This window comes from Cololabis saira, chromosome 7, assembly GCF_033807715.1.
Source record: "Cololabis saira isolate AMF1-May2022 chromosome 7, fColSai1.1, whole genome shotgun sequence".
Lineage (NCBI taxonomy): Eukaryota > Metazoa > Chordata > Actinopteri > Beloniformes > Belonidae > Cololabis > Cololabis saira.
In genome coordinates, this window is record NC_084593.1 from 47,329,200 (window position 1) to 47,473,378 (window position 144,179).

Here is a 144,179-nt window from a genome sequence, read left to right on the forward strand (position 1 = left end):
CGGCTCGAAGTTGTGGTCGCAAGGTCTCCGGTGCCTGTCGTGGCGGCAATCCTAGAACCCGGTGGTGGACACCGGAAGTACAGGATGCCGTCAGACTGAAAGAGTCCTACCGGGCTATGTTGGCCTGTGGGACTCCTGACGCAGTAGATGGGTACCGGCAGGCAAGTGAGCCGCGGCTCGAGCGGTCCTGGAGGCAAAAACCCGGGTCTGGGAGGAGTTCGGGGAGGCCATGGAGGAAGACTTTCGGTCGGCCTCGAGGAAATTCTGGAGGACCGTTCGGCGCCTCAGAAGGGGGAAGCAGTACTCTGCCGGCACCGTTTATGGTGTGGGCGGGGAGCTGTTGACCTCGACTGGGGACATCGTCGGACGGTGGAAGGAATACTTCGAGGATCTCCTCAACCCGACTGACATGCCTTCCACTGAGGAAGCAGAGAGTGGGGACTCTGGGGCGTGCTCATCCATCACCCAAGCCGAGGTCACTGAGGTAGTTCGTAAGCTCCTCATACCCCTTTTACACCAAGCTGGTTCCAGGGCTGGTGCTAGTGCTGGTGCTAGAGCCGGTTCGCGGTTGGTTTTAAGTAAGAACCGTTTGCTTTTACACAAACTGGTGCTGGCCAGCCCCCTCGTTTTCATCCCCACCCTGATCAGGAAGCTGAGAGCCAAAAGCTGTTTTAATTTCAGCTGTAGCGCTGTTAATATGGCACTTTATTAAGTTTTAGTATTTTTTCAGGTAAAGTAACCTTTAAGATCCCCAACCTGGGCTCAGTTTATCCAAATAACGCCTGTTAAGAAATTTGCTCTGAAAATTTCGGAATTTCTGGCTGACTGCCGGCTCCGGAGCTGATTTATGGTTCCGCGTTAAATCGACGCAGAGCCTACGGCGTAGGGTACGGCGTAGGGTACGGCGTAGGGTACGGCGTAGGGTACGGCGTACGGCGCCCGTCGCCACGTAACCTACGCCGTAGGCTCTGCGTCGATCGTCACACCATATGAGGAAGCCGACAGTTAAAAGCTGTTTTAATTCCTGCTGTAGCGCTGTTAATATGGCACTTTATTAAGTTTTAATATTTTTTTCAGGCGTAAAAGTAACCTTTAAGATCCCCAACCTGGGCTCAGTTTATCCAAATAACGCCTGTTAAGACATTTGACTCGAGAGCCGGCAGCCCCGGGGCACAGCAGCTCCTCTCCTCTCCTCTCCTCAGGAGCTCCTCTCCTCCTGCGTAACATACGCCGTAGGCTCTGCGTTGGTGTAACGCGGAACCAGAACCGCAGGCTGGGAGGCGTCCCCGCGGGCCAGGAATTTTTATTAAATAAATGGATCAAGCGTTGAAGACGGCGGTTAAGTTAGCAGACTCTTTTATTATGACATCCATTTATTTAATAAAAATTCCCGGCCCGCGGGGACGGGCTGGGAGCGGGCTCGGACGCGAGGCTGCGCTCCATCGGCGGGCACGGAGCCCGCCGATGGAGCGGCAGCCTCGCGTCCGAGCGTCCCAGGGCTGGAACGCTTCCCTGCGGGCTCGGACGAGGCTGCCGCTCCATTGGCGGGCATGGAGCCCGCCGACGTTACTTTTGATGGATTGTACCGTAGACCACTGCTGCTTCTGTTTTACATCCATTATTAAATAAATTGATGTAATAATAAAAGAGTCTGCTAACTTAACCGCCGTCTTCAACGCTCCGTTGTTTAAAAACGGCGCTCTTCTGTGATTATTCTGCTTTGGTTGTTCAGTAACACCGTCCCCAGCCCCGCCCCCAGCCCTTGACGTAAGCACGTAGCCCCCGACGAAACTGCTTCTTTGAGCTGGCCCAGCAAAGAGTCGGTTCTCCTGTAGCACCAGTTTTGAGAGCCAGGAGCCGGTACTTAGGCTGTGTAAAACCAAAGAACTGGTGCTAAGTCTGGCTCTAGCCCAGAACCAGCCCTGGAACCAGCTTGGTGTAAAAGGGGTATCAGTGGCAGGGCACCGCGGGTGGATGAGATTCGCCCTGAGTACCTCAAGTCTCTGGATGTCGTAGGGCTGTCTTGGTTGACACGCCTCTGCGACATCGCATGGAGGAAGGGGACAGTACCGTTGGAGTGGCAAACCGGGGTGGTGGTCCCTCTGTTTAAAAAGGGGGACCGGAGAGTGTGCTCCAACTATAGGGGGATCACACTTCTCAGCCTCCCCGGGAAAGTCTACTCCAAGGTACTGGAGAGGAGAATAAGGCCGATAGTTGAACCTCGGATTCAGGAGGAACAATGCGGTTTTCGTCCCGGTCGCGGGACACTGGACCAGCTCTACACCCTACGCAGGGTGCTCGAGGGTTCATGGGAATTTGCCCAACCAGTCTACATGTGCTTTGTGGATCTGGAGAAGGCATTTGACCGTGTCCCTCGTGCCATTCTTTGGGGGGTGCTCAGTGAGTATGGAGTCCGGGCCCTCTATTAAGGGCTGTCCGGTCTCTGTATGATCGGAACAGGAGTCTGGTTCGCATTGCCGGCAGTAGATCAGACTTGTTCCCGGTGCATGTTGGACTCCGGCAGGGCTGCCCTTTGTCACCGGTCCTGTTCATAATTTTTATGGACAGGATTTCTAGGCACAGTCAGGGGCCGGAGGGGATCCGGTTTGGGAACCACAGGATTTCATCTCTGCTTTTTGCAGATGATGTTGTCCTGTTGGCTTCATCGGACCGGGACCTTCAGCATGTGCTGGGGCGGTTTGCGGCCGAGTGTGGCGCGGCAGGGATGAGAATCAGCACCTCCAAGACCGAGGCCATGGTTCTCCACCGGGAAAGGGTGGCGTGCCTTCTCCGGATGGTTGGAGAAGTCCTGCCTTAGGTGGAGGAGTTCAAGCATGTACCGGATCCTCCTGGACGCCTCCCTAGGGAGGTGTTCCAGGCATGTCCCTCCTCCCTAGGGAGGTGTTCCAGGCATGTCCCACCGGGAGGAGACCCCGGGGAAGACCCAGGACACGCTGGAGAGACTATGGGCCCGATTTACTAAGATCCTAAATAAAGAGTACTAAATTGCGTGTGCACTGAAAAAGTTTGCGCGTGCTGTTGTTGTGTGTTTTGCGGTTGATCAACTAAGAATGCGTGCGCAATTGATAACAGGTGCAAACCTCAGTATTTAAATGAGGTGTTGCGCGTCTTACGGTTTGCGGCGCAAACTTTGCGCCATGGAGAGTGGATGGAAAGCAGGATATAGTCGCAAGCGCAAAATTAAATTTGACGAGTTGGAGTTATAGAGATATTAGTGGAAGAGGCAAATTGTTGTATTCAGCACCCCTGCCGTGAAAAGCACCCCCTCGTATATTCAATGATAAGTAGACCAAGAAAAAAAACAACACACTGACACTTCAATATATTTATATATACACACTCACACAAACACATACTTAGGAGTTTATATTATATATATTTACAAATATTATGGAAGACAACACAGTAAGCAGGCTATTAATTAATGACATCAATAACCATTTACCCGATTTTTTTTTTACCCGAATCCATGAGCGCATTTAAACATGAATCATTAACACAAAACTGGACGCTAAACAGAACATGGACAACAGAACATGAACAGAACACGGAATGAGAATATCATTTTTGTCAGACGAGGGGGTGCTTTTCACGGCAGGGGTGCTGAATACGGCACAACACCGGGGTATGACAACTGCAGAACAAGTATAGGCGCACAATGAGAAACACTTTTTTCTCCATGAAAACACGTGATTTATTTATTATCACAAATAAAAAAATGAATGTGCCTCCTGTGGCAACCTTTTGCTGAATAATACTCGATTTAACATTCAAATAAAATATTTCTCCTTTTGCATGTGGAGGTTAGCACCTTCCTTTCGAACGTATTAAATACAGACGAAATCACAATCCACGCAAAAACTTTCAGGCTTGGTAAATCTCATTGCGCGTGGTAAATGGACCAATTTGCATCTTTCCCTCCCAGTATTTAGCGATTTCTGGCGGGTACGCCCCATATTGATTATTCATCAGGGCAAAAGTACTAAATGGACAGCGTGTGCTATTTTGCGCATTTGAGAGACGCAGTCCTCTTTGCACGCTGTTAGTAGATCAGCTGGGACTTTGGTTTGCGGGTGCTGTCAAGTTTGCACACGTTTTTACACACGCAAACCTTTAGTAAATCGGGCCCTATGTCTCTCGGCTGGCCTGGGAACGCCTCGGACTCCTCTCGGAGGAGCTGGAGGAAGTGTCTGGGGTGAAGGAAGTCTGGGCATCCCTGCTGAGGCTGCTGCCCCCGCGACCCGGGAAAGGATAAGCGGCAGACGATGGATGGATGGATGGATGGATGGATGGGGCCAATTACCAAACACTTTCACAAAAAGCCTACACGGAAGGACATCCGCTGAGCAAGAGGAGAGTTTCATCTTGATCACCAGTGCTGAGATATCAGCAAGAGTCACAGACCTAAATGAGGACCACAAGCTGGAGACAGGCTCAACGACAGCAGGGGTTCCGCACAAAAGGGGAGGGATTTTCTCCTTGATAGACTTAATTTTGTCAGTAAAAAATCTCAATAATGCAATACTGTCCGCTTCACAAAAAACAGGAGTAACTGGCGCAGCAGGACATACAAGAGAATTGATTGTGTCAAACAGCACTTTGGGATTTTTCTTATTAGCTGTTGACGAATATAGTCTGATCTGGCATTTTCCACCATCTCATTGTATGAGGCCACAAGATCCCTGAGATGAAGTCTGTGCACCTAAAGGTTAGTGGATTTCCACAGACGTTCAGTCTTAAGACAAAGTCTCCTTAGACTCATGGTATCTTCATTTATCCAAGGGCACACTTTTTTCTGAATTGACCAGCTTGATTTAACAGGTGCCACCTGATCCAGAATTTTGAGAGAATGATTGGTAAAACACTGAGTAAAATTGTCCACATCAAGGCAGTCCATGAACAAAAGAGGGTCAAACATAGCTACCATGAGCGTAGAACAGAGGTGGGCAATCTTGGTCCTTGAGGGCCGGTGTCCTGCATGTTTTAGAAGATGTTTCCCTGCTTCATTGCACCATGATACAAGTGACTGTGTCATTAACAGAAATGTCCAGACCTTGATAACAAGCTAATGATGATGATTAATTAGAATCAGGTGTGTTAAAGCAGAGAAAAACCTTAAAACAGGGTTCTTCAACCCTGGTCCACGGGACCCCCTGTCCAGCATGTTTTAGATCAGGGGTCTCGCACTCCAGTCCTCAAGGGCTGAAAACCTGCATGTTTTAGATGCATGTTTTTCAGCCCTGGACGGATGACACCAGCCACGACTCTCTCTATCAAACCATTCAAAAGTTATGGCAGAAAGTAGGAACTATCAGATATCGACCAATCAGATGAAGGGGCGGGGATAATTTGCAGCAATTATGTTCAAGGACTCAAAACTGAGTCCGATGACACCACCCACGACTCTGTATGTCATACCATTCAAAAGTTGTTGCAGAAAATAGGGACTATCAAATATTGACCAATCAGAAGAAGGGGTGGGGTTAATTCAGGCCAATGAAGGTCAAGTACTCAATACCGAGTCCGATGACACCACCCACATGTCTTTATCACAACCCGTTCAACAGTTATGGTAGAGAATAGGGACTATCAAATATCGACCATTCAGAAAAAGGGGCGGAGCTAATTTGCACCAATTATGTTCAAGGACTCAAAACCAAGTCAGATGACACCACCCACGAGTCTTTATGTCAAACTATTCAAAAGTTATGGCAGAAAGTAGGAACTATCAAATACGGACCAATCAGATGAAGGGGGGGTGTGATTTTTGGCGTCTATTATCGCCACGGTAACGCGTTTGACTGAGAAAAGTAATGCGTGTAGTCGCAGGATGGAGACGCACATTTTGATGTATAACACACCTGGGTGCACGTTACGGTTCGGGCCGTATTAACTGCCGAAGACCTGGCATAAGTTGCGGCAAAATTACACGATTAATTCAAAATGGCCGACTTCCTGTTCAGTTTCGGCCACGAGACTTTTCTTTAAGTTGCGACATGATACAGGTGTGTACCGATTTTCGTGGATGTATGTCAAACCGTATTGTGGGGCTTGAGGAACGAAGGTTAGAAAAAGAAAAATTCCTACAGATACAATAAAAAAAGAATCCAGAAAATCACATTCCTCCAAGCAGATCTCCTGTAGAGCAGTGATGTTTTGGGGCTGTCGCTGGGCAATACAGACTTTCAACTCCCTCCAAAGATTTTTTGGGGGGTTGAATTCTGGAGGCTGGCTGGGCCACTCCAGGACCTTGAAATGTTTCTTATGAAGCCACTCCTTCGTTGCCCGGACGATGTATTTGGATCATTGTCCTGCTGAAAGACCCAGCCACATTTCATCTTCAATGTCCTGCTGATGGAAGGAGGTTTTCACTCACAATCTCACCATACATGGCCCCATTCATTCTTTCCCTACACGGATCAGTCGTCCTGGTTCCTTTGCAGAAAAACATCCCCAGAGCATGATGTTTCCACCCCCATGCTCCACAGTAGGTTTGGTGTTCTTTGGATGCAACTCAGCTTTCTTTCTCCTCCAAACACGACAAGTTGTGTTTCTACCAAAAAGTTCTATTTTGGTTTCATCTGACCATATAACATTCTCCCAATCCTCTTCTGCATCATCCAAATGCTCCCTATCAAACTTCAGACAGGCTGGACTGTACTGGCTTCAGCAGGAACGTCTGGCCCTGCAGGATCTGAGTCCCTGATCATAGTGTGTTACTGATGGTAGTCAGGGTTACTCTGGTCCCAGCTCTGCAGGTCATTAACTAGGTCCCCGTGTGGTTCTGGGATCTTTACTCACCCTTCTGGTGATCATTTTTACCCCCCCGGGGTGAGATCTGGGAGCCCCAGATGGAAAGAGATTATCAGTGTCTTGTATGTCTTCCATTTTCTAATCATTGCTCCCACAGTTGATTTCTTCTCACCAAGCTGCTTCCTATTGCAGATTCAGTCTTCCCAGCTGGTGCAGGTCTGAGTCCTGGTCCTGGTGCAGGTCTCCAATTTAGTTTCTCACGTCCTCTTTGGTCTTGGCCATAGTGGAGTTTGGAGTGAGACTGTTTGAGGTTGTGGACAGGTGTCTTTTATACTGATAACCAGTTAAAACAGGTGTCTTTTATACTGATAACCAGTTAAAACAGGTGTCTTTTATACTGATAACCAGTTAAAACTGGTGCCTTTTATACTGGTAACCAGTTAAAACTGGTGCCTTTTATACTGGTAACCAGTTAAAACAGGTGTCTTTTATACTGATAACCAGTTTAAACAGCTTCATTAATACAGGTAACGAGTGGAGGACAGAGGAGCCTCTTAAAGAAAAAGTTACAGGTCTGTGAAAGCCAGAAATCTTGCTTGTTTGTAGGTGACCAAATACTTATTTTACAGAGGAAATTAACAATTAATTCAGTAAAAATCTTACAATGAGATTTTCTGGATTCTTTCCCCCCAATCTGTCTCTCATAGTTGAGATATACCTATGATGAAAATTAAAGGCCTCTCTCATGTTTTTAAGTGGGAGAACGTGCGCAATTGGTGGCTGACTAAATACTGTTTTGCCCCACTGTATATAAAACGGGATTCCCCTCTTAAATCACTGCCTCTTTCTGCTTCGGATGTCCCTTGGATGAGTGGATCAGCAACTATCTGACAGGCAGACCGCAGTTTGTGAGAAACAGCGTTGTGTGTCAGAGCGTCTGACAAGCTACATCAGAGGGCTCCAGGGAAACTATGCTGTCACTATTCCTCTTCACTACCTACACAGTCAACTTCAAGTACAGCACGGAGTCCTGTTATCTGCACTAGTTCTCCGATGACACGGCCATAGTGTCATCGGAGATTGCCCTTCCATAAGGAATGGAAGGGACGATGAGTACACGGGACCAGCCGGTTCATGAAGTGGTGTACAGAGAACCACCTTGCTGCTTAATGTGGACTAAACAAAGGAAGTGGTGGTGGAATTTGGCAGCAATAGACCACCACCCTATCCTGTCTGAAGTGAGAGTACGGCAGTGGAAATTGTGACTTCCCATAAATATCTAGGACTTCGACTGGATCACAGGCATCTCTACTTCTTGGAGAGGCTCAGGTCCTTAGTATGTTACACAATGTTTTATCAGTCAGTTGTTGAAGCACCATATTATTTGCTGTGGTGATCTGGGGTAGAGGCATAAAAGCAAAGGACACCAAGAAACTGAAAAAAAAAATCAAAAAGGCCAAGTGTCATAGGGATTAAGCACCCAACTCTGGATGAGGTGGTAAGTCAGCACAATGTTTATATTTGTATGTTTGGGTGATGTATATATAAATATATATAGGCTACTGTACCGGTATATAAATATATATACTGTTGAAACTGATGAAACAAGACACAAGAAAGAGTACGTTTTGGATAGTATGGTTTTGGATGTTTTCCATTTGTGACTAAACTATTTCACTATGGAGCATTGACCCCCAAAAACTTTGGAAAGAGTTTGAAGACCCTTTCCATACTGATGTGCAGCAACAGCTCCTTCTCTAAAACCAGTGCTGATGTCTTTACCTCTTGGCATTATGTTAACACACACCTGAATGTTCAGATCAGATGATCAGTTCATCAACCACATTTGATTCATTAAACATGAGCTGCCTAACTCGACTCCATCAGGTCTCTGGGAAATGTAGTGTAGATTGTTGTGACGCAGTAACCACTTACGGCCATGTGGTGTCACTAGTATGCCTGGTATCCAGGTTGTAGTTTCAGAATGAGCGTCACTACATTTTCTCCTCTCATATCTTGAAAGATTTTTCCATTAGTGCTGTGGATTCAGACTCTTCATTATTTGTTCCTGTGTTCTTCTGAAGGTCATTTCAGCAGGCGTCGGTGCGTGTGCCCCAGCCCTCTGTAATTGCCAGTCCAGGCCTCATGTATTCCACGTGTGTCACTGATTGAGCCTGTTGTCTAAATGAGCAGCAGTTAATTACCTCCTCACAGCAACCCAGTTCACCGGGCAGCTTAACCACCAGGACCACGGAACACAACACGACACCTCTGATTAATAAATTAGAGCAGGAGAAAGGGAACAAACCTAAATTAAAAAGAGGGAAAACATGAGGGATGGTCTTTTGGATGATCTTTTAACACTGAGAATACTGACATAGGGGTGCCTCAACATGGAAGTTTAGGGTTATATGAAGGTATGTCATATTCCTTTGCTAGAAAATAAAAAATAAATTCCTAGAAATGTATTGTTATACTGAGCAAAAAAAAAAATGGGAAAAAGTGCAGCTTTAATCCTCTGAACACAGTAAACAAAACACAAGTCCGACATCAAGCAGCTCAGAAAACATAAAAATACATGCCAGAAAACCCTCCTCAGCAACCAGTATGTAACTGGTTTAAAGTGTAGACTTCACAAATAACAAAGATGTAAGCACAAGTCAGTGAGTTACAAACTCTACTCCTGTCATTTAGCAGACACTTTCATCTGAAGCAACTTTCCTCTGACACACACACACACACACACACACACACACACACACACACACACACACACACACACACACACACACACACACACACACACACACACACACACACACACACACACACACACACACACACACACACCATGTAGCAATTAGTGTTATGGCCTTGCTCATGGGCCCAAGGTGATTCATCTTGGTTGCCATTCTGGGGCTTGAACCTGGCCCAAGCCCATCTCTGTAGCCACTAGACTAACACCCCCTGGCTTGTGGTCCAAGAAGAGCAACGATGGGCTGCAGGATGGATCCGTTTGGTCGGCTGCAGGTTCCATGGTGGTTCTGCCTGGGTTTGTCTGACTGTGGACTTTGACTGAGACTCCCAGTTTGTAGGTGGGTCTAAATCAGGGGTAGGAAACCCTGGTCCTAGACCTAGACCTAGAGCAGGGCCCGTTTTTGCTATGGGCAATATGGGCGACTGCCCAGGGCACAATCCAGGTGGGTGTGTGTGTGTGTGTGTTTGTTTGTGTGTGTGTGTGTGTGTGTGTGTGTGTGTGTGTGTGTGTGTGTGTGTGTGTGTGTGTGTGTGTGTGTGTGTGTGTGTGTGTGTGTGTGTGTGTGTGTGTGTGTGTGTGTGTGTGTCACAAGAGCAGCCTTCTCCCCTCATCCCTCCCCGTCAAGGAAGTATGTGAGAGTGAGACATCTCTTCATGTGTAGACAATCTTGGTAATCTGCGTGAGGAGTGCAGGGTTTTGACGCTGCGTGATACTGAGCTTGGTCTGAGAGTAAACTCACACGTCTCTCTAATGCTGTGTCGAGTTGCTTATTAAAATCTAGTTAAGTGAAGACAAAGGTCTCGTTATCACTTGCCCCCCGCCCCCCCCCCCTCCAGGAGAGAGAGAGGGGGGGCAGGTCGGAGAGGAAAAGCAAAGGGAGGGGGAGAGGGATGATTCCAAGGCCACACACAACTGCTTCCAAACAAATTGTATTTCATTCTAGGGATGGGCGGTATGGACTAAAAAATGTATCACGATAATTTCTTTCTTTCTTTCTTTCTTTCTTTCTTTCTTTCTTTCTTTCTTTCTTTCTTTCTTTCTTTCTTTCTTTCTTTCTTTCTTTCTTTCTTTCTTTCTTTCTTTCTTTCTTTCTTTCTTTCTTTCTTTCTTTCTTTCTTTATTTCTTTATTTCTTTCTTTCTTTCTTTCTTTCTTCTGCCTACCCTTGGTCTACATTCGTCTTCAAACATTTCTGAAAACTTTTTGGTCCAGAACAGGAATATCAGTCTTGGTCCAATTAATGGTGAGATGTTCTAGAATAGATCTTTAAAGTGTTTAGGTTTTCACTATATGAATCCAAAAAGATATGAGCTCTAAAAGATTTTGTCTTATTTCTGCTATGTATCTTACTGCACTTCTATTTAGGTGCAACATCTCTTCAGGTACGACTTGTCGTTGCTGAGATTTCCTTATTTTAGATTAGTAACAAAATGTTGGAGCAAGAAACCTAAAAATAGGCAGAAATTCCAACCTTTAGTTTTTCTATATTGGAAAAAGTAAAATGAAGGCATCATCAGTTTAGTTCATCCTTACCTTTGTATGTTTGCCGTTACAACGACCACATGTAAAACATTTCAACCATATAGGCAGGGCTGGTGAGGAGGAAAAAGGAAAGTATTTCGGAAACAATGGGAAAGAGTATGGGAGAAAACCACAGCATAGTGGTGAAGAAACAAGATGTGGAGAAGTTAAACTATAGGACAGGGAGGTTAACTGAAATGAATGAGATTCCCATACAAACGGGAGAGAAACAGAAAAGAAACAGCTCAACGGGAAGTCGAAGTGACAAGAAAACCAGAGGAAGCAGATTTAACATATGGAGGTCTGGCAGCACTGTGCTGCCATGCTGCCCGTTTTCCATTAATGCTGTGATTTATTAACATGGTGCTGAACGGATCGGAGCTCAGAAAGTCATTAAATATTAGACATTAGACATTCACCATGAGTGTCCCGCCACTGTTAGGCTGATAACAGCATCACATCCAACACCCGGACCATCAGCACTGGTGCCCCCAGGGGTGCGTCCTCTCACCACTGCTCTTCTCCCTCTACACCAGTGTTCCTCAACCTCGGTCCTCAAGGCCCACTGTCCTGCATGTTTTAGATGTTTCCCTTCATCATCACACCTGATTCTAATTAATGGTCCTAATTAGCTTGTCATCAAGGTCTGCACAATTCTGTTGATAGTAAGTAACGGACGACACCACCGTCATCGGCACCAGTCCGGGAGGTGGAACAGCTGGTCCACTGGTGCAGTCGGAACCACCTGGAGCTGAACCCGCTCAAGACCGTGGAGATGACGGTGGACTTCAGAAACCCCCCCCACCAAGGGGGAAAAAAGGCCCTCCTTTCGTCGGAAGAAAAACGAGAACGAGAATAATAAAAATTCCTACAGATACAATAGGGGCTTCGCACTGTCAGTCCTCGGGCCCTAATAAACAGGGGAAAAAGAAAACATCTACAGTATATAAAGTACCCCAACCCACCCAAGTTGTGAGAACCACAACACCTCTTTCATAATAGGCCAGAGGAAGCAAAGATCATAAAAAAACATACCCATGAATACTAAACTAAAAAGAAAATGAGAAAAATATACTTAAGTACTCCTTATAGCTCTGGCAACTTGGAGTACCCTTCCTCAGTGCTACCTAATACAATAAGAGATCAAAATAAAAGTTTAAATACTTCATATAATGCTGAGAGGGGAGGATTAAAATTGATTAAATTATATTATTTTAATGTCCAAAAAGACGTCTGTTCATGGTATGATCCATCCGTTTTTCACCCGTTCAGGCAGAGAATAGATTGCAGTGGGGAAGAAGACGTAATTACAAAATTCTCCATAACTGTTCTTACTTTTATATCATGATCGATCTTATTATTATTGGACAGAAGAGGAGTTGAAAGGACTTTTACAATGTGCATCCGAGTCAGTCTAATTATCACTCCCCTGGTAACCCCTTTTCTGGTTAACACAAATAATATTGTCTGAAACTTTGTTTCCGGAAATACCCGGGTAACCGGCAAGACGAACGTGAACTCCCAAAACTTTTATTACAATTGTCAACAAAAAATAGGGGGTTTACCAGTCAATATGATTAGAAAAAAGATCGATTACAATCATCGTGGGGAGAAAGCGTCATCTCACCTCCACTCAGATCGTAGACTTTTAATGATCAGACTCTGCTGAGTTTGCATCAGCCTGCCGTTTCTCCAACTTGTTGATGAAAGCCTTCGCGTCAACGGAACTATCAAAAGGTTTGACAGCACCCTGATGAAGAACCCGGAGCCGGTACGGATATGTGAAGCCTCTGAACATACCCTTTCCAAGGAAATGTTCAATCGCTCCTGCAAATTCCCTGCGCTTGCGACGAACCTCTGCAGAAAGATCTTGACGTAAGGTAAGTTTTACTTCACCCTCGCATATTTGAGTTGTGTTTAACAGCTTGGAGTATCATCTCTCTGTCTCGGAAGCGTAGAAACCAGATTCAGGATCGGTCTTGGTGGTCTGCCTGGGTCCGGAGGAGGTTGCAGAGTGCGGTGGGCTCGCTCCACCTCAAGTAGTGCATCCTTGGTTAAGTTAAGCAACTCTGGTAGTTTCTGTTGGATGTACTTGAGTAAATCTCGACCCTCAGATTTTTCGGGGAGGCCCATCAGAACTAAGTTCTTCCTTCTCCCTCTGTTTTCTAAGTCATCTGTCTTAGCTTCGAGGGTTTTTATCAGCTGTTGAGATCAGTGTAGGTCCCGTTTGGTGGAGAGCAGCGTGTCCTCCAGCGTGTCCTGAGATCTGCTGTTGTTTGACAAGTGTTTCATTTGTCTTAGTCTTTAGTCTTAGTCTTGTCTTTTTCATCGTCGATACCTCAGTGGTAACTTCTTCCAAACAAGTGTCGATACCATCCAAACGGGTCACTATATCACGACATTGAGATATTAATTCAGCCATCATATCATCCAGGTCATACCCCTCTAAAGAGGAGTTGGATGACTCCTCCTCATCTTTGTTCTTTGTTTTAAAACTTTTTGACTCCTTGATTCTGTCTCTTTTGCGTCTTGGCATGGTTCTTATCACTTGAACTCACAAGATCGGGCAAGATAAGCTCTATAAATTACTTGGTGAAGGTAGAAACTTCAGATTAAACACTGAGGAAATGTGGAGCTCTCAGCTCAAGCGGCCATCTTCCTTGCTCTTCCTCAATTCACAATTTTAACTGGGACCCAACCATCCCCCCACAAGGAAGTGACAACTCTCCCCACCAGAATTTGCACAAGTTTGGTCTTGGAGTGGGTGGGTTCAATGATGACTGTCAATCCCACTGCAGAGACGTCAAAGGCAGGCATTCTAGCCCAAACCCAATGTTCAGACAGGCTGTAGTGTGACACATCTCTTCAGTTTAGCAGTGCTGATTCTGTGTGGCATTGCTCCGCTTTCCCATTCATCTAAGCAGGACAGCAGAGATAGCAATTGGGGTAAGTTATCATTTTGATCACTGTTTACTGGGGGTGTGACCTTTTGGCCACTAAGAGTCTCATTCATCTGTGAAATCAGCCACCTAATGGCCTTACTGCCCAGAATCATTTCATCAGTTTGGCCAGGCACAACTAGGACAGGGATTATCACCTTATAACCATAAACTGAAACAGAGAGTTCATAAATAGCAGACGGTGTGACAAGGTGACCCCCACAACCAACTATGACAAAGTCCTCAGCTGATTTCTTTTCCATGTTAGGGATAGTCTGTGAATTTTTTTTTTCAGCTGTCACACTGCTGTTCACTAGCGCCCTGAGATCATGCTCACTGTCAGAAGTTACACTTGTGAAAACTAGGCTGTCAGTCTTGGAGAGTCCCTGCAAACTTATATTAGCACAATCAGTATTTTAAGTGACGACACTATGTTGCTGTAGGCGTGACACAATGATTCATAATCATCAATGTTTGATCTGCGCTGTCTTCCCCCGCACGCAGAACATTCAGTTTCCCTGCTGACCATTGAGAGGAGGACGCTTCCCTTCCTTGCATGGCCAGGTGAGTGACACAGGAAGCACAGTCTGTTCTCTCTACAGTCTCTGAGGGCAGAGTGAGAGCTATCCTTACATATGGAGCATGGCATGTCGTTTAAGCCCTCAACACTAGGAAGTCTGTTGATGTTAAGGGGCTTTTTGTTGGCTTGAGCATAACCTGGGCCCTGAAGCAACACTTTCTCCAACATACTAATCAGCCTCTCTAGGGCAGAATTGTCTTGACTCACAGTTTTCTTCTGTTCGGGGATGTCTAAAACTAGAGCAGCATTAGGGCTCACCTCAACTTTGTTCATGTTGATTCTGCTGTTTCTCTCAGTAGAAGACCTGACTTCCTGAACCTCTATGGTGGGCCATTTATCAATGGTCTTAGACCTGAAGGTAAGTGCCAAATCTCTATATATTGGGACAGTGTCCAATGAACATGCGTGTGACTTCAAAACTGGGGTTGTCAAACATTTTACCTTGCTTCTTAAGAGAACTTGCAGCAACATCAGATTTTTGATTTGATTTGATTTGACATCTTTATTGACAATGGAAAATGTATAAATACATAGGCCACACCATCATCAAAAGGATAAAAACACAATAAAGCAAGAGCTTATTTCCATTGCGGTCCTTTAAAATATGTGTGTGCGTAAACAATGGTCTGCTGAATGAAAGTGTGGTGTACGTCAGGACATGTGGGAGAAAATGTGGACTGCGTGGGTCGGCCTACCACGCAAGGGAGAGAGATATAAGGCAGGAATACACACATTTAACATACATTACAATACAAAGCAGATCAGAATCCAATTTTAAAACACTATGCACCAGAATATTGTTCAATTAACCTACACCCATCTTCTACCCCTGATAATCTAGCTCCTCACAAAAGTTTTAAAGGAAGCAGAGGAGCTAGTGGATTTCAGATCTTCAGGTAGGCTATTCCAGGCCAAGGCCCCGGTGTACAAAAATGAACTTTGACCCCCGTTTGTCCTGTACTTGGCCGGCACCACATTGGTGGAGCTTCCTCTGGTAGCATGTCCATGAATACTATTGACCCTGGTAAAATAGTTAATTAGATATTTTGGCACCGGCTTGTGTAATATTCTGTGTACCATAGAGAGTTTAATTTGTAGCACTCTTTCCTCCACTCTTAGCCACTTGAGGCTTTCAAAATGAAACTGAGTGAGGTGAGTTCTGGGGTGTAGTTGGAGGACTACCCTGACTAATTTATTTTGTGCTGTCTGTAGGCTATGCTTCAGATGTTTTGAAGTGCTAGAGAACCACGATGTGCAAGCATAATCAAAGAGGCACTGAACCAAGGCCCCTGCCAAGATCTCTAGGGCTGTCCTATCTAAGAAAGATGATGTCCTGGCAAGGAATCTGACTCTCTGGTTTACTTTTGATATAACCCTCTTGGCCATACTCTCTCCTGTCAACTTATTGTCCAGGATACAGCCCAGGTAGGTAACCTCCTTCTTATCCGTCACCTCCGTATCGCCCACCACCACCTTGAGTCCATCAACCCTCGCTAATCTAATGCTTGACCCAAATAGGATGGACTCGGTTTTACCTAGGTGGAGGGATAAACGATTGTCAACCAACCAGGTACTGATCTTACTGAGCTCACAGCTAAGTGTTTTTTCTACTTCTGATTTGTCCTGATGAGACGTCAGAAGAGCTGCATCGTCAGCAAACAGAAATAGATCACAGTCACAGGCTGACTTCATATCATTGACATATAATAAGAAGAAAAGCGGACCCAAGATGCTTCCTTGAGGAACACCACATATTGGCTTAAGTGCGGAGGACATGGACCCATTTACTTGCACCATTTGCCTACGATCCTCAAGGAAGGAGCTCACCCATTTCAAGGTAGCGCTGCTAAAGCCCATGGCTCTAAGTTTAAATAAGAGTACCCTATAGTTGACAGTGTCGAAGGCTTTTTGTAAGTCAGCGGTTCCATTCAGTCTAAGCCAATACTCATAGGGATCCCGGTTCTTTTGGCAGGGTGGAATAAAAGTCAGCTAGGGGCACAGAGGAGCTAGAGCTGAAATGTTTGCGCAGGAGTCCATAGATGGCCTGTGGGTTTTGCCGGACATCAATTTGCCCAGCCTCTCAGATGGATGAGGATTTCCTCAGCTTGGTTTTCCAGCATAACACCACTTTTTCTGATGTAATTTTTCATTAAGTCCTCCCATTCATCAACAGCCAGCGTATCCAAACTTTCCATCCTTTATCCCTTCATAAAGCTCATTTCAGGTGAGAGGCCGGGGTTACACCCTGGACAGGTCACCAGTCCATCACAGGGCCACATATAAACACACAAACCATGCTCACAACCACACTCACGCTCACACCTACGGGCAATTTAGAATCATCAATTCACCTAATATGCATGTTTTTGGACTGTGGGAGGAAGCCGGAGTAACCGGAGAGAACCCACGCAAGCACGGGGAGAACATACAAACTCCACACAGAAAGGCCCCTACCAGGCCTGGGAGTCGAACCGGGGACCTTCTTGCTGTGAGGCAACAGTGCTAACCACTAAGCCACCGTTCTGCTATCCAAACTTTCTCCTCGGAAAATACAGGTCGGTCCTTGTCTCCTCTCTGAGAGACGAGCTGGACCTGGGAGAGATCCAGTGTGCGGCAGGGGGAAGAGTCTTTATTGTTTCAGAATGTCCTGTATGTGCAGCAGCTGAAGGGCTTGATGTGTTGAGTTGTGACATTTTGCTGTCAGCTAGCTGCTGCCCTATCTTTTGCACTATAGTGCTCATTTGATCAACTAGCCTAGCTTCATCAGGGGGTGAGATGGGGACTGATGTGCTACTGCACTGTGGGGGTCGTAAGTCGGCTATTAGCTGACTACAGGCTGACAGTGAGGTGTCAACTCGTTCTTCATCACGAGTAGGTGGGCCTGGAGCCTGATGGTTATGAGTTGCACCACTAGTGCACTGTGGTGGGTAGGGTTGCCACCCGTCCCGTAAAATACGGAATTGTCCTTTATTTGAGAAAAAAATGTTGCGTCCCATATTGAACTAATACGGGACGCGATTTGTCCCATATTTTCATTAACGGCCCATACACACGTCTATATATACCGTATTTTCGCGACCATAAGGCGCAACTTTTTTTTTTTTTTTTTTTTTAAATGTGCCGGGCGCCTTAAGAAACGGTGCGCCGTGTCTATTACCTGAATTACGGTAATGTAAGGCCGGCCATGAGAACGGTAAAGGGAGAAGGGGGCGGGTGAAGCTGAATGAGACCATCCACTGAGCTGTTTAATGCGAAACAGAAGATGAAAACTTTTAAGGATTTGCTTGATGTGTAAAGTGAAATAAAATACAATCAAACTAAGTTTTGCTCCCGCTCTATTTAAATAAGCACACTTGTTCTGCAGCGCGCGTGTGTTTTGCATGTCGGAACCGGTGACTTTCCCCGGTTAAAGCAGCGGCTGGAGCAGCGCGGTGATGGGCGCTGCTGCAACCCGACTTCCTGGTTCCCCAAGCGGTCCAATCGACCTGGTTCCCGGCCGCTTTGCGAGCAGAGATTTCTGGGGTCTGTCTCAGGTCTGATCAGCTTCACCCTCCGAAATTTGCAGCCAAATCTGTCGGTTACAAACCCGGTACCGGACCCCGACATGCGCGGGTGTGTATTCGCGGCGACACACACAGATTCTCATTTATGTAGCGCTTGACTGGCGCAGCTGATGGACAGAAACCTATGGTGATTTTTAAAAGAAAAACTTTGCATAAGACGTTTCCAGCCGGAGTCATTATAAGGACGAATGGAAAGGGGGGGCTGGATGAAGGGATGATGATGATCAGGTGGCTGAGACAGGTCTGGAAATTCGGACTGGAGCTCCTGTCGGATACAAACCCCGGTACCGGCTCCCCGACAGCGCGTGTGTGAGCGGGTCCAGCGCGGGGGAGCAGACGGGGAGCGGACCCGGGACCAGCGCGGAGCGGGACCCGGGACCCGGGACGCGGGACGCGGGACGCGGGACCCGGGACCCGGGACGCGGGACCCGGGACCGCCGCGGTCGGGAACCGCAGCACAACGCAGCACAACGGGGTATGAAACGTTTATTTTCTTACCTTTATTTATTCAGGGGTCTGTCCCAGGTCGGAACAACTTCACCCTGCGAGATTTTCAGGCAAATCTGTCGGTTTGATCTCTGATAGCCTAACCAAGATGCAGAGGATGCGCTCAGGAGCCGCCAGGCTCCCGCCGCGGGTTTGCCGGGCCAGGGCGCACCATCCCCGGGGCAGATCCGGCCGAAATGCCGCTGGTCTTTCCCCGGGAGCCCCTGCTCCCATACAGGTGGGTGGCTTCGGTCCCAGCCGGTCCGAACAGGTCACATTCCCGGTTAAAGCCGCTGTGACGCGCGCTGCTCCACCCCGCTGGGGAGAGACGGGCTCTGCGCGGTGGAGGATCCGCACAACGGGGTATGAAAAGTTTATTTACTGTTGTGCAGAAAGTGTCTGACACCGAGGAAATTCGGACTGGCGCAGCTGAATTAGTGGAGCTCTTTAATGCAGAAACAGAGGTTTTGCTCCTGCTCTATTTTTTAAATAAGCGCTTGTGTGCTTGTGTGTGCGTTCTGCATGTGTGTGCGTTCTGCAGCGGGTGTGTGTGTTTTCCGGCCGGCGTGTTTTGCGGCACGCGTGTGTGCAGCTCTGCTCTGTAGACTGCGCCTTTTGGGTCGGTGCGCCATATGTATGTTTTAAATCTAAAAATGACACACAAAAATGAGGGTGCGCCTTTCCACACGGTGCGCCGAATGGTCGCGAAAATACGGTATATATATGTGTGTGTGTGTGTGTGCCAGACAGCGGGGAGGACTCCGGCTTCACCTCCAGGTAGGAGTTGGGAATTGGGAATTAAAAGTTCCGTATTGAACCAATACGGACATATATTATGCTCTTATCTATTGATTTCATAATATACAGGTGAAGGTCGGAAAATGTGAATATATTGCAAAACGTCATTCGTAGTAAATTTAACTAAAGGTGAAACAAATATATTATTTCCCCACTACATTCAAAGTGAGATATTTCAAGCCTTTATTTGTTATGATTTTGGTGATTATGGCTCACAGTTTATGAAAACCCCAAATAAAAAATAAATTAACTTTTATACCATATTCTAGTTGAAATATTGAAATAAGTTAATTTTTACACCATATTCTAGTTGAATTATTGAAATAAATTAACTTTTAAACCATATTCTAGTTGAATTATTGAAATAAATTAACTTTTACACCATATTCTTCACCTGTAGGTTATATTCAACATCTGGGCTGAATCAGATTCAGATTCAGAAAAACTTTATTTATCCCAGAGGGGCAATTTCAAGGCAAATCTCTGCTCTAACAAACATTGTGATCGTATAGTGGAGTTGAAATCATGTAGACAATATTAATGAAACAAAATAAAAACTATTTCATTTTTAGCTTACCGTTCGTTCGTTCGTCCGTCCGTCCGTCCGTCCGTCCCTCCGTCCGTCCGTTCGTCCGTCCGTCCGTCCGTCCCTCCGTCCGTCCGTCCGTCCGTCCGTCCGTCCGTCCGTCCGTCCGTCCGTCCGTCCGTCTTATTCCGCTAATCCGTTCCCGGGTCGCGGGGGCAGCAGCCTCAGCAGAGATGCCCAGACTTCCCTCACCCCAGACACTTCCTCCAGCTCTTCTGGGGGGAGTCCGAGGCGTTCCCAGGCCAGCCGAGAGACATAGTCTCTTCAGCGTGTCCTGGGTCTTCCCCAGGGTCTCCTCCCGGTGGGACATGCCTGGAACACCTCCCTAGGGAGGCGTCCAGGAGGATCCGGTACAGATGCCCAAGCGACCTCAGCTGACTCAATGTGGAGGAGTAGCGGCTCGACTCCGAGCTCCTCCCGGGAGGAAACTCATCTCTAAGGGAGCGTCCAGCCACCCTGCGGAGGAAACTCATCTCTAAGGGAGCGTCCAGCCACCCTGCAGAGGAAACTCATCTCTAAGGGAGCGTCCAGCCACCCTGCAGAGGAAACTCATCTCTAAGGGAGCGTCCAGCCACCCTGCTGAGGAAACTCATCTCGGCCGCTTGTATCCGCGATCTTGTCCTTTCGGTCACTACCCAAAGTTCATGACCATAGGTGAGGGTAGGGGCGTAGATTGACCGGTAAATCGAGAGCTTACCAAAAGTGGCAGAAAATGTATAAAAATTATAATAAATCTAATAAACAAAAATATACAATTTCTGTACAGATATCTCACACTGGACTGTTACCTTTTTTTGTATTTTTCATTTCATTCATTCATTCATTCATTATCTTACCCGCTTTATCCCTTGCGGGGTCACGGGGGTCTGCTGGAGCCTATCCCAGCTCATTTTAGGTGAGAGGCAGGGGTTACACCCTGGACAGGTCACCAGTCCATCACAAGTATTTTTCATTTAAAAAAATATTTCTCTTATGTCTCCGGACATTCATAGACTCGTTACCTTGTCAGAATCCTCCGTTACTTTGAGGATTACCCACAATCCTTTGCTACTCTACACTAGGCAATGCTGGCACATACTACTACAGCGGGTGGCATAGTTGTTACACATGCTTAAAAATCAATTATATCATCTTCTACTTTATGGGGAATTAATATTCCAAAGGCTGTTTGTGCTCCCTCAGACATCATCCAATAAATTACACACAAATGTTAATTTCAATACTGTGGTCATGCTGCTAGCGTGCTTCCCACCACTACCACCTCTAACGTTTAGAGCACAAGGGCCATGATTCTCACGGGCTCCTAAAACTGGACCGTTAAAGTTTTGAGACCCATAGTCAGGTCTGTCTTCTTCATTCAGATGGGGCTTCAGTAGACGGTGAACATAAAGGAAAGCCTGGATTGTGTGGATGAGGTTTTTTGGTCCACTTGAGGCCTCGGAGTCCCAGCTGATTGCTTAAACACCACAGACTACCTGACAGTGGGGGCCTTGTAGCTTCAGCTTCTTGTTTCCTACTTTAATTTGATGTCACATGGCATAAATGGGTAGACCCATTAAACCGGTCCACATTGTCAGAGGGTTCACAAATTTGGACCTGGCATATACTCTTTTTCTTTATTTCATTTGATCTCATCAATTAACTAGGAAAACTGTTGGTTGAGGTAATTTATCTTTACTGTACTTGTGGTCTGGTAGAAGGCAACCAATACAAATTTGTATTAATACAAAACATTTATATAGTACCATAAGCAGTACTGGAGTTGAGGGGGAATGAGGAGGGATCCCCCCTCATTCCCCCCTGAAATAAAAACGGTCCAAATCATCCCCCCTGAAATAAAAACGGTCCAAATCATCCCCCTGAAATAAAAACGGTCCAAATCATCCCCCTGAAATAAAAACGGTCCAAATCATCCCCCCTGAAATAAAAACGGTCCAAATCATCCCCCCCTGAAATAAAAACGGTCCAAATCATCCCCCCTGTAAAACTGCCATCCCTCCTTTCCATCCCTTATGTCATTTCATCAATGAAAGTGGTTTTACTGCTATTTCAACATTTAGAGTCATCACCAGAAAAATAACTTATTTGACAATTTTTACCCGTTTCAAGTAAATTTTCACTTGAAATAAGTAGAAAAATCTGCCAGTGGAACAAGATTTATCTTCTCATTACAAGCAACAAAATCTTGTTCCACTGGCAGATTTTTCTACTAATTTCAAGTGAAAATCTACTTGAAACAGGTGAAAATTGTTGTTTTTTCCAGTGATGAGTCTTGTTTTAAGTGTAATGAAATTTTTTTTACTAAAATGAGACATTTTAACCAGAAATAAGACAAATATTCTTGTTAAGATTGTGAGTTTTTGCAGTGATCCATTTTACTTATCCTGTGAAGGACAGAGTCATATTGATAAGTTCAGAAAAGTGTTTTTTATTGTTGTGTTTTGATGTATTTGATGTAAGCCCAGTGGATATTTAAAGCTTACAGAAGGCTGCATTTAACTGCTGCTATGTCATTCCTGCAGTATTTCTGCAGCTGTTTTGGTCACTGCTATTATTTGTAATATATTATATTATTTGTAATCAGCACAAATTATCTGTCCCAATATGATCAAATCCACCATCCCCCCTGATTGTTTTTTACAACTTGAGTACTGACCATAAGCATTAAAAATGTGACATCAATGGACACAGTGCGGATGTCTGGATCACTTGGATCATCAAAAAGCTGGAGTGAACCCTCTGGGACCGGTTGTTGCTCTGATCCATCAGTCATGGGTGTGGACCAGCTCCACATAGGTTCTACATGTGCTGATCCACATCAGTGGGTTTCCTCCAGTGGAAGGGCTTCAGTTTCAGGCCAGAACTCTGTCTCTGCACACCCAGCCTGCATTGATGATAAAACAAAGCTGCTTTCATTCTGCTTTCTGATCAGACCATAACATACATCTCCTTCCTTTCATCAGCGTGATAAGAGGGTTGATGACTGCTATCCTCTCCAGAGACCATGACTATAACTCCATAAAAAACAAATGATGGTGTCCAAATTCCAGGCTGTCTCATCCACCAAGCCACAGCTGAACTGTCCATACAGCGATGGTGTCAGAGTGGAACTCTGAATCAGGAGTACCAGAGAGGAAACTGGGACAAATGCTTGTAAGACACACCAGTCTCCTCCTCCTCCTCCTTCTAATTCAATTGGTCTTTTGTCTTATCTGCCTCCTCAATGCTCTCTGTGGCTAATCTGATTATAAAGAGGAGCTGGCAATTAAAACCCAGATATGAGACATTTATCTTTCATAGCGACTGCTTTAATGAGATCCAGCTTCATGCCTCTCACCCAGCGAGCTAGAGATAAGTGACACACTGGAGGGAGAAGGATGCTTGCTGGTGGAGAGGAGACAGCAGCCTCTCCAGGATGTAAATGTTTGTTTGGATTAGTCCCATCTGCAGCCCACGCTCACAACCTTCCACTGATCCATTATGTATAGTCAAATTGAAGTATTTGTCCGCTTGTTTTTAATGAAAAGAAATCTTTAATGTTAATGTTAAAAATACACCATTACAAGACCATTAGATGTGTTCTCATTGTGAGAGAGTTGCTAAGGCTTCCCCTCACAGAAGGTTAAAACGATCAGATCACACTGGCAACATGTATTTAATAGCAAATCATTTTTTTATTTGATTTTTACATTTTTTATTATTTAACCCTTCTGTTTGAGGTCTATATCCTAGGATTATATCGCATGGGGGCATCGATGACTGCAGCAAAGGAGGCTGGATATAATTCCCTGAGTGCCCGCTTGCTGCGCTGGACCAGGTGGACTGGACTGATTTTTTAGTTTTTATTTTGTTGGTTGAATGCTGTGGCAACATCATCACAACTATTGTATTGTATTGTTCTCTTGTGATCGTGTTTCTCTTTATTATTATTCTACGTCTATCTTCTGCCACTTTTTGATTGCTAAAAGCATGCAAGATTTTAATATTTAGATGTTAAATGTATTGTATTCAAGTGTACACATGTTTTTGCTTGTTATGTAGGTGTAACTCGCACACTAAAAGTGTATGGTCACTAAAGGCTTAAAGCTGCACAAGTCTTTGTTTTTTAATCCTTGGCAACACCTGTAGGGATGGCAGGCACAACTCTCTGCTGGTATGGATGTGATTAACAAGCATGCAGGAAATGAAAGATAAGGAGAGTGTCCATCATTCCAGATGGGTTTTGCACACTCTAATATCTGCTCACAGAGAACACCCCTGATAATGATATGCATGCTTTATGGTTTTGTGCACCTGTGCAGAAATTTTGGCTGGAGGTATGTGAAGATTTATCAACATAGCTCAATTGCGGAATTCCCACGTGCCCCACACTATGCATACTAGATCACCTGGGACATCGACATATAACTTAACCTGGCTCACTTGGTTCTCACTGCCATTCTTATGAATTGGAAACAAAAGTCTAATCGATGTATTAATCAATTTAGGAATCATTTGTCTGATCATATCAGTAATGAGATAATGTCTGCCTCAACTGAACATCATTGGGCTGGTGCTCGGCTGGGTCCTGGTCCGTTGCTGTGAGTTTCCTGGCTGCCTCCTCCCGTGGTCGTTGGGGCTCCGCCAGGGGCTTGCTGGGAGGGGGCGGGGCTTTCTGGGAGGGGGCGGGGCTTGCTGGTGTGGGGTTTCCCCCTGTCCCTCTTCTGGTCCTCCGTGGTGCTGTTGGTGGCCTGGGTTTTGGGTTTTTTCCTAGTCGGCTTCTGGCCTCTCGGGTTGTGTGGTTGTGCCCTCTCTCCTCCTCTCTAGTTGCAGTTCGGGTAGTGTCAAAAGCAGCACTGAGGTCCAGTAGAACCAGTATGGACACTAGTCCCTTATCTGAGGTCCAGTAGAACCAGTATGGACACTAGTCCCTTATCTGAGGTCCAGTAGAACCAGTATGGACACTAATCCCTTATCTGAGGTCCAGTAGGACCAGTATGGACACTAATCCCTTATCTGAGGTCCAGTAGAACCAGTATGGACACTAATCCCTTATCTGAGGTCCAGTAGAACCAGTATGGACACTAATCCCTTATCTGAGGTCCAGTAGAACCAGTATAGACACTAATCCCTTATCTGAGGCCATAAGAAGGTCATTCGTAACTCGAACCAGTGCTGTCTCTGTGCTATGATGCATTCTGAACCCTGACTGAAAGACTTCAAACAGATCATTTCTATACAAATAGTCACATAACTGGCTTGAAACTGCCTTTTCCAGAATTTTAGATACAAATGGAAGGTTGGAAATTGGTCTATAATTAGCTAAGGTGTCTGGGTCAAGGGAAGGTTTTTTAAGTAAAGGTTTAATTACTGCCACTTTGAAAACCTGTGGTACATATCCTAAACTTAGGGATAGGTTGATTTGGTCCAGTATTGTCGCACCAATAAGAGAAAAAATATGTTTGAATAGTCGAGTCGGGATGGGGTCTAACATACATGTGGTAGACTTAGCTCTATTAACGAGTGAGGTCAGCTCAGGGAGGTCTATAGGATCAAAACAGTCTAGAGACAAGTCAGAGCCTAGGGAAGTCGCTAAAGCTGAAGAAACGCCCACAACCGGCTGGTTGATTTCTTCTCTAATTCTCGTGATTTTACTGTTAAAGAAGCTCATAAAGTCCTCACTACTGAGAGCTGCAGGAATGCACGGCTCAATAGAGTTGTGACTCTTTGTCAGCCTGGCTACAGTGCTGAACAGAAAACGCTGGTTACTTTTATTATCCTCTATCAACGTTGAATAATAAGCTGTTCTGGCTTTGCGAATGGCTTTTTTATATACTATTAGAATATCTTTCCATTCACGATGAGAGTCTACAGACTTACAAGAGTACCACTTCCTTTCCATTTTACGCACGTTTTGTTTCAACATGCGGATATCTGAATTATACCAGGGAGTTAAGCTCCTGTGGCTAGAAACCCTCCTTTTCAAAGGAGCAACTTCATCTAAAGCTGAATGCAACAAATCAGCAGTGTTACTAGCAAGGAAATCCACATCTGCAGAGGTAGAACCCAGGTCACTGGCCTCGACTACATCACTATTTCGCACTGTCGTAAGATAAGCAATGGCCTCCCTAAATTTAGCAATGGCTTCATCGGACAAACATCTTCCAAAGTAATACCTCCTATTTTGTGCTTCACCATCGACAATATTAAATTCAAACGTTATTAAATAGTGGTCAGATAAGAGGGAGTTTACAGGTGACACCAACAGATCATCAGTTTCAACACCGTAGGTGAGAACGAGATCCAGATTATGATTAAAACAGTGCGTCGGTTTGTTTACTTTTTGTGAGATACCCATTGATTCTAGAAGAGAATTGAAAGCTAATTTAAGATTATCATTTTCAACATCCATATGAATATTAAAATCACCCACTATGATGAATTTATCTGTACTGATCAATATACCAGATAGGAAATCTGAAAATTCAGACAGAAACTCTCAATAATCACCAGAAGGGGGCCGGTACACTACCACTAATGGCACTTTTGCACTAGGACTTACTTGGCCCGACTCGGCTCTTCACGCCTTTACCCGCCTCTACCCGTTTGTTTTTCCACAGCCAGGGGAGAAGTGGGCAGGTTGGGTTGAAGCTGCTGTGACGTACTCGATTGCGCAACCGCTTTGTTCGTGTCGGCGCTGATCAGAAATCAGCTGGAGCCGCGAGCGGCTGAGAGTAAAACAGCCCGTCTACATCCCTTTTTTAATACTCTCGTCAGCCACCAGGTTTATGAACATCTGCACATCAGAGTTGGATCACCAAACAGACGTTTTGCGCTTTATAATAAAATCGCCGCGAGCCACGGGTCGCTCTCGCTCTGACTCCTGCTTCCTGATTCAAACGTCTGACGGCCCCGCCTCCCGACCAATCAGAGGCGTGGAGGGTGGTGACGTCAGAAATAGTCCCGGCTCAGCCCGCAATAGAACCTCGCCAGAATGGTTACAGAAATAGTATCGACTTGGAGCGGCTCTCCCCGCCTCAGCCCTAGTGCAAAAGCGCAAAACGGGGCCGTGGCGGGTAGAACCGAGGAGAAGTGAGACTAGTGCAAAAGCGCCATAACAAAACTAGAAAATACACCATTACACCACCAGCCTAAGGCGCTGATACAAGGCAGGATGGATCTATGCTTTCATGTTGCTGATGCCAAATTCTGCACCTACCATCTGAATGTCGCAGCAGAAATCGAGGTTGGACGTGTTGTGCGTTCAGAGATGCTCTTCTGCATATCTCGGTTGTAACGAGCTGTTATTTGAGTTACTGTTACCTTTATATCAGCTCGAACAGGTCTGGCCATTCTCCTCTGACCTCTGGCATCAACAAGGCATTTGCACCCACAGAGCTGCCGTTCACTGGATATTTTCTCTTTTTCGGACCCTTCTTTGTAAACCCTAGAGATGATTGTGCGTGTAAATCCCAGTAGATCAGCAGTAGATCATTTAAATCACCTTTTTCCCCATTCTGGTGCTCGGTTTGAACTGCAGCGGATCATCTTGACCATGTTTACATGCCTAAATTCATTGAGTTATTGCCATGTTAATGGCTGATTAGAAATTTGCTTTAACGAGTATTTGGACAGGTGTACTGTACCTAATGAAGTGGTCGGTGAGTGTAAATTATGTGACCAAAACTCATTTGAACCAGAAACATTTTGCTACAAGTACATTTAATAAAGGTGGAGATTAAGCAAAAAAAAAAAAAAAGATGGAGCATTTCGGTCTTGTTGGCACATAATGCCAATCTAGAGGTCGAGCTTGGGGTTTTCTTTCAATCTCAATCACTACCACCACAGTGTACAGTAAACCCCCGTTTTTCCTGGGGGTTACGTTCCAAAAAGAACCTGTGATAGGTGAGATCTGTGAAGTAGTAACCTTTATTTTTTTTACAATTATTATACAGGCCTTCAAATTGCGGAGATCAGCGCATGCGAACCACAGCCCGAGTAATTGGAGTTGAACGAGGGAATCGGTGCAGAATGTTTTTTTGACATTATGGGCTTTTAAGAAAATTTGCAAACTTAAATTCGGCAAGCTGTTTTACCTACATGTACATGTACAATACATATTAAACCATAACAGTATTGACACACAGGAAGTGAAGAAGCGGGGAGACTTTTTAGCCAGTCAGAATGCAGAGCACAATGCACAATGCAAATCCGTGAAGCAGCGAGACCGTGAAAGGTGAACCGCGTTATAGCGAGGGACTACTGTATATTAAAAAAGCAAACAAAAATGCAAGCAGCAGCCCTTGTTTACGTGTTCCTTCTTCCTTATCTTCTTTTGCTGCATTCTTCTTTTTAGTCTCCTTGGATGCTGCTGGTCATTTGACCGCCACCTCATGGCAAGCTGTGCTATTTTTTCAGTCAACGTTCTTGTGTGGCACTACAGTGTAATGGAGACATGCTGGCTGAAGGGGCTAAGGCAGGGGGGGGCAAACTTTTTGACTCACGGGCCACAATGCGTTCTAACATTTGACAGAGGCCAGGAGCGTTTGGATGGAGTGTTTGGGCTGGATTTACTAAAGCATTGCATGTAGTGTGAACGAACCTCATAGCACAGTAAGAACGCGCAAATAAATGTACAACCCGATTTATTAACAGATTTGCACTGAAGATTGTCTTTCAAATGTGCAAAATAGCACTTATTAGTTAATAATTTTGTCTCAAGGAATATGCAAGATATGGCGTTTACACACTATTTTGCACAATACTGGAAGGAAGAAAATGCAAATAGAATAGCATAATGTACGCATTTGGATTTATCCAACCTGGAGATTACTTTTTAATACGTTTCAATCGAAGGTACAAAGTTAAAGAAATTAACATTTATTAAAAAATGAATGGAATCACTTTCAACATTCAAAACATATCATTACTCAACGAAATACTCAAGTTCAATAATATTTAATTGTGTTAAACCCCGCAAAATCATGGATGGATTATCCTGACCGCGCTCACTATCCTGCGCGATTTTTTACAGAAGGGCTCGAATGGCGACATGAAACTAAATGAAATACGAGCCACTCCAACATCGGTCAATGCGTTTGAATGTGCATGCGCCATCTATTGGGTAAATGTGGGTATTGCAGGGGAAGGTGGAAAATGAACAAGGTTTTTATTATAATTTGGACGAGTCTGGCGGGCCCGATTAAAAGGCGTAACGGGCCGTATGTGGCCCGGGGGCCGTAGTTTGCCCATGTCTGGGCTAAGGAGACGGTCGACCATGTTAGAGGTTCTTGTCTGGTGGGTTTATCCTGAACTCCTGCAAATGGAAACATACCCTTTTACATCGTAGTGCTTAGAGCTGCATTGACTTCTAAATTGTGAATAAACACCTAACAGAAGATATGTTTAAGGTATTACATTTTGTTGTGTTGTTAATTTTACAAACAGACCACTGAGTGTGGAAGTAGCTAAGAACAGGCAGGTCATACTAACCCTGTGTTGCCTAAACACCGCAGTTATTTCTGATTTCCCCCCGGGGAAAAAAATTGAAACAAGAGGTCCAATTACAAATATTTACTATTATATTTAATACTTCAAATATTGCCCTTGTGTCTGTGGTGTGGACCGGCAGAGCTGTTCTAGCTGCTGGTCCTGGCTGTCTTGTGTGAGAGGATACAGACCTGATCACAGTGATGATATGTTAGCATGTGGTTAGAGCACCAACACAAACATGAGGGTACATACTTGATTAGAGCAAATCATCATGAAGTAACACAGGGATTCTAATGAACATCCTCTCTCGATCTCAGAGCTGATTTATTATAAAAGAATGTAAAATTGATTTGGAACACTATGAAAAGCATTTGGGGCCAGTTTAGGATGATCAAACTGAACACTACACACATTTTATAAACAAAGACTCCATCTAATCTGCCAGAAATTGGCTGAGAAAAACTCACACTTTCACACTTTTCTCTGGCAGCTCGATCCAAAGATAAGTGAAGGTAAATGCAGAATACTGGAGAGTGAAAGTGTTTGGCACAGTAAAGAAGCGGACATGTAACTGTAGAAGCCCCTGATTGTGAAGGATGTGAGAATGATTGGAGGTAAACTGAGGGACAGATCCATCAGTGAGGAAAAGGAATCAGGTTATCAGTTACTGTAATGCAACCCTAAATTCCCATGAATAACTGTTATTCAGATGTACATACAGACATACAGATGCCCATTTCATGTTAAACTATTGAATGCTACTGAAGCTTAACTTGCGTAACCTCAAAGTACCGTCTTCTGTCTGAGGAAGTAAGCCATGAGGTTTAGCACTAAAAGACTGTTTAAAGCAATTATCTGGGTTTCTGGACACACTGTAAGAGATCTTTTGTTTTAGATGACAGCAGTGATTAGATGGTCCTGAAAACAATGTTTAATTTGGACTAAAATAACTCTGTTCCACTGTGGGATGAATGTATTAATACTGTGACTCAAATGTGTATTGTGTTTCTTTGTTTATTTTCTCTTTGTTTGTTTGTTCAATTCTCTGATATGTTTGACGGAGGGCTTGTGGGAAGAACGGTAGAAAAAGTCCTCAGATGTAATCTGGTCTCCATCTGAGCTAAAATAACAGACAAGCACATCGGCCCTCCTTCATGAAATCTTTGAAAGAGCTCAGATATACTCTCAGTCCAGACCACGTACCATCATGGCCCCACGCGTATCCTGCCTTCATTCGACGCGTCGACGTGCACCTTCTCAAAAAGACACTGAACGCAAAGCGACCTGCAGTTCTGGCTCTGGCCATGAGTGGTGCTGGTCCTGGTCTGATACCGGCTGGTCCCGGTCCGATACCAGCTGGTCCCGGTCCGATACCGGCTGGTCTCGGTCCGGTACCGGCTGGTCTCGGTCCGGTACCGGCTGGTCCCGGTCCGGTACCGGCTGGTCCCGGTCCGGTCCCGGTCTGGTACCGGCTGGTCCCGGTCTGGTACCGGTCTGGTACCGGCTGGTCCCGGTCTGATACCAGCTGGTCCCGGTCTGATACCAGCTGACCACAAATGTCTAACATACCATCGCCGATTGCGCTGGCGCCGTTTCCTTTGCCGAGATCGCAGCTAAATCAATGTTATAATCTCCTACATCATCCAATATTGTCATGTAAACTTGTTCGTTGTTCTAATCTGCTACTGCTAGCACCACTACTACTAAATATTTAATCACTTTTCCAACTGTTGCTCTGCTTACTGCCCCCTATCAGTCACCGCCAGTACGACGCTCTCTCCTCGGTTACTACGCGAGCGACGTTGCAGTTGGTGGGTTACGCGAACGGACACGAACGCAAGCACAAACGGCAAGTATATCTGGGCTCTAAGTGTGAGTATATCTGAAAATAAAAAACCTCCTCAATAAAGGCCACATGTACCACATAAAACTTGGAGCAACAACTTGAGCAGGTTTATGAATGACAGATGATCACGAACTGGCATCACGTTTCTTAATGAGCATAAATCCCACCCACAGACCACCATATGAGGAGATGGAAAGCTGAATCTTCAATCTGCAGGTTTACCTGGAGCAGTTCAGATGTAGAAAAGGAGAAAGAGAAATGTTTCAGACCTGCTGAAAGAGATAATTTTAATTCAAGTAGAGCTAATGTAAAAATGTTTTATTTTGCTCTACTAGTAGACCACAGATGTGACCCGGACCATTGAGTTAGAGCTGCTCCAGTAAGGCGACCAATCCAGAAGTTATGTCTTATGTTGAACAGAGAACGCATAAGGTGAAGAAAAAATGCTGCTAAAGTTTGATGTAGGAAAAAGTAACAAAAGGCATTTCTTTACAAGAACAAAATTACTGCAGACAACATGTTCATTGTATACAGTAATTGATCTATGGTAAGTCCCCCCCATAGTTATTGTTGGAACTCAAAGTTTTTTGCTGTTCTACACTTTCTGTGTCAAAACCTTGTACAAAGATGTTTTAGACTAATATTTGGACACAAAAATACAACCATTGAGATTGGACTTACATATCTCATGACGGGACATGTAAGAAAGTCTAAAAGTATTTTTATTGGGGGCTGCTGAACTGGATCTGCAGGTAAACCGGTTATAATTGTGTCTTCATTGAACACACTGATTAAGCATTCTTGGTTCTGGAAGCAAAAGTATGTGAACCTTCGAGTTCCCAGTTGGTTGAAGCTCCTTTGATTTTCCAGTATCTCTGTTTCAAAGCTGCTCAACATTCAGGAGGAATTATGGATCATTCCTCTTCTCAGAGCTGCTTGAGCTCAGACACATTAGTAGAACGTCTGGTGTGACCGGTTCTTTTAACAACATCTCTGTGGGGTTATGGTCTGGTCTCTGGCTGGACCTGCTGGACAAACGCCCTGTCATTATTCTCCAGGACATTCAGGTAAACTTGGGAATGAATTGTCTACTTCATAATGATAGGTGCTCCGGGCCCTGATCACAATACTCTCTCCTCTGTGCTGCTCTGTTGGGTGTGAGATGATGCGTTGATGTTGGTAAACTGTCCTTTTTGCTCCATCTGTAGTGTTGAGTTTTCTTTCTGAAAAAAACAAATGTTTGTGTCATGAGGCCACAATCATTTTCAGTAGAGTTGTGGAAAACCAAGGGGCATTTTGCCAAATTTCAGTTGACTTCGTCTATTGTATTCTTCAATGGACTTCCTGTCTGTAAAGGGACTTGGGTATGTGGATTTATGAACAGAGATGTCTCTGGTTCCAGTAGTATCATCGGGCCTTTAGCTGTTCCTCGTGGGTTCTTCTTTACCTCATTGATGTTATGTATTTGGAGTCATCTTGCTTGGACATTCACTGCTAGAAAAAGTAACTACAGAACTATCCAACTGTGGATTGATGGATGATAAACACTCTCAAATAAGTTATCTCTTTCCAGCTGTAGGTGCCATATACATAATTGATGTAACATCTGGTATTTCCATTTATGTGGTGTGGTGTTATATTATTAATCTTTACATGGTTATTCTATTTTGGTCACGCCATGTTTAGTCATGAGAGTAAGTGCATAATATTTCATACTGCGCATGTGTGACGCAGCCCTGAGTTCTGTGACGCACACAGCGCGAGCCTGTACATGTCATATAAGAGTATCGTGTGTGTTCAATAAACAACACGTTAGAAATGTAATATCGTCCACCTTGCTTTACTTGGTGAAGAAACTGGATTAAAGCTGAGAAACGTCAGACGTGAGTGAGGACCGCAGTGTGCATCGCCATGGCAAAGTTTTCACCACGGGACCCGTTTGACTTCTCAAAGCCCGAAGCATGGCGTGATTGGAAGCTGAGATTCGGCAGGTATCGCATAGCTTCACTGCTTATGGCAGAAGAGGAAATGGTGCAGGTGAATGCATTCATTTATTCCATGGGAGCGGAGGCTGAGCACATATTCAAGGCATTCACATTTACTAATGCAATGGATGCAGATAATTACAACATTGTAATGGCTAAATTTGACGAAAAACATAACGTTATCTATGAGCGCGCTAAGTTCCACTCAAGTGTTCAACAGCCAGGCGAAAATGTAGAAACATTCGTCAGGCAATTGTATGAACTAGCTAAAAACTGTAATTTCGGGGCACTAAAGGAGGAACAAATGTGGGATTGCATAGTGCATAGTTGGAATTCATGACAAACAAATGTCACAAAGAATCCAAATGAAAAGTGATTTAACATTGAAGACTGCCATTGAAACAGCCAGGCATTCTGAGTTGATCAAGTCACAGAATACAGAGAGGGCACGAAGCAGAGCACGCAGACAATGTAAAATCAGTGAGGAAAACTGAACTTAAGAAATATGGCAACATGGCAAAGATACACAAAAAGACGAAAAAAGGATAATGCACGAGATGCATGCGTAATCATAGGGAGGCAGAGCAGTGCAGTGCAAAAGGAAAAAAAAGTACACGAAGTGTAACAAAATTGGGCACTTTGCAGCTGTGTGCTATTCAAAAGCTGTGCAAGAGTTAACTGAAGCTGGTGAGGATGACACAGTATTGCTAGGCTCAGTAGAGCTAAAACAAAAAGATGCACCAATAGCAGAGGAGGAGTTATGGCGCACCACTTTAACAGTAGCAGATACGCCATTGTCATGTAAGATTGATTCTGGTGCAGATACCTCAATCATGACTGGAGCCACATATGAAATGCGGAGCAAGCCTAAACTCAATGAAGTGAAGAACACCCTCAGAGTCCAGGGGCAGTTTTTAGCTAAACTAAAAGCCAATATCTGTGAATAACTGTGAAATTGTAGCTACAGAGTAGTTGTAGTTAAAACTAATGGGGAAAATCTCCTGAGTGGCAACTAGACTGGGCTTAATCAGGCGCATAGTCAAGATCAGCAAATTCAGTGGTCTAGGCACAATGAAAGGAGAACCAGTGAAAATCACTCTCAAAGAAGGCGCAGAGCCATACAGCATCACTACGCCACGGCAAGTACCAATTCAACTATTCCCTAGGGTTGAAGAGGAGTTAAAGAGAATGGAGTTGATGTGCATAATAGAAAAAGTGACGGATCCGAGCGAATGGTGCGTGCCCATGGTACCAGTCTTGAAAAAGAATGGAAAATAAGAATTTGCATAGACCTGAGAAAGGTTAATCAGAATCAAAATCAGGTTTTTTGGCCAAATCAGGTCAAACAAGACAGGGAATTTGACTCGGTTATTTTCACTCACTGTCACTCACTCACTTTTTTAAGTGAAAGGTGCAGCAGTATGACATGGTTATTGAAAAGTGTTGTTACAGCACATGATTGCGGTTATTATTCATTTTATTATTATTGCCCAGTGTTGATTACTCTGAGACTCTATGAGTGATGAGAGCTTGTCAGAGCAACAGCTTGGGGGAAGAAACTGTCTCTGTGTCTGGAGGTTTTGGCGTACAGTGCTCTGTAGCGCCGTCCAGAGAAGTTCAAACAGACTGTGTCCTGGGTGTGAGGGGTCTGCAGAGATGTTATCTGCCCGTAATGAAAACGTGAAACGTGAAAAGTTTATCTTACCCACATTGGATGACATAAGCTTGTGAAGAGTACCGTGTTCTCCAGCCTAGACGCCGAGAGCGGATTCTGGCAAATTCCTCTAGAAGGGAACAGTGCACGTCTGACCACCTTCCTCCCGCCCCTACGCAGATACTGTTTTAAGCGGCTACCGTTTGGGATCACATTGACGCCCGAGATCTCTAATCGAAGGATGTCTGACCTACTGCATGGGCATGAGGGGATAGACATGTAAATGGACGACATATTGGTCTTTGGAGAAACAGTAAGTACAAAAAAATCCGGATTTATCAAACGTGCGGACACCGGTCGTACGCACATCAGCGGTGATAAATCCCACCTGTGCTTACCTGCCGTGCTCGCGCCGGGTGAGGGTAATTTGCATACAGAAACGCCTCCAATTGACCATATATGGCAGCAACACTCCCTTCAAAAATGCGTGAATTGAGTCCCTCCCCCTCACCGAAATCTTGGCAAAGAGGGCGAAGAAAAGGAATTACACCGACGCTGAGATCGAGGTTCTGGTGGGAGAAGTGGAGAGCAACCAGAGATTACTATTCGGAAACTTGAATGCAGGTGTGACCAATAAAAGGAAGAGTGCTGCTCAAAAAAGTGGTTTGACATCAAACTAGGTGCCAAAAAACGCGTCTCAGCCCATAAACAGGACACATCTGCAACCGGAGGAGGACAGGCAACAACGCAGCTGTCAGCGATGGATACCCGTGTTGCTACAGGGGGACACAGCACTGTGTGGTATAATTCCCGGAGGAGACACAAACACACTCCCACCAGCTGTACCATCAACAAGTCACACTGCAGGTAAAATAAAAAGCTGAGCTGAGGTGTTTCACAAACATTTATTTAGACAGTTTAATGTGTGAATTTGAATCAAAATAAATGTGACAACAATGTGATGCTTCTTTAATAACTCAGCCAGTCCAGCCTGCGTTCAGGAGCCGGAGGCGGTGGAGGAGCTGGAGGCGGAGGAGGACCCGGGGGAGTTGGAGGAGCAGGAGCAGCCAGGGCCATCCAGAACCCATTCGGTGCACCCTGGGAGGGTGAGAATGCTGTCGGAGGCAATGATTCAGAACCAGGAGGACACCACCAGATCCATCAACGAAATAAGGGATCAACTGACCACCATATTGAACACCCTACTTCAGATGAACGAATCACTGAAACAGATTGCAGCGCAGATGTTGAAAAAATAAACTAAAAAATGTTGAATGACGTTGACATTATTTTCGCACGCACACTTTCGATCCGAAATCTCTCACTTTTCAAAGATCGGCTAACAGGCAGACCTATGGAGCCAAATCAAGGCAAAAAGGTTTGTAATTGAAAAACTAAGATTTGAACCTGAAAATTCAAGTTTTGATCATGTACCTTTCTTTGTAATCTGAAACTGAAAAAAGGATCTGATACTGAAAAAAAAGAAACAGTAGAAAAATAAGTTCATGATCAAAACTTGAATTTTCAGGTTCAAATCTCAGTTTTTCAATCACAAAACTTTTGGCCTTGATCTGGCTCCATACAGACCTACCTAAAATCCCTGTATGATCCTCTCTCTTGTTTGAATGGCAGCAGCATTAGGGGGTGGGAAAGGCTCTGCGTCGGGCATGGGCTCGTCTGCTCTGGGGGGTTCCTGCAGAGGGACACCTTGTCTGATGGCTACGTTGTGAAGCAAAGAGCAAGCCTAGATGATGTTGCAGACTTTTTCAGGCTTATACTGAAGTGTTCCCCCCGCGCTGGACAGGCACAGCCATCGGCCTTTTAGCAGGCCTATTGTGCGTTCAACAACGGTTCTTGAGCGTGCATGGGCCCGGTTGTAGTGCTGCTCCTGCGGGGTCCTCGGGTTGGGTACGGGGGTCATCAGCCATGGCTTTAGTGGATATCCCTGATCACCTTTAGAGATGTTATAATATGCCATACGACGCCCAGAAAATAATTTCGAAATGTTGTAACACTCACCAATAAGCCAGCCATCCTCAACAGCTCCTGCTTGGAGGTTCAAACCAACAGAGCTGTTCTGCAGAATGAATGAGTCGTGCGTTCCTCCAGGCCACCGGGAAACAACGTTTGTCAGAGACATAGTTGCATCGCAGATTATTTGTGTATTTATTGAATTAAATCCTTTCCTGTTCACGTAACTGAATTCATTGCGTGATGGTGCTTTTATGGCGATGTGGGTGCAATCTATGGCTCCAATTATGTTTGGGAATCCGGCAATGGTGTGAAATCCTCGTTTGATCTCGACTTGTTGCTGATGGGCGAATGGGAACTGGATGTAAATTGGGCGAGAGAAATTATTGCATCCAACACTGCCGGCATGATTCTGCTAATTGTCGGCTGCGAAATGCCGCATATGTCTCCAATCTCTCTCTGAAATGTCCCGGTGGCCAAGAATCCCAGGGTGGACGGAGCTGGATGTGACTGGAATGGCTTTGCTGGGTTTTGTCTCTCGCTCCAACATTGGTTGCAATTCGTGGCATAGATCCATCAGAATATGTTTTGGGAAGCGGTACCTGCTGAGAAGCCACTCCGTGCTCTCACTGAACAGATCAGCGCGCTCTTTGAAAACGCCCTCTCTGCGCAGCGCACGGTTCTCCAAATCCTCCATATCCTCCAAATCCTCCAAATCCTCCAAATCCTCCAAATCCTCCAAATCATCCAACAGTACGAGATATGCCATGGCACTTGTATTTTCTTTTCAGATCGTCCTGCCACAGCTGTCTTTTATGGCTGTCACACCAATTATTCAAACTGTCTGCTGATTTACTAATTGAGTATCTTTATTAATTAGAGGAGACGGGGAACATGTGTGAAGTTTGAGATCGCTGAACACTGTGACTCTTTTAATGGGTTCTATTTGTAGTTTCACTGTTCTACCACTAGGTTTTGTGTGTACGCATGGTCGGAGCTGTGCTTACATTTACACGCGTTTCTGCGCACAGGTACATGTTGATAAATTCCATACTTTGCGTGGGAATGCTCGGACGCACGCTTCACGCACAGATCTGTGCGTACGAACGGTTGATAAATGAGGCCCCAGGTGACCTAGAAGCGGAGGTGAAAGCGTACGTGGACTCAGTGGAGGACGACCTGGGAGTGGGAAAGCTGATCATTGAGCAGATAAAAGATCAGACAAAAACAGATGCTGAGCTCCAGTGTGTCCTCACGTATGTCCAAAAGGGGTGAACGGAACACTTAAAGAGTGTAGCTCTCTGAGCAAGTACCTATTTCAAAGAGCGTGGCTCACTCAGTGAGGCCAATGGATTGCTGTAACGTGGCACGCAGATCGTGATTCCTAGCAGTATGAGAGACTACATGTTGCAGAAGTTCACGAGGGCCACCAAGGTCTTACTAAGTGCAGAGAACGGTACAATGGCGCTGTGTGGTGGCCGGGCATAGTGACGTGAAAAAACTTGTGACGTCATGTAAACATTGCAACATCTACTAACCGAGCCAAAGCAGAGAACCGTTGATCTCCACACATTGCCAGATCTACCATGGCAAAAGCTCGCAGCTGACCTGTGTGAGTTCAAAGCTCATCACTACTTAATCGTGATAGACTACTTTTCCAGATGGCTTGAGATCCTTGACTTACCAAAGACAAATACAGAATCAGTTATACAGAAGCTGAAAAGCGTCTTCACACGCTACGGGATTCCAGAGGAGCTCATGACAGATAACGGTCCTCAGTTCTCAGTTCAGAAAATTTAGAGCTGAGTACGACTTCCAGCACGTTACTTCAAGCCCTCATTTCCCACAATCCAATGACATGGCTGAACGAGCTGTGAAGACGGCAAAGTGGATTCTCTCTTTTTTTTTGTGGATTCTCAAGCAGAACAACCCTCACCTTGCTCTTCTGAGCTACCGGTCAACACCAATAGAGCCAACTAGACAAAGTCCCACCAAGTTGCTAATGGGTCGAGAAATCCGTACAACACTCCCTGTACTCAAAGAGAGCCTGTGGCCAATGTAACCAAATCTAGAGACTGTCAAGAAAAATACAGTACATTCAAATACAAAACAGTCCTATGAGAAGTACTACAATCGCAGGCACTCTGCCAAGCCTCTACCATCACTTTCCATTGGCGAAAAAGTCAGATTGGAGATTGACGGAAAAAAGGCTTGGACAACACCAGCGACTCTGCAGTACCAAGAGACCGCGCCACGTTCCTTTTCACTGGAGACGGAGCGAGGCGACACACCGCGACGGAACCGGCGCCACATCCGTCTGTTCAACCAGGAGCGAAAGATGGATGATCCTCAGACGACAGATCAAGATGGACAGCATGAGCCAGCGCTCCTGCTGACGCCCCTGGTTCCCTTGAACACCTAGCTCCAGTCGCGACCAGGTTTGGTCAAACTGTCAAACTGCCAAACCCCAGGTATGCTAGTTAGTGGAGATGATCGACAAAAGGGCAGAATAAATCCCTTTTCATTTCAAGGGACTGTGGTAGTCTACCCACACCCTTAGTTACTGAAAAAACAAAACTCACCGTTGTAAAAAATAAATAAATAAAAAAATAAAATAAAAATGAGAAATTAAAGCTGCAAGCAGCGATGAACGGGCCCTCGCACTCATGGCCACCGTCCCCCATAAGCATATCAGAAATGACACCACCCACGACTCTCTATGTCAAACCATTCAAAAGTTATATTACCGAAGGGACTATCAAATATTGACCAATCAGAAGAAAGGGTGGGGCAAATTCCGGCCAATGAAGGTCAAGTACTCAATACCGAGTCAGATGACACCACCCATATGTCTTTATCACAACCCGTTCAAAAGTTATGGCAGACAATAGGGACTATCAAATATCGACCAATCAGAAGAAGAGGCGGGGCACGCTTTTTGGCGTCTATCGTCGCCACGGTAACGCTTTTGAAAGAGAAAAGTAATGCACGTTGTCGCAGGATGGAGACGCACATTTTGATGTATAACACACCTGGATACACGTTACGGTTCGGGCCGTATTAACTGCCGAAGGAATGGCATAAATTGTGCCAAAATTACACGATTAATTCAAAATGGCTGGCTTCCTGTTCGGTTTCGGCAATGGCACCAAAAGACTTTTCTTTAAGTTGTGACATGATACAGGTGTGTACCGATTTTCGTGCATCTACGTCAGACCGTATCGTGGGGCTTGAGGCACAAAGTTTTCTAGGGGGCGCTGTTGAGCCATTAGGCCACGCCCATTAATGCAAACCATTAAATATCAAATTTTTCGCAGGGCCTGGCTTGCGTGCAAAATTTGGTGACTTTTGGAGCACGTTTAGGGGGGCAAAAAGGCCCTCCTTTCGTCGGAGAAAGAAAGAAAGAAAGAAAGAAAGAAAGAAAGAAAGAAAGAAAGAAAGAAAGAAAGAAAGAAAGAAAGAAAGAAAATTCCTACAGATACAATAGGGCCTTCGCACTGTAAGTGCTCGGGCCCTAATTAAAGCTGCAAGCTTGCACCCTTGTGCACGTTCAGGCTGCAGTGGAAGCTTGTATGACTTGCATGTAGATTCTGGACATTTAGAGGATGACACCAGCCACAACTCAAACCATTCCAAAGTTATGGCAGAAAATAGGGAGTATCAAATATTGACCAATCAGAAGAACGGGTGGGGTTAATTTGCACCAATTATGGCCAAGGACTCAAAGCCATGTCCGATGACACCTCCCACAAGTCTTTATGTCAAACCATTCAAAAGTTATGGCAGAAAGTGGGAACTATCAAATATGGACCAATCAGATGAAGTGGTGACGCGTTTTTTGGCATCTAGCGTCGCCACGGTAACGCTTTTGACTGAGAAAAGTAATGCGCGTCGTTGCAGGATGGAGATACACATTTTGAGGTATAACACACCTGGGTGCATGTTACGGTTCGGGCGAAGAAACGGCTGAAGGAATGGCATAAATTGCGGCAAAATTACACAATTAATTCAAAATGTCCGACTTCCTGTTCGGTTTCGGCCATGGCGCCAAGAGACTTTTCTTTAAGTTTAAATTCTTTAAGTTTTTCAGTTTTTCATTTTGTTTTGTTGACTCTTGTTCACTGTAAAGCAGTGATTCTTAACCATAGGGCCGCGGCCCACACTTGGGCCGCGAGCGCCATCTAGTGGGCCGCGAAAAAAATATCAGTTTTGTACGTGTGGGCCGCGAGGGCCGCGGGACTGCATAGCAACTCCCGACCAAATGGGGAGAAGAAAACCCTCAGCTAGCTGTACGTGTAATAGTAAGAGAAATGGTGTGTATTTATAGAGAAAATCCTTCATTTTGCACAGAGTAGGTTTAGATCCGCCAGGATCAGGGATCGATTACTTGGGTCTGCGCCCAGAGCGAGCGAGCGAGCGCGGCGTGATCATTTATCCAGACGCGTCCCCGCGGCCGGGGAGGTCGGTGCCGCTCGGGCTTGCGGGCTCCGTCGTTACTGCTGAAGGATTGTAGATGTAGATGTGTGGGCTGGACTGTTGTTCGGGCTCGCAAAAGCATCGGAAAGTGACACGTCTCCACAATGAACATAATTAAAACTAAATATCGTTCCAGGCTAACCAATGAGCACCTTCACATGTGCATGAGAACCTGACACCATCCAGCCCAGATTTAAAGTCCTGGCAGGAGAAATTAGAGCTCAGTTCTCTCACTGAACGACAGAAAGTGGGGGCATAAGATTAAGGGGAAGAAAGAAAAACTGCAAAACTGTTCAATTGTTAAGATGTGTTTATATTCATTTATTATAAAAATGTGTTGAGACAATTAACAAAGAAAAGGGGAAATTCAAACTGCTGGTAAAGAAATAAAATAAGATAGCATTTGAAAAATTTAAATAAAATCTATTTTATTTTTAAGGGAAAAATATGTGTAATTGAAGTTACACATGTTAATGGGCAAATATGTACTTTTTTAATATAACAGTCAGATGCAGATGTTGATACAACTACATACAACTATATATATATATATATATATATATATATATATATATATATATATATATATATATATATATATGTATATGTATATATATAGTATATGTATATTATGATGTTCTGGACCTTCGCTTGAGTAAATTTTCTCTAAATGGACCTCTTAAAGTTGAATACCCCTGCTATACAGTGTTAATATTTAACGGGCCCCGGGCCACTCTGTACTGAAAAAATTGGGCCCCAAGGTCAGAAAGGTTAAGAACCCCTGCTGTAAAGTAAAGTAACAAGCAGAAATGGTTAAACATACGGACATTAACAAATTGGAGAGGGATTATTTATTTCCATTTGATGGATTACATGATGATGAACTTGGAATTGAGGAGTCTGAAAAATCGGGATTAAGAAACAGTCTGGATGACAATTGTGCTGCAATGAACAATGAGGAACTGAACCTGAAAACATTCACTTTTTCTGAGCACAAACTGTGTGATTCTGAGAGCAACATTGATCCAGAGAATAATTTCTACAACCACATCTGCAGCAACTGTGAGTATTACACAGACGAACAATTCAAGAATAATGTCTCAATGGACAGTAACCTTTCATTAATACACTTCAACGCAAGAAGCCTGCACAGGAACTTTGTACAAATTAACGACTACTTGGGACAATTTAACAGGTTCAGTGTTATTGCTGTATCTGAATGGTGGCTGTCACATGAGAAGGAAGCTGAACTAGAAGATTATGATTTATTCACTACTAATAGAACAAACAGACAGGGTGGACGGGTTGCGCTGTATGTGCATAAAACTTTCAAAACTGAAAAAGTTGAATCCATGTCAATAAGTGTAGAAAATATCATGGAAATGGTTACAGTTGAAATTAGTATTGATAGATATAAAAGTATAATCATCAGTTGTGTATATGGAACTCCGGAGTCTTGTCCAGATATATTTAACGATAATATAGGACATCTATTTGATAAGAAAGTGAAGAAAAAGATATTTGTTTGTGGCGACTTTAACTTAGATTTGTTGAATGCAAATGACTACAAAAAGACAAGAGATTTTCTGGATACAATGTATTGTTTAAGTTTATTTCCTACTATCCTCAAACCAACTAGAATATCAACACATAGTGCTACACTGATTGATAATATTTTTTTCAATGATGTTGGGAGTAAAGTTACGAGTGGTATACTTGTGAATGATATAACGGACCATCTTCCGGTCTTTTTAATTGTACAGAATGGAACCCGGATGACAACTCAAACTACAAGTACTAAATGGATTCGTAAAAAATCTTTTGTAATCTTGGGGGCCCTAATAAGGGATTTATCCAGACATAATTGGTATCAGGTGTATTCCCATCAAGATCCAAATAAGGCATATGATGAATTCATGAATATCTTTATGTTTTTATTTGACAAACATTGTCCTTTACAACGACAGAGAATTTATGAATATGATGAGAAGCCCTCGATCACCAAAGGGTTAGACAATGCCTGTAAAAAGAAAAATGCATTGTACAAGTAATTTTTAAAACATAGAACTAAGGATGCAGAAAACAGATATAAAAAATACAAAAACAAATTAACCACAATCATGCGAGCTAGTAAGAAGAATTATTATAATAAACTGTTAGAATTACATAAAAGCAACACGCAAAGGACATGGAAAGTATTAAGTAATATCATAAATAAAAGCAAAAACAATTATGACTATCCAAATTATTTTGTTGATAAAAATAAACAAAATGTAAATACACTTAAGGATATTGTTAATGAATTTAATGATTATTTTATAAATGTTGGTCACAATTTGGCTATGCAAATTTCTGACCCAAAAATGAAAGATGATGTCAGTGAAAAGAATATTGATATTAATCCAAATACTATATTTTTGACTAAAGTGGACGAGAATGAATTGAGTAAATAATTTAAAAAATAAAAAGTCAACAGATCATAATGACATCGATATGAACTTAATAAAAAATATAATTTTATCCATAGCAAAACTATTAACATATATTTGTAATCAGTCACTTCAAAATGGCATATTTCCCAAAAAAATGAAAGTTGCAAAGGTCATTCCTATCTTTATAAATGGTAATAGGCACAACTTTTCTAACTATCGACCAATTTCTCTACTTACTCAATTTTCTAAAACACTTGAGACATTATTTGCACACAGACTGGAGGATTTCATAGAAAAACATCACCTTCTGAGTGACCAGCAATATGGTTTTAGAACAAATCGCTCTACCACAATGGCAGTTATGGAACTCATTGACAATATTTAGATAAATACTGATAATAATGAATATACAGTCGGGGTTTTCATTGATTTAAAGAAGGCTTTTGACACCCTTGATCACACAATATTATTAAATAAGCAAAGGCATGGATCAAAAATTATTTAGAAGACCGTTATCAATATGTTCAAATAAATAATGAAAAGTCTGAACAAAGGATGGTGACATGTGGGGTACCACAAGGCTCAGTATTAGGCCCAAATTAGGCACTAAATTGTATTTTATTTGCTGATGATACAAACCTTTTTTGTTCAGGTAAACACTTAGAAAAGCTCCTAAATACAATAGAAACTGAACTTAAGAAAATAAAAAGGTGGTTTGATGTGAATAAGTTATCATTAAATATAAGTAAAACTAAATTTATTATTTTTGGAAATCGACCTATTAATCAAAGTGTACAAATCACTATTGATAATGTGGAAGTGGAAAGAGTTTTTGTTAATAAGTTTCTTGGAGTGGTTATTGATCATAAGCTGTGCTGGAAGCCTCACGTCAACTTCTTAAAAAACTAAATATCAAAAACCATTGCAATTCTATATAAATGTAAAAATATTCTAACATTAAACTCACTAAAACTCCTGTATCAATCTTTAATAAAACTGTAGTGAATGTTACGGACATAATTCACCTTATTTATCAAGTGTGGTTCTACACACCGTTCATTATTAAATGCAGTATGTTGTCCTTCATGCAACTATGACGGTTCAGGGATGAGGCCCCTTTAAATGTGGTCATGACGTTGAGCTCCATGCGGTTCTAGCTGCTGGACAGCTCCATTTTGTGTTTCAGTGTTCTGAGGTTTTCTAATAAACAACACACATTTTTTGAATGGGAAATTGTCTCCGCGTTTTTCTGCAATTCCCACAAAACCATATATAACACACTGTATAGAAGTATGGGGACACACATTTAAGACAATCACGAAACCAATATTTTTACTCCAAAAAAAAGCAATGCGACTCATAAACAAAGTTGGATACAAGCACTTAACAACCACTTATTTATAGATTGAAATGAGCTTAAATTCAATGAACTGGTGGACTTCAAAACTGCACAGCTCATGTTCAAAATCAACAATAACATGCTGCCAGACTGTATTCAAAATATGTTCAATTTAAGACAAAGCCATTACAACCTCAGAGGGGAGAGAGATACAGGAAATCAACAATCAGAACCAACACCAAACTGAGATGCTACAGTGGCAGCGGTGGATGATGGAATAAATAAGATAGGGATTTGAAATTATGTAGAACCTTAACCTTATTTAAAAAAACATTGAAAAGAAGGATGATGTCCTTATATTAAATTAATGAGTGGTGATTCTTGCTATGTTGATTTGGGTATTTATTTAATTGGTGATTTGCTTAGATTTTTTAAGGATGAAGGTAACATGTAGACTGCACCTTTATTTTAAAATGTTTTTTTGTTTCTTGAGGAATTTTTGTTATCCCCATGGAGGCAATTTGTTTTACTGGCAGTCTTTCTCTTACTTCTTGCTTTTATTTCATTAATTTAATTAATTTTTTTGAGGGTAGGCAAATAATAAGCTTTGCTTCAGCCTACCCCTTTTTCGGTCTAGATGTTATTTGTTTATTTGTATATTGGAAACTTTTTTGTAATGTTTTCTTTGAACAGTGTATTTGTTTTCTTGTTGTCATTTTTATTTTTATTTTTATTTTTTGTGTCATGACCGAAAATAAACTAAAACTAAACAAAAAAAAACTAAGTTGCGACATGATACAGGTGTGTACCGATTTTTGTGCATGTGGACCAATCAGATGAAGGGGGGCGCGCTTTTTGGCGTCTATCGTCGCACATTTTGATGTTTAACACACCTGGGTGCACGTTACGGTTCGGGCCGTATTAACTGCCGAAGGAATGGCATAAATTGCAACAATTAAGTGATTAATTCAAAATGGCCGATTCCTGTTCGGTTTTGACCATGGCGCCAAGAGACTTTTCTTTAAGTTGCGACATGATACGACATGTACCGGGTGCTGTGGGCCCCTCTCCCGCCCCTGGTGTTAATTTCATGTGGCTAAGGCAATAAAAACAGGAAGGAGGAGGTCAGGGTATCATATTGACAATGATCTCCCCCTCCAAGAAGCTAAGTATCCTTGTTAAATGTATTTATTAAATGTTGAGTGTGCGGTGTCTAAGGTTTTATTAAAACCGTGGGGCGGGGAGTACCGGGGGCACGCGGGACAGTGTCCCCCACACCCCGGACCCCCCGCCCCCTCAGACCTATGTGTGTGTGAATTGTGTAGGGGGCACATGAGCGGGAGCAGAGGCCGAAGCCAGGAGGCAGGGCCAGCGGAGCCGGCCCCGGTAGGCGCCCACGCTCCCCTGCCGGCCATCCAGTTGATGGGGGCCAGCCCACCGAGCCGGGCCAGGGCCCCACCGCACCTCCATGAGTGCCCCCGGCACCGCCGGAGCCCCCAGGCGGAGGCGGAAATGCCCAACATCCCTCCATTCATTATGACGACATAAGACAGGGCCCCACGGCAACAACCTCCCCACTCCCCACGCCCCAGGGGCCACCAGTGGCCCGCACCCCAGCACCCCAAGCCGGCACCAAACCCCAAGGGCTACGGGATCACCACCGCTGACAGAGCAGCACTTTAACATAAAAAGCTTTAAGATAAATGTAGTTATCCTACAGAAGCAGACATTAATTATACTCAGTAAAGTGTAAACATTGACGATTAACCATTCAGAAGTTTCTGTGGTAAAATACAACATTTACTGTTTAGTTGGACAACAACTACTTAATGAAACAGTCGTTTACTCTCGAAGGAATTCATACCTCACAGTTTAATAATTACTTGATTCTTTAAAGGGATGTGTGCTTTAATAACCCCCTTCATCTGAAGACTTTCTAGATGGTGTTTGAAATGTTTATAAGTAATCTAATTGGTTCCTTAGTGGCAGAGAGTTGGATCAGAAATGAAAAAGATAATGATAAACTGAAATAAAGATGACTGCAGAGACGGTAGTAGCACTGAGCAGGGAATTTAATTAATTCTAATCTCTTCCTGTTGATGATTAACTTAATGCTTCTTCTGCTGCCTGGTCAAAGGCATCCTTTGGTGGACTAACGGGTAAAGGTTTTTCAAATATTATGGGATGAAAAGGTTGAAATGTTGAAAAGGTTTATTTTAAATGACCTTATGCTGTTGTGCAGTCACACATGTGGGGGGGGGGGGGCTGATATATGGAAGGAGCAGGATTACTTATGAGTAGGTATTAATGAGTGTCTGAAGATGGTTATTAATATTTATTAAAATTAATGGGAATCAGTAATTAAGGAGCCCCATCTGACCTGTCAGGAAGTGAACTGAATTCAAATAATTGCATTGGGATCCCAAAGTTCCCTGAGATCGTCATGCACGTCAAAGGGGTGGGTGGTTTTATAATGTCCATGCTACCTCTGGAGTGTCAAGTACCCACGATTTACGCCCTTTCTGGCACAAGTCTGTGAACCTAATTTAATATGAACATCATAAGCATGGTTTATGTCTTATAAGCTCTTATTGTTGGAGTTGGAAACATTCACGTGTGTCGTTCCAATAAACCAATGGTAAACGACATTTTAAGTCCTATTGACTCTTTTAAATCTGGTGCTACACATCAGCACATTGGACAAACACTCGTTTTGGTTCTTTCATATTGTCTGCCTGTGTCAAACTTAGAATCTGTGAATGGGGGCTTTCAGATCATATGTCTCTTTTATTTGATATTCCTTCATATGCACCTCAGTTAAATCTTTTGCTGTAGGATTTTTAACCTCAGTTCTCTGCTACTTTTAGTCAGCTCTCTGTCCTTCCTCCTCCAACTTCTCCTCCTGGTTTGATTCTTCTCACCAAATCATCCTGAACGCTGTGGATCCATTAAAAACCAGGTAGCCCAAGTCTAAACTTGAGCCTTGGTTCAATGACGGGACATGCGTCAGGAGGGCGTGGGATGAAGGTGAAGGTGCAGGTGTCACATCAAATTCTGAAACTGTTGCCGTCAGTACCAGAATACCCTTAGACAGGCAAAAAGTAAATATTTTGCAAATACCATTTCATCTAACAGACATAACATTTGTGTGTTCTTTAACACAATTGACTCTGTTTTTAATATTCCACAGAATGTCTACTTGGAGGCCTCACCTGAAATGTGTAATGAGTTCTTAATGTTTTTTAATCGAAAGGTTGGCACCACGAGCTCTGATCACATCTCCTTACTCTGACCCTTCTGTCTCAGCTCCTTGCTCTGCTGTCTTTAATTACTTTGAGCCTGTGACTCTCTCTCTCTAAGAGGATGTGATATGTCATCTTAAGCCCTTGGGCTCCCAACTTGATCCTTGTCATGGAAAAATTCAAACAGTATATGCTTTTTAACAAAAGGCCAACAGCTGTAAGGCACTGGATGGGAAGAGGGTTGTATAAAATATGTAACTGCAGACATCTCTTTTGTATACTATACTTTCCTCTAAGAGGACTAACATCAATATGTCGGGTACAGGGGGCCACAGTGTTGAATGACCTGTCAGGTTTCCTGTCTTTTATGTTACTAGCCTCCAATAACCTGTCAGATCCTACCCATTACTATATAAAAGAAGTCTTACAGCATATTGTCTCAGACTCAACTGTGCATGTTGACTCTCCTGATTGCACATTAGCTAAAATAAACTTTGGTAATCCTGAGCTCACCATTGTTGTAGTTTGTTAAAGGAGCCGTCAGTAAGAAATGGCCAAAACTGGTACTGCAGTCACTTTTAAAATATTGTTGAGCGGCGTGTGCCCTCCCCCTCCTCCCCCCGACCAGAGGTTGCCAGGTAGGCTGCAGAATGCAGCAGGAACGTAGGCTGCCATGGCTGCCATAATTAGAGCCGAGCTGGCAACCCGGATGCCGAAACAATACTGACTTGGTGATTGGGAGATAGGTGGAGGGTGGAGCTTCAGAAACAATACTGACTTGGTGATTGGGAGATAGGTGGAGGGTGGAGCTTCAGAAACAATACTGACTTGGTGATTGGGAGATAGGTGGAGGGTGGAGCTTCAGGCCAAAACAAAAAATGACAACATAAACATCAGTTGAGGGCTGCAACTCCTCTTTTTAAACTGGAATATCCTGGCTTGAGTGCTGTTGTCAGTGACATAAGTATTTGAAATGAACATGATTTTTAAATGTCTGTTAACATATCGGGGTCATTTAATGATTCGTTTTATTATTGCTCTTATATACAGCTCCTTTAAGGATCTGTGCAATTTATAAAAAATGCGAAAGAGATTTGTCCAAGTGCGTTTTAACCATTATAAATCATTCTGTCCACTGGTGCAGTCCCTGCTCAACTAAAACATGCAGTAGTTCAACCTGTTCTTAAGAAAGTTGGCTTTGACCACCCGTTGTTGGCTAATTATAGACCAATTTCACAAAAACGTTAGAATCATTATTTTTAGGTATGTGATTGGTATGTGATTCTGGTGACAAGGTTGTGTTTAGTGATGCGCCAAAATGAAAATTTCCGGCCGAAACCGAAAATGATAATTTGATAATAATAATGATAATTAATTCATTTATTTTGTCAATTTTTGAAAAAGAAAATTGAGAATTATCTTTCACAATTTCTAGTAGGCTATGTTCTGCTCTTACATCTGGTAATGTTTGTAAGTCCCGTTGTTGGGCATGTGTAGGCTATGATAATGAGACGAGTATTTCTGCAGCCCCGGACATATGCCCTGGCCCCCGGCCCGGCTCTGTTATGTTCCGCTACTGGCGAGAGGGTTATCGCTCCTTGGGATGGGGACTTCTGACAGATAACCATCTAACTGTTGAGTGGCTGCGCTTGTCGTCTGCATCTGGGTTGTTTTCTTGGAGGATCTCGTCATATCAGACAGTGAGGGTTCGTGCACCGCATCGGGCCCTTTTCTCTGTGCTCTCTCCCCGATCTCCTGCGCTGTGCGTCACGTGACCGTCTCCATCACCAAGCGGCTTCCCAAATCCAACTCAGCCTGGATCATTTCTCGTGTCCTCTGCTTTTTCCCCACATCCAAGTAATGACCTGACATGCTGACATGTTTGCTGTGTTTAACACCGCTCGCCCCTCAGTCCACGCTGTTTGATTGCGTCATCACACGCCGTTATTAATTGTTCGTTTTTTTCCCCACTTATTCCACCGAACCCCCTCCTTGAACCGCCACCTTACTGTGGTGGAGGGGTTTGTGTGCCCGAGTGATCCTAGGAGCTATGTTGTCGGGGGCATTACGCCCCTGGTAGGGTCTCCCATGGCAAACAGGTCCTAGGTGACGGGCCAAACTAAGAGCGGTTCACAAAAGCCAATCATGAGGAGAAAGAAAGCAAGGGCCGTAACGTCACCCGGATAGGCGTCACCGGGGCCCCTCCCTGGAGCCAGGCCTGGGGTTGGAGCTCGATGGCGAGCGTCCAGCGGCGTAGCTATAGACAGTGCAGGCAGTGCAGCTGCACTGGGGCCCGGCACGCCAGGGGGCCCGTCACGGGCCCATGATGAGTGCGAGCGGGCCCCGTAAATAACTTGTGACTAGAGAAGTCCTACATGAGCCCCATTCACACGTCATTAACAGCTTGTCCTAACTGCATGCGAGCGTCGGCGTCCGACTGTCGCGCCGCACTGCGTGGCATCGACGCGCTCTGTCCACACTGAACGCGTTATCGGCCCCACGTTCTACCACGTTCTTTTGATTGACAGCTGAGACTCGCCTTTTAAAAGGCTGATTTATGGTTCCGCGTTACACCAACGCAGACCCTACGGCGTAGGGTACGCGGCGCACTCACCGAAGGGTGCGCGTCGCCGCGTACCCTACGCCGTAGGCTACGCCGCCGATTTTACGCGGAACCTAAATCTGCCTTTATTCACCCGCCCGAGACTCGCCTTTTATTCGCCCCACCAACCGCCCGTGCGCTCCTGAAAGAAACTTCTAAAAGAACTCCTAGACAAGGCGGCAGGAAGAAAATAGAAGCAGGTCTAACGTTCGACCAAAGTGGGGAAAAAAACAAACAAAATAACGGCATGTGGTGACGCAATCAAACAGCGAACAGCTGGAGTGAGCGGCGTGTTCGTGGTGTTAAAGCAGCAAACATGTCAGTATGTCAGATCATTACTGGGATGTGGGGAAAAAGCAGAGGACACGAGAAATGATCAAATAGGTACCAGATCTTGTTGGATCCGGCACAAATTAAGCCCTAATAAGATTAAGATAAGATTCTTATTATATGTTATGATCTTATCAGAACCTTCCAGCTCCCTGGAGATCTCCCTCCAGCCAGCTGCCACTTTATTGAGGTTCTTGTATTGAAATGACTGTTTCCTACAGAGCTTTCAACTTTTTTTTCAACTTTCAACCGGCTTTCAAAACGAGCGACAGGAAGAAAATAGAAGCAGGGCGTGCGACAAAAGTCCAGCTCAAAACGACGCCGCGTCGCTCGCAACCAGTGTAGCATGCAGTGTGGACACGGTGTAACGTAACCGCCTCAATGGGAGGACAGCCCGCACTCGCGGTAATTTATACATCATCTCCTCTAATATGTATTGTACACGTTCATCTGGGTCATGGTGTCACCACTTCGGTTGGAGAAAAAGTCAATGAATCACAGTATTAGTGTACTTTATGTTATTTTATATAGAGAAAATATAATAACACTGACACAAACTCAAAACGTGATGAAAAAAGATATATCACGTTATGCAGAGATGAATTACGGGTAATATGTGTATGCTGCATGTCGAGTCGACCCGGCCGAGCTCAGCCCGAAATGGCTGAGGCTGCTGCCCCCGCGACCCGGGAACGGATAAGCGGTGGACGATGGATGGATGGATGGATGGATGGATGGATATTCCACCGAACACCTAAAGTGTTTTTTTGCTATTTCCGGCCGAACAATTTCGGTTACCGAACAATCGGTGCAACACTAGTTGTGTTGGTTCTACTTGTGGGCCACAAGATTTTAATATCATGCTTAAATCACCTAGTGGGCATTTGTGACACAGTACTTGACTGGTTTACGTCATATCTGGCTGACAGGTCCTTCTCTGTAATCATTTTGGGCTCAGAATCAACCCTCCATGTGGGGTCCCACAGGGCTCTTATCTAAGACCACTGCTTTTTTCTTATACTCGTTGCCTCTGGCATTCCACTGCTATCCTGATGATGTCAGATTTACTTGCTCTTAAATGGAAGGACTGTTTCTCAATTAAAGCACTCTTGGATTGTTTGGAGGATATTAAAGCTTGATTGGCCCTGAACCTTTAAAAATTTACTCAAAAGAAAAAAGAGGTGATTAGGAGATGCAGCAATCCTCCCCCCAAACTGAGAAATGTGTGTGGACTGATAAAGGAGCCACCTTAAAAGATAGTGTTTATATATGAGACATGTTGATATTACCAAAGCACCTTTATAGGTGGGCAGCCATATTGAGTCTTTGGGCCATGCCATGTCTCAACAGGAGGGATGATAGCAGTAGTAGAATCAACATTTACAGTGTATAAATTACTAAAAAACATTTTTGTGCAGCCTGTTTAATTTGTGCAAAAAATAATCCTCAAGGCAATGTCAGACCAAAACGAGGACAATTTCCACCCAGTAAGGGTAAGTAAGTAAGTAAGTAAGTAAGTAACCTTTTGAAGAGATACACATGGATTTTATCGAACTAACCAAATGCAAAGGGAAATTGTTCTGTTTAGTAGGCTAATTATAGATTCCTTCTCAAAATGGGTTGAGATATTCCCGGTAAGCCGCCCACCCTGATGCTGTAGCAGTAGCAAAAATATTATGTAGAGAGTTAATTCCCCGTTTTGGGATGCCTAAAATAATTCATAGTAATAATGACACTCATGTTGTGAATCAAGTGATAAAAAGTATAGGATAACAAATGGGGATAGAATTAAAACATCTCTATGCATATCACCCTCAAAGTGCCGGACTGGGTGAGAGACATAAAGGTATTATAAAAATAGAATGGAAGTAATGGAAGAGACAGGACAAAATTGGATATATTGCCTAGATTTAGTAAAGCTCCACATGCACATAACTCATAATATGACAACTGGTTTGACACCTTTTGAAATATTTGGGAAAAGATATTTCATCCCCCAATTTTGAATGATAAGTCCTGACAGAGATAGAGGGATTGATCTGGTAGACTTTATGAGACGATTTCTCCAGAGTAAAGAGGTGATGAATGTTAATAAAAAGGTGATTCTCTCCCCCTACAGGACACTGGGGGAATCATTAAGATTGGAGACTGGGTGCTGATCAAGAACATCAAAAGAAAAAATTGGACCTCACCAAGGTGGGAAGGTTCATTTCAGGTATTGCTTACTACACCAACTGCAGTAAAAATAGCAGAAAGGGCCTTCATCTGTCACATTGTAAGAAGCAGAGGTTTTTACAGTAGGACCGGGGAAGGTGGTGATAAGTCTGACTACAAAGAGAGGTGAGCTGACTAGCGACCCACATGTCTCAAACCCAGTGAAGTAACCAATGGATCCACCTTCTCCAGTAGGGGTCAAAAATGAGAATTCTGCTCCTTGTGCCGTGTGCAGGTGTCCTAGGATGTGCTATTATCTGGTGGACTGTATCAGGTATTACAAGACATAAAAGAAATAAACACAATAGATCACCACTATGTTAATGACAACTTATGGTTTAAGGTTGTGGCTGTTATTGCAAGGAACTACACCTATGAGAGTTGTTATGTGTGTTCTAAGATTCTGCATGCTACCCCTGATAGTCCTCTCAGCATGCCCTGTCCGGTACCGATCAAAGACGTTTTAACTACATTCATGTATGATCAGAAAGTAAGAAAAGAAATTATGGGAAATGATTTTAATTGGACTATAGATGTAAAGCCACCTCAGTAAAGGGATCCCTCCACTTTACAAGAGAAACCAATATTACTATTACACGAGGGGTTATGTCTCACCATTCTGTCCCGTGGACTATTTTAGCACCTTTGTGTATAGAAAGATATAGAAGCAACAATGAGGATTTGTTCTTAGGTAACTCTACTACCACATGCTTACGTGTTTTAAATGCATCCTGTTTAAAGGCCAACGAGTATTTAAAATGAACTAACCCATACCAAATTCCTTTTAAGGATTAGTCCTCTCCCTTTAGGACACAGTTGAACCTAACTGCACTGTCTACGCGTAATGAATCTGTCGGAGGAAATAACGGAATATGGAACATGACCGTGAGAATTCCCGGCGAGTATGGATACTCCTGCCCAAATAATATGGTATGGACATGTGGATTTGTATCGACGGAAGCGTGACATGGGTACGAACTTTCGAAACGAAACAAAATCCCAATTGGAAAGGGATTTTGGGAAGTATTTTTCCCCCATATGGCACAGCAAATGCTGTTCACAGCATAAACGAAACAGCGTTAGATTTGGAAAAATGAACAGAGCTAATGGACAAAACGGTGCAGATACTGTATTAAACCTGAAATGAAGGCTTTAAAGCAGCACAACGTAACTTTCAGTTTTTGTTGAGTTTGGCGGCTCCTGTGGACAAAAGCAGTAGTGCTTTACCAGAAAGAACACTACATTTCCCATGAGCACCAGCGCGTACTGCCGGAAAACTCCTGTCCCCGTCGCTGCATTTGTTTTGATAGTGAATGAAATAAGACGGGACGGACTTTCAAAACTACTTTTCTGTTTTCAGCGGTCGTTTGCAGGATGGATAGTGAAGAGGTAATGTATCTATTTTTGGCTAAACAATATAATATGATGAAGTTGAAAATCACTAATTTCAACTTGGTTTTATTAGTGAAACCCCCGCCGACCCCCCATCCTGTTTCAGCCAGATAATGCGCCCCAAATTACAAACGTCATACGCTAGTCCAACATACTTACTGACAAAATAAAAAAAATAAATAAATAAAAAAATACTTTATAACCTGTGAATAACTGAATGCCCATTCCTTATATTTTGCAGATCAGCCCTGCACAATTTTACAGTTCTCAGGAAAAATACTAGAACCCAAGACGAATCCCCTGTATGTACATACATGTATGTACATTAGGGGTGTAACGATACACTAATCTCACGATACGGTACGATACACGATATTGAGGTCACGATAACGATACGGTACGATATTAGAGCAGTATTTTTTTAACAACCTTGAATGAGGAACATATGACTGGAAAAAAATCTTTTATTTGAAAGACACAAAATACAATTCAATTTCAATTCAATTTTATTTATATAGCGTCTAATACAACAGAGTTGTCTCTAGACGCTTTACAGAGACCCATACCCAGAACATGACCCCCGAGCAGTTATTACATAAACAATGGCAGGTAAAAACTCCCCTAGTGGGAGAAAAACCTTAAGCCAAACAGTGGCAAGGAAAAACTCCCCTTTAGGAGGGAAGAAACCTTGAGCAGGACCAGGCTCATCAGGGGGGACCCTCCTGCCGAGGGCCAGACTGGTGGGTCAGGGACGGCAACAGCACAGCAGGCAGGTGGAAGCAGCAACGGGATGACCGGGGGTGGGGACCGCAGGCCAGCACACAGCTCCCGAAGCTCCGGCCCAATCAGCAAGTCCCAGGTTGGGGTGCAGGGTCAGGAAAAGACTTGTGCTCCGTAATGCAAGCTACAAGCCACCCACGGCCACCTGCAGGACAAAAGAGAGAAAAGGGAGGAGAAGGGGGGGCCAGCAACGGGATGACCAGGGGTGGGGACCGCAGGCCAGCACGCAGCTCCCGAAGCTCCGGCCCAATCAGCAAGTCCCAGGTTGGGGTGCAGGGTCGGGGAAAGACTTGTGCTCCGTAATGCAAGCTACAAGCCACCCACGACCACCTGCAGGTTCCGGTGTCCGGCAAAGGATGCTGCAACATGGACAAAAGAGAGAAAAGGGAGGAGAAGGGGGGGCCAGCACAAGAAACCACAGGAGCGACTCTGACACACTAAAGTTTACACTACCTAGAGATTTACCAACACCAGCTAGAGGTTTACTAAACACTAACTATAGGCTTTACTAAACAGAAATGTTTTAAGTTTAGTTTTAAAGGTGGAGGTGGTGTCAGCCCCCTTAACCCAGATTGGAAGTTGGTTCCATAGTAGTGGTGCCTGATAGCAGAACGCCCGCCCTCCAAATCTACATTTAGATACTCTAGGAACTACAAGTAAACCTGCACTCTGAGAACGGAGAGCTCTGACAGGAACATAAGGCACTATCAGGTCTTGCAAATAATGCGGAGCTAAGCCGTTTTGGGCTTTATACGCAAGTAATACAATTTTAAATTGGATTCTGAATTTTACGGGTAACCAATGGAGCGACGCTAACACTGGAGAGACATGGTCTCTCCTGCTAATTCCTGTCAGTACTCGTGCTGCTGCATTTTGGATCAGCTGGAGCCTATTCAGCAAATTACTTGGACATCCTGCTAACAACACATTACAGTAATCTAGTCTAGAAGATACAAACGCATGAACTAGTTTTTCTGCATCACTCTGTGAGAGGGTTTTCCTAATCTTTGCAATATTACGGAGATGGAAAAAGGCTATTTTACAAACCTGATTGACATATGGTTTAAACGACAAATCCTGATCCTGAAATACAAAACAATGCTGTGCATTTGCCCTATTATTACAGTTTGTAATGCTTTATAACTGTTTAAGTTTTAAAGAGAAAGCCAGGCCAACCATTTTCCACAAACTGAACTAAAAGTAAATGTCAGGTTTGCATTATGCATCTTCAGTTTCATACAAGTACAAATATTTTGCCACAAACTGAATAGTTTCTCTCATGTATGATTTGACTTTTTTCTTTTCCAGAAATTTAACAACTAAAATTAAATAAATAAATAAATAAATAAAAGTAAATACATACATACAATTTTACATCATAAAAAAGATTGATTCATGCTCACCTTATAAGTGTAAGAGGAGATTTATTTTTGTTAAGGTTATTTTGGTAATTCAGGGTTCATTATTTTATAAATATATTCTTTATATTCTGATGTAAATCAGGGACTATAATGACACTAGTCAGTTTATCTGTAGTGATTAGTCTGTTTTAGATTGTGCGGAGTGATACGCCACAGTACGGCACTAGGGGCTGTGTTGATGTTCTAAAATCCTACACTGTTGAGGGACATTAAAGTACACTGGAACTCAGCAGAAGTTGTCCCCGTGTTTATCCTACTCACGACCCCAAAAAGGTTTAATTTAATAAGGTAAGGCTTAACTCTACACCAGCCTTACATAAGTAAAAGTTCAGAGCTCAAAACCCTGCAAGAGTCCCGTGAACGGGACCAAAACGGAACTAGTTTCTTCTGAGCGGAGGAAGATTTTGGTCCACGGGTCGAGGCGCGGTCGTTACTAGTCAACACAATAGATTAATATTAATAATCCAATATCAGATACACTTTGTCACCTCCACGACACGTATTGTGGCGTTTTTGTATCGCAAAATTTCGTGGCACGATATATTGTTACACCCCTAATGTGCATACATACATGTACGTACATACATACATGTATGTATGTATGTACATTCTAATTTTGATTCTTATTGAACATAGAACTCTACTTTTACATTTATATCATAACAATTCTGTCTCTCTTGTCGGACATCCCTCCTCGTCTTTCAGCTCACGCCAGCGAGTGAACGCCGGGCCAATGTTTATTCTTGTCTTTATTCTTGTCCGGGCATTTTTTAATACATTTTTTTTATTTTTTTTGTCCGGGCATTTAGCTTGTTACTCTCCTGCTCTCTTTTTTCTCCTCCTCCGATAAAACTTTTATTTTCTTGGGTTTTTCCGCTGCTTGGGCCATGACACCAGCTTCTGCTGAGCTCTGCGCTCCACGCCCCGCCCAGCTTTGTATCCACTACGAATGGGGAAGGAGGGGGAAGTGACGTATGCCGTAAAGCAGTCAAAGTCGTAAAAATGTGTAGTTTTTTAGTGTGGAAGGGTTCCTACCATGCTCCTCAAAGTTACATAGTGCCAGTGAAGGAGATACAGACCCCTCAGACCATGACAGAGGTTCATTAAACCTGTTGGAAGTTGATGTTCCATCACAATGATGATGATGAAATATTAGATTAAGCTGGAAAAGTTACATTGTGCTTCTTTAAGAATGATGACTCTACAAAATAGAATGGCGTTAGATTCATTGTTAGCTGAACAAGGGGGTACCTGTGCAGTAATAGGAGACTCATTTTGTACCTTGATCCCAGATGAGACCCATAATCTAACCTCTCTTCATGAACATCTACAAGACCTGCTGAATCAGATGAAGAACCGTGACTCTGATAATACAGGCTTTGATTTATGGAGATGGATGACTACAGGGCCTATTTAATACATATTGGCAACATTTTTGATTCCTTTAGTAGTAGTGTTGATTTTATTTTGTTCTTTTACCTCCTGTATATTACCTTGTACCTTGTATCCACCAAATGATCATGAAATCTGTATCAGTCAGAGATGTTTTGACCCAGGATGAAATTTATTTTTCTTTGGTGCAACATACTGATGAATATTTACAGTGATCATAAAACATGAGGATGTAGAAACCACGGCATGAGTGATGACAAATGAAATGTGTACAGGAAATCGAGAGAAGATGTACAACATTGATGTAATAAAATAAATAAAACATTGATAAACAGGAGGGAAATGTTATTAAAATGTATGTAAATTATCTATGTTTTATAATGTTTGTAACTATCATTATACTCACAGCTTTACAAGTGGAAAAATACGGTGACAAGATGAGTGTTGGAAGCGGCTTTTGACCTATGGAATTAAACTAGAAGAGTGTTGGAAGAGGCACTTTTGCCCTATTGAATGTAACTACAAGACTGCGATTGATTGTCACAGTCGTAGTCATGATTGAATCAGATAAACCTTGGAGACAACTGAAGGCTTTCAATCTGATTGATTTGTAACTATGACTATATACGTGGCCTACATCTGTATTAACTTCAGTAGCCAGGAGGAATCTGACACTTATGTTAAGCTGCCTGACTACTCCTTGTACAAGTAATAAGATTGTTGAATCTAACCTCTCTCTGTCTTGTGTCTCATTCTTGCTGCTGCATAGTTGGAGTGCAGAAACACAGTTCTCCAACAGTTCCGAACTAACATTTGGACTTAAACCTCACTGAAATTATTTACACAAATCATTTAGGTGCAAACAATCAATGTATTCATTTGTAAAATGGTTTCAGGAAGTTTAGAAAGTGATTGGACATAGGTCTACGCCCAGCTAAAAGTACTACATCATGACCAGCTTTGCAAGGTAGAGGTTTATTACATATCTTTCCTATATAACTTATTTAACACTTCATAAATGCTCATAATAGTGTGCTTGTTCCATTAAGAGTCTTTAGAAGCTCTACATGGTTGGAGTGCAGAATAAGTCACTTGGTTGAGCATGTTTTTCTTACAAAATGCTGCAATCATTGGGAAAACGATCACGGTCTGAATCCTGACCTGTAGTCCAATGGCAAATGCCCCCCACTCCAATTTCTCGTCGAAACTGCTTCCAATTAAAACCCTAGAAACTGTGAGATGTTGATTTGTCCATATCCATAGAAACCCACTCACTGGTGGACAAAACACACCCATCCAGCTGGTCTGATTCCAAACACACATTGTGTTTTTGGAATCAGATTCAGAGTTATACAAAAGAACCTTATTGTCTAAGAATGCTTGGATTGATGTACGCACGTGTGTGTGTGTGTGTGTGTGTGTGTGTGTGTGTGTGTGTGTGTGTGTGTGTGTGTGTGTGTGTGTGTGTGTGTGTGTGTGTTTAGACAAACACATCTCCATAAGTATTTTGCTCCATAACCAATGAGATTTGGCAAATCTGAAGGTCAAATCAAATATCAAACAGAAGCTGTCTGTCTCCAATGAATATTTAACAAACCAGCCCAGATTCAACAGAAAACAGTCAGTCTCTCAGCTGGTGGCTCTGAAAACTTTATCTTCTTCATCATCATCTTCATCACTGAACTGGAAAAGAGTTTATATATATACAAATATATACAATATATATATATATATATATATATATATATATATATATATATATATATATATACATATATATATATATATATATATATATATATATACATATATATATATATATATATATATATATATATATATATATATATACATATATATATATATATATATATATATATATATATATATACATATATATATATATATATATATATATATATATATATATATATATATATATATATGTATGGCATATGTTGGGCTACTGCCCATGTGATTATGGACTCATGAGGGATTATGAATTTATTGAACTCTTATGAACATTTTGGTGAATATGTGAAATTTGACTTTAAAGCTGGCTCAATCTTCGGACCCGATCCTCCTGGCGAAGTGTGGCCGTGCCCACACCAGCCCGAGAAGCCAGATCCTCCTGCATCCGTGAGCCCACGCCTCGGTGATGAAACGGGAATGGCACTTTTGATAGTGGACCGAACCGCGCGCCTGGAGGCTGCGTCAAAGGCTCCGTAGATCCGGAGGGATCGCCCGGCTGTTGTACGCTGCAAAACTGCCTTTATGTTTCAGAGTTAGAAGTGGAAGAGGGGTCGACCGAGTCGCCCGCTACCGGAGAATCCCCGGCAGAAACGATCTGCGGTGGGATCAGAGCCGAACCAAGCCGACCCGGGCCGAGGGCCCTCCCAGCACCTGAAAGAACCCGCAGTCCTTCCCGATCCGGAATTAAAGGAGAGGCGTGAGGTTTTATGGTTTTGGGCGATCAGTTTAATTTAGAGCGGTTTAGAGCTACCTTTGTGTTCAACGTTGTTTACTTAATGCATATTACTGTTGTTTGTTCATTTTGTGGCGCCGTTTTCGCCAGTTATCCACGGTTTAACACCGTATCTTATTGCACGTGGTGTGACTAGGGTGCAGCCATCTTGTTGGCCACGTGCAGCCATGTTTTGAAACACAGATGATCAAAAGATTCGTACCACGTGTTAATTATTTTTATTTATTTTCTTTTGTGCAGTTAACGTTTTATCCTTGTTGTTTTTTCTTATGGTTAGTGTTTATGTTTTTAATGTAGCGTGCCGTCAGGATTTATTTAGGTGTCGTTTTTCCATCTGCTTGACACCTTGACACAAATGTAAATAAATTCTGATTGATTTTGATGATAGAAGTTGTTTGTGTTGTTTTGCAAATATCTTCAACAATGGCTTTTTTGACAGAGCTAGAGCCAAACTCGTAGCCCTTTCAACGGTTATTCTGTAGAGATAATAGTAAAATGTACTACTCTGCAGAATAATCTCTATTTGGAGACTGATTCTGCTGTAAAGTTATTATTTTCCTGGTTAGAGCCCAGGTGGCGCCCCGAATAATTAAAGGGGACCTATTATGAAAAACACGTTTTTTCTTGTTTTAACATATATAAAGTGGTCTCTCCTCACCCTGCCAACACAGGGAAGATAAAATCCCATGAAAATCTGCAGGGTCTGTGACCCTCGCCCGAATGAATCTTCCAGTGTCATGTGACTTTTTTGAGCCGTTCTGAATCTGAGATTTCCATAGGCCGTCCTCCGCTGCTGAAACCACGCCCACAACTTTCTCCGCCGGCTGGAGCTTCAATCATTGTTTAGAAGCGGTGACTGTTTTCCACCGGTTTCCACAGCGAGGGAGAGTTAAAATGAGGTTTTGCATCAACATTTACCCTCATAAAAGGATCAGTTCCCACAGTACGGACCCGCCAATTGCACACGAGTCAGCGGTAAGTGACGTTATTTTTTTATGTTATTTATATTTGTCTACAACTTTGTTTTTGCATGGACTAAGTTTTTAGCTGAACTCCGGAGCTGCCGGAGCTGCTCACGGACCGGACCGGTGAGGGGCCCCGGGCCCCGGCGGCTCCAGTGTTCCCCTAACGGAGCCACTCACTCGTTAGGTAAATTAGTAATACATTTATATACATGTATATATATATATATATATATATATATATATATATATATATATATATATATATATATATATATATATATATATATATATATATATATATATAATTAAAAAGCCCTGAATAACTGAGAAATCTATTGACTGTAAATGTCATTGACTTCACACAAAGAACAACACACACACACTGTCACTCGATTTGGTTTCGATTATTATTGAACACATTTTCAATTTAAACTTAAAATGTTTACATTGAAAACCCAAACCCACAAAAATAAAATAAAATAAAATATCTGGCCAGAGTAATAATAATACCAGGGTTGCCTACCCCCTGGTAAAGACGTCCAATCACAAAAGCAGATGGTTTACATGAATGACTGAATGATTCTGGTGGAGGTTTCATCCTCTCAACATGGAAGGATATTGAGGTGCAATGGTGGAGTGTCTGCAGAAACATGGACTGAGAAATCCAGTCTATACTATAGTAACATGTGTCACTTACTCCCCTCTCCCTGGAGACAGTGGTGTTAGGGAAAAGTTTTGTGGGAAGTTGGGATGATGAGGTTTGCAGTCTGTGGACGGTTGCAGTGTTTCTACTCCATCATAAATCCAGCAGTAGATGCCCTCGAGAAAAACATTTGTAAAAATCGATCGTTCTGCCAAGGACGCACAGGCGAATACATTTATTAAACAGGCACAGTAGCTCTGCAGTCATACAAACCTCTGTGTGATTTGATTGCAGCAAGCCGACCACATCCATCTCTGTCAGCCACCGACTGCCATTTTAAAAGCCCAACACACATTGGCAGTGCAAAAACAAACACATATAAACAAAAAGTGTATGAATTTTTACCATTCACACCTATAGATGGACACAGATGGGTTGTAGGGACAAACTGTGGAGGGTTGAATCCTGGTGTCCGCTCAGATCTGCATCTTTACAACTTTCAATTCCTCTGGATCTCTGAGGGAGAGAGAGAGAGAGAGAGAGCGAGAGAGAGAGAGAGAGAGAGAGAGAGAGAGAGAGAGAGAGAGAGAGAGAGAGAGAGAGAGTGAGAGAGTTTAGGAGTGTAGACCAGTGGTTCTCAAATGGGGGTACGTGAAGGCACTACAGGGGGTACGTGAGATTTTAAAATATACATATATTTAAAAAGTAGCATCAATGCAAAAATCCTTTAAAAATAAATATTTAATAAATAATTGAGGAAAATATAAGTTCATAAAATTAATTTTATCTTCAGGAGTAGGCTATTCAACTTATTATCCTAAAACGCAGAGAATCCCCCACACCAGGATGGTTCCACCTAACCTGTCAATCACCACCTGGCTTCACCTGTCAATCACTTGGACCAACGATGGAGTCGTGGTTGAAGCGTAGCAGCAATAATTTTATGTTTAATAAATCAGTTACTGATGGCACAGTGCTCTGTTTTAGGTCTTTTTTTTTTACAACCAAAAGTGCTTTGCACTGGTTAGGGGGTACTTGGCTGAAAAAATATTTCACAGGGGGTACATCACTGAAAAAAGGTTGAGGACCACTGGTGTAGACCACTAGTAAGGAAAGACTAAAGATGACAGGTAGAGTCACTTGGAATAGATTTACTACTATACTACTCAGTTGTAAACCTCAATGGTTTCAGCGTGAGGGGGCAGACTTGGAGCTTTCCACAGATCCCAAGCTCCACTCATCCTCTTTTAAACTCTGACACACTCTGACTTGTTTCAGATAATGTTGGTTTGTGGTGTCAGCTTGGAAGGTTCCTAAAAAGATCTGAAGTGAATATTGCTTGCTGAGATAGAACCTGATGATCTACAGGCAGTCCAGCCGTCCAGCAGTCCACCGGTCAGTCTGGATTTAGACTCTAGGGGCTAATAGTGGAACTGCAGGTCTGGATCCAGAGCGTATTGGTCAGTAGTGGAACTGGAGGTTTCTGTAGTTCCTTTTTGAACTCAAGCCAGAAAACTGGATGTTGGCCTCTAATTGGGACCAACGCTGTAAGAACATGCGCTTGTGACTTCTGGCTGGTTTAGAAGTTGGACTAATCTGCCAAAGATTAGTAAAAATGTACTGAGGCAATGTGGGAAATTGTCCTGTGTTCAGATGAATCCAGATCTTTCCAGATATCCAGATATCCAGATATTTTCTGTGGAAACCATGGATGTCATCAGTTTGTTACCAGGAATGGACATCACACTGATTTTTGGAGATAATTTGTTCCCCCCCGAGAAATTTTTTGAGCATAATGCATTTAAATGCATCAATCTGGTGCACTTTGGAAAGCTAGAATAACAATAATAGGGTGTCTGCTGCCTTAACTTACCTTGGAAACATAGATATCCTCTCCGGAGCTTCTCTACCCGGCTAAACTTATTCTCCGCTCCTCTGTTTGTGTGAGCACAGAGCATGCACAGCCTTCACCGCTGATTGGCTGTTTCCCGTGCCTGTCTCTGTGTGTAACCAATCAGATGGTGCTGTGGGCGGGACATTGCTGGACACAGTGCAGTGACTGCAGGCAGAGAGACGCAGCTGCATCAACCTCAAAATAACGCAGTTATTTAAAAAGTTACACTTTTTTATATTATTATTGTTTTATATATATACGAGAGATGCCGGATCTGCCCAAATAAGTCCCGGAACACAGGGAGGCCAAAATCGAGAGGTGCCGGATCCTGTTCCGGCAGGATCCGGCACAAATTAACCCCTGGCGTGGATATCTTTGTGCCTCAAGCCCCACAATACGGTTGGACGTACATGCACGAAAATCGGTACACAGCTGTATCATGTCGCAACTTAAAGAAAAGTCTATTGGCGCTATGGCCGAAACCGAACAGGAAGTCGGCCATTCTGAATTTATCGTGTAAATTTGGTGCAATTTATGCCATTCCTTCGGCAGTTAATACGGCCCGAACCGTAACGTGCACCCAGGTGTGTTATACATCAAAATGTGCGTCTCCATCGTGCATTACTTTTCTCAGTCAAAAGCATTACCGTGGCAATGCTAGACACCAGAAAGCGCGCCCCCCCCTTCATCTGATTCGTCGATATGTGATAGTTCCGATTTTCTGCAATAACTTTTGAATGCTTTGACATAAAGAGTCGTGGGTGGTGTCATCGGACATGGTTTTGAGTCCTTGAACATAATTGGTGCAAATTAGCCCCGCTCCTTCATCTGATTGGTCGATATCTGATAGTTCCTACTTTCTGCCATAACTTTTGAATGGTTTGATATAGAGACTTGTGGGTGGTATCATCCACTAAATGTCCAGGCCTGAAGAATCTACATCAAGTCATACAAGCTACCACTGCAGCCTGAACGTGCACAAGGGTGCGAGGGCCCGCTCATCGCTGCTTGCAGCTTTAATTCCTTTTATGTTTCTATGTTCCACTGTGAGTGAAATGTGGGTTTATGAGATGAGATTTGAATCTACATTTTTATTTTAATGTTTTTTTTGTGGCACTAGTGGCCTTTATTGAGAAAGTAGGTAGACAGGAAACGGGTAGAGAGAGGGGGGGACAGTATAGAGTGACAGGCCGGGACTCGAACTTGTGCTGCCCGCACAAGAACTACAGCCTCTACAAATGGCGCCCGCTCAACTTTATCTACATTTCACACACTGTGCCATATTTTTTGGACCATACCTTTTGAATATCTGACTAAGAAATGAAACAGCCACAGCTTTGAGCTTCATAAACTGCTTTAGATTGAGCCACGAAGAACTTCAAACTGTACTTGTGCAGCATGTGGAGACAGTAAAAGAAATGATAAAAGTCAATAAAAGGTGCCTCCGGTGAATACTTTGGCCTTGTGTTTTTACTCAGATTAACCGGTGAAGGTCTAATGTCGCACCTGCTAATCATTAGATTCTGCTGACTTTTCTCCTGTAGCCGGCCACTGATAATTTAGTTAGGAGGTTTGTGGACTTTTTTATTGAATTATTATGCACAATATTGCAATCAAAGGACATTTGAATAGCATCCAGGGGAGTTATGGGGAATGCTACACCGTTCAGTCTGCCTTTTTGTTCCTTATTGTGTTGTCTTGCATTTTTGTGTTTATTTCCGGCCAGTTAGTTTTTCCAGTAGTTTTTATTAGAAGTTTGTATACAGAACATGTGCAACAGCTGAATTTTAGTCAAGTAAAGTTGATCTGATGGTCTTTAAGGGCTACATATTGTTCTTTTCCTGACTTTTAAAGGTTCAAATAGTCTTACACCATCATATACAGACAGATGGCAGCGGTGCTTCTAAACACATCACCTCAGCCGTAGCTGGACTGGACTGTGGAATGTGCAGCTTTAGTATTGATTTAATTTTTAAACTGTCCTTTATGCCCACATTTTAACTTTTATTATCGATAAGTGGTTTGTAGGAGCTACTGGACAGTTGCATTGGGAGGAATCAAGTTTCGTCTATCTGTCTTTCTTTCGGTGGAAGTGGTGGGCAACAGGGGGATGATGGCAAAGCTGTCATTGATCATAAACTACGACTCCCACCCCCTACATGAGACTGTTGGAGTTCTGGAAAGCACCATCAGCAGCTTCTTCAGCCGCGGTGCAAGAGAGAACCGTACCAAAGGTCCTTCTTCCCTACTGCTGGCAGACTCCATAATCAGGACTGCTCTCAGCAGAGCTGATCCTCCATCCACCCACAACAAAGCTCATCATATCTGCTGATAATGAACCGAGTAATGCCTCATACCCACTGTCAAGCACAGTGGTGGAGGGGTTATGCTCTGGCTGGTGTTGACCACCTTCCTTTACTGTTCTGTGTACCAGAGTATTCAGAGTAAATGTGAGCCATCTGTGACAGCTGTTTTACATATAATAAGGATATATTTAATATAATAAGGAATCATGGGAATTTATAATTAATTTAACTAATTTATGTTGTGCCACGAGCCCCTCAGCCAGCAGCCAGCACCACGAGCCCCTCAGCCAGCAGCCAGCACAGCTGTGGCGGATTCCAATCAGCCCAGCTGCTCCACCATCATGATCAACGGCTGCCTTCATAAGCTGCTGGGAGACAACGCTCAGGGCTTAGACGTTGACTACTGTGGCAGGTACCTGCAGCAGAAAGTTTAGGCTCTGGTGTTTGTGAGATTTTGTAGATCTGCTATTTTTGGTCCTAACTGTTGTTTCCTTGTGTTCCAGCCTCCCTCCAGTCAATCCAGTGTCTCCCCGCTCCACCGTTCCATCCACCTCCCCCGGATTGAGTTTACACATTAAATCCTTTCGTTTGCAACTTCAGTCTCAGTGTGTTTGCTTTTGGGGTCCCTGGCACATTTGGCTATTTCTATTCTCGAGTGAGCCTAACAGAACGTCTAAGCCCACATGAGCCAAGCCAGGGCTCCAAGGGCAGAGAAACCTCCAGAATTACAGGAGCTAGTGTTTGGTCAAGCTACTGAACTTTCCGCACTGCGACAGGAATTAAAGAAGGCCTTCCCCACTGTCCAATCCCAGATTGCGGATCTTGAGAAGACATCTCAGTCCACGGTGGGTTCTGTGGCTGCCCTTTCGTCCCAGATTAACTCCTTATCAGGGGCCTTGTCTGGCATACAACGGTCCTTGGATGCCCTTAGAGACCAAGTCACCGCCAACAGAGGCCCTAGTCCCAGTTCTTCCAACCTTCCTGTAAACCCAGTCCTTCCTGCCCACCAGCAAGCTCATTCTGAGCCTGGCTTAGTCAGTCCTAGGCCTTTTAATGGAAATTTTGATCAGAGCAAGGGCTTCTTGGCACAATGTAAGTTACTTTTTACTCATCTGCCTTCGAGATACTCTTCTGATGGGTCGAAGATTGCCCTGGTCATGTCCTTGCTGGTCGACGATGTCCTCAGCTGGGCTATTGCCGCAGTAGGGAACAACCCAGCCTTCGCCATCAACTACAGTCAATTCAAGAGTGAGTTTCAAGCAGTATTTGATCACCCTGCAGACAGCCAAGATGCTTCGAGCCGTTTGCTAGCCATCCGCCAGGGGTCACGTTCTGTGGCCCAGTATACACTGCAGTTTTGCATCCTTGCGGCGGAGAGCCGTTGGAATGACCACGCCCTGCTGAGTGCATATCGCAAAGGTCTGAATGATTCCGTTAAGGATCTTATTGTCCGTGACAGTCCAACGACCCTCAACGAGCTCGTATCCCTGGCGCTCAAGATGGACACCCGACTCCATGACCGCCGTGCTGACCAACGCAGGCCCAGCCGCTCTGCTCCAGTGTCCCATGGTGCGTCATTCTATACAGCAAGTCCAGACCCCCATTCACTCATGCTGCCCCCTACTACATCCGAGCCTGCGGAACCCATGGAGATTGACCGTCCGCGCCTCTCACGACACGAGAGAGAACAGAGAATGTCCAACCAGCTGTGTCTCTACTGTGGGGAGTCGGGACATTACATCCAAGCCTGTCCGATCCGCCCAAAAGGGTCATGCTCGCCAGTAGGGGCTATACTGGTGAGCAAGGCAACTTCTCAGCCCAAGAATAGTCCCAACCGTCTTTTCCCCACTACTCTCTCCTGGGACCAAGAGACGCTGTCTGTTAGTGCCCTCATTGATTCCGGTGCGGACGAAAGTCTCATGGACATCTCCCTAGCTCGCCAGGCGGGCATCCCTTTAGTTCCCCTGAACCGCACTTTTTCCCACCGGGGTATCAACGGGCACTCCTTGGGTACCATCTCTTATTCCACTGAGCCTCTCACGCTCACTCTTTCTGGTAACCACTCCGAGTCCATCTGTTTTTTCGTTCTTCATGCTCCCACTGCGCCCCTGGTGTTGGGTAGACCCTGGTTGGAGAGGCATGAGCCGCACATCTCCTGGGCCTCTGGTCGGATCTTGGGTTGGAGCACTGCTTGCCATGCGGCCTGTCTGCGCTCCGCCTTGTCTCCTCCCGGTGGTCCAGGTTTCATGTCCTCTCCACCCGATCCCACTGGTGTTCCCCCTGCTTACCATGACCCTGCCCTGAGGTTTCCAGTACTTGGTGGACTGGGAGGGCTTTGGCCCTGAAGACCGTAGCTGGGTGCCCCGGTCCTACCTTGCAGACCTTTCCTGGTTGGATGACTTCTACCAGCACAATCCGGGTGCTCCAGGTCGGTCGTCCGGTGCCTCCCCTGAGGAGGGGGGTACTGTTGTGCCACGAGCCCCTCAGCCAGAAGCCAGCACAGCTCTGTGGTTTGTGAGATTTTGTAGATCTGCTATTTTTGGTCCTAACTGTTGTTTCCTTGTGTTCCAGGCTCCCTCCAGACAATCCAGTGTCTCCCCGCTCCATCGTTCCGTCCACCTCCCCCGGATTGAGTATACACATTAAATCCTTTCGTTTGCAACTTCAGTCTCAGTGTCTTTGCTTTTGGGGTCCCTGGCACATTTGGCTATTTCTATCCTCGAGTGAGCCTAACAATTTAATCTGTATTTTAGGAACATAAACATTTTAATAACACAGGGATTTATGCTTCGGTTTAATTTTTAAATATCTAGTGTGAAGAAATGTGTGACATCAGTAAAACTGAGTTTAAAGCGCTATGAGAGGGAGGGAAAATAATTTCTTCAAGGGCAGAGTTTAACTTTGAAGAAATGAAAATGAAAACACATTAAAACATTCAATGATTCATTTGATTGTTTTCTGTTCTTGTCTTTACGAGGCCATTAAAAGCAATTGATTATTACCCATATGTCTCGTTAGCTCCAGTCTTTGTCTGAGCTGTTCATAATTAACCTTCACACCTCAACTGTGACAGGAGTGACACGTTTAACGGCTGTGACACATTCACACTCACACAAATATGAGCGCGGCGTCATTGTTGGAGGAACAGAAATCATTTTAGTCAGGTAAACAAAAACTCCCCTCGTTATTGCGTTGCACACCAACCTGTCACTTTCAGTTTAGAGCAACTATAACTGCACTTTAGCGAAAAAAAGACAACAGCTCACCTCTGCAGCTCAGGTATTAGTACGTATTCACAGTTTGATTCACAGTTTGGTGGCGTAACTCTGGTGGATGTCCATTAGAGCAGAGAGCGGATCTTTCCTTGTGTAAGTCATCATAATGAACTCCAGCACAGCTCTCTGCAGTCCAATACATCAACGCCCAGAGCAGGGTTTCAGCCCTCAGAGACAAAGAGCTGCTGTAAAACCTCTGCGTCCTGCTGAAGGAGCGGTTTGATGATTTGAAATGCTATCTACAATCTAATTAAATCCATTTAGAGCTTTCAGTATATGTCAATACAATGACAAGCTTTCACAGTTGAAATGTGCAGCACTGCTGTAGGAAATATTTGGGTTCACCGTTACACCAACCCATTCTCACATCAAAATGTGAAATAGCAACATTGGTCCACAGAACAAAATGTATAGTTTCACAATAAGGCCTCTCAAATTGAAACATTTTTTTGGGGGCTCTAGTGGCCCTTTATTCAAGTTGAATCACGGCATACACTTTCATTGCTATGCTGATGATAAGCAGCTCTATTTTTCTATAAAACCAGATGAGACAGAACCGTTGGTTAAACTTCAGGCATGTCTTAGGGACATCAAGGACTGGATGTCCGGAAATTTTTTGCTTCTAAATTTAGATAAAACAGAGGTTATCATTCTTGGTCCAGAGCATCTTAGGAATGGATTAGATGGTGTTGCGATGGCTTCCAGTGCAACTGTGAGAAACCTTGGTGTTGTTTTCGATCAGGATTTGTAAAATAGCATTTTTCCATACGCGTAATATTGCAAAGATTAGGAAAATCCTCTCGCAGAGTTTTCAATTTAATTCAATTCAATTTTATTCATATAGCGTCTAATACAACAGAGTTGTCTCTAGACGCTTTACAGAGACCCATACCCAGAACATGACCCCCGAGCAGTTATTACATAAACAATGGCAGGTAAAAACTCCCCTAGTGGGAGAAAAACCTTAAGCCAAACAGTGGCAAGGAAAAACTCCCCTTTAGGAGGGAAGAAACCTTGAGCAGGACCAGGCTCATCAGGGGGGACCCTCCTGCCGAGGGCCAGACTGGTGGGTCAGGGACGGCAACAGCACAGCAGGCAGGTGGAAGCAGCAACGGGATGACCGGGGGTGGGGACCGCAGGCCAGCACGCAGCTCCCGAAGCTCCGGCCCAATCAGCAAGTCCCAGGTTGGGGTGCAGGGTCAGGAAAAGACTTGTGCTCCGTAATGCAAGCTACAGCCACCCACGACCACCTGCAGGACAAAAGAGAGAAAAGGGAGGAGAAGGGGGGGCCAGCAACGGGATGACCAGGGGTGGGGACCGCAGGCCAGCACGCAGCTCCCGAAGCTCCGGCCCAATCAGCAAGTCCCAGGTTGGGGTGCAGGGTCGGGGAAAGACTTGTGCTCCGTAATGCAAGCTACAAGCCACCCACGACCACCTGCAGGTTCCGGTGTCCGGCAAAGGATGCTGCAACATGGACAAAAGAGATAAAAGGGAGGAGAAGGGGGGGCCAGCACAAGAAACTACAGGAGCGACTCTGACACACTAAGGTTTACACTACCTAGAGATTTACCAACACCAGCTAGAGGTTTACTAAACACTAACTACAGGCTTTACTAAACAGAAATGTTTTAAGTTTAGTTTTAAAGGTGGAGGTGGTGTCAGCCCCCTTAACCCAGATTGGAAGTTGGTTCCATAGTAGTGGTGCCTGATAGCAGAACGCCCACCCTCCAAATCTACATTTAGACACTCTAGGAACTACGAGTAAACCTGCACTCTGAGAACGGAGAGCTCTGACAGGAACATAAGGCACTATCAGGTCTTGCAAATAATGCGGAGCTAAGCCGTTTTGGGCTTTATACGCAAGTAATAAAATTTTAAATTGGATTCTGAATTTTACGGGTAACCAATGGAGCGACGCTAACACTGGAGAGACGTGGTCTCTCCTGCTGATTCCTGTCAGCACTCGTGCTGCTGCATTCTGGATCAGCTGGAGCCTATTCAGCAAATTACACATTACAGTAATCTAGTCTAGAAGATACAAACGCATGGACTAGTTTTTCTGCATCACTCTGCGAGAGGATTTTCCTAATCTTTGCAATATTACGGAGATGGAAAAAGGCTATTTTACAAACCTGATTGACATATGGTTTAAACGACAAATCCTGATCGAAAATAACACCAAGGTTTCTCACAGTTGCACTGGAAGCCATCGCAACACCATCTAATCCCTTCCTAAGATGCTCTGGACCAAGAATGATAACCTCTGTTTTATCTGAATTTAGAAGCAAGAAATTTCTGGACATCCAGTCCTTGATGTCCCTAAGACATGCCTGAAGTTTAACTAACGGTTCTGTTTCATCCGGCTTCATAGACAAGTAGAGCTGCGTATCATCAGCATAACAATGAAAGTGTATGCCGTGATTCTGGATTATACTTCCCAATGGCTGCATGTATAAACTGAACAAGATTGGCCCTAGCACTGAACCCTGCGGAACACCATAACAGACCCTTGACTGTTCTGAAGAAACCTCATGTACATGAACAAACTGGAACCTGTCAGATAGATATGATTTAAACCAACATAGAGCTGTCCCTTTAAGAGTGAGGAAGAAAAACTAGTTCATGCGTTTGTATCTTCTAGACTGGATTACTGTAATGTGTTATTAGCAGGATGTCCAAGTAATTTGCTGAATAGGCTCCAGCTGATCCAAAATGCAGCAGCCCGAGTACTGACAGGAATTAGCAGGAGAGACCACGTCTCTCCAGTGTTAGCGTCGCTCCAATGGCTGCCTGTAAAATTCAGAATCCAATTAAAAATGTTATTACTTGCGTATAAAGCTCAAAACGGCTTAGCTCTGCATTATTTGCAAGACCTGATAGTGCCTTATGTTCCTGTCAGAGCTCTCCGCTCTCGGAGTGCAGGTTTACTCGTAGTTCCTAACGTATCCAAATGTAGATTTGGAGGGCGGGCATTCTGCTATCAGTTACTATATATATATATATACTATGGAACTAACTTCCAATCTGGGTTAAGGACGCGGGCACCACCTCCACCTTTAAAACCAAACTTAAAACCTTTCTGTTTAGTAAAGCCTATAGTTAGTGTTTAGTAAACCTCTAGTTGGTGTTAGTAAACCTCTAGTTAGTGTAAACTCTAAACTATAGGCCAGGGGTCACCAATCCTGGTCCTCGAGGGCTGGTGTCCTGCATGTTTTAGAGTTTTCTCTGCTTTAAAACACCTGATTCTAATTAATCATCGTCATCAGCTTGTCATTGAGGTCTGCACAATTCTCTTAACGACACAGTCACTTTTATCACGGTGCAATGAAGCAGCGAAACATGTAAAACATGCAGGACACCGGCCCTCGAGGACCAGAATTGGTGACCCCTGCTATAGGCCTTTGCTGCAGGGGGGCTCCGACATGATCCACTGTGTGGTGCCTCCCACCCTTCTTCTCTTCTCCTCTTCTCCTCTTCCATTTTTTATCATTCTTGTAGCTTCTTGTGCTGGGCCCCTCTTTTGTAATCTTCCAATCTGGGTTAAGGGGGCTGACACCACCTCCACCTTTAAAACTAAACTTAAAACATTTCTGTTTAGTAAAGCCTATAGTTAGTGTTTAGTAAACCTCTAGCTGGTGTTGGTAAATCTCTAGGTAGTGTAAACTTTAGTGTGTCAGAGTCGCTCCTGTGGTTTCTTGTGCTGCCCCCCCCCTTCTCCTCCCTTTTCTCTCTTTTGTCCATGTTGCAGCATCCTTTGCCGGACACCGGAACCTGCAGGTGGTCGTGGGTGGCTTGTAGCTTGCATTACGGAGCACAAGTCTTTCCCCGACCCTGCACCCCAACCTGGGACTTGCTGATTGGGCCGGAGCTTCGGGAGCTGCGTGCTGGCCTGCGGTCCCCACCCCTGGTCATCCCGTTGCTGCCCCCCCCTTCTCCTCCCTTTTCTCTCTTTTGTCCTGCAGGTGGCCATGGGTGGCTTGTAGCTTGCATTACGGAGCACAAGTCTTTTCCTGACCCTGCACCCCAACCTGGGACTTGCTGATTGGGCCGGAGCTTCGGGAGCTGTGTGCTGGCCTGCGGTCCCCACCCCCGGTCATCCCGTTGCTGCTTCCACCTGCCTGCTGTGCTGTTGCCGTCCCTGACCCACCAGTCTGGCCCTCGGCAGGAGGGTCCCCCCTGATGAGCCTGGTCCTGCTCAAGGTTTCTTCCCTCCTAAAGGGGAGTTTTTCCTTGCCACTGTTTGGCTTAAGGTTTTTCTCCCACTAGGGGAGTTTTTACCTGCCATTGTTTATGTAATAACTGCTCGGGGGTCATGTTCTGGGTATGGGTCTCTGTAAAGCGTCTAGAGACAACTCTGTTGTATTAGACGCTATATAAATAAAATTGAATTGAATTGAATTTTGTCTATGTTTGCAGGCCGGAGCTTCAGGAGCTGCGTGCTGCCCTGCGGTCCCCCCCTCTGATCATCCCGCTGCTGCTTCCACCTGTCTGTGGGGATGTCTGCTGCGTGCTTGCTCACGTCTTGGGCTGCTCTCCTTTCTCTGTTATTCATTCTCTCTGTCTGTTTTCTCTTTTCCTGCTCTGCCCAGCTGGCCTTCGGCAGGAGGGTCCCCCCTTATGATCCAGGTCCTGGTCCAGGTTTCTTCCATCCTAAAGGGGAGTTGTTGTTTTTTTTTTCTTGCCACTGTTTGGCTTAAAGGGGACCTATTATGAAAAACAGTTTTTTTCTTGCTTTAACATATTTAAAGTGGTCTCCCCTCAGCCTGCCAACTCAGAGAAGGAGGAAAGAAACCAAATTCTGATGATCCGTCCAGTGTGATGTGGATCTACGAGCCGTTCAGATTCTGCGCCCGCGGTTACGTAACGACAGGCACGATTTACATCGGTTGGCCTCCGATGCAGGAAACCACGCCCACAACTAACTCTGCTGGCCGGATTTTCCGCCATTTTTTTGTAGCGGTGTGTCGCGTCATTCCGGCAGCCAATCAGCACAGAGCCTCATTATCATAGCCCCGTCCACTCAGAATCCTGCTTAGATAATGATGTTAGAGAATGGGAAGATAAAGACATGGCTCAGAGGATGAATTTCTAATTTATTTAGCAAAAAAAAAATCAAAAGCTTGTTTTTAAGACATTCAAGGCCTGTTTAAAATAGGTATTAGATGCCATAATAGGTCCCCTTTAAGGTTTTTCTCCCACTAGTGGAATTTTTACCTGGCATTGTTTATGTTATGTTTATGTAATAATTGCTCGGGGGTTTATGTTTATGTTCTGGGTCTCTGGAAAGCGCCTAGAGACAACTTCTGTTGCAATAGACGCTATATAAATAAAATTGAAAATGGAATTGAATTCAGCTCTAAGCGTCCTACCAGAGGACTTAGAGTTGACAATACAATCGTAGACAACAGCTTGGCAACAATGTTGGAAGAGGAAATTATTTCTGTTTAGCTTTTGATGCGGTCACCGCAGAGAAAACAACAACTGTCACCAGAGATGGTTGTTTGGACATCAAATCAACGCTCTTTGGCCTAAGCTTAAGATGAGAAATAATTTTCCTGTCCTTGGCAAGTTTTAACAATTTCTTGTGTCAGATTTGCAGGGAAGCTGGATTAGATGCCAGGATTAGATGTGTATAATGTGTTCATGTACAGTGTACACATAATGAACTAAATCTAATCCTGGCCTTAGAGTGAAGTCCCCTTCCAACTGGACTCAGTTAAAAACAGAGGTGGAAACAAGTCACTCTCATGTTAGTTAAATCAAGTTTGATTTGATCCAAATTGTATCTTCTTCATTATTATATATATTGCCGCTTATATCGATAATGTTTGTCTGCAGTTGTATTTCCTTGATAGTAAAACTCACTATGATCGGATTAAACAGTAAGGCAGAGGATTAAAGGAGAAATTTCTAACTCATGCATGAGACGACATAAATCCATTTCTCTGCAGTGAATCTGAGGCTATAATGTTCATTGTCCTGACTAAACCTGTGTTTCCAGTGTTGTAAATAGACGCAGCTAACCAGCCATCACAGACAGAGCCAGAACAGTAGGGAAATGAAGACAGAAAATCCTTCTTTGGTGTTGAACGTTGACCCTGAGAGAATGCAGCAGCACAGAGGGGAAGATTTTGTACTGAAATTGTATCTTCTGCTGATCCCATTTCATGCCACCTCAATCCTGCTAAAAACAATATTGTGAATTGTGCTGGAGGAGGGATGGGAGGGAAGGGAGGAGGATAGAAGGGAGGATTAAAAGAGGAAAAGTGAGAGTGAAACAGAAGTGAGTATTTTAGACTGTCAGCAGGGACAGAGATGGAAATTCAGCCTCTGCAGTCCATCAAAGCGTGGATTGGACATGGCCCACTTATTTCTCACTGCCGTACTTCTAACGAGAGCCAGACAATGACTTTGAGGCTGCTTTACTGTCAACCATTACTCCCTGATGCCTCACAAGTCTTTTCCCCAACCCCCTGCCTTCAGCACTGCTTGAAACATTAGAAAAACAATCCATCCTCATGTGATGCTGCTGCATTTATGTGGACGTCCATGAAGGAACATGTGGAGTCATCACCAGGGGTTAGGATGGCCTAAAAAGACATTAGCTCATCCTGTTATCTACAAATATGTGGAAAAGGACTTCACATGAGCAAGTACCTTCTCAGATGAACAATAATAAATAACTTTTACACTGTCCTTTTTATTAAATTTAGTGTAAATATGTACTTTATTTATCCCAGGACTGGGAAATTATTGTCCAGATCTAGACTCCACTGACCACTGGTGTCTGAATCCAGACCTGCAGTTCCTCTTCTGACCACTGCATTCTGGATCCAGACCTGCAGTTCTTCTACTGACCATTTTGGTGGTGTATTTATCTGATGTAATATTTTCCAACTCTCTTTGGACTAAAACAGGAGTTTTCAGTTCCGATCCTCGGGCCCCCCTGCCCTTCATGGTTTACTGTTTAACACAGAGGTGTCCAAAGTCGGTCCTCAAGGGCTGGTGTCCTGCAGGTTTTAGATGTTTTTCTGCTTCAGCACACGGTGATAAAAGTAGCTGTGTCATCAACAGAGTTGTCCAGACCTTGATGACAAGCTAATGATAATTCAAACGAGAAAATTTCAGGAAATTTTGATATGGGCATGCCCTACCGCCCATTCCCCCCCTCTTGCTGCTTTGGTTTGGGGCTGTAGTGGTTGTGTTCGGGGTGGTTCTATGTCAGTTTGAGGTGTTTATAGTTGTATTGCATTCATTCCTGTGCTCCCCACAGGGGGTGTGGTTTAGGGTTGTTAATAAACCACACCCTCTGCTTCGGGGTTGTGTGGTTTAGGGTGATTAATAATGGCCAAGTAGTTTAGGGTTGTTAATAAATCGTTAAAGGTTGTTGATAAACCTTTGGGGATGGGGCCATTTGGCAGGCATTTTGACTTTGAATGTATGTAAATCACAGCTTCATGAAATTTGAATATGTTGTAGTGAGGGCACAGAGAGGCGAGTTTTTAAATATTTGAATCATGTCCCTACGATAACCTGTTGCTTAGCAACAAGCGTTAAAAGTCAAATGAACATTTATTTTTTAGTTGAGTTAAGTTTAATATCGCAAAAACTGTAATAATTAGCATAATGAGGTTGAACGGTCCTTTAGTGCCAATCGGGCCGAGTGAAAAATTTGAACAATGTCTCTACGATAAAGTTCGGCCGAAGAAGAAGAAGAAGAAGAAGAAGAAGAAGAAGAAGAAGAAGAAGAAGAAGAAGAAGAAGAAGAAGAAGAAGAAGAAGAAGAAGAAGAAGAAGAAGAAGAAGAAGAAGAAGAAGAAGAAGAAGAAGAAGAAGAAGAAAAGGGAAACCTTTTTTGTATACTAATATATCGCCTTCATTTTTCAGGTTTTCTCGGACGTGTTTTATTTTTTGGGGATTTTTTTCTGCCATATCAGAGCGGGGTCATGCTGTACACTCGCTGCTGTGCAGGGGGATTTCTGGGACTTTAGCTTGTTAGCAAAATGCTAGCAACATTGCCCTTTGGGCCATTTTGGACAATTGTAATATGGTTATGTCACTACTTGGCATGCCCATAATCAGGTGTGTGGAAAGCTGGAAACGTCTGAAACAAGCAGGACGGCGACCCTCGAAGACCGACTTTGGACACCCCTGGTAACACCAACTCCAGTCACATTTCACAACATAGTGATGCTATTTCAGCTGTCTCAAAAACCACCACCAGTGAATATAGGGAAGGGGTAGGCAACCTTGGTCCTGGAGAGCCACAGTCCTGCATGTTGCCTTGTGTCCACTCACCTGATTCTAATTAAAGGTCGTCATAATTTGATAATTCAGGTCTGATAATGACACAGTCATTTGTATCATGATGTGTTGAAGGAGGGAAACATTAGATACAAATTTAGTTGGCATCATATTTTAGCATGCTATACATTGACAAGAGGGCGGGTCTGGACGGAAACTGTGCCTTTAAAAATAATATATTGTGCTTTTCTCTGACAGTCAAAGTGCTCACAATGGTTTCAGTATGCATTCACTCCTCATTCATAGTTGGTGATGGTAAACTACATGTGTAGTCACAGCTGCCCTGGGGTAGACTGATGGAAATTTGTCAGCCAGTCCACACCAATAGCCTCTCCAGCTACCACTGGAACATTCATACACATTCAGACACCAGCGATGCCTCACTGGAAGTAAGGAGGTTGAAATGTCTTGCCCAAGGACACAACGACAGATGTGTGGGGGAGTGGAATTTGAGCTGCCACTCCTTTGATGACTGAATGACCTGCTCCACCACTTGAGCCACTGCCGTCCCCAGGTTTATCTTTTATGCATTTTAGTAATATACGGTTTAGGTTACACAGGTTTTGATGGCCTACTCGCAGTGAATGCAGCTTTTATTGCTAGCATTTATACAACCCTTCTAGCATGTTCTGCTGTGACATCTCCTCCGCTGCTTTCATTTAACTGTTTAACAGATCAGCTGTAGCGACCTCACACACTGTTGAGGTCGATATAGTCAATATGTTTGCCGGCCAGCAGATCTTTTTCCGAGATCCTGTAATTACCAGCCTCTGAAAACACCCTGTCACACCATAATAAAAGGTGGCAACAGAGCAGGGGAAGTAAATGCTGCCTCCTTGGCCCGCGGGTTGGGTTGGTTTAATTAAAGCAGGACAGCATGGTTCCTGTTAAGAGCACTACCTGAACAAGGAAGATTTGATTGTCCTGCAACAGGTACAAACACATCCAGCTGTGCAGGCCTGAACGGCTGCAAAGGCTCATTGGCTCCAAATGCAGGAGCGTGTTCCAGTTGGCGTTCAGGCCTTTTTCTTCAAAAAACAGGCTTCAACAAGTATTTGTCATTAAGAAACCAATCGAGATCTTTTTTATGATAAAGGTAATTTTGATGATTGAATTGTTTAATGATTTCATAATATATTCTAATTTTTTTAGATTTTTTATTTGGGGTTTTCATAAACTGTGAGCCATAATCACCAAAATTATAACAAATAAAGGCTTGAAATATCTCACTTTGCATGTAGTGGGAAATAATATTTGTTTCACCTTAAGTTGAATTTACTACGAATGAAGTTTTGCAACATATTCACATTTTCCGACCTCCACCTGTATATTATTACATAAATAAATAAGAGCATAATATGTGTCTGTATTGGTTTAATACGGAACGCAACTTTGAATTCCCAATTACGGAACAATTCCGTATTTCAAGGGACGGGTGGCAAGCCTACATAAACCTGTCCAAGCCATCAAGGGGTTCCACAGGATTGCAGGTGAATGATGTAGAGATCTGTTACAGTAAATTAATTTTATATTATATTCTGTGCTGCGGTGTAACTCTTTTTTTGAAAAACATGTTCAAATTCGCCGTATACGCGCATTAAAATCTCTAATTTCATTCGGATGAAAAAGGACACGGCGTGAAGTATGTGGATCTTCAGATGCAAACTACCAGTAATGTTTCCTTAAAGGGATTTTGTAAATTGAAATGTTAAATAAAGTTTAAAAAAGATAAAATAAAAAGTAGCTGGATCTTTTGTTGTCGCCCGTTGCCACAGTGAATCATGGAATCGGGGCTCAATTAATGCTGGCTTTTGATAGTTGTGGCGCACGCGCTTAACTCCAGGTGAAACTACTTAGAGTTGAGTAAATTAACTCAAATCCGCTGTTCTGGAACTGAAAACTCAGAGTTTCCGATCTCAGAGTAGATCAACTAAGAGTTCAGGATTAGACTCAGAGTTTGTTGAACCTGTTTTGTGAAACGGACCCCTGGGGCCTGTACTACGAAGCAAGTTCAACATACCCAGGATATCTTTTCCTTATCCAGATTCACTAACCCGGACAATTGCAATCACGCTAAGCGGTCACACGACGGCGGTTATCAACTCGGTATATCAACCCAGGTTTCTCCAATCTGGATATGAGCGCGTGCACATAAAAGGGGCGGTGTTTTCAGCGCATGACCAATCGCAAGCATGGAGAAGTCCGCTGTCAGAGCCGCTTATTTCAGTAGCGAAGAGCAAACAATAATTTTACGGAAATATGATGAGTATAGGCATATAATACAGGCAAAAAGCAACACAGTTGCAGCTGCAAAATGCAGGAAAGACAGCTGGCAAAAGATCGCTGACTGTATAAATGCGTAAGTTCATAGGGATATAAACATCACTGCCCCATCCTTAGGGCATAAGTAGATCTGACTATAATTACAGTTGTCTATTCTGTTAAATGCATGTGTTGCTTAGATGTATTCGTATGGCGTGTATGACAATTGTAGCCTCATTCCTTCAGCTGCAACCCCAGCGGAGTGAAACGCACATGGGAGCAAATAAAAAATAAATATAAAAACATAATTCAAAGCGGTAAGTAGGCTCACTTTCATATCTTAGAAGTACAACAAGTACAAGGCTTTAGTGTTTCTATCACTCTCTGTTTTAGGATGATATCAGTATACAAAAGCACAATGAAATAGCATTGACATTACTTGCAGCAAACAGAAAAAAAAATGACAAGAAGATCGGAGGGATCCTCTCACGATCCGCGCACCGAGCTCCACTGGATTCTCTTCGAAAGGGCATGCCATTTTCCAAGAGAGCTGATTGGTCAGTGGGCGGTGCTTTTATACCCGGCGATCTGTATCTCGAACATAACCTGCTCCGGAGCAGGTTAGCTGTTCAGCATAAGTTACCATGGCGATGTACCCCGGTAAGAAGTGAACCACCATCGTAGTCCTGAAAACCCAGGGTTAAACCTGAAGTTGCCTCGCTAACCCCAAATCCCGCTTCGTAGTACAGGCCCCTGGTCTGCACAAGTCGAGATGACCCACATGTGTGTCCGTCCATTCAATCATGTAGTGTTGTTGCTGGTGAACTGGGGGCGAAGTTCATAAGGTCACGTGCAAATACTCATATCCCCTCTTTTAATACTATTTGTTTAATAAATCATTATCAAATCATCTGGTTGTAGATGGTGTTATTGTCAGGAAAACACAACCCAAAGAGAAAAAAACATGACTGGAGATTCAAAGAGTTTTCAAAATTTTACACAGAAAAAGAGTCACAAATCAACATAAACAAAAATTGACCAGTTCTTATTTCAGATAGAAAGTGCAGCTATAGGAGGAGGGTGTGTGTTTGATGTCAGATGGAAGATGATTTCCAATGATGATGATCTGATGAGGTGAGAATAGATGCAGCCCAAAGCATGAAGTCACAGAGTCAAGAAAAGAAATGAAGCCAGATGCAAAGATAATGGTTATCAAAAAAACAAAATACAAAGTTATACCGAAATATGCAGAGAAAAAAACAGAGCATAAAGGAAGCCTATTTTGTCTATCAAACCCTCATCTGAGCATTTTCACCTTTTTGAGTTTGTCAGTGAAGTGAAGGAAGGGAGTCAAGTTTACAAACTTTATGTCACATCGGAAATACAAACTACAAGGGTTCTCTCCACCAGCTCCTCTGATGGATGGAGAGAATCAGCTCTGGGGTCCGTTTCACAAAGCAGGTTCAACAAACTCTGAGTCTAATCCTGAACTCTTAGTTGATCTACTCTGAGATCGGAAACTCTGAGTTTTCGGTTCTAGAACAGCGGATTTGAGGTAATTTACTCAACTCTAAGTAGTTTCACCCCGTGCGTGAGGGAAATAAAAAGCCATCATCAGTAGAGCGCTGAAACAAGGATTCACCATGGCAACCGGCGACAACAAAAGGCACAACATACTTTTAATTTTTTTTATTTTAAACTTTATTTATCATTTCAATTTACAAAATCCCTTTGAGGAAACATTAGTTTAAATCTGAAGATCCACATACTTCACGCCGTGTCCTTTTTCACCCGAATGGAATTAGAGATTTTAATGCGCGCATACGGCGAATTTGAACATGTTTTTCGAAAAAAGAGTAACACCGCAGCAGCACACAATATAATATAAAATGAATTTAACAGATCTCCACATCATTCACCTGCAATCCTGTGGAACTCCTTGATGGCTTGGACAGGTTTATGTAGGCTTGCCACCCGTCCCTTGAAATACGGAATTGTCCGTAATTGAGAATTAAAAGTTGCATTCCGTATTGAACCAATACATATTATGCTCTTATTTATTCATGTAATAATATACAGGTGGAGGTCGGAAAATTTGAATATATTGCAAAACTTCATTCGTAGTAAATTCAACTTAAGGTGAAACAAATATTATTTCCCACTACATGCAAAGTGAGATATTTCAAGCCTTTATTTTTTATAATTTTGATGATTAGCCTATGGCTCACAGTTTATGAAAACCCCAAATAAAAAATCTCAAAAAACTAGAATATATTATGAAATCATTAAACAATTCAATCATCAAAATTATAACAAATAAAGGATTAACATATATTGCTTTGCCTGTAATGAGACTATGTACTGTAATATACATGTATTACGCGGTCTGATAACCATCTCCCGACGAATATTTAATTCTCTGCGCATTAATTCTGCACCTTCATCAATTGTGTCCTCATCAAAAGGACATGCCATGTTCGTGACAATGGACTTCTAATATTTATACTGACTCTGTTTTTAATGACAGACGGCAGAACTTCGCCAAAACTCGCCTGCTGACTGAATGAATGAGGAAATGAAATGTGCGTGCGGCTCTGAAAGAGGCGGAGACGCAGAGAAACTCGATGTTCATTGAGATAAACCTGGTCCCGACCAGGTTAGGTTCAGAGAGTCTGTTACTACGGTAACTGACCAGGTTAGGTTCAGAGAGTCTGTTACTACGGTAACTGACCAGGTTAGGTTCAGAGAGTCTGTTACTACGGTAACTGACCAGGTTAGGTTCAGAGAGTCTGTTACTACGGTAACTGACCAGGTTAGGTTCAGAGTGTCTGTTACTACGGTAACTGACCAGGTTAGGTTCAGAGCGTCTGTTACTACGGTAACTGACCAGGTTAGATTCAGAGAGTCTGTTACTACGGTAACTGACCAGGTTAGGTTCAGAGAGTCTGTTACTACGGTAACTGACCAGGTTAGGTTCAGAGAGTCTGTTACTACGGTAACTGACCAGGTTAGATTCAGAGTGTCTGTTACTACGGTAACTGACCAGGTTAGGTTCAGAGCGTCTGTTACTACGGTAACTGACCAGGTTAGATTCAGAGAGTCTGTTACTACGGTAACTGACCAGGTTAGGTTCAGAGCGTCTGTTACTACGGTAACTGACCGAGAGCTTAAGTTACCTCTCTTTGTGAAACAGGCTAGAGTTACTCCTCTTTCTCTGGTTTGAGTTACCTCCCTTTGTGAAACGGAAAACTCAGAGTTTCCCTCATTTCAGGGTTAACAGACTCCGAGTTTTCACTAAACCTGCTTTGTGAAACGGACCCCTGATGTGTGTTTGCAGCTGTTTTCCAACATGGGGGGATGACAGAAAGGAGACGAATTATCAACTACAAGCTACATTCCTCATAGTTTGACTGACGGACCTTCATACCATCCATGTTCCTCCCTCCAGCTTGCTCCTCCATCAGCCACTGAAATTAAAACTATGCAGTTATATGTTCAGTTAAACAAAACATAATGTTCTCATTGGCCAATCAGGTTTATGGGTGGGGGTGGGGGTGGCTGTGGGGGAGTCGGGGCATTCATGAGAATACAGCTATGAATCAAAAACTCTTTATTAACCTTTCTTAACAGATTTGCTGTTGCAATTTTTAGAAACAAACTGTGTAAAGGCTGGGGAACACCAACTCCACGGCCAATCGTCGGCATAAAAGCAGTCAGCATTCATCTCTAAGATTCTGGAAAAGACAGTAGCAACCCACCTCCAGAACCATCTGCACAACAATAGCCTCTTTGAACCATTTCAGTCTGGTTTCCGCCCAAAACACAGCACAGAAACGGCCTTAATCAAGATTACCAATGACCTCCTCCTGGCCTTCTCACCATCCTCATCCTCCTCAACCTTGATACCATCTCCCACTCCATACTCCTGGAACGCCTGGCTGGCACTGGGGTATTTGGTACTGCAATAAAATGGTTCACCTCATATCTCTCTGACAGGAAACAGTTTGTTCAAGGGAAAAATGTACACTCCCAACCATCACCCATCACACATGGTGTTCCACAGGGATCAGTGCTCGGGCCGCTTCTCTTCATCATATACATCATCCCCCTTGGTAACATCTTCCACCACTTACTGGAATCCACTGCTATGCTGATGACACACAACTTTACATCTCCACTAAACCAAGCACCCCCCCCCCCCAATGACTGTCTCAAGACCATCAACATCTGGATGCCAAATAACTTTCTCAAGTTAAATGAAAATAAAAGCGAAGTCCTTCTCGTCGGCACAAGGTCCACACTCTCCAAAACTCACCCCTTCAATATCTCCATAGATGGTCACCCGGTCCACATCTCCTCCAAAGTCAAAAGCCTCGGCGTCATTCTGGACAGTGTTCTCTCTTTTTCCCCCCACATCAGTAACATTACCCGCACTGCCTTCATGCCCCTAAACAACATCTCCAGAATCCGCCCATCTCTCACCCAGCACAACACCCAGGTCTTGGTCCACGCACTTGTCACCTCACGCATTGATTACTGCAACTCCATCCTCACTGGCCTCCCCAACAAACTTCTCCACCATCTCCAAATCATCCAGAACTCTGCTGCCAGAATCACCACCCGTACAAAATCCACTGACCACATCACCCCCATCCTCATGCAGCTCCACTGGCTACCTATCCACCACCACATCCAATATAAAGTTCTTCTCCTCACATTTAAAGCTCTCCATAACCTGGTCCCTCAATACCTGTCAGACCTTCTCCACTCGTACACCCCCACCCGTGCTCTACGCTCCTCCTCAGCTGCTCTCCTGTCTGTACCCAAATTCAAACTGACCACTATGGGTGGCAGAGCCTTCACTGCTCTGCACCCAGACTCTGGAACTCTCTCCCCCCCTGCATCCGTCAGATTGACTCCATTGGACAATTTAAATCACAGTTTAAAACCGATCTGTTCAGACTTGCCTATCCAGTTTAATTTTCTGTATTTTATTTTATTTTTTGTTGTATTATTTGTATTTTATTTATTTTTTAATGTAGTAGTATTCATATTTTCTATGTTTTTTACTGTAAGGTGTCCTTGGGTGTTCAGAAAGGCGCCAACAAATAAAATCTATTATTAGGGTCCGAGCACTGACAGCAGTGGCGGCTAGTGATAAAAAATTTTGGGGGGCACACTGGCAAGTGGGGATTACAACACAACTATAAACTCTACTTGAACATAAATTTTACTCTCCTCTCCTTCAGGCCAGCAAATTTTTTTCAATGACTTTTTGATTGAAATCTGTCATTTCACAAACAAGTTTTTTTTCCATGGAGAGCATGGCCAGTGCATTCAGCCTCTCCTGGGTCATGGTGTTTCTGAGAAAGGTTTTCACTCTTTCCAAGGTCGAGAAGCCTCTCAGCTCCAGCTGTGGTCATGGGTGTGGTGATGAGGATCTTTAAAAGAGTGACAGTTTCTGAAAAGACCTCCGCAAGATTGTTCTCCATGAACAGCTGGAATAATCCACAGCACCACAACATCCTCTGAACTCTTCTTTGCTGTGGATTAGACCAAGCTCTGTCCGTTCACCATTGGGTCGGCCTTCAAGGTGCTTTGCAGTGCATCTTCCGGAAATGACCCGTTGTGTTCCTTAAACCTGTCCCCCTGCAACAAAGTTGCACACACAATATGGTCCGTGAAGGAGAAGCGCTCCTTGGTGTGTCCCAGGATGGTGTTGCAGACCTACAGAGAGAAGAATACAAAAATATATATAGAAAAAATAAATATGTAATTAATTTAATTTTGTTGACACTGTTGCATGATTTTGGAAAAAATATCTTGATATTATTGACTACTGCAATTGTGATGCGATTTTAAATATTTCTGAATAATTTTCATTGTCATTAAATGAACATGAGGCTCCTTTTAAGAAATTAGACTCTCTAGCGCCACCCTTCGCCACGACGGCCGTCGGGGGTACTGCAGCTAACAGCGAAGCCGGCACGGGAGAACGGGGAGAACGTGCATGCAGCGTCATTTGACGTCACATCAGCAGGACAGCACGGGAAATTGCGGTCACAATTGCAGCACATTTTGCAGCACACACCCTGTTCAAGGCAACGGAGAGATACGCTAGAGGGCTCATTCTTTTTGGTTTGGAACGCTTCATCTGACATTATTACTAGAAAACTTAAAACATATACGAATTGTTTTCATAAATCCTGCCTCAATCCTGCCTCATGCTCCTTTAAACAATTAGATTAATTGTGATTATGTGGCTGGCTGGAACATCTCTGCAACATGACAATGATACAGGTGTGACAGAAAGTATACATACCCCTTCAATTTTTCCAAACTTTGTTGCATAATAGACTCAATTTAAAATAGATAAAATTGATCAGTATGGAATTGCTTGCAAATGTGCTTCAACACTGTACTGAGTAAAGGGTATGTATACTTATGCAGTTTTTTATTTTTCATGAATTTGTAAAAATTTCTAAAAACATGTTTTTTTGCTTCATCATTATGATATATTGTGTGCATATTGATGAGGGAAAATATCAATTTTATCTATTTTAAATTGAGTCTATGATACAACAATGTATGCATTCATGTATGTATACTTTCTGTCAAAACTGTATATTTAAAATGGTATTTCAAAACACATTTCTCCTCAAATAAACATTACAACCTCCAATTAAAGCTGCAAGCAGCGATGAAAGGGCCCTCGCACCCTTGTGCACGTTCAGGCTGCAGTGGAAGCTTGTATGACTTGCATGTAGATTCTTCAGGCCTGGACATTTAGCGGATGAAACACCCACGACTCTCTTTATCAAACCATTCAAAAGTTATGGCATAAAGTAGGAACTATCAGATATCGAACAATCAGAAGAAGGGGCGGGGGTAATTCATGCCAATGAAGGTCAAGTACTCAATACCGAGTCCGATGACACCACCCACGAGTCTTTATGTCAAACCATTCAAAGGTTATGGCAGAAAGTAGGAACTATCAAATATGGACCAACCAGATGAAGGGGGGGCGCGCTTTTTGGCGTCTAGCGTTGCCACGGTAACGCTTTTGACAGAGAAAAGTAATGCGCGTCGTCGCAGGATGGAGACGCACAATTTGATGTATAACACACCTGGGTGCACGTTACGGTTCGGGCCGCATTAAGTGCTGAAGGAATGGAAAAATTACACGATTAACTCAAAATGGCCGACTTCCTGTTCGGTTTCAGCCATGGGGCCAAGAGACTTTTCCTTAAGTTGCGACATGATACAGGTGTGTACCGATTTTCGTGCATGTACGTCAAACCGTATTGCGGGGCTTGAGGCACAAAGTTTTCTAGGGGGCGCTGTTGAGCCATTAGGCCACGCCCATTAATGCAAACCATGAAATACAGTATGAAATTTATCGCCAGGCCTGGCTTGCGTGCAAAATTTGGTGACTTTTGGCGAACTATCAAATATGGACCAATCAGATGAAGGGGGCCGCGCTTTTTGGCATCTATCGTCGCCACGGTAACGCTTTTGACAGAGAAAAGTAATGCGCGTCGACACAGGATGGAGGCGCACATTTTGATGTATAACACACCTGGGTGCACGTTACGGTTCGGGCCGTATTAACTGCCGAAGGAATGGCATAAATCGTGCCAAAATTACATGATTAATTTAAAATGGCTGACTTCTTGTTCGGTTTTGGCCATGGCGCCAAGAGACTTTTCTTTAAGTTGTGACATGATACAGGTGTGTACGGATTTTCGTGCATGTACGTCAAACGGTATTGTGGGGCTTGAGGCACAAAGTTTTCTAAGGAGCGTTGTTTAGCCATTAGGCCACGCCCATTAATGCAAACCATGAAATGACTTTTGGTGACTTTTTGGTGAAAGAAAGAAAGAAAGAAAGAAAGAAAGAAAGAAAGAAAGAAAGAAAGAAAGAAAGAAAGAAAGAAAGAAAGAAAGAAAGAAATCCTACAGATACAATACAGCCTTCGCACTGTAAGTGGTCGGGCCCTAATAAATGAAAATAAAAATACACATCTTAATGAAGAGTGTCCCATTCGTACACATTCTTGACACCAAAATCACATTAGTGTGACCACTCCCTCACAGGGGTGTCACACGCTCCCCGACAACAAAAGTCGCTCCTGACACTTTAAACAAAATTTCCCTTAACATAAAATCACTGTCTTCAACAGGTAGTACTCAAAACTCTCAAATAAAATCAAAATTCCCAAACGTACTTGTAAATGTTTGGTTCGTCGCTTATGTCAGTTGTGCTTAATTACAGCTATTCCCTTCTAACAATTGCATATCGGATAAAGAAACAGTAGATATGGAAACTGGACCAAAGTGGGACCTTGGACCAACGGTAAGTATGACTGTGAACGCCACAGGTTAGTAGAAGGCACTAGGTAAGTATCCACTTGACTGGTGCGTTGGATGACCTAAGGATGAATAGGTACGCATTTGGCCTGGGCGCCTCTGTCGAGTGGACCGCCTCAGTGAGGTCGGTGGACTGGACTGAGAGTCTGTTATCTGCTCCTCACTACATCTGTGCTGAGAGGACTCAGACTCGACATCTGACTGAGGTAGGTTCAGGGCTGCTGGACTGTCACTGCTCTCTAAGCCTTCTTTGTGAGTCCCAACTTCATTCCCCAATTGCCACTCATCTTGACCTGTCTCCTCCACCACCACATCATCCACGAACGTGGGACCAGTCTCAGGTTCTACCTGACCCTCTTTTCCAACTTGACCTTCCCAGTGGACCTCAGCCATACCTGACAGGTCCTCAACAGTGTCTGCGGTCCCCATTACTGGCATCCTTCGCCCAGACTCATCATCACCTCCCAAAGCCTGAACACGTCTTTCGTTGGACTTGATCCGTGTCTGCCTCATTGGTTTTCCCCTGTTCTGGCTAACCACTAGCTCCTCAGGAGTAACTGCTGTTCTGGGTTCAATCCAGATTTGTGGTAATCTTAGCCAATACCCACTACCTGAGTCATCATCTGAATCAGAGGTCTCCGCGTTTCCTATCTGTTCGTCACGGTTCTTCACCCTCACGCAATCATTTGTCTGTCTGCGCGTTGGTTTTGAGGTTGGCTTAGTCAATGGTTGTGGCCACTCCACTGGAAAATCATTGACCAACAGGAGCAAGTTTCGGTGCAAGGTTCTAGTCCTCCCCTGGCCATTACCCTCTGGATGGACAACGTACACTGGGTTATCTGAAACTTGTTGCCTGACCACATATATCCTGTTCTCCCAGTAAGCGCAATTTGCCAGGCCCGCCACGCTCTCCTAGGTTCCTGACCAACACTCTATCCCCACTCTTTCAGTACTACTCCCCTCACCTTCTGATCATAGTACGACTTTCCCTTAGCACTACCCGAGTAGCCTGGTAGGCTTCTGTCATTCTTTCCCGCCATTTTTCACTATACCCCCTGTGCGAAACAGGGTCAGTCTGCTCAACTAAACCAAACAATAGATCTTCCAGAAGGCGGGGGTGACAACCAAAAAGCAAGAAATGTGGCGGGTAATCAGTGGATTCATGACAGGTACAGTTGTACGCGTGTACAACTTGTGGGAGATGGTCTTTCCATGTCTCCTTTCTTTGTCTGTCAGGGTAAGCAACATTTGCAGCAAAGTTCGGTTAAAGTATTCTGTAGGGTTTCCTTGGGGGTGGTATGGGGATGTTCGAGAATGTCCAACCCCCGAAAGCTGCCCAGAGTCTGGAAGAGTTCGTTCTCGAATTCTCGTCCCTGATCGTGATGGAGCTTTTTGGGAAACTCGAAGCGGGGTATGAAATCATTGTAAATCCACTCCGCTGCCGTGCGACCGGATTTATTCTTGGTCGGGTAGACTTGAGCAAACCACGTAAAGTGGTCCACCATAACAAAAATGTACTCGTACCCCCCTTTACTTTTCTTTCTTAATCGATGCACACGAGTTCAAGTGGCAAGTTGGACTTCAAGCTACTCATCGGTGCACGAATATGAACTGTTGTTTTTTTTTGTTTAATGCAACTGCATTTCTTAGTCACGTAGTCCTCGATACACTTCTTCATGTGAGGCCAATAAATCCTCTCAGTACCCTCTCAGTACCGACATGATCCATATGATTTTGAAGGTGCTTTAAGACCATGGACTGGTACAAGAGAGGTGAGACCAATTGTTTCCTTCGTCGGTACAAGATCCCGTTCTCAAGGTGTAATCGATCCCACTCGCAGAGGAGTTCACAAGCAGATCTTTTCAATGATCTCCTGATATTTCCAGTGGGTCGGGCACCAGACTCTTTAAGTCTAATGACTTCCTTAATTGTGAGGTCATCCTTCTGTGCCTGTCTCAACTCATCAGGTTTGATTTCCTGGAGGGGTGTGCCAGGCTGCAACACAATGTCTTGAGAGGAAGCCAAAAGGACAGCCACCCAAGCGACCTCTTTCTGCTGGGCTACTCGTGTTCCCTCCCAAGCTGCGCTTACCACCTCCTGAGACAACTCTTCTGTGCACACTGACGTGAGGTCACTAATATCAAGTGGAACACGGGACAGTGTGTCTGCATCTATGTCAGTTTTCCCGGGTCTGCGCAGGAAGGCGGAAGCAGCAATGGGATGATCAGAGGGGGGGGGGGCACTTACGCCCCTGGTAGGGTCTCCCATGGCACCATGGCAAACAGGTCCTGGGTGAGGGGTCAGACTAAGAGCGGTTCACAAGCCAAACATGGATAAAACAAGAGCAAGGACCGTTACGTCGCCCGGATCGGCGTCACCAGGGCCCCGCCCTGGAGCCAGGCCTGGGGTTGGGGCTCGTTGGCGAGCGCCTGGTGGCCGGGCCTTTGCCCGTGGGACCCGGCCGGGCTCAGCCCGAAACGGCGACGTGGGCCCGCCTTCCTGTAGGCCCAACACCCGCAGGAAGGGCCGTGAGAGGCCAGTGCAATGTGGGCTGGGTAGCAGTCGTGGCGGGGTGCCTCGACGACCCAATCCCCGGACTAAAACCCTCACAGTGGGGACATGGAATGTCACCTCGCTGGGGGGGAAGGAGCCGGAGCTTGTGCGTGAGGTTGAGAGATACCGGCTAGAGATAGTCGGGCTCACCTCCACACATAGCTTGGGCTCTGGAACCCAGCTCCTTGAAAGGGGCTGGACCCTCCATTACTCTGAAGTTGCCCAGGGTGAGAGGCAGCGGGCTGGTGTGGGCTTGGTTATAGCCCCCCAACTCAGTCGCCATGTGTTGGAGTTCACCCCGGTGAACGAGAGGGTCGCTTCCCTGCGCCTTTGGGTCGGGAAAAGGTCTCTCACTGTTGTTTGCGCCTACGGGCCGAACGGCAGTGCGGAGTACCCGGCCTTCTTGGGGTCCCTGGGAGGAGTACTTGATAGTGCTCCAACTGGGGACTCCATTGTTCTACTGGGGGACTTCAACGCTCACGTGGGCAATGACAGTGATACCTGGAGAGGCGTGATTGGGGGGAACGGCCTCCCCGATCTGAACCCGAGCAGTGTTTTGTTGTTGAACTTCTGTGCTAGTCGCAGTTTCTCCATAACGAACACCATGTTGAAGCATAAGGGTGTCCATCAGTGCACGTGGCACCAGGACACCCTAGGCCGGAGGTCAATGATCGACTTTGTTGTCGTTTCATCTGACTTTCGGCTAGATGTCTTGTAGTAGAGCAGATTAGTGAAACAATACTTCACTTTGGTATAGAAGCATGAAATTTGGCACAGATACTCTCCAAGGTCTACTCTTTAGGGAACAGGCGTGTGCCACTCAAAATTCCAAGATGGCGGCCCCAAAATCCAAGATGTCCGCCCAAAAATGTGTTTTTTCCTTTATAACTCAAAATGCCTTGGTTTTAAGCCCCATAAATATATTGAAGTTGAATATAATTCCATTTTAATTCAATTCAATTTTATTTATATAGCGTCTAATACAACAGATGTTGTCTCTAGACGCTTTCCAGAGATCCAGAACATGAACATGAACATAAACCCCCGAGCAATTATTATATAAACAATGGCAGGTAAAAACTCCCTAATGGGAGAAAAGCCTTAAGCCAAACAGTGGCAAGGAAAAACTCACCTTTAGGAGGGAAGAAACCTTGAGCAGGACCAGGCTCATAAAGGGGGACCCTCCTGCCGAAGGCCAGACTGGGGGAGTCAGGGGCGTCAGCAGCACACAACAGTCATGTGGAAGCAGCAGCGGGATGACCAGAGGGGGGGGGGGGGGGGGTGCAGGCAGGCGGATGCAGCAACAGCAGACATCCACGTAGGCAGGTGGAAGCAGCAACCGGATGACCGGGGATGGGGGGGGGGGGGGGGACACAGGCCAGAACGCAGCTCCCGAGGCTCCAGCCTGCAAACATGCACAAAAGAGAAAAAAGGGGGGCCGGCACAAGAAACTACAGGAACGATGGACAAAAATGATAGCTATGAGATATTTATATCTCATATATTTCAATAAATAAAAATGGTAATGGAGAAGAGAGGCAGGGAAAAGGAGAGGAGAAGAAGGGTGAGAGGCACCGCCCAGAGGATCATGTCGGTGCCCCCCTGCAGCATAAGCCTATAGCAGCATATCTACCGCGAAGCTATATTTGAGACTAACTATTATAGTTTTGTTCTATAGCTGCAACTATGACTACTGACTCGAACACACTAGAGTTTACACTACCTAGAGATTTACCAACACCAGCTAGAGGTTTACTAAACACTGACTATAGGCTTTACTAAACAGAAAGGTTTTAAGTTTAGTTTTAAAGGTGGAGGTGGTGTCAGCCTCCTTAACCCAGATTGGAAGTTGGTTCCAAAGTAATGGTGCCTGATAGCAGAACGCCCGCCCTCCAAATCTACATTTAGATACTCTAGGAACTACGAGTTAACCTGCACCCTGGGAGCGGAGAGCTCTGCCAGGAACATAACGCACTATCAAATCTTGTAAATACTGCGGAGCTAAGCCGTTTTGGGCTTTATATGCAAGTAATAAAATTTTAAATTGAATTCTGAATTTTACAGGTAGCCAATGGAGCGACGCTAACACTGGAGAGACGTGGTCTCTCCTGCTGATTCCTGTCAGCACTCGTGCTGCTGCATTCTGGATCAGCTGGAGCCTATTCAGCAAATTACTTGGACATCCTGCTAACAACACATTACAGTAATCCAGTCTAGAAGATACAAACGCATGAACTAGTTTTTCTGCATCACTCTGCGAGAGGATTTTCCTAATTTTTGCAATATTACGGAGATGGAAAAACGCTATTTTACAAACCTGATTAACATATGGTTTAAACGACAAATCCTGATCGAAAACAACACCAAGGTTTCTCACAGTTGCACTGGAAGCCATTGCAACACCATCTAGTCCCTTCCTAAGATGCTCTGGACCAAGAATGATAACCTCTGTTTTATCTGAATTTAGAAGCAAGAAATTTCTGGACATCCAGTCCTTAATGTCCCTAAGACATGCCTGAAGTTTAACTAACGGTTCTGTCTCATCCGGCTTCATAAACAAATAGAGCTGCGTATCATCAGCATAGCAATGAAAGTGTATGCCGTGATTCTGGATTATACTTCCCAACGGCAAATATACACATACCTATAAACTTAGGTATGTGTATATTTATGTATGTGTATGCATATGTATGCGTATATATATGTATATATATTAAATATAGTAATAATGCACATATATATGCCTTTGGTTTCTACCGTCATGGTATCAATCATTAATATGTGTGCAGACAAGGTAAAAAAAAAAAAAAGAATATAAACTTAGGTATTGTGGACATTTTGGTACCAAGTACATGTCTGTATCCATTACGGTTCTTGAGATACATCATATAGAAACTTGTATATACCCGGAAAAGTGAGAATTTTGTAAGATTGTTGTTACGAGAACATGGATTTATGAAAATGTTACTCTCATAACCTGATATTTTCAGTAGGGTTACTTACTATTAAGACAACCTTGGGGTTGTCTTAGATATCCCCATGGCCAACCCTCAACCTGGAGGCCCAGGGCGCTGCTTTGTCTGCCTCCTCCCCTTTTACCTATCCGGCTTAGTTAAACTTTAGTACATATTTGAGTACAATATTGGAGTACATATTTGCCTGTTTTGTTCACTGTGAGTTCAGAGATCTCTTCCAACAGTTTTTCCTTAAGTCTAGTACAGTTTACTGTAGGGGAGTTAACACCCAGTTGCTCCAGACGCTGCTGGTACAGGTTGCACATATCTGCAAGTCGGAAGGAGGTAGGACCATCGGAACTGTGACTGGTGTCTACAATATAGTTCACCATTCACAGAGAGGCTGAGGAAAGAGATCTGTTTGAACTGTTTCACTCTGAAGGGACTCAAGTCTTCTGAGGTGGAGTTTCTCCTTGTTGTAAAGACAAGCGAGGCATGCAGGATGGTATTTCAGCTCCTGTGCAATGGCATCACCCCCACTGAGTTTAGCCAATAATTTACCATCATTCAGTGTGTGTGCACATTCATGTAGTCTGTTGTTTGTGTGCATTGTCATGACCTGGCTGAGCTCAGATGCAGAAGATATCTTATCACAAAGAAAGCAAACCTGATCATCCTTACTTTTTTGCATCATGGATCTGCGATGCTTTACTTGACTGTCATCTGTTTCACTGCACTGAGTATTGGAGTGTCTCTTCCTTGCACGAAGTAACTTTGTGTTGTTGAACAAAGCTCGACATTGGTACTTTGCTTGGTTCCTTCTCAAAGTAGCTTCTATCCCACCACCTTCATCCAGCCTTCCCAGGTCCAGGATCATTGGCATTTGCTTGATCTCATGGAAGAGTGGAACGTTGGTGGCCAGCATTGTATAGCCATCATGTTGAAGAACATGATGCGTAGGTGGTGATTGGAGATCTTCTTTCTTGTCTGTCTGACAAAGACAGCATTTCTTCCAATCAGTTTGCCTCTTAGCTAACATTGGGTTTGCATTTGCCATGTCTGATTAAGGCCGAGGGGTTATCCTCATATACCACCTTAATCATAATGCTAAACATTCGGGTATGGGATTCAACTAGGTTCGGGTCACCTACACCTAGCCCGATCATTCATCCAGTGCCATTTAAGTCCCGTGTGATCTGTACACCTTCAAGGTAAGAATACATGAACAAGTCTTGTAATGCCCCACTTACCCTTGGCTCGGCTCTCCCGCGCTGGCACAACCTGTCAATTCAGGGGCGGCTATCTAACTACATCTAACTAGTACTACCTGATTGACATGGGGCTGTTAGACAGCATTTGGGACACTAAACAAAGCTATACTATCACTACTAGACAACAACTACAGTATTAGTACAACTAGATCAGCTGGCACTGAAACCTATGCTGAGTTCCACAGCAGTGATGTCACCAGTGTGCCCTGGTTGTGTAGTGACATTCACTCTACTATACTCTACTATAATGAGAATTTGATGGCCATCTTGAAAAAAGGGCCGACACCTTTAACTAATAAGACAACCCCCAGGTTGTCTTAATAGTAAGTAACCCTACTGGAAATATCAGGTTATGAGAGTAACATTTTCATGAATCCATGTTCTCGTAACCACAATCAATCTTACAAAATTCTCACTTTTCCGGGTATATACAAGTTTCTGTATGATGTATCTCAAGAACCGTAATGGATACAGACATGTACTTGGTACCAAAATGTCCACAATACCTAAGTTTATATTCTTTTTTTTTTTTTACCTTGTCTGCACACATATTAATGATTGATACCATGACGGTAGAAACCAAAGGCATATATATGTGCATTATTACTATATTTAATATATATACATATATATACGCATACATATGCATACACATACATAAATATACACATACCTAAGTTTATAGGTATGTGTATATTTGCCGTTGGGAAGTATAATCCAGAATCACGGCATACACTTCTATGGGGCTAAAAATCAAGGCATTTTGAGTTATAAAGGAAAAAGCACGTTTTTGGGCGGTCATCTTGGATTTTGGGGCCGCCATCTTGGAATTTTGAGTGGCACGCGCTTGTTCCCTAAAGAGTAGACCTTGGAGAGTATCTGTGCCAAATTTCATGCTTCTATACCAAAGTGAAGTATCGTGTTGATAAAATGAGTTAATCTGCTGCACTATTGGACACTCGGGTGAAGAGAGGGGCTGAGCTGTCAACTGATCACCACCTGGTGGTGAGTTGGATGCGCTGGCGGAGGGGGAGGTTGGACAGACCGGGCAGACCCAAATGGATTGTGAGGGTTGATGAAGCATTGTGACAGCTTGACCCCCCTGCAGGGGCAGGTTGCCCCAGTCCTACCTCCTGCAGGGCTTTGAACTAGGACCCAACACCTTTGTGTTAGCTTCAAACTTCCTACCCAGCTCCCTACCCAACCCCGTGCAAACGACACCTGGAAGTTGGTTCAAACAGACTTGAATCACGAGAACACCCTATGGGGTATTTTGGAAGTCTGTGAAAGTCATGCCAAATGTCTGATAATGACATTTGGCCCGAATCCCATCCGACTGTAAATTACTTTTTGTCTCTCGCCTGATTTGTGTATTCCTGTTAAACTTCTTGTATAAAAACCTGGTTACAACATCACTCGAGGTCAGCCCACCGACCAAGACACTGCGTCTGTGTAGGTCTGCTGACCGCCGGCTGAATTAAATCTCTAACCCCACAAAGCGGACTTCTGAACTGGTTTGATAAATTCCTCAACAGGGTCTGTTGGGAACGTCTGGCTGAGCCCTCCGTCAGTGACATCTTCAACTCCCACCTCCGAGGGAGCTTCTCTCGGATCCCGGGGGAGGCGGGGGACATTGAGTTCGAGTGGACCATGTTCTCTGCCTCCATTGTCGACGCGGCGGTTCGGAGTTGTGGACGCAAGGTCTCCGGTGCCTGTCGTGGCGGCAATCCTAGAACCCGGTGGTGGACACCGGAAGTACAGGATGCCGTCAGACTGAAGAAGGAGTCCTACCGGGCTATGTTGGCCGGTGGGACTCCTGACGCAGTAGATAGGTACCGGCAGGCCAGGCGAGCCGCGGCTCGGGCAGTCCTGGAGGCAAAAACTCGGGTCTGGGAGGAGTTCGGGGAGGCCATGGAGGAAGACTTTCGGTCGGCCTCGAGGAAATTCTGAAGGACCGTTCGGCGCCTCAGAAGGGGGAAGCAGTACTCTGCCGGCACCGTTTATGGTGTGGGTGGGGAGCTGTTGACCTCGACTGGGGACATTGTCGGACGGTGGAAGGAATACTTCGAGGATCTCCTCAACCCGACTGACATGCCTTCCACTGAGGAAGCAGAGAGTGGGGACTCTGGGGCGTGCTCATCCATCACCCAAGCCAAGGTCACTGAGGTAGTTCGTAAGCTCCTCAGTGGCAGGGGTGGATGAGATTCACCCTGAGTACCTCAAGTCTCTGGATGTCGTAGGGCTGTCTTGGTTGACATGCCTCTGCGACATTGTCTGATAGCAGAATGCCCGTCCTCCAAATCTACATTTAGATACTCTAGGAACTACGAGTAAACCTGCACTCTGAGAACGGAGAGCGCTGCCAGGAACATAAGGCACTATCAGGTCTTGTAAATACTGCGGAGCTAAGCCGTTTTGGGCTTTATATGAAAGTAATAACATTTTAAATTGGATTCTGAATTTTACAGGTAGCCAATGGAGCGAAGCTAACACTGGAGAGACGTGGTCTCTCCTGCTGATTCCTGTCAGTACTCGTGCTGCTGCATTTTGGATCAGCTGAAGCCTATTCAGCAAATTACTTGGACATCCTGCTAATAACACACACAGTAATCTAGTCTAGAAGATAAAAACGCATTAACTAATTTTTCTGCATCACCGTGTGAGAGGATTTTCCTAATTTTGCAATATTACGGAGATGGAAAAACGCTATTTTACAAACCTGATTAACATATGGTTTTAACGACAAATCCTGATCGAAAACAACACCAAGGTTTCTCACAGTTGCACTGGAAGCCATTGCAACACCATCTAATCCCTTCCTAAGATGCTCTGGACCAAGAATGATAACCTCTGTTTTGTCTGAATTTAGAAGCAAGAAATTTCTGGACATCCAGTCCTTGATGCGGAACACCATAACAGACCCTTGACTGTTCTGAAGAAACCTCATGTACATGAACAAACTGGAACCTGTCAGATAGATATGATTTAAACCAACGTAGAGCTGTCCCTTTAATCCCAACAACATGCTCTAACCTGTGCAGTAAAATGCTGATCTACAGTGTCAAAAGCAGCACTGAGGTCCAGTAGAACCAATATGGACACTAATCCCTTATCTGAGGCCATAAGGAGGTCATTCGTGACTCGAACCAGTGCTGTCTCTGTGCTATGATGCATTCTGAACCCTGACTGAAAGACTTCAAACAGATCAATTCTATACAAATAGTCAAAAAACTGCCTTTTCCAGAATTTTAGATACAAATCGAAGGTTGGAAATTGGCCTATAATTAGCTAAGGTGTCTGGGTCAAGAGAAGGTTTTTTAAGTAAAGGTTTAATTACTGCCACTTTGAAAACCTGTGGTATATATCCTAAGTTTAGGGATAGGTTGATTTGGTCTAGTATTGTCGCACCAATAAGAGAAAAAACATTTTTGAATAGTCGAGTCGGGATGGGGTCTAGCATACATGTGGTTGACTTAGCTCTATTAACGAGTGAAGTCAGCTCAGGGAGGTCTATAGGATCAAAACAGTCTAGAGTCAAGTCAGAGCCTAGGGAAGAAACGCCCACAACCGGCTGGTTGATTTCTTCTCTAATTCTCGTGATTTTACTGTTAAAGAAGCTCATAAAGTCTTCACTACTGAGAGCTGCAGGAATGCACGGCTCAACAGAGTTGTGACTCTTTGTCAGCCTGGCTACAGTGCTGAACAGAAAACGTGGGTTACTTTTGTTATCCTCCATCAACGTTGAATAATAAGCTATTCTGGCTTTGCGAATGGCTTTTTTATATACTATTAGAATATCTTTCCATTCACGATAAGAGTCTACAGACTTACAAGAGTGCCACTTCCTTTCCATTTTACGCACGTTTTGTTTCAACATGCGGATATCTGAATTATACCAGGGAGTTAAGCTCCTGTGGCTAGAAACCCTCCTTTTCAAAGGAGCAACTTCATCAAAAGCTGAATGCAACAAATCAGCAGTGTTACTAACAAGAAAAGCAACATCAGAGGTAGAACCCAGGTCACTGGCCTCTATTGCTTCACTATTTTCCACTGTCGTAAGATGAGCAATGGCCTCCTTAAATTTAGCAATAGCTTCATCAGACAAACATCTGCTAAAATAATACCTCCCATTTTGCACTTCAACATCGACAATATTAAATTCAAACGTTATTAAGTAATGGTCGGATAAAAGGGAGTTTACAGGTGACACCAACAGATCATCAGTTTCAACACCGTAGGTGAGAACGAGATCGAGAGTATGATTAAAACAGTGCGTCGGTTTGTCTACTTTTTGTGAGATACCCATTGATTCTAGAAGAGAATTGAAAGCTAATTTAAGATTATCGCTTTCAACATCCATATGAATATTAAAATCACCCACTATGATAAATGTATCTGTACTGATCAATAATCCAGAAAGGAAATCTGAAAATTCAGACAAAAACTCTAGATAAGCACCAGCAGGGGGCCGGTAAACTACCACTAACACAACTGGCTTCTCTGATTTCCAGCTCGGAAATTTCAGACTAAGCGTGAGGCTTTCAAATGTATTATAGTTGCCCTTAGGTTAAATTTTTGTTTGGAGACTGGAGTTATAAATTGCTGCGACTCCTCCGCCTCGGCCCGTGTTTCTAGGAATGTGATGATTAAAGTAGCCGGGCGGAATTGATTCATTCAAACTAACATACTCTTCCTCCTGTAATCATGTTTCTGTTAAGCAGAAAATATCACTCCTGCTCTCTGTAATTATATTGTTTACTAACAGAGACTTGGAGCTTAACGATCGTATATTTAGTAGTCCGCATCTAATTTTTCGGTCTCTTATTGGTACCAAATGTGCATTGGTTTTAATTTTTACAAGGTTATTTTGGTTAACGCCTCCAAAACGCCGCACCTGGTGAACTTTTGGAGGGCGGGGAACTGCAACCACTTCTATTTTGCTAGGCACCTGGTTAGAGTTACCAATTACATCATGTAATCCTATAGTTTTAGAGTCACCAATTACATAATGCAATCCTACAGTTTTATTGGCAGGCGTTGGTCCTCGGGAAGCAGCAGAGACATGTATTAAACTGCAGCTCTGCATCCTGGCCTGGACCCTGCATTGTCAGGGGGAGTGTCTAATAAAACTGGCCAAATTCAAGCGCCCTTGTGACCTGTTCAGCTCTACCGTCTGGATGAAGCTTACGATCACTTCTGCTTTCTTAGGGGGAAGACAAATGGCATTACAAAGCAACGTGATAAGGGTAGGTATCAACCTCTCCGGTTGATCTGTTCCAAAACATTAAAACCAATCAATGGTTTGTCCATAGGCAGAGTGCTGACGAGAACCGGAGTACAAATGGACAGGCTGGGGTCCTCACCCCCCGGGAAGTTAATCATTATGGGTATCCAACCGTCAAATGGTATGGTTTCCCCGTTGACCGCGCACACTCTCAACTCGTCCATTTCCTCTATGATCTCTGACAGAGGTCGCATGACTAAGTCGGGTAAATATTTGTCTCTCCATTGTCGACTGATGATGCTAACTTGAGCACCTGTGTCAAGTAATGCTTTCACTGCTAAGTCGTTCAAGTTACATTGTATGAGAGCTTTCTTTCCGATTAGCTTAGCAACTGCTCCACGTTTGGTGTGGATTGACATAACGCTAGACGGAGCAAGTGACTCTCCCTGCTGAGGATCAGTTACATCTGGCCTAACTAACAAGGGTTGAACCTGATTTGTTGTTATTAAGGCCTGTTCTGTGAATATGAGTTCACTGGATCTACTGGTCACGATAGAATCTGCCGTCTCATGGCTTCTACTAGACCAGTGAGCTCAGTAACTTTGGCTATAAGTTCTTTAATTGGGTCCGTTTTTGTTGTATGAACTGGTTTATCTTGCTTGCTGCACTTCTGGATGGTGCTAAGCTCAAACTGAGCGCTGTGCGCATTAGTTGCGTTCTGTCGACGCGACGACCCAATTCTCTTTTGTCTCTCGCTTTCCTCGCTTTTGATTTTCATGATGTGGAGTAAGATTGTTTCGTCACTCACTTCCCCATTCGACAACAAAGGTTTTAACTCTCGGTGAATGTCACTGTGCTTATACCCTAGCCCCTGGTAGACTGAGTATAAGAAAACATCCTGAACAGTAGCTGGACTGTACTTTATGCCTGCGTCTGACAGTTTGGATGTGAAGAGGACCCGCTGCTTCAACCCTATTACGCGGTAAAGAAACTGTTGTGGTGTCTCACCCTCGTCTTGTCTATCACACATTAGCTCTTGAAATAGCTCGGTGCTATTTTTCTCTCTCAGGTGGGCCTGGAGGAACCACTTCAATTCCAGTAAGGTGAGATCATCCTTATTGATCAGCATACCTTTAAAAGTTCCAGGCTTAATCATTCTGAGCACACCACAAACTATTTCTGCATCAGGGAAGCCTTCTCTAATCCCCTCATCTATCTGTTTATAAATCTGGTTGTAACTGATGTCGGATGAATGATCCCCAACTCTACCCCCTTGTACTTTAAACTCTCTTCTCTGGACATAAGAGAGATCTCTCAGAGAGACTGTCCCCTCGCGAGTGGGCCGGGCCCTTAGCTGCCTGTGCGAACTTGGTCGAAATGGATCACTTCAGTTTGGGTTAGCTTGGCCTGGTAACTCTGTAGAATGTTGTGGTGACCGTTCAGTAGGTACCATTATGCTCTGCCTGAATCTCTTACCAAGCTCCTCATAGTTACTCAACATGTCCTGTAGTTCAAGATTAGTGATCTTGGAGCCTGTTTGGATGGATGTCCTCACAGGACTACCTGTGGGCATTTCACTAGACTTGTTATCAGAAATAGAGCTTGCTAAGCCAGTCTGATTAGCTGCACCTACTACTTGTGGCTGGTTGACCATGTTAACTGTCGTGGTCACCGGAACAGTCTGTATAGGGCTAACACCCATGTCACATGAAGCATGAGCAGTACATGAATCTACAGCCTCGCTAACATCATTTGTAGGTTGCACTTGTCTATTCGTAATCACCTCATCAATGAAGTCCTTTAACATTAACAAGTTCACCATCCCATCATCCTCCGACTCAAGCAATGTCTTACTGTACATGAAAGAACTGATGTATCTGAAGCATTCTTCATGGTCTTCCACATTGATCTCTGGCTAATCCGGTCCCTCTGGACCCACATTTTTGGCGACCTCGTAGAGCTCCTCCGCCAACAGAACGAGTAGGCTTTTCCTGTCCCACACTAGGCTCTTCCTCCCCTCTTCGGCCATGGCTGCAGCTTCTGACGGTCCCTCTCGATGGGTCACCCAGCACGACGATGGATCAGCCTCTGCTCCAGCTCACCGCTCACTCAATCAGCATCAGCTCCAGTCCTGTTCCCAGATGTCATTGGTGGATTAGCCCCAAACCTGAAGGTGGCGCCGATCCCGGACGAGCCCCCAAGATTTGTTACGGGTCCCAATGGTGAGGGCTGTGGTGACAAATATGTTTACCTATAAAAAGCAGGTGGAGTGCGGAGCAATTAAAGCACGATGCGTCTCTCACCCAACGTGCTTGTGTTACCAGCTACAAAACATAAAAATAAAACAGATACAAAACATAAACTCTGTTCATTCGTTAGTCATAATGGGGCTTTAACAAGCTTTTGACTTGAACGTGCTTGCCGCGTAAAGGCGGCTCCCCACGTGTAATGGTGGCCGTCTGGGAACTTTCCAGTTTCTCACCATTTTACTCAAAAATAACGCAAATAAACAGTTTGAATTTTCTTCCTACGTTACTGTGGACAGAAAGATAACAACATAAAACAACATTCTCCGGCCCTCAAACCGTATACTGACCTGTAAAAAGCAGGTGGAGTGCGGAGCAATTAAAGCACGATGCGTCTCTGCTGGTGGCCGAGGCAGGTGCACCTCCTTTACCTTACCCCGGAGCCCCTGGAGCGACCACAACGTTCCGCCCACTGCTTTCCAGCATAAAATATTCCTCTGCACAAGGGTTATTAGATTTCGAATAAAATAAATGAAAATAAAAATACACATCTTAATGAAGGGTGTCCCATTTGTACACATTCTTGACACCAAAATCACATTATTGTGACCACTCCCTCACAGGTGTGTCACATTAACATTGCACATTAATCTGTGAGCATAGACACCAATTTATGACCATGACCATGACAGCGAAAGCAGTGACTGATATAAAAAAAAAGTGTTTCTGCATTATAACCAGGGATTAATCCTGCATCTAGGGAGAAATCCAGCCTTGAAACTAAACAGTCATTTCAAACAGCATCCATTATGACGCCCACCACTTGAGCAGGCACATAAAGTTAAAACGATCATAAAGTGTGTAAGAGAAAGAGATATTATGAGTTGACGAGTCCCACATCCATGTGGGCGACAGTAACGGGGATGTTATGGATTCTCCGGAGCCGCCTGCGCAGCGCCGGCCCGCGTGTGCTGGCTCACCGTCTCGCCAGCCAGAGCCCGGGGGGATCTCTCCTGCGTCGTTGTCGGTTGAGAGTTGAGGAAATCCTCTACTTCTCTGGGGTTGTTGAAAACACGGTAATCCGACCCATCTTTGACTTTGAGGGTCGCTGGGTAGAGGAGAAAAAATTCAACCCCTCTCTCTCGCGCGGTGTCCATCGTCTGGGTGTTTATCCTCTCGGCGTTTGACTGTGTGATTACTATAATCAGCGGCAAATCTCACTCTCTTGCCGTCAATGGCAGGGCCGTTCCTGACCCATTTGGCGCCCTAGGCAAAATATTTGCTGGCGCCCCCCCACCCCGTTCCCGTCCTGTCCCGTCCACTACCACCACACACACACACACACACACACACACACACACACACACACACACACACACACACACACACACACACACACACACACACACACACACAAACGGAATGGCAATTTCTTTAGGACGTATTAAATAATGAAATATATAATATGTAATAAATAAGTAATACAACAACTCAGAGCAGGAATTAAATAAAGAAACAAGTGCAAAGTAACACAAACAAAATTTCAAATAGTAAAATAGGTCAAGTAAAAGGTATTGCACACAAATAATAACAACTACTACTACTAAATAACTATATACAAAATACCCTGTAAAAACCTCAATTTAGCCCACAACATCTTACAATAACAATTTTAACAACAATAACAACAGCATTATAGCCATTGACCGGCTAACGTGTTAGCATCGCTCCCGTTTTCCCAACAATTATCTAGATTTTCAGCAGACAATCAGAAGTAAGTTTAACAATAAAACGTGAGGATTACTTAAATGCACATGATTGTCAGGGTCAGGGGCGGAGCAGGTGTCCCAGCCTAGGGGAGTGAAGCATTCTAGATGGGCCCTTGTGGCCTAAACATCCCCGTTAAAACATAATCGCTAAAAAAATGCCACAGATCAGCTCTCTGACACACAACCACAGCAGCAGCAACACGGTCAGAACCATCACATGAGGTTTCAGCACCATGGATTTACCAGTCATTATGTCAAACCTAACTATAACCCTAATGCAGACTTTAAAATATAAGTATCAAACTGGAGATAAAAATCAAATGACATCCAGGGATGTCTATAGAAGCTCATTTCCGCCAGTAAAAGAAAAAAATAAAATGAAATCTTAGCCTTAAAAATAAAAATATCCCCACGATAAGTCATAATTATGACATAAAAAGTCGTAATTTCAACTTTTTATCTCATAATTATGACTTTCTATCTCATAATTTCGACTTTCTATCTCATAATTTCAACTTTCTATTTTATAATTTCGACTTTCTATCTCATAATTATGACTTTCTATCTCATAATTTCGACTTTATATCTCATAATTTCGACTTTCTATCTCATAATTTCGACTTTCTATCTCATAATTTCAACTTTCTATTTTATAATTTCGACTTTCTATCTCATAATTATGACTTTCTATCTCATAATTTCGACTTTATATCTCATAATTTCGACTTTCTATCTCATAATTATGACTTTCTATCTCATAATTATGACTTTCTATCTCATAATTATGACTTATCGTGGGGATATTTTTATTTTTAAGGCTAAGTTTTCATCTTAGCCATAGATGTCGGATTCACTGAGTAGATCAATTCAGACACGTGTTTTCAACCTACACAACAACAGTTAACAATGTGCAACGACATGTATTAAACACAATCAGACACGGCGGTCAAACAGCAACAAACACTATAGGAAAGGCCATATATTCCGCGTCATGACAATGTTATCAGAAATAATTAATATTATGACAGCTTACCAATAATGGTTTCATCCAGGGTTGGGCAGAAAACCACAACAAAACATATTTCCATCCATATCAAAACATATTTCCTGCTTTAAGGCTCCTTCTGCTACGACAACTGGCTAAAGGCTGATTTATGGTTCTGCGTTACAGCAACGCAGAGCTACGCCGTAGTGGGTGGGGGAGGGGGCGCCGCACGCGAGTGAGTTAGATTAGGGACCGCAGCAAAATTAATTGTAGGTGCCAGAGAGGCAGAAGGATGCAGCCAGGCAGAAATTAAAATTAGAAAAACGATTTCATTATTATTTAAATACTTTTGGCTATATGTGTACTACTGTTGTTGTTTTTTAGTGTATTCATTTCTTATTTTTCAAAAGTTTATAAAAAAAAAAAAAAAAAAGAAAAAACAGCTGGTTGCATGGCGCCCCCTGGCATGCTGGCGCCCCTAGCATTTGCCTAACCTGCCCTATGGGCGGCACGGCCCTGGTCAATGGTGACCGGGTCTTTCCTCGCAGCCCGGAGAATATCCTGCCGTGTCGTGTAGCGGAGGACGTTGAAGATGAGAGTACGGGGCCTATCTCCTACAGGACGTCCATTGTATACCCGGTGGGCCCGCATTATCTCCGGCTGCCCAGACTGAAGAGTCGGGAACCATTTCGGGAGTGTGCGGTTCAGGTTTTGCATGCTGTTAGATCCCTCAACACCCTGTTTCAAGCTGATGATGCGAATGTTGCAGCGTCTATTCCTGCCCTCCATATCCGCCATTTTGAGTTCTAATGCGCTCAGTGCCATCTCGTGGTTAGCAACTGTCCTTGAGTTATCCTTGACAGTGCTCTTCAGAGCTAAAATATCCGCTTTCACCACACCAATACTAGCCGAGAGTGAGGTCAGCTCAGATTGAATCGTGTCCAGCTTGTCCTCTGTGCATTTAGCCATTTCGTTGAGTTGTACGAACCGCAGCACTAGATATTCACGTTGTCTCTCCATTAGCATGTCTGCAATAGATTTCTATTCGTTAACACGAGTTCCTTTGTTCGACTTCGTAGAGGCTCCACCTGCACTGTTCTTTTTCCCAGCTTCAGTCATTTTGTCACAAGCAATTAAAAGCACCACAAATATCCGGGTAAAAGTACACTTGAAGGAATAAACTAGTTAAAAACGAGGAAGTTAGGGCAATCACGAAGAGCCTAAGCTTTTATCTTGTCCGGCCAGTCACGTGACCCCCCCCTCTATTTGTATACTGTTATGCCTTTTGGTTTAAACAATGCCCCGGCCGGTGACTTTGCTAAGGCGACTGTTACTTACTTGGGCCGTGTGGTGGGGCAGGGTAGCATTTCTCCTGTGTATGCCAAGGTGCTGGCTGTGTCTGAGTTTTCACCACCGACTACCAAAAAGGAACTCCAGCACTTTTTGGGATTGGTTGGTTTCTATAGAAGCTTTTGTAGGAATTTCTCTTCGGTTGTTTTACCACTGACTGAATTGTTGAAATCGGGAGCTAAGTTTGTGTGGTCTAGGGAGTGCCATCTTGCCTTTGAGAATGTGAAGTCACTGTGTTCATGCCCTGTGCTGGCCGCCCTGCGGTTTGACAGGCAGTTTGTGTTGCAGGTCGATACCAGTCAGGTTGGTGCTGATGCCGTCCTCCTCCAAGAGGGAGAAGAGTGGGTGTTGACACCTGTCTGCTTCTTTTCCAGGAAGTTTAACCGACATCAGGCGAACTACTCGGTTATAGAAAAGAAAGCGTTGGCACTTATTCTGGCATTACAGCATTTCGAGGTGTACGTGGGTGGGACGGCACCTCTTGTGTTTACACGGATCACAATCCTTTAACTTTTCTGGGCACCCTGAAATCTCCAAACCAGAAGCTGGTCCGGTGGTCTTTCTTTTTGCAGGGTTATGACTTGGAGGTACGGCATATTAGAGGGAAAGATAACGTCTTGGCCGATGTATCAGTAATTTTATCCCTGCCTCTACTCTCTTGGTCTTCCCTTCTCCTTTCTCTTAAATAGGCTCCCTTGGTACCAGGTTGCGGAGTATTGGGAGCGAGGGGGTGTTGGGCTGTAACTGGCCCAGCCGCTCGTAGAGCTAGGTTGTGACGGTTCCCCTTTGGGTCACGTCTTAAGAGGCTGTGACAACCCAAGTGTGTGGGGGGTTGTTTGTGTCAGTATATGGTGTCTTGTTTGCTCTCTCTCCTTTCTGCTGCAGGTTAGATCGCCTCATTGGGCTCTGGTGTGTGAGTGGGCGGGCCTACATCCATTAAATACCTGAGGTTTCCACCTGTGCGCTCTCTGCCGCTCTGCCGCTCTGCTTCCCATTTCCGGTTTGACTCTGCAGCTCACCTGTTGTTCCACCTTAGAGATATAGGCCATTGTCGCTGTTAACCTTAGTTGATTTACCTTTCTTAAAATATTCTTACTCATTACTTCCCTCCTGCATTTTGTTTTGTTGGAGAGCAGAGCCAGCTCTGACAATCATTTCTTTAACTTTGAACTGTGTTGTGCAACTCAGGTAGCTTGGCTGTTCAGTTATCGAAGGGTTATTAATAAATATTATTAATAATTATTAATAATTAATAAAGTCGACTATTTACCAAATTGAATGACCAAGATGATAAATAAAATCCTCGGGGCACCACCCTGGGCCTTAATTCAGGGAAATGATAACTTTTAACAGCAGAAAATCAGTCTCTAATTATGGTTTAAGTATAGTAGCCTATAATATAATTGAAGGAGTGAAATCCGAACACTAGGCTCTGTCAAACAAATCAATTGTGACCAAAATCTGCATGAAATAACGACAACCACTCATTAAAAATCAATCAGAATTTATTTACATATAGGTGTCAAAAGATGGTAAACGGAACACCCCAAATAATTCTGATGGCACACTACTTATTATAAAACAATTAATTAACTAGAAAAACAACAATCAATAAAAATGAAATGAAAGTTAAATGCATGGAATGAAAAAGAGAAATCAAAGCGGTAATAAAATGATACAGAACCTCTACAGTTCAAACGTGGCTGCAGTGTTTAAAAGGAGCCGGGCTCCTGTGGTATTTTAAAGATGGCGGAACCAGTCACGTGCAAATCTAGACCGGGTGTTACTCCCGGTGTTCTAAACCGTGATCAACTGGCGAAACGGCGCCACCAAGTGAACAAATAACCGTAATATGCACACAGTAATTTCATTAAACATAAATTCAGGTCTACACCAGTGACTGATCGCCCAGACCGCAGCTCACGCGTCCTCGGGAGTCCGGACCTGAGGCTGCAGGCTCCGTCGCCTGCGGCTCGGTCCTGCAAGGGGTTTCCTGACGGGGATCCTCAGTTTCTGCGGCCGCTCGGTCTCTCTCCTCTCCTAACTCCACAGAAAAAGTGAACAGTGGCTGGAGAAACCTCACACCGGCTCTCTGGTCCTGACCGCGTCCTCAGCACACCGCCTCGCTGCGCACGGGGGGCCGGTTCCTCCCTTCAGAACGTCGGCTCGTCCCGTGTTGTGTCGCCGGGCTGCGCGAGGGCCTCGCGGTCCAAAGGCCGGAGCTCCGGGCGGGTTTTGGCTCCCGGAGCCGTCGTCCTGAAAGGAAGACAGGGCTCTGGGAAAAAAGAAAGGAGTTAAGGCAGGGAGACAGAGTCCAGAGCGCAGCGCTCTGGGATCGGACCTTGCGCCCGGTCAATTCAATTCAATTCAATTCAATTTTATTTATATAGCGTCTAATACAACAGAGTTGTCTCTAGACGCTTTCCAGAGACCCATACCCAGAACATGACCCCCGAGCAGTTATTACATAAACAATGGCAGGTAAAAACTCCCCTAGTGGGAGAAAAACCTTAAGCCAAACAGTGGCAAAGAAAAACTCCCCTTTAGGAGGAAAGAAACCTTGAGCAGGACCAGGCTCATAAGGGGGGACCCTCCTGCCGAGGGCCAGACTGGTGGGTCAGGGACGGCAACAGCACAGCAGGCAGGTGGAAGCAGCAATGGGATGACCAGGGGTGGGGACCGCAGGCCAGCACGCAGCTCCCGAAGCTCCGGCCCAATCAGCAAGTCCCAGGTTGGGGTGCAGGGTCGGGGAAGGGTTGAAGGGAAGGGGTCAGGGAAAGACTCAGAGGGTCAGTGCGGGCCCCGAGGGCTCCTTGAAACCCCCCTCCCCCACAGCTCTTAAAAGCTGCTGGACAGCAACGCGCGTCCCGGATCGTTGGCTGAAGAGAAGAGAAGAGAAAAGTCTCGGTGCAGCACGGAGTTTTGTATTTCTGCGCGCTGCGATGACGTCATCAGTGCCTCATTGCGATTGGATGCGCGCCGCTTGTACCCCCCCCCCACGCAAGGCATGCTGGGGGTTGTAGTTCATGGCCAGGCGGCCATTTTTGGAGGCACATTACAGCCGATTTTCAGCTGAGCAGTTTCAAAGTTGAATATACACGTTCACAAAATGTTCATACATTTTATAAGTTCAGAGTTCACATGGGCATATGGGCGACGCCCTACAACTGTGTGTGTGTGACCTCTTCTTTGTTGCAAACCCTGGGCCCCCTATTATTTTTGAACCCTAGTACTTTTAGAGTTGACTTTTTTATTCTCTTGGCATGTTTGATTATTGCCAGAAAATGATTGAAACCCTCTCTGCCTTTGCTTTCCTTTTTAACAGTGGAACTTTGTGCTGGTATCGTAAAGGACGTTACACTACGGTGTGTGACATTTCCAGTGTTAGTATTGATCTGACTTGGTTATCATCAGTCTTATACAGAAGACTTCCAGTTGCCATGAAGAAAAAGGCCTTTTCCTGTCATTGTTTGTGCCCATAAATCTTTATCTTTGCTATTTAGGACTAAGTGAGCAAGCCAAACAAGAGGAGCACTTGAGGGAGCTGGGCGAGTCTCCTCGCTCCACGTCAGGCCAGCTGTAATTAAGCCGATTAGTGCCCAGGTGCGTCGGGCGGAATACCTCAGGGAGGGATAAGACTGGATACCGCATCTAAACGCATCCATGCTGAAACACACCGCTGCATCCTGTCTCGTCAGCGGAAACCTTCACAGATGGTGTAGGTGCTTCCACGAGGATGTAGATTAGATGGTGTTTAAACGTCAGTCATTATGAACTCCCCAGGTGGTGGGAAATCCAGCATCTGTATGGTGGGACTGAGCATGTTGATTTCTTGTTGGGACCCAGAAGCTCAACATCACACTGAGGTAGGCCACCATTTAATTTAGTGTCACTTATTATTCACTTATCATTTGCTTAGTCAGAGGGTCCAATTTCTTTTCATTTGCCGTCTTGGATATTCCTTTTAGAAACAGATATAATACCCACCAGTGTTAGACTCATCACTGCAGTTACCTTCAAGAATCAAGTTTAAACCCAAGTTATATTTATTTTATCAGCCAGTGAAAGTGTAAAATGAACCATCTGTATTACCAGGTCACAGTGACTGATGATGGAACACAACAGAAATATCGGTCAACTTTATTTCTCTTATTTTGAATTGAATTAAAATGAGGTGTCAGGTAAATTAAAGGTTTCCCTTATTTGATGCCATATTTTCAAAGAACTGGAATCCATGAAACTGTAATCTGTGATAATTTTAGGGCAAATGGTTGGCGAGAAGAGGAGGGCGGGAAGAGAAGTTTTGGGGAGGTCCTGTTGAATCGCAAGCCAAGACGGGTTAGAGTCGGTGGCTGTATTCGGGTATGCATTTTGCCAGTACATCCACGCCCTGGTATTTGCGGCCCAGTAAAAGTGTTGGAAATGTTAGGGCTTGGCTGGCTGGGCTTTCCTCCGCAACCCGGTCACGCTGGGAGCGCGTAGTCGGCGCAGCGTGTGGCCAGAAGAGCTGCGTGCGTGGCGACAAGGATGAGCCGGGCATGCTCCGGCGGAAAGCGGAGCTCATCTATGGGAGAAGTTAAAGAGCGGGACTGCCAGTAGCTCGAGGCGAGTTCGTTTTGTTTGTGTGTTGCTCTGTGCCTTATGATTTTGGAGTTCCCTGTGAGGAACGTTTGTGTCCCCTGTGAGTAGGCTAAGGAGTTTTTTGTACATCTCTCTGTGGATTCCCTGTGGGATTTTTTTGTTTTGTTTTACAAATTAAACTACGCCGTGTTTTTAGACAAAGTTTAACCCTGTCTGGTGTCGTGCGCTTGGGGTCAAAGAAAATAATCCATAACAGGAAATTAGCCAAACAGAGGCCTCCTGAGGACGGTTGCTAGCTTCTTTGTCATCGTCTACAACAGTGGGAGTAAATTTGGTGTGCTTTTTTGTCGACAATTTTGGGTTCCTAGGTCTCCCCTTACTTTGGTTCCTACTGGAGCTGCTCATAGTTAAACTATTGTGATGCAAATGTTGATTTTAAATATAATTTTAGCGTGGGTGTGGAGGAGCCTCTCAGGAAAGCCTCTGATCCATGCGGTGCTCACTAGCACCCACTCAGGATGAGCAGTTTTTAATGGATATTTATCCTCATTATCATATTCAAACAGGTCTACTAGAGGGAGAAGACAGGGAGGAGTGTTGTGCTCCTGCATGTAACCTCAATTCCACGTCGATTGTGATGTTCAAACGTATGTAGATTTGGGCATAAACAAGAATTCCATGCACGGATTCACGTTGAAATCCACGCACTCTTTGTACATGAAGACCTTGGATGAGAAAATGATGATGACCGTTAATTAGAATCAGGTGTGGTGATACATGCAGAAACATGCTAAAACAGGCAGGACTGTGGCTCTCTAGAACCAGGGTTGCCTACTCCTGCCATAAACCATGTGACAACGGTCAGCTCTGTTTCCATGACAACCAAGCATTGTGACACAAATACATGTTTTGACCCAGAGTTGACCATTATTTAAATGTTTTTCTTTGTATCATTTTACAAAACTATACGTTTTTTAAATGAATCGGAACATCAGCTGGAAGTCATTTGTGTGCAACTTACAGTTACTTACTTTTGGCATGTTTGTGTACATGCTCATCTAAAACCCACAATGCACTACCATGCTGTCAACAGAGCCTTTCCAGCTCAAACAACCTATAGTTAGATTCAACTGGAGTCATTGCGTTTTGATACCACAAATGGACTACATCACTGACAGCTGCGCCGAGAACGCAGTTGCTTGTTTACACTGACATTTAACCTCAGATACAGTCAGCTTTATTTCCAGCTTTTTTCCATATCTGACTGAGTTTCTTTCACTAACAGTGGCTGAATTTGCGGATTTTCTTTTCTTTTTAGTCTGTCTTCTACTAAAAAGCCATTATAGTAGGACCGTGATTCCCAACCCCCGGTCCCCGGACCGGTACCGGTCCGTAGAGCCGTTACTACCGGGCCGTGGAATGGCTTGTGTTCCGATCATAATTAGGGCTGCAACGACGTTGTCGACAAAAAGAGATAATCAAAATTGTCGGCAATTGTCACCAGACGGTTTTTTCCCAATGGAGTGAGGCATCTCACTTCACTTCACCTCATACAATCTCTGCCCAGAGCCGCGTGTCAGCGCAGCTTTTTTTTCTTTTTTTTTCTTTTTTGCGTCTCCCCGCACCAGACGACTGCGCTCACTGATCAATACTGCAGATGCTGATCAATGATGAGCAGGGGTCCGTTTCACAAAGCAGGTTTAGTGAAAACTCTGAGTCTGTTAACCCTGAAATGAGGGAAACTGAGTTTTCCGTTTCACAAAGGGAGGTAACTCAAACCAGAGAAAGAGGAGTAACTCTAGCCTGTTTCACAAAGAGAGGTAACTAAAGCTCTGGGTCAGTTACTGCAGTAACAGACTCTCTGAACCTAACCTGGACCAGGTTTATATCAATGAACATCGAGTTTCTCTGCGTCTCCGCCTCTTTCAGAGCCGCACGCACATTTGATTTCCTCATTCATTCAGTCAGCAGGCGAGTTTTGGCGAAGTTCTGCCGTCTGTCATTAAAAACAGAGTCAGTATATATATTAGAAGTCCATTGTCACGAACATGGCATGTCCTTTTGATGAAGACACAATTGATGAAGGTGCAGAATTAATGCGCAGAGAATTAAATATTCGTCGGGAGATTGTTATCAGACCACGTAATACATGTACATTACAGTACATAGTCTCATTACAGGCAAAGCAATATGTGTTAATCCTTTATTTGTTATAATTTTGATGATTGAATTGTTTAATGATTTCATAATATATTCACATTTTTTGAGATTTTTTATTTGGGGTTTCATAAACTGTGAGCCATAATCACCAAAATTATAACAAATAAAGGCTTGAAATATCTCACTTTGCATGTAGTGGGAAATAATATTTGTTTCACCTTAAGTTGAATTTACTACGAATGAAGTTTTGCAATATATTCAAATTTTCCGACCTCCACCTATATATTATTACATGAATAAATAAGAGCATAATACAGGGGTCTCCAACTCCGGTCCTGGAAAGACCTATCCAGCATGTTTTAGGTGTCTCCCTGCATGAATGACAGCAGCAAAGTTGAATAAAATATCTATTTTTTATTGAAGTAGCCATCTTTCTCGTGTTTATTATCATTTGCCACATAATTAAAGCAACCTCATACTAAATTTAAGAAAAACATTTTTGCATTTTTTTTGTCATATAATTTCATCCAAAACTTGTCGAAATGTGTTTCTTTAAGTGGCAGCCCTGTCATGGCTTGGCGGACAATAAGTTCTGGTACCTGACCGGACTGAACAGCGCCATGCACAGGTGCTGTATGCAGGTTAGGTACAGTCAGCTGCAGAGATGAGCGGACCTCAGCAAACCTCCATGAGCCGTTTCTTTACTAGTTGTTCGAGTAAAAGAAATAGTGATGAACAAGTGGAAAATCCTACCAAAAAGAAAAGCAAAAGCTTTAATCGCAAGTACGACATTATGTATATAAAATACGGATTTGTTGCAACGGGCGATTTGGAGGCGCCAAACACACTTTGTATTTTATGTGGAGAAACGCTCGCCAACGAAGCAAAAGAAGCCATCCAAGCTTCAAAGACACTTAAATACAAAACATCCTTCTCTCAAAGACAAACCAGTGGAAGGAAAAAACGTGACTTAGATTTGCAGAAGCAAGTTTTAAAGGCCACAACATCAGCTAACGTCGCTGATGATAGCCTGCATTTTAAAATGCATTGTTTTTTTCTAAAATGTTTATTAAAATTGACATAAATTGTCAACCGGTCCCTGAGCTTTTTGTTTATACTTCTGCTGGTCCTTGGCACAAAAAAGGTTGGGAACCCCTGTAGTAGGAGACTTACAATTCATGCAGATACTGAAAAGCTCTCTGCAAGACTGATGGCTTTTATCCAAATGTGAATGGGCCGACTCACTTTTGCGCTTAATCTTGGCAGAGAAAATTCAATTCGATCAGTGTTCCCTCACAATTATGCCATACTTTATTATTTATTTAACAAAAATGTAGAAAAAAAGGATATATCATTTATCATCATCTTTAGCAGCAATAATTTGAAGCTATCATTCCTGTATGGCTCTAACCAACCCATTATCACATCAAAATGTGAAATAGCAACATTGCTCCACAGTACAAAATGTATTAGTTTCACAATAAGGCCTCTAAAATTGTGACATGTTCACATTTTTTTCCTATTATTTTTTGTATTGGCCTGCCGAGAAGTCATGCAACTGCCCGCAACCACCTTGTAAAAATAAAAACATGGCGGCCATCCTAGTCTTTCTCAGTGGAAAATGCATTATTTTAAGGTAATTTGGACGTGGTTACGCTCCGCAGGGGATCCTGATAAAGAGCGGCTCTCTCTCACTCCTGTTATCCGTGCTGTGGATGAGGAGATGTAGCAGGGGTACAGCAGCTGGGCCTCCTTCAGCTCCAGGTCGGTCCAAAGGCGTTCACGTCAAAGGCATGCAGGGTCACTGGCTCGGCTCCTCTGGGGCTCGGAACACTCGTGGGCCACCAGTTGCAGCACTCCAGACAAGACACTTCTTTGGTCACGATCATGGAAGAGGCCGGTCCGTGGCGAGTCGCTCTCCATGCTAAAGTAGTAGTTCCTGCTCACAGGGAACTCCATGGGACCATGGGCAGTTCAGAGGTGCAGAGATCCTATAGGAAAGAGAGCAAAGAGAGAAGAGAGAGAGCAGAGGAGACGAGCCTGCTCTTTGTAGGGGCCCAGGCTGCAGAAGGTGGCCCCCCCTGCAGTTTGGGGTCCATACGCAATCAGAGGGCTGTTCCTTATCACTGAAGGGCCTTATATGCAAATTCTTCTTGGAGACACCATGGGGGTTTTCCTTTGTTCCAAACCATGCAGTCAAGTATCATAAACTCAAGGCTGGTCTCAGCCTGATGCCCCAGAACTGGCCTCAAAGCTGACCCAAGGCCTCAACTGTTCATATAATCACACAATCCATAGTTCATATAGGACTGTGGCCCAACATGGTTGAGCATGATCAACTAAAACAGGGGTGTCCAAAGTTGGTCCTCGGGGACTGCTGTCCTGCTTGTTTTAGGTGTGTCCCTGATTCATTGTACAATGATACAAGTGACTGTGTCGTTAACGGAATTGTGCTAACCTTGATGACAAGCTGATGACGATGATTAATCAGAATCAGGTGTGTTAAACCGGAAAAAACTGTAAAACATGCAGGACACTGGCCCTCAAGAACCAGGTTTGCCCACCCCTGAATTAGAATCAGGTGTGATGATGCAAGTAAACATCTAACATGCAGTAGACTAGGCCAGTGTTCTTCAACCTTGGTTCTCGTGATATCATTTTTTTTAAATAATTTTTCCTCAACTTCAGTGGGGGAACTGCAGGTCTGGATCCAGACCCAAGTGGTCAGTGGGGGAACTGCAGGTCTGGATCCAGACCCAAGTGGTCAGTATAGGAACTGCGTGTCTGGATCCAGAGCCTAGTGGTTTGTAGATGAACTGCAGGTCTGGATCCCAACTCAAGTGGTACTCAGTTACCACTTCTGCAATGGTGTCAGTTTAGTAAGCCTGATGGTGGCCCGTTGGTCCTGACCTGTTCCCAAAAGTCTTACAACCTCCACTGTTGTACAAACCGGATTCGGTTGAAGTTGGGAAATTGGGTAAAATGTAAATAAAAACAAAATACAACGATTTGACAATCCTTTTCAACCCATATTCAATTGAATACACTACAAAGACAACATATTTAATGCTCAAACTCACAAACTTTGTTTTATTTTTCAAATAATAATTAACTTAGAATTTCATGGCTGCAACACGTGCAGTAGAAGTTGGGAAAGGGCGTGTTTACCACTTCGTTACATCACCTTTCCTTTTAATAACACTCAAACGTTTTGGAAGAGAGCAGACTAATTCTCTCAGCTCCTCATGTGGAATTCTTTCCCATTCTTGCTTGATGAACCGTTTCAGTTGTTCAACAGTCCGGGGTCTTTTCTGTCCTATTTTACGCTTCATAATGTGCCACACATTTTCAATGGGAGACAGGTCTGGACTGCAAGCGGGCCAGGACTCTTCTACTTCCAAGCCACGCTCTTGTAACACGTGCAGAATGTGGGTTGGCATTGTCTTGCTGAAATAAGCAGCGGCGTCCATGAAAAAGACGTGGCTTGGATGGCAGCATATGTTGCTCCAAGATCTGTATGTACTTTTCAGCATTTATGTTCCTTCACAGAAATGTAAGTCCCCCATGTCATGGGAACTAATGCACCCCCAAACCATCACAGATGCTGCTTTTGAACTTTGCGTTGATAACAGTCCGGATGGTTCCGCTTCCTCTTTGGTCTATACTATTTGAAAAGTGGACTCATCAGACCACAAAACACTTTTCCATTGTGCATCAGTCCATTTTACATGAGCTGGGCCCAGATAACCCGGCGGCGTTTCTGGATGTTGTTCATAAACGGCTTTTGCCTTGCATGGTAGAGTTTTAACCTGCACTTACTGATGTAGTGACGAACTGTATTTACTGACAGTGGTTTTCTGAAGTTTTCCTGAGCCCATTTGGTGATATCCTTTACACACTCATGTGGGTTTTTAAGACAGTGCCGTCTGATGGATCGAAGGTCACGGTCATTCAGTCTTGGTTTCCGGCCGTGGCGCTTACGTGCAGTGATTTCACCAGATTCTCTGAACCTTTTGATGATATTATGGACCGTAGATGTTGAAATCCCTAAATTCCTTGCAATTTAATAAATCTGGTTTGTACATCTTAAGATGTGTTTGTAGGAAGTCAGCATGTTGGGTAACGCCAAAGCTTCATGAACTGTTTTCCACCAGCATGTGAACTTAAACAGACCTGTACAGTCAATATTATTAGGAAAAGTGCTGCCAGTTTATTTCTGTCACTCCTGTGTGTGTCACATCACCTCATAGCACTCCTGGGAGTTATGTACATCCATGTTGTCCTTTTATTACCATCGACTTCTCACAGCCAGGCACTGAGGTGGCAGATGATTGTTTGTTTTATTAGAATGTATCCGACACTAGAGCCTGTCAGTTCATAATCTGTGTCCCGCTCCTCATCTACCTCAGTCTCTCTGATGACTCAATACCAATTTAGATTACATTCATGTCACCCATGTGACACCGAGACACTCATCCAATCTTGTGGTCTGGGCTTTTCAAGGGGAAGTGAAATCCCAAATCAATCAAAGGCAGTTAATAAAAGATGGAAACAAAGGAAATCTTTACACAATAAAACACAGAAGCACTTGAATGAACATAGTGAATTATTATGATTGTGTAAGTCAAAGTATCTGTAACACAGCTTCACTCGTGAATGAATGTCACATTAGATTGTTTTATTCTTGAGCACTCTTGACCCTAAATGCCAGCATTATTCACCACCTGGAACAGGTTTGCTTATGCAGAAAAGGTGAAGCTCCATACAGAAGAGCCAGAAGGGTTCCACTACTAGAAGAAAGTGATCTTTGTGCACAAACAGAAAAATTACTCTTTAAAAGAAAATAACGGCATACCCACTGTAACACACCTGAGGCCTCATGTACAAAGAGTGCGTGGATTTCAACGTGGATCCGTGCGTGTAATTCTTGCGTACGAAAAAAAAAATCTGATTTTCAAAACTGTGCGTACGCCCAAATCCACGCACGTTTCTTTGAACATCACAATAAACGTGGAATCAAGCGTATATGCAGGAGCACAACACGATATTGATATTGAGGATAAATATCCATTAAAAACCGCTCATCCTAACAAGGAGCTTGAAAAAACAAGTAAAACAAATAAAAAAACGTCAGCCGTGAGCTGGAGACACTCCTGCCAAAAGTTGTGGCTGGAAAAATATTCTGGATCAAATATTGACCAATCAGAAGAAGGGGCGGGGCTAATTTTCACCAATTAAGGTGAAAGAGTCAAAACCGAGTCAGATGACACCACCCACAACTCTTTATGACAAACCATTCAAAGGTTATGGCAGAAAGTAGGAACTATCAAATATGGACCAATCAGATGAAGGGGGGGTGCGCTTTTTGGCGTCTATCGTCGCCACGGTAATGCTTTTGACTGAGAAAAGTAAGGTGTGGCGTCACAGGATGGAGACGCACATTTTGATGTATAACACACCTGGGTCTGCACGCTGCTGCCACTGTAAAGGACAGGAGCAGGCTGCCGCGTATCATCCGTTCTGCAGAGAAGGTGATTGGCTGCAATCTTCCATCTCTCCAGGACCCTGAAGCGTGCAGGAAAGATTGCAGCAGACCCCTCCCACCCCGGACACAAACTGTTCCAGACTCTTCCCTCTGGCAGGAGGCTGCGGTCCATCAGGACCAAAACCTCACGCCACAAAAACATTTTTTTCCCAACTGCAGCTTCCTCATCAACAAGGCCCCTGAACCATAGAATCTGACCTGGAGTGTGAACACCTCTGACACCTCAGCTGCTGAAAAAGGCCCAGCAGAGATTGTACTTCCTCAGGATCCTCAGGAGGGAGAACATCACACAGAGGCTGTTGGTGTCCTTCTACCGAGCCTGCATCGAGAGCATTCTGACCTATTGTATCTGCATCTGGTACAGCAGCTGTACAGCAGCTCAGAGGAAACACCTCCAGAGGGTCATCACCACCGGCTGCCCTCTCTCCACACTGGAACACCTCCACCACTCCGGTTGTCAGAAAAAAGCACAAAATATAATAAAAGACACTTCACACCCCAGACACTCACTGTTTGAACTGCTGCATTCTGGGAAACGATACAGACTCATGAAAACAAGGACAAACAAACTCAAACACAGCTTTTATCCAACAGCAATAACCACTCTTAACAAAAACTAATGCTAATGTGGAATAACAAAAAAATTAATATAATTGTATATATATAAAAAATTATATATATATACAGTATGTGCTCTCCACCTCCTGAGACCCAGCAATGCATTTTTGTCCTCTGTAGTAGACATCAGTTGGAGCTTAATACCTCCAATACTATACATGTGAGGCTACTGAGTCCTGTCGTATCTTACAGAGGACAACCATAGCTTTCTAATGATATCTCATGTGTGGGGTTGTGGCCATGTCACATGACTTTTACCTGCATTTCAAAATGGCTGCCGTCTCAACAAGCACATTTTATGGAAAAAGGAAGAGTAAGCTATTTAAAATATTTTTCAATCTTATATTTTGATTGTATTTAATAAATAAACATCTACAGAGTATTTTAGTGTGTTTTCAGAGTTGAATTTATTTATTTTCAGTGGAGAAAATACTAATTGATGGATGTCCCCTGTGAAGGACATCAGGACTAACTATTTCACTATTTCACATGTATTTAGAAGACAGCTCTATGACAGAGTGTGAGAGGATTCTCAACAGAATCATTGGTGGAGATTCAGACATAGACCTTTCAGAAGATGAGACTGAAGAGAGAAGGGTTGAGACAGGAGTGGGTGGTGCAAATGAGGACGAAGATACAGAGGAAGATGAAAGTGATGAAGATGCAGAGCCAGAGGAGGTTGACCAAGACGCAGTGCCAGCTCAAGTGCGCCGTCCTCTATGGGCCAGAACAAACAAGTAGGTTTTTTTTTTAATCAAAGCTGTTCTTAAAATTAATAAAAAACACATGGTCATTACTTAATTATTCATTAATTCAATTCATTCACTCATTCAATTAATTGAGTGGGTTTTGTCTTTCTCTTAGGTTCAAGCCTGTGTTGGAAGAATACAGAGTTGCAGATGATGGTACCCTAATGAGGCGTAGAGACTGGAGCCCACAGCAGTATTTCCAGCAGTACATTGACCAGCAACTAATTGAGGATATGTCCTGGTTCACCAACCAACGCGTGGTACTGGATTCAGGTAGCAGCATGTACACAACGCCAGAAGAGATGAAAACCTTTTTAGGAATCTCAGTGTACATGGCATGCCTTGGATATCCGAGAATTAGAATGTATTGGGCTGCTAAAACAAGAGTCCCGATCGTAGCTGATTCCATGACACGAGATCGTTTCTTCAAGATCAGATCTTTGCTGAAAGTGGTCAATGATCTGGATGTGCCAGAAGAGGAAAAGCAAAAGGATGTCCTTTGGAAAGTCAGACCAGTTATGAAGAGAGTCCTCCAAGGTTGCCTCAACCTACCCAGGCCAACACAGGTCTGTATTGATGAACAGATGATTCCGTTCACCGGCCGGTGTCCAGTTCGTCAGTTTGTGCCTGGGAAACCGAATCCTACAGGATTAAAGGTGTTCGTTCTTGCAAGTCCAGGTGGCCTAGTGTTGGACTTTGAAACCTACATGGGAAAGAACACCTTTGCTCAAGTCCAAAATTTGGGAATAGGTGGTATTTCAGTCATGCGCTTGACTGAAACAGTTCCCAGAGGAGCACTGGTGTACTTTGACCGGTATTTTACCACCATCGGTCTTCTGGATGCCCTTAAGGAAAGGGGCCTCTCTGCTACAGGAACAATTCAGAAGAATCGAATGCCAAAAGGGTGCCACCTCATTGCTGACAAGGCACTAAGCAAAAAACCAAGAGGGACATCAGAAATGGTTGTGCGGAGACCTCATGAAATTGCAGTCACCAAGTGGATGGACAACAAGCCTGTTGTCATGGCATCAACGACCCATGGGATTGAGCCTGAGGATACCTGTATCAGATGGTCAAAAAAAGAAAAGCGGCACGTCCAAGTCACAAGACCGGCAGTGGTTGCAGAATACAACAGCAACAAGGGAGGTGTTGACCTGTGCGATCGCATGCTCAGCTTCTACAGAATGTCCGCCCGCACCAACAAGTGGACCGTTCGTACCATGCTTCACTTCATTGATTTGGCCGTCACCAACTCATGGCTTCAATACAGAGAAGACAGATGGGCCTTGCGACGACTTGCAACACAAGAGTCTGGACCTGCAAAGAAGCCCCACCAGTACCTGGAGTTCAAAATCCTCTTGGCTGAGGAACTGATAACCCAGGGACAGACAGGTCAACAAGATCAGAGGTCAGAGCGAAACACAAGTGATGAAGAATACTCCCAGCAAAACAAGAGAAGGAAGCCCCAGCCAAGTGAGACCACAAGGAAATATGGTGCAATCCATTTGCCCGAAATGGTCAACCAGCAAAATTCTTCCAGATGCAGAATGCCTGGGTGCAAGGGTAAAACATTTGTGAGATGTGTGAAGTGCCAAATGTTCCTCTGTGTCACAAAGAAATCACAATGCTTCCTCCAATACCATAAGTGAAGAGTCTTGAGGGCACCCTCACCCAACTTAAATGTTCTGGGCTGTTAAATTAATCTGTTTAGGAGTTACATGCTTTTGCGATGTTTTACAGCAGTTGGCATTTTATGTTGCATGCCAGATGATGTCTTTTGGAGTCTTTTGGAATCTTTTGGAATTTAAAAACAAAGACTGACAGTCTTTGTTTTTCAATTCCAAAAGATTCCAATAGAGTTTTGAAAAGGTGGCTTTATTTTGTTGTTTTAAGTCCCGTTGTCCACTATGGTGGACGTGTTATAACATTTGAATAAAGTTAAGTTAAAAAAAAAAAACATTTGAAATGTGTTCTTTACCACCCCAACACTTAATTTATCCAAATAAATTAAAATTTGCAACACATTTTCTTTTCTCGGGTCTCATATATATATATATATATATATATATATATATATATATATATATATATATATATATATATATATATATATATATATTTTTTTTTTTTTTTTTTTTTTTTTTTTTATTTTATTCAATTTTATTGATTTATTTTTCAGTTATTGTATTTTTAAATGATGCGCTGACTGGAGAGCACTTTTAATTTCTATCTACCTTCTATCTACTCTAATCTATCTACAAAGCCTTAAAACGGCTTAGCTCTGCAATATTTGCAAGACCTAATAGTGCCTTATGTTCCTGGCAGAGCTCTCCGTTCTCAGAGTGCAAGTTTAATCGTAGTTCCCAAATGTAGATTTGGAGGATGGGCGTTCTACTATCAGGCACCATTACTATGGAACCAACTTCCAATCTGGGTTAAGGAGGCTGACACCACCTCCACATTTAAAACCAAACTTAAAACCTTTCTGATTAGTAAAGCCTATAGTAAACACTACTAACCTCTAGTTAGTGTTTAATAAACCTCTCTTCTCTTCTCTCTTCTTCTCTTCCATTTTCATTTATTAATTTTAAGTATCTCACAGCCATAACTGTTGTCCATTGTTCTTGTAGTTTGTTGTGTTGGTCTGCTCTGAAAATGTACCTACCAGTGATGACCATGGGACCAGTGTACAGTACTGTTGATTGTGTCCAGCTGTGTCTGTCTGTAGTCTCTGCTTCTTGCTCAGCAAGTCCATCTGTGTCGCTCAGCTGTTTGTTTGTGTTGCTTGGCTGTACTCCTGCTCTTTTTCCTGATCTGGATCATTTGTTCTATCTTATTTCTCTTAATTGTATTTGTTTAATTTCCCAGCAAATGAAGCCCACTAATCTGTTTATCATAGTCAGTAGTTGTTACTCCTGCCTCCTTATGTGTCTTCTGCGTGTGGTTGTTAACTAGTTCCACCTTTTGAATGACAGTGAAGTGACTCCAGTCGGTCGTCTGTGAAACATCCCCATATTTCACAGTGCTTATGGAGGCTGAATATTTGATGTTTATGGGGGGGAGTGGCGTCAACATGGAGGAAAAACTGCTGCTTTTGACACTTTTTGCGTGTGTGTGATCTCAGAGTAAGCCTTGGTGCACTCTAACACACAGAGATTAAAGCAGATATCCCTGCAGTGTACATTGACTGAAAAGTGAGATTGAAAAGTGAGAGGAAAAAAAAAACATTTTAAAAAAGCTTAGCGCTTCTGAAAATAAGTCCTTTACTTTGTAGCGACTGTGCTTTATTTAAAGAGGACATAAGTCCAACTCAAGTGAAGAGCAGCTCAAAAGCACAATGTTATGTGAGAGATGAACTGTTTTAATTCTGTGACTTCAGCTGCAGGTTTCTGCAGAGGGTTTGAAGCATGCTCTTTGTAGCTCTGCACACCAATTTGGCTGGAGGCAACTCGACCCAATCCTGTTTAATTAAAAAATGGACATATAGGGAGAACATACAATCCTGACAGCTGGTCAGAACACGCCCACCTGAGGTCAGTCACTACCAAGCTCAGTTTTACCTCGCACAACTGTGATACTCACTAGTTTTACGTTGTATTCATTCTGATCAAATCAATCAAATGTCCATCCACTTTCCACCTTTTAGATCACATCCAGGTTCTCAACCACAAACCATAACAGTATAAACCAGAATAGACCCAGAGGGTCCCAGACATATTATCTGCAATAAGACAGGGGTAGGCAACCCTGGTGCTAGAGAGCTGCAATCCTGCATGTTTTCATTTCTCTGCCTTATCACACCCTGATAGAAAGGACCGTCTCATTAACAGACTTGTGCAGACCAAGATGAAAAGCTGATGATGACAGTTAATTAGAATCAGGTGTGATGATGCAAGTAGACACCTAAAACATGCAGGACTGCGGCTCTCTAGGACCAGGGTTGCCTAACCCTGCACTAAGATGTTATAGATGCTATCCTGCTTCAGCACACCGTGATACATGGAGCTGTGTCATCAACAGAGATGTACAGACCTTGATGAGAAGTTAATGACGACCATTCATTAGAATCAGTTGTGTTGATGCAAGGCAACATCTAAAGCAGGAGTGGGCAATCCTGGTCCTCGGGGGCCGGTGTCCTGCATGTTCTGGATGCTTCCCTGCTTTAACACACCTGATTCTGATTAATCCTCGTCATCAGCTTGTCATCAAGGTCTGCACAATGCTGTAGGCAGGGAAACATCTAAAACCTGTAGGACACCGGGCCTCGAGGACCAGGAATGCCCACCCCTGGTCTAAAACATGCAGGGCAGGGAGGCCCAAAGACCGGGATTGAAAACCCGCTGTACTAAAGAGATGTTTTCAGATGTTCATTGCTGTGGAAAGACTGAATGCTGGAGATGACTTCATAACGGTGCTCAATGATAAAACGAGTATATTGGCGGACTTCCTGTTTGCAGGGTTTTTTTTAATTGCGTAACACAACTGCTTCTTCCACCATTCATTTTTGATTCAACAGGGGCTTACATTTTTTTATTGCCACTTTGCTTTTGATGTTGCTCGGAAATGGGAGAATTCAGTTCTTCTACTGACCTTTAGGGCAGGGGTCTTCATCCCTGGTCTTCGGGACCCCTGTCCTGCATGTTCTGGATGCTGCCCCTGTGATACAAAGGACTCTGTCATTAACACACTTGTCCAGACCTGGATGAGAAGCTGATGACGGCCATTAATTAGAATCAGGTGTGATGATGCAAGGAAACATCTATGCAAGACAGGGGGTCCTGAGGAGCAGGGTTGAAGACCCCTGATGTAAAACATGCAGGACTGCGGCCCTCGAGGCAAAGTGTCCTAAGCCGGGGTTTTCAATTCCGGTCCTCGGGACCCACTGTCCTGCATGTTCTGGATGCCACCCTGCTTTCAGCACAACCTGATACAAGGATCTGTCTCATCAACAGTGATGTACAGACTTTGTGACAGGCTAATGAGGACCATTAATTAGAATCAGGTGTGTTAAAGCAATGAAACATCTTGGACTCATCTCCTGGTAAGACAGCTTCAGAAACCTGAGGGATGGTTGTCTGGTTGTTTTTGTCCAGTTTGTGAAGTTATTACTGGTAGCTTGTGTTAAAATTAAGTCCATCATCAGGAATGTAAAGACTGAGTCTGACCTAATGAGAATAAAGTCAGTTGCTTAGTGCAGACAGCACACATAAACAAACACATAAACAGTGCAGCAGCCACATAAACAGATGGTGACAGATCAGCCACTGTGATGAATAAAAGGCAGAATCTGGTAAAGAAATAAAGGATAAGGAAACAAGGGCAAAGAGTTTCAGACATGAGCAGATGAAGTGGGCACCAGAAGGCAAAAAAAGGATGTGACACCTCAAACAAAAATAAATAAGCTGTGGAATCAGGGCCTTTATAATCTCTTAAATTCACCGAAGGGCTCAGGTTCAGCTCAGTCGTTTCTCTGTTCCAGCCATCATTTTCTATTTCTTTCTCTCAATGAGTCATGTCGTCTCTTCCTCACATTCATCTTTGTTGTTCAACCCCATCATAGTTCTTTTTTTCTTTCTGTTTATGGATCACACAAACATGCAGTTCTAATTCCACTTCTACAAAGGCGATGTCATAAATCCAGTGAAGATGGATGAACGGCTCTAATGGGGGAGGGGATGTTTGTATTATCCAGCTTTGAGGCATGCAGCACAATTATTTCCTCAACACAAGAAATACTGAATGAGAAAAGCTATGCTTTTGATACACTGTTCCTTTTATCATAGCTGCTTTTGTCATTAGACGAAGGGACTCATTTTCATACCTGCTTGTGTAAAATCACAACTGAAAGTCAAAAAGAAAAAGAAAATCATGTGATTGTAGTCGGTCTTAAAATTACACAAAACAACCTAAGATGATCAACAATATCTAACTTCTTCCTCTGTGCCATTATTAATTTAATACAAATGAAGCTAAAAATGACCAAACTGGTGTTTGAGCTCATTTCCTGTCACATGATCCAGCTTCAGCCAGTCATGTGCAGTTAGAAAAGTAGTCAACAATTGAAGTGGATCAAAAGATTTGATCAAAGTTAAGATGAGAAGAGATGAGTTTTAACAGACTTTCCTAGCGTGTAAGTGTGTGTTTGACCTGCTTCGATTGTTGACTACTGTAGATGTCTCCACATGTATTCCAAAAAAACACAAATGACCAGTCCTCCACCGTGCTTGACAGTGGACATGAGGCGTTTCTGCTGAAATGCTCTGATATTCTCTGGTTTTATTATGTACACACAACTCATTAATCCCATAAGGACAGGGACATTGTTGCATTGTAAGTAAGTAGGTAAACGTGAGAGGACAAGCTGTCAAATAGCAGACATAAATGAAGAGCTCTCCAGAATTCATCATAAATGCACTCCCCTCCAATGCGGGCTGTGTTTACACCCGCGATCAGCTGTTAGCATTGAGCGGTACGAAGATACTCCACGAAGGAAGACCAGTGATTCCTGCGGAGCTGAGGAGACGGAGACGGGGGCTGCAGAGCTGGCGTGAAGCGCCATGAAAGGAAAAGACGGTATAAATCCATACCGTCCGTCATCCTGGGGAATGTGAGATCCCTCTCCAACAAGATGGATGAGCTAACGGCGCTAACCAGGCTACAGAGGATCTACCGGGAGTGTAGCATCATGTGCTTCACGGAATCTTGGCTAAACGAACTGATACTGGATTTGCACGTCTCGCTGGACAGCTTCCAGCGTGGTGAGAGCGGACAGGGGAGCGAGGGAGAGCGGTGAGAAGATAGGGGGCGGTATTGTGATGTTTGAACAACAAATGGTGCAACCCGGGATACATCAGGGTGAAGGAACGGTACTGTAGTGAGGACATGGAGCTGCTAGCTGTAGCCGTACTACCTCCCGAGGAAGTTCTCGCACATCATCGCGATAACGGTGTACATCCCCCGGTCGGCCAATGCCTGTGAATCCCTGCACTCTGTAGTATCTAAACCTCAGACAGCGCACCCCCAGTCCCTCCTCATCTCGGTTTTGGTGTGCGTCTGAGCCAGTTTCTGGTTTGGTTTCGGCATAAATATATGTGACATATTAAAAAATATATATCATATGTATTTTATATTAACAATATATATATGCCTTAGGTTCTTACCAGCATGGTATTAACCATTAATATGTGTGCAGACAAAAAAAAAAGAAAACAGAAGAGAAAATGAAAAGAGGTCAGTTCTGAAAGTTCTCAACAACACACAATTAATACCTACAGTTACATTGATGTCAAATAACACATGTTTTATGGTTTGTTTCACTAAGAACCTTAAAAAACACTGTTGACACTTGGAAACCCTCAGTGACTCTCCGTCATCTCTGTATCTGTTTGTGACAGCAGAAGTAATCCAGTTATGGAAACTGAGTCTAAATACCAACGGATTATTTCTTTGGGTGAAATGTGTGTTTGTGTGAGTGCGTGTGTGCGTGTGTGCGTGTGTGCGTGCGTGCGTGCGTGCGTGCGTGCGTGCGTGCGTGCGTGCGTGCGTGCGTGCGTGTGTGTGTGTGTATACATCTGAGGAGAATAAATGCCCTGTAATCACAGGGTTGCTGAACAGCACTTTGGTGTTCTCTGTGCGTTATATGATGGTAGCGATAAGAACGTAAACAGAAAGATAAAATGGCTGCTCTGCAAATCATTCGAGTGGCTGCAGCACAAACTTTGCTCTGCATCAGCACTTTGATGAAGAGGGAATTTTCACTCCAAATCACAAATAAAAGGAACAGAATTGAAAAGACTCCAGATAAAACCATCTGTATTCCAGTTGTACAACTTGTATTCGGTCCCACTTAATATCAACGTTAACATCAGTCTTTTACATTAGGATTCACCTCACAAATCCAGCCTGCTGCAGCCAAGAAGCTACGTCAGGCTTGATACTAACGCCTTATTGGCAATACCTGCAGTTCTTCTACTGACCATTAGGGTCTGGATCCAGACCTGCAGTTCTTCTATTGACCACTAGTGTCTGACCTCCGTGTTAAAAAATCTTAAACCTTACAGTACACATATTTTGTACACATATTTACAATCTGGTACAAAAGCAGTTTTGTTCTCCATAGTTAGATTTCATATACATTAAAACTGTTATGGTAACGGACTGCTGCACCTAACTCTAGGTTGACCAAGTTCCTGAGCAGGTCGGCAGCCTTTATCCTGGGGGTGAAAGTGGTCGCTGTGTGCAGAAGGGCACTGAGTTAATAAGTGCCACATTTAGAAAGGTGTGATGGCTGCTGGACGGATGGTTGTGGGAGCGCGGGGGGTATAGCAGAAGTAGCTCTTGTCCCAGATGAAGGCTGCAGACTGGCTAGAATTGGATTGTTTCTGCTTACCTCTTCTCAAGGAAACTACTTTGCCAGACAACAATTACTATAACAATAACTCGGCCTGTGTTCTGGGAGTGATCTTTTTTGATCTGGTTTTCCTCATTTCAGAAGTCATTTCAGTAGCGACCTCTGAACTAAGGTGGAAGAAAAGATTCAATCAATTGCCTCTGAGTTGGTGTGAAAGAATCTGAAGGGGATAGTGGCTTTTTTAGGGGCCAATCTGGCAAAACGGTCTCAGCCAGGTACAACAGCTGCTGACTGGCTAGCAGCCTTTGGTCAGGAGCCAAGTAACCACCTGGGGACTGAGCGGCAGCCATAGTAGACTTTGGTTGAGAGCAAAAGCTGCCAACTATCTACAGTGCAGCTGTTCCTCCTGCCCACTTCCCCGTGCAAGCCCTTTACCAGGGAAGTGGCTAGTTACAAGTGGCTGTAGTAACCATGGCAACACTTTGACATAAGAACCATGCAGTTCTGATAACCCGCTTGGAGAAGTATGTTGGTGTCTGAGGCACCATCATCCAGTGGTTTAGGTCATACCTGACAAATCAGACCCTCTCTTTGATGTTTGGTGCCCACTGCTCTTCTCAGGCTCCCCTTACCTATGGGGTCCCTCAAGGATAGATTCTCTGCCCTATTCTGTTCTCCCATTTTTTGTTGCCCTTGCGTACAATTATAAAAAAAAACATGACCTGACCAGAAGTTGTCTTTAGGTAGGAAGTCAGCAGAAATGATGGCTATGAGGTATTTATAATAAATAAAAAATGGAAGAGGAGAAGAGAAGAGTGGTGAGGGGCACCGCCCAGTGGATCATGCCGGTGCCCCCCTGCAGCATAGGCCTATAGCAGCATATCTACCATGAAGCTACAGGACTGTCTCCAAAAATTAAAATATTGTGATAAAGTCCTTTATTTCCTGTAATGCAAAAATGTCATACATTCTGGATTCATTACAAATCAACTGAAATATTGCAAGTCTTTTATTATTTTAATATTGCTGATCATGGCTTACAGCTTAAGAAAACTCAAATGTTCTATTTAAAAAAAATAGAATATTCTGGGAATCTTAATCTTAAACTGTAAACCATAATCAGCAATATTAAAATAATAAAAGGCTTGCAATATTTCAGTTGATTTGTAATGAATCCAGAATGTATGACTTTTTTTTTTTTTTTAATTCCATTACAGAAAATAAAGAACTTCATCACAATATTCTAATTTTCTGAGACAGTCCTGTATGTCTGAGACTAACTATTATAGTCTTTTTCTATAGCTGCAGCTATGACTACTGACTCTAACACACTAGAGTTTACACTAACTACAGGCTTTACTAAACAGAAATGTTTTAAGTTTAGTTTTAAAGGTGGAGGTGGTGTCAGCCTCCTTAACCCAGATTGGAAGTTGGTTCCATAGTAATGGTGCCTGATAGCAGAACGCCCGCCCTCCAAATCTACATTTAGATACTCTAGGAACTACGAGTAAACCTGCACTCTGAGAACGGAGAGCTCTGCCAGGAACATAAGGCACTATCAGGTTTTGCGAATATTATGGAGCTGAGCCATTTTGGGCTTTATATGCAAGTAATACAATTTTAAATTGGATTCTGAATTTTACAGGTAGCCAATGGAGCGACGCTAACACTGGAGAGACGTGGTCTCTCCTGCTGATTCCTATCAGTACTCGTGCTGCTGCATTCTAGATCAGCTGGAGCCTATTCAGCAAATTACTTCGACATCCTGCTAATAACACATTACAGTAATCTAGTCTAGAAGATACAAACGCATGAACTAGTTTTTTTTCATCACTCTGCGAGAGGATTTTCCTAATCTTTGCAATATTACGGAGATGGAAAAACGCTATTTTACAAACTTGATTAACATATGGTTTAAACGAAAACAACACCAAGGTTTCTCACAGTTGCACTGGAAGCCATCGCAATACCATCTAATCCCTTCCTTAAGATGCTCTGGACCAAGAATGATAACCTCTGTTTTATCTGAATTTAGAAGCAAAACATTTCTGGACATCCAGTCCTTGATGTCCCTAAGACTTGCCTGAAGTTTAACCAACGGTTCTGTTTCATCCGGCTTCATAGACAAATAGAGCTGCGTATCATCAGCATAACAATGAAAGTGTATGCAGTGATTCTGGATTATACTTCCCAATGGCTGCATGTATAAACTGAACAAGATTGGCCCTAGCACTGAACCCTGCGGAACACCATAACAGACCCTTGACTGTTCTGAAGAAACCTCATGTACATGAACAAACTGGAACCTGTCAGATAGATATGATTTAAACGTAGAGCTGTCCCTTTAATCCCAAAAACATGCTCTAACCTGTGCAGTAAAATGCTGATCTACAGTGTCAAAAGCAGCACTGAGGTCCAGTAGAACCAGTATGGACACTAATCCCTTATCTGAGGTTCAGTAGAACCAGTATGGACACTAATCCCTTATCTGAGGTCCAGTAGAACCAGTATGGACACTAATCCCTTATCTGAGGTCCAGTAGAACCAGTATGGACACTAGTCCCTTATCTGAGGTCCAGTAGAACCAGTATGGACACTAATCCCTTATCTGAGGTCCAGTAGAACCAGTATGGACACTAATCCCTTATCTGAGGTCCAGTAGAACCAGTATGGACACTAATCCCTTATCTGAGGTCCAGTAGAACCAGTATGGACACTAATCCCTTATCTGAGGTCCAGTAGAACCAGTATGGACACTAATCCCTTAAAAGAAAAGCAGTCTGTAGATCCCTGCGGCTGACCAAATACACATATTTGTCCACTTCTGGTGCAGTCTGTGGCTGAGCAGCTCCGCTGCTCTATGTTGTCTCACAGCATCTCTTCCTCTGTTCCCAGACAGAGGACCTCACAGTTGTCTGAAATATGAAACCAAAGTTTTTATTTGTTACAGTTCTGTAACAAATGACTGCTATCCAGAATGCCAACTATCACTCTTTTTTTTTTTTTTTTTTTTAAATATTTTTATCCCCAATATCCCCCGATTTTTGCATCTGCACTGAGCTCAGGTCTCCTCCTTAACCTGAGAAGTGAGCAGGCCGCATCCTTTCACCATCTTTTCAGCCTGGCGCGCCAGCTGTTTTTGTGAAGGAAGCTCACATTGCTACCCAAGGGAACATGGGGAGAACTAACAGCGGCCACAGCGTCCCCGGCAGGAATCGAACACAGGACCTTCTTGCTGTGAGACGATGCACTACCAGCTGCGCCACCGTGCCCTCGTGTAACTGACAACATTCTTCAATGTGCAGCATGTCCATCCATAGACAACCAATCCATAGACGTGAACAAGACACGTGTTTCAAATTTGGTCGAACCTGGCATGGGCCGACATAGAAGAGCATTTCAGCAGCTTGCTTCACTTCCTGATGTTGTTAATATTTGTCACAGTTATGACAGATGAACTTTTAGATTGACTCCAGTTGGCATTTGCGTCATCTTTCAGCAGCCTGTATAATTAGGTCCTTATTCGTCGTGCTTCCTTTTCGGAACCTTCCATTCCTTCTCAACCGGACCTTTTTCCAGCTGAAGCTGGACAGAGTGGCTCCTGATTCGCCTCATGATTCTTGGATTCCAGCATTGCTGTCACTTCAACAAACACACCTGACTTTCATGAATTTTTGAAGTTTCCTCAAATAACGTGGGAGATGACCACTGGTTTTGATTATTTTACATGTCTTTGGCTGGTCAACAGTCCAGCCCTGCAGTTAGAACAGGAATCATTTGTCCGTGTGTGAGCTGAGTAGCTCGAAGATGGAAAAATGGCTAATCATATGTAGCAAAGGTTTTTCCTCTACGACCATTCCTGATGTCTCTCCCTCTTGGCTTTGTGTTAGCATGCACCTGAAAGCTCCAGACCAGCAAACTACCAAAAGATCTGCTTCTTCAGAGGTCTGCAGACCTGTTAATGATCAGTTCATGAAGTTAAACTGGCTGTAACTTACCCTTAAATCTTATGGGCACAGGGTACTTTTGGATACCTTTTTTTTTTGCATTATTATGGGCATGCCAAGTAGTGGCATGACCATATTGCAATCGTCCAGAATGGCCCAAAGGGCAATGTTGCTAGCATTTTGCTAACAAGCTAAAGTCGCAAAAGTCCCACTGCGCACCAGCGGGTGTACAGCATGACCCCGCTCGGATGTGGAAAAAAAAAATCCCCAAAAACTAAAACACGGCCGGAAAAACGAGGAAAAACATGAAAATGAAGGCGATATATTAGTATCTAGAAAACGTTTCCCTTTTCTTATTCTTATTCCGCACTTTTTTTCGTCCGTTAATGCGGCCCGAACCGGAACGTGCACCCATGCATGGCATACATCGTTGGATGCGTCTCCATCGTTCCTCGATGGGCATTACTTTTCTCAGTAAAAAGTGTTACCGTGGCAACGCTAGACGCCAAAAAGCAAAACAAAAGGCGAAAATTCGGACGCTTATTGCTCGGCCGAACTTTATCGTAGAGACATTGTTGAAACTTTCAAACACTCGGCCCGATTGGCACTAACGGACCCTACAACCTCATTATGCTAATTACTACAGTTTTAGCGATATTGACCTTTCATTTTTTTTTTTATTTCTGTTTGAATTTGGACGCTTGTTGCTAGGCAACAGGTTATCGTAGAGACATCGTACAAATGTCCCCTGACTCGGCACACTGTGGACTTCAACATACTCAAATTTCATGAAGCTGGGATTTAAGGAAATTTTATGTCAAAATCCAGGCCAAATGGCCCCATTCATTCGGATGGGGTTTTGTACCATGGTGAAAAAAAAAACCTATCCGTTAATGTAGCCTGAACCGGAACATGCACCCATGCACGGCATACATCGTTGAATGCGTCTCCATCATGCCTCGATGGACATTACTTTTCTCAGTCAAAAGTGTTACCGTGGCAACGCTAGATGCCAAAAAGCAAAAAAAAGGCGAAAATTCAGACGCTTATTGCTCGGCCGGACTTTATCGTAGAGACATCGTTCAAACTTTCAAACACTCGGCCTGATTGGCACTAATGGACCCTAGAACCTCATTACGCCAATTTTTAAAGTTTTTGCGATATTGACCTTTAATTTTTTTTTTTTATTTCCGTTTGACTTTGGACGCTTGTTGCTAGGCAACAGATTATCGTAGAGACATCATACAAATGTTCCCCGACTCGGCACGGTGTGACCTTCAACATATAAAAATTTCATGAAGCTGGGATTTAAGGAAATTTTATGTCAAAATCCAGGCCAAATGGCCCCATTCATTCGGATGGGGTTTTGTACCATGGTGAAAAAAAAAACCTATCCGTTAATGTAGCCTGAACTGGAACATGCACCCATGCACGGCATACATCGTTGAATGCGTCTCCATCATGCCTCGATGGACATTACTTTTCTCAGTCAAAAGTGTTACCGTGGCAACGCTAGATGCCAAAAAGCAAAAAAAAGGCGAAAATTCAGACGCTTATTGCTCGGCCGGACTTTATCGTAGAGACATCGTTCAAACTTTCAAACACTCGGCCTGATTGGCACTAATGGACCCTAGAACCTCATTACGCCAATTTTTAAAGTTTTTGCGATATTGACCTTTAATTTTTTTTTTTTATTTCCGTTTGACTTTGGACGCTTGTTGCTAGGCAACAGATTATCGTAGAGACATCATACAAATGTTCCCCGACTCGGCACGGTGTGACCTTCAACATATTAAAATTTCATGAAGCTGTGATTTAAAGAAAGTTTAATGTAAAATCCATGCCAAATGGCCCCATTCATTGGGATAGGTTTTTTACCAGGGTGGAAAAAAAACCTATCCGTTAACGTAGCCTGAACCGGAACGTGTACCCATGCACGGCATACATCGTTGGATGTGTCTCCATCGTGCCTCGATGGGCATTACTTTTCTCAGTCAAAAGCGTTACCGTGGGGACGCTAGACGGCAAAAAGCGCGCCCCATTAATAGCTATTGGGAGCACAGGAATGAATGCAATACAACCGTAAACACCTCAAACTGACATAAAATCAGCCCGAACACAAACACTACAGCCCCAAACCAAAGCGGCGAGAGGGGACGAATGGGCAGTAGGGCATGCCCATATCAAAATTTCCTGAAATTTTCTAGTTCTTACTATCATTATTATTTTTAGTTTCTGTGAATGTAATAATGGCATGGTGTAGTATGTCATGTGCTTTTGTTCGTCTGAGGTTGTATTTACATCATTAACAAAAAAAAAGTGTTGTTGTCATTAAATTCAAAATGACTATTTTTGGTACATTTCCTCAGTTTTTGCATTTGATTTGATTTCTCTGCTTCACTATGAATAAAACGTCTGTTTATCAGAATTGAAAATCACTGCGTTCTATCTGTTATGTGTTTATTGGCCTTGGGGGGACAGATTTCATATAAAACTAATGAAATGGGATTAAAAAACTTGGGTCGAGCAAAGATTTACCTGTAAATCAAACGTATCAACTTCTCCCAGCAATTCTTAGCAACTTGTGACCGCAGTAGGTCTCTGCTTCTTGACCACTTCTCCTCTGAGCACGAATGCTGGTAATTCACAGTCTGTGCGGTTCAAACTTGACCTCATGAAACATGCTTTTCAGTCACTTTGGAGTGTTCCTTTGGGGTAATTTCAGTGAGTGAGTCTAAAGAGCTTCTGACATCAAATCATGAATAGCTGGAAGCGATGGAGACAAAAAAAGTCTCTGCAGCCTCCTTTCTCTTACTCCCAGACTCTTTAACTGTTATTTTGGAGATGTATTCAATAGGTCTGTTCCAGAGCACTGAGAAGTAACCGAGGGACATCTAGGATTTTGTTCCTCCGGTGTCAATTCCACTAAGAGCTCAGCTCAGGGCGAAGATGAGCTGTAAAGATGAATAAAAGTCACTGATAAACCTGGAGCTCTGCGAACAAAACAGGAGATTGCACAAGTTAGAAGGAAAAGCTGCAGGGTGGGACGAGCATTGACAGACACAAAGTAGCAGCTGCATTATGGGATTTTTAAAGGAAGGCCTTGTAAATGCCAGCATCCAAATTTCTGAGCGAATTTTTTTCCACCTCACTGGGGTACATGTGCTTAACACCTTGTTTTCTTGATTTCTCAGTCCATATTTTAGGTTCAGATTTGTATTCAATAATAAAACATTGGCAGGAAAAAATATGTCAACACCTTAATTCACATGCTTCTCACTTCTGCATAATAATTTTCAGTCTGCTACAATTTTGTTTTTGCTGTAAAACAGGGGTCTCGGACTCCAGTCCTCGAGGACTGCATTCCTGCATGTTTTATATGTTACCCTGTTCCAGCACTCCGTGATACAAGGAGCTGTGTCAAGAACAGAGTTCTCCAGACCTTGAAGACAACCTGGGGACGACTGTTAATTTGAATCAGGTCTGTTTATGCAAGGAGACATCTAAAACATGCAGGATTGCGGCCCTCGAGGAATGGAGTCCGAAACCCCTGCTGTATAACCTCAAGGAAAATTAGAATCTCAGAAAATAAGATCAACATTTCTGAAGAATCTCACGAGTTTGTATAGTTTCCTGTAAAGGTCTATTCACCAAAGCAGCAACTTTGTCCTTGGCCTTTTCAACCTAAATAGCACAGGGCAATTTTCTCAGTGGGTTTACAATGTGTGTCCTTTATTGTCCATTGATCTCTTTTTATTCTCCATTCAGAACTGTTTCTCGGCCTGTTGGGAAACAGTTTGTCCTCCCATTTTAAATCCTTCAGCATCGCCAACATTCACTCACTCTTTGTGCCTTCAAGGCCTTCCGTTGCCTGAAAATCCATTCACATATAGAGCGTTGGTGTCACAGGGTGACAGGAGCTGTCCATGACCTGCCACTATGATTTATTGTTTACTGAGTGTCTTATTGTTATGGTATGGTGTGTTTATTTTGAATAATTTGTGTGGGTTGCTGTGTGTGTATATATATATATATATATTAATGTTTTAGCATGACGGGACATTTAAGGACAAGAGTGCACGGTTAAACCCCTTTGTATTCCCCCTCTATACTTGTTTCCCAGTGATTGGCTGGAAATCAGCGTTGCCAAGATAAATAACAGGTGAAACTCATTAGGAGGAGGCAGGCCCAGGCGGGATCCAGACTCTACATCAGAGGTGTCCAAAGTCGGTCCTCGAGGGCCGCTGTCCTGCTTGTTACAGATGTTTCCCTGTTTCCACTGTTGTGCCACACAGAGTAGATGCTGTTTCAGTTATCAAGAGAGTTATTAATGACTGTTGGATGACAGTCCTTAATAATTAATAAAGTAGAATATTCATCAAATTGAATGATCAAAATGATTTAATCAAAACGGGGCACCACCTGATATAATCAGGAAAATGATAACTAGACAGCAAACATCAGTGGCAAGATAAATTAAAGCTGCAAGCAGCGATGAACGGGCCCTTGCACGTGCAATTTGCACCAATTAAGGTCAAGGAACTAAACTAAGTCCGATGACACCCCCCTTGAGTCTTTATGTCAAACCATTCAAAGGTTATGGCCGAAAATAGGAATTATGAAATATCAATTCAATTCAATTTTATTTATATAGCGTCTAATACAACAGATGTTGTCTCTAGACGCTTTCCAGAGAACCAGAACATGACCCCCGAGCAATTAATACATAAACAACGGCAGGTAAAAACTCCCGTAGTGGGAGAAAAACCTTAAGCCAAACAGTGGCAAGAAAAACTCCCCTTTAGGAGGGAAGAAACCTTGAGCAGGACCAGGCTCATAAGGGGGGGGCCCTCCTGTGAATACCAGACTGGGGGAGTCAGGGACATCAGCAGCACACAGCAGAAGCACAAATATCGACCAATCAGAGGAAGGGCCGGGGCTAATTTGCACCAATGAAGGTCAAGTACTCAAAACCGATTTCGATGACACCACCCACAACTCTATGTCAAACCATTCAAAAGTTATAACAGAAAATAGGGACAACCTATTAGAAGAAGTGGCGGGGCTAATTCAGGCCAATGAAGGTCAAGGACTCAATACCGAGTCCGATGACACCACCCACGACTCTCTACGTCAAACCATTCAAAAGTTATGGCAGATAATAGGGACAACCAATCAGAATAAGGGGCGGGGCTAATTTTCACTAATTATGGTCAAGGACTCAAAACCGAGTCTGATGACACCACTCACGACTCTCTGTCAAACCATTCGAAAGTTATGGCAGATAATAGGGACAACCAATCAGAAGAAGGGGCGGGGCTTATTCAGGCCAATGAAGGTCAAGGACTCAATACCGAGTCCGATGACACCACCCACAACTCTCTATGTCAAACCATTCAAAAGTTATAGGAGAAAATAGGGACAACCAATCAGAAGAAGGGGCGGGGCTTATTCAGGCCAATGAAGGTCAAGGACGCAATACCGAGTCCGATGACACCACCCACAACTCTCTATGTCAAACCATTCAAAAGTTATGGGAGAAAATAGGGACAACCAATCAGAAGAAGGGGCGGGGCTTATTCAGACCAATGAAGGTCAAGGACTCAATACCGAGTTTGCGTGCAAAATTTGGTGACTTTTGGGGCACGTTGAGCGGGGCAAAAAGGCCCTCCTTTCGTCGAAAGAAAGAAAGAAAGAAAGAAAGAAAGAAAGAAAGAAAGAAAGAAAGAAAGAAAGAAAGAAAGAAAGAAAGAAAGAAAGAAAGAAAGAAAGAAAGAAAGAAAGAAAGAAAGAAAGATACAAAGATACAATAGGGCCTTCGCACTGTAAGTGCTCGGGCCCTAATTATTCTACAGAATATCAACCAACCAACATTAGCAGCAAACATGTGTAAAATAAACATGGACGACTTCTTTCAATCAGAATTTATTTACACAAGTGTCAAGAAGATGGTGTGTGTGTGTGTGTGTGTGTGTGTGTGTGTGTGTGTGTGTGTGTGTGTGTGTGTGTGTGTGTGTGTGTGTGTGTGTGTGTGTGTGTGTGTGTGTGTGTGTGTGTGTGTGTCAAAGCCACGTCACATCACATGGTCACGCAGCCAAGACGGCGGACCATGTCACATTACATGCCCAAATTGAAGGTGGCGGACAACGCTACTTAGACCACGAGTAAAAATGGCGAACAGCGCCACGTGAATCTAATGCGTTGCCACTCCCCCGTGTGGGTTAGAGAGGAGGAAAGGGAGGAGCAGACCACAGTAAAAATACACTCTGACGACCGCCGGTTCGTCTGCGGGACCCTCGGTGAGTCACATAAAATACACAGCTGCTGATGATCACGTGCGCGGCTGTGGAAATAAAACAGGTGCGATCGCTCACGGGCGGTATCCTGATCGTTCCACGGTTCTCCACTCGGGAGTTGGGTCGGGGTTGAAATCACCCGCCCTGCTCTGAGCTTTAACAGGGGAACCGTGGCTCGAGTTGCTTCAGCGGTGAGGGATCACGTAACAGACGCAGCAGCAAAGACAGTCGACGCGTCGCCTGTCCAACAATGAATAAGAAACAACACAAAATGCTTTAAACTAACTCTGCCCAGACACAGCCTCTTACCCTGGATTGAGTTTTGGGGGTCGGCAGCGTCCTGGGGGGTGTTAAAGCTCTCAGGCAAGTCCCAGTTCCAAGGGGCGTTGATTAACACTCCTAGGCTGATTGAGGCGGCTCCCGTTTTGCTCCGTCCGACTCTGGGGAAAAAAAGAGGTAGTGAGTGCGCGTGTCCGAGCCAGCTGGCGGGGCACTCCGGGGCTGATGCACGGCTGCGCTGATTGAAGGAAAAAGAGTCACAACCGTCCTTCGTGCCGGGACGGGATCGGAGCGGACCAGAGTCGGGACGAAGGACCACTCGAGACGGGGTCGTTTAACGGGAAGCGTGGACTTTGGGGAGCTGCCTCTATCTATCTGCTTCCTGACGTCAAACAGCCCCTGCAGGCTGCTCTACTGTAAAAAAAACTGTCGGTGCATCCTCTCCGGCGCATCTTTCCTTGACTCCGCCCCATCAGAGGACTGTACTGGGCTTTGAGGGTTTTTTTGTATTTCTTTGTTCGTCAAGCCATGTGCTTCAGGCCATAAAACTCCAGGTCTGGTCTCAGTCGGAGGCCCAAAACCGGGCCCTCAACTGGTCAGAGCCTTACTGTTCCCCATCACACATTTCATATAAATTCATAATCACACATGAGTTCATAATCACATGATGGTGGCCCAACATCACACACCTGATTCTAATTAATACTGCTGTAGATCTATCCAGTCAAAACCTAAACCAGGGGTAGGCAACCCTGGTCCTATGCCCCAGACCTGCATGTTTTGGATGTCTCCTTGTATCACCACACCTGATTCTAACTAACGGTCATCATCAACTTCTCATCCAGGTCTGCACAAGTCTGACACAGTTCTTTGAATCAGGTGTGTTGATGCAAGAAGACATCTAAAACTTGCAGGACTTCAGCCCTCGAGGACTGGAGTCTGACACCCCTGGTTTACAGGGTTCCCTACCCCTGAGCTAGAGTCTAGCTCAGAGGAAGGCAACCCTGGTACTAGAGAGCCACAGTCCTGCGTGTTTTAGGAGTCTCCTTGCATCACCACACCTGATTCTAATTAACTGTCATCATCAGCTTCTCATCCTGGTCTGCACAAGTCTGTTAATGACGCAGTCCACTGAGGACACCATCGCCGTAGCTCTACACTCTGCTCTGACACCTGGAGCAGCAGCAGAGCTACGTCCGGATGCTTTTCGTGGACTATAGCTCCGCCTTCAACACAATAATCCCAGACATCCTCATCACAAAACTGACCTCCATCGGCCTGCCCCCTCTCACATGCACCTGGATTAAAAACTTTCTCACCAACCGTCCCCAGACTGTGAGACTCGGCCCCCACCTGTCCTCCACCCGCATGCTGAGCACCGGCTCTCCACAGGGCTGTGTGCTGAGCCCCCTCCTGTACAGCATCTACACCAATGACTGCAGTCCGACCCACAACAACAACCTGATAGTGAAGTTTGCGGACGACACTACGGTGGTCGGACTCATCTCAAAGGGGGCGAGGAGCCTACAGAGAGGAGGTCCTGAAGCTGACAGCCTGGTGCTCAGAGAACAACCTCACTCTGAACACCGGGAAAACCAAGGAGATCATTGATCTCCTTGCCTTAATCAAACTCTCCCCAGATCTCCCCAGCTGACCTTCTACCTGAGAGTCCTCAGGAGATACAAGCTGGACTCCAACCTGCTGCTGACCTTCTGCCGCTCATCCATCCAGAGCCTGCTGACGTACTGCATTACAGTCTGGTACGGCAGCTGCACTGCTGCGGACAGGGAAAGGCTGCAGAGGGTGGTGAAAGCAGCGCAGAGGATCATCGGCTGCCCTCTCCCCCCCCTCACGGACATTTACACCTCCCGCTGCCTCAGCAGAGCCACTAACATCATTAAAGACAGCTCCCACCCCGGCTCTGACCTGTTTGACCTGCTGCCTTCAGGAAGACGCTACAGAGTCATCAGGTCAAAAACAAACAGACTCAAAAACAGTTTTTTCCCCAAAGCCATGATCACCCTGAACAACATGTGAATTATCTTCATTACTGTTTTTCTTTTTAACTGTGCAATACTTCTCCCGGACTCTGTGCAATATTCCTACATATGTATATACTGTCATCTGTAAAAAAACTATTCAAATGCACCTTAACCTTTTTAATATTCTTTACATTATTTATATTTCTTATATTTCTTATTGTTTGCACTACTGTTATTTGCCTTGCACTGGAGAGGTGATGCTGCTTCAAATATCACTGTACCCAGGTACATTGACAATAAAGTATTCTGATTCTGATTCTATCAGGGTGTGATAAAGCAGAGAAACATCTAAAACATGCAGGATTGCAGCTCTCCAGGGCCAGGGTTGCCTACCCCTGTTCTGAATTCTAAACCTCATGGTTGTAAAAAAGGAAACATTCGGGTTGTGGTGTTATAGATGGATCCATCTATCCATCCATCCATCTTTCTTGGATTTGCTTCCGGTTATCAAAGGTCGGGTCGCAGGGGCAGTAGTCTAAGCAGGGACACCCAGGCTTTAATTTCCCCAGCTACTTTGTCCAGCTAATCAGGATCAGGAATCCCAAGGCGTTCCCAGGCCAGCTGAGAAATATGGTCCCTCCAGCGTGTTCTGGGTCTTCCCAAGGGTCTCCTCCCAGTGCAACATTCTTGGAAGACCTCTCCGGGATGACCAATCTTCTCACCCTGAGAACCCAGACACCATGCAGAGGAAGCTCATTCCGACCGCTTGTATTTCGTTCTTTCGTTCACTACCCAAAGCTCATGACCACAGGTGAGGGTAGGAACATAGACTGACTGGTAAATCAAGACTAGGCATGGGACGATATGAAAATTTCATATCACGATATTAGTGGACAAAAATATCACGATTACGATATTATCACGATATTAGCGCGTCGCTTATAAAATTTTTAAAATGCAAGGAAAAAGACTAACCGTGGATCCACTGGTTCCTTCAGAACATTTATTCTCAAATCATTCTCAACACAGTGACACTTGAGGTAGAGAACAAATAGTGTACTGTAAATGTTATGCATTACAAAGTGTAAACTATAGTACCGGTACTTATTTGAACTTTCTTTTTTTGTAAGAAAATACTTCCCTGAGAGTCGAAAGAATTTTTTTTTTTTTTTTTTTTTTTGGCGATAATTACAGTACCCCACGATAACGTTATCGCGGCCGTTTTTTATCGCGATATACGATAATATCGTATATCGCCCCATGCCTAATCAAGACCCTTGCCTTTAGACTCTAATTGCTCCCCGGTCAAAATGGTGTGTTTGTTCCCTCAGATGTAAGTCGCTTTGGATAAAAGTGTCTGCTAAAATGACAGTAACAAATGACAGTAGTAGTAATGTATGTATGTATGTATGTATGGATGGATGGATGGATGGATGGATGGATGGATGGATGATGTGATGAATGGATGGATGGACAGGTATTAGCACCACCAGACTTTCATATCTCCTCTCAATACCTACATTTTTCTCTCATCCCAGCGGGAGGATGAAAGCAAAAGAGACAGAAGCGAGGCAGCAGACTTTGTCATCGGTATGAAGTTAGATCAGAAGGAGGAGAAGGGACGTGCTCATTCATCTCTTCAGAGAGTTACAAAGATAACTCAAAGTTTTTGATTATTCTGAGAGGCAGACACAAAAAGATAGAAACAATTGCTATAAACTCCTTCGAGCTTTTTAAGAAAAACACATCTAGCTTCTTATTCCAGTCTTCTCCTGAGGAGCTGTTTTTGGGAGTAAAAAAAACATGTCAAGTAATTAGGACTTTTCCCAAATGCACATCAGTTCTTATGAAAAATTCATGTGAAATATGTTGGGTTTAATGCCTTGTCTTTTCCTGTCATTGTTTCTCCACATTTACTCCATCAACCTGCCCTGACAGCCTCACACATGGATGTGTACTTTGTGAATGCTGACAGGAACTCTCATTGTTATTTCAGATGTGTGTCGCTACCAAATAAAGTAAAAGTAAAAGGATTTAAAAACAGATGGAGAGGAGGCCTGTCTGATGTGCTGGTAGTGAGAATTCTGTTCGTTTACTGGATGGAATCAGACTAGTAAACTTGATGTATCCCTTTGGGTGAGATTCAGGGTCACCAATCGTTTTCTTTAAAAAATATTTAAAAAAAAATATAGGAAGATTTTCAATGCTCTGGTTTGTGTTTGGTGTTTTCCAACAAATTAAATTAAATTAAATTAAATTAAATTTG